We start from the raw sequence: 144,179 nt of genomic DNA, 5'->3' as shown, positions 1-144,179 counted from the left end.
TTCTTGGGTATGATGCTACAAGCTTGGCACACCTGTATTTGGGGAGTTTCTCCCATTCTTCTCTGCATATTCTCTCAAGCTCTATCAGCTTGGATGGGGAGCATCGCTACACAGCTATTTTCAGGTCTCTCCAGAGATGTTAGATCGGGTTCAAGTCCGGGCTCTGGCTGCGCCACTCAAGGACATTCAGAGACTTGTCCCGAAGCCTCTTCTGCATTGTCTTTGCTGTGTACTTACGGTCATTGTCCTGTTGGAAGGTGAACCTTCGGCCCCAGTCTGAGGCCCTGGCGCTCCGGAGTAGGTTTTCATCAAGGATCTCGCTGTATTTTGCTCCGTTCATCTTTCCCTAGATCCTGACTAGTCTCCCAGTCCCTGTCACTGAAAAACATCTCCACAGCATGATGCTGCCACCACCACGCTTCACCGCAGGGATGGTGCCAGGTGTCCTCCAGAGCATGCTTGGCATTCAGTCCAAAAAATTCAATCTTGGTTTCATCAGACCAGAAAATCTGGTTTCTCATGGTCTGAGAGTCCTTTAGGTGCCTTTTGGCTAACTCCAAGCAGGCTGTCATGGGCCTTTTACTGAGGAGTGGCTTCTGTCTGGCCACTCCACCATAAAGGCAATCCTGTCTCGTAGCTCTTCGACCTCATGGCTTGCTTTTTGCTCTGACATGCACTGTCAACTATGGGACCTGATATAGACAGGTGTGTGCCTTTCCAAATCATGTCCAATCAATTGAATTTACAACAGGTGGACTACAATCAAGTTGTCGAACCATCTCAAGGATGATCAATGGAAACAGGATGCACCTGAGCTCAATTTCAAGTCTCATAGCAAACGATCTGAATACTTACGCAAATAAGGTATTTGCGTTTTTTTATTTTGAATAAATTTGCAAACATTTCTAAAAACCTGTTTTCATTATGGGGTGTGTAGATTGATGTGGAAAAACAATAACTGTATCAATTTTAGAATAAGGCTGTAATATAACAAAATGTGGGAAAAGGGAAGAGGTCTGAATACTTTCTGAATGCAGTGTATTATGTTGTAAAGTCCCCATTCAACAGCCAGCACAAGTTCAAAGTTTGAGTAGGTCTATATCATGTACACAAAGCTGTGATTAAGGTTAAGCCATTTCACCCCCACATGTCAGCTGTGACATACTGTACCTTTTGGGGGCATAAGGGAATTGGGGGCCACCAGTTTGGCTTGTGGTCAGACACAATTGAGCTTATGTGTCTTCTGTTCACTCTGAGACACATCTGTATAATGAAGGAATGCGAGCCTTTGCGTAAAGTCAAGCTTAATATCAATAACCTACTGAACAGATTGGATATTTTTACACTAATACAAATCAAGGATCAATAAGCCAACCATGTAGGCATACTTATGTATTTGCAAAAAGAAGATCCAAACATATAGCATTAGAGGCGAATAAAACAGTGAGGTGACTGTTCAAGTTTTCCAAACGGAACTGTAGGTTACAAAAAAGAGCTCAGGAAAAAAAGCGAGCCTCCGTGTGCGCCATCAATTTGGGGGCATTGTTGGATTTTGACAGTTTAGCTCCCGCAGCCCTCCAACTGAAAGACTCCCAGTGAGAAAGTATTTACAATGTTATGGATGACGGGGTCGTGTTCACCCTTCTCCTCCACTCATTATTTTGGGCTTTTACGGAAAGCAACTCAGATCAATTCAGACCTGTCATTGAACAAAGACATTCCTCATGGCTGCATCAAACAGCCGACACGACGAATGGGTCACAATGATCGTTATTGTTGTGGTCGTACTGCGGGTACTGTAGCTTCGATAACTGGACTCCTCGTCTTCTTGAACATGTCGGTTGCTCAGGTAAAAAACTGATGTATGAGGTATCCTACAGTCTTTTGAGCTGATACATTGGAAGTGAGTGAAGAACAGTTTATTAGTCAACTGATTTATCAATGACATATTATCCAATAATTAACCATATTTGAACTACAGTGCCTTAAGGAAGTATTCACACCCCTTGACCCTTTACACATTTTGTTGTGTTACAGCCTGAATTTAAAATGAATTCAATTCCGATTTTGTGTCACTGTCACGCCCTGACCTTAGAGAGCCCTTTTATTCTCTATTTTGGTTAGGTCAGGGTGTGACTAGGGTGGGCAATCTATGTTTTCTATTTCTTTGTTGGCCGGGTATGGTTCCCAATCAGAGGCAGCTGTCTATCGTTGTATCTGATTGGGGATCATACTTAGGCCGCTTTTCCCACCTGTAGTTGGTGGGATCTTGTTTGTGTGTAGTTGCTTTCTGCACTGTATGTAGATTTACATTCATTTTTATATTTTGTTGTTTTTTCGGTGTCATTTTAATAAAAGTAAAATGTACGCCTACCACGCTGCACCTTGGTCCAATCCATCTTTCAACGAACATAACAAAAGATCCCACCACAAACAGACCAAGCAGCGTTAGCCAGGAGGAGCAGACATCCTGGACATGGGAGGACATCTTGGACGGTAAGGGATCCTGGACGTGGGAGGAGATCCTGGCCGGAAAGGATCGCCTTCCATGGGAGCAGACATAGGCAGCAAGGGAGGAACAACGACGATACCGGGGTTCGCGACCACGACGGAAGCCCGAGAGGCAGCCCCAAAACATTTTTTAGGAGGGCACACGGGGTGGTTGGCGGAGTCAGGGTTTGAACCAGAGCCAACTCCCCGTACTCACCGTGGGGAGCATGTGACCAGGCAGGCACCATGTTTTGCGGTGATACGCACGGTGTCTCCAGTGCGCATCCACAGCCCGGTGCGTGCTGTGCCAGCTCCCCGCACTTGCCATGCGAAAGTGGGCATCTGTCCAGGACGGTAGTGACGGCGCAGCGCGCCTGGTCCCCAGTGCGCCTCCTCGGTCCAGGATATCCTGCGCCGGTCTACGCGCTGTATCTCCGGTGCACATTCACAGCCCAGTGCGTCCTGTGCCAGCTCCCCGCACTTGCCGTGCGAAGGTGGTCATTTGTCCAGGACGCGTTGTGCCAGCTCTACGCTCCAAACCTCCAGTGCACCTCCACAGTCCAGTATATCCAGTGATGATCCATGGCCTGGAGCCTCCAGTGATGATTCATGGCCCGAAGCCTCCAGTGATGATCCATGGCCCGAAGCCTCCAGTGATGATCCATGGCCTGGAGCCTCCAGTGATGATCCATGGCCTGGAGCCTCCAGTGATGATTCATGGCCCGGAGCCTCCAGTGATGATCCATGGCCCGTAGCCTCCAGTGATGATCCATGGCCCCTTAGCCTCCAGTGATGATCCATGGCCCCTTAGCCTCCAGTGATGATCCATGGCCGAAGACTCCAGCCTCCAGTGAGGATCCATGGCCCGGAGCCTCCAGTGACGATCCATGGCCCTGAGCCTCCAGTGATGATCCATGGCCCTGAGCCCAGTGCGTCCTGTGCCAGCTCCCCGCAATTGCCGTGCGAAGGTGGTCATTTGTCCAGGACGCGTTGTGCCAGCTCTACGCTCCAAACCTCCAGTGCACCTCCACAGTCCAGTATATCCAGTGATGATCCATGGCCTGGAGCCTCCAGTGATGATTCATGGCCCGGAGCCTCCAGTGATGATCCATGGCCCGTAGCCTCCAGTGATGATCCATGGCCCCTTAGCCTCCAGTGATGATCCATGGCCCCTTAGCCTCCAGTGATGATCCATGGCCGAAGACTCCAGCCTCCAGTGAGGATCCATGGCCCGGAGCCTCCAGTGATGATCCATGGCCCGGAGCCTCCAGTGACGATCCATGGCCCTGAGCCTCCAGTGATGATCCATGGCCCTGAGCCTCCAGTGATGATCCATGGCCCTGAGCCTCCAGTGATGATCCATGGCCCGGAACCTCCAGTGATGATCCATGGCCCGGAGCCTCCAGTGATGATCCATGGCCCGGGGCCACCAGTGATGATCCATGGCCCGGAGCCTCTAGAGAGGCTCTATTTTGGCTAGGTCAGGGTGTGACTAAGGTGGGCAATCTATGTTTTCTATGTCTTTGTTGGCCGGGTATGGTTCCCAATCAGAGGCAGCTGTCTATCATTGTCTCTGATTGGGGATCATACTAGGCAGCTTTTCCCACCTGTAGTTTGTGGGATCTTGTTTTGGTACTGTGCTGTTTAGCCCTACTTTTTTCGGTGTTCATTGAATAAAATAAGACGTACGCCTACCACGCTGCACCTTGGTCCGATCCTTCCATCAACGAGCGTAACAGTCACGCAAGACCCCATAATGTCAAAGTGGACTTGTGTTTTTAGAACTTTTCTGAAATTAATAAAAAAATGAAAAGCTGAAATGTCTTGAGTCAATAAGTATTCAACTACTTTGTTATGGCAAGACTAAATAAGTTCAGGAGTAAACATTTGTTGAACAAGTCACATGAGTTGCATGAACTCACTCTGTTTGCAATCATAGTGTTTAACATGATTTTTGAACAACTACCTCATCTCTGTACTCCACATAAAATTATCTATCTGTAAGTTCCCTTGGTCCAACAGTGAATTTCAAACACAGATTCAAACACAAAGACCAGGGAGGTTTTCCAATGCCTCACAATTAAGGGCACCTATTGCTAATGGCAACAACAACAACAACTTTTTTTTTTCAATTAAAATTAAAAGCAGATATGGAATATCGGTGCAAAAAAATGAAATGTCTGTCCTGAATACAAAGTCTTACATTATTCTTCACCTCTTAATCAGAAATATCATTTGCAGCATACTTCTCCAATTTACTTAACCATTTAGATTTTACCTGCTGATTAAACGTGAATTATGTCTGCATAAAGTATCAGCATACACTGAAGACTATGTTACTGCATGGAGATGAATGACTGTGATAATCAAAGTAGACTAAGGCTGTCAGGTTTGATCAGTGTCATTGGTCAGATTCTTTTCTCTCTGTAGTCTGGCATGGGATCCCATGGTTTGGCTCCAGTCCCGGGTTTGTTACAATGACTACAAAGCCTGTTAGCAAAGACCCTGTGAGTTACAAATACGACCATACGGTCGAAGAAACTAACCACATCCCTGAGAAATACATTCTATTACGTTGATATTGATTACTGAACTGTTAGGTCTTGCACGAAAGGCATTTCACTGTACTTGTGCACGTGACATTAAAACTTGAAACTTGAAGTAAACCACAGACATTGGTCATGACAATGAAACTGGTAATGGGTAGCAATGATTGAGTCTTTTATTTATTCTATGAATCACCACTCACCAGGCAAATACTAGTTGAGATGGAAAGTTGGATTTGTAGTCCACTGCAACTCAAGACTAAGTAAAACTAGGCCTGTCTAACAATTGTACAAAGTTATGAAAGCTGACAAGCTTAGAGTCAGCAAGGTTATGTGAGGAGGTGACGGCAAGGGGGCAGGGAATGGTGTGTTGTTGTTTCGATTGCACCCATGGAGAACGGCCTAATCATTTACACAACTGAGCTTGTACTTCACTACTAATCTGTCACGACTTCCGCCGAAGTCGGTCCTTCTCCTTGTTCGGGCGATGTTCGGCGGTCGACGTCACCGGTCTTCTAGCTATCGCCGCTCCACCTTTCATTTTCCATTTGTTTTGTCTTGGTTTTCCGCACACCTGGTTCACATTCCCTCATCTGACTAAACGTATTTTACTCTCTGTTCCCCCATGTCTGTGTGTGGAATTGTTTGTTTGTTACGTGTGGTTCGCATCAGGCTGGTTGGCGCCGGGTATGTGTTTGACCCGTGTGTTTTGTTTATTGTACTGTTTGTGTACTTTGGGCGCCTTCATGGACTGCGTCGTCCAAACAATGGCCCGCTGGGAGAGACAGGGAGTCCCTCCAGCGCCCTCCCCAGGGGTCTCCACTACTCGCCTCTCCTGTACCCGGTCCCCGTGGGATTCGTCTCACCCTTCCTGGGGAGTTTGATGGGACGGCGACACGCTGCCAGGGGTTCCTGCTGCAGCTGGAACTGTATCTGACGACCGTCTACCCGGCTCCTACAAGACGTGAGAGGGTGTCCGCCCTCGTCTCGTGCCTCTCGGGGAAAGCCCTGGAGTGGGCCAACGCTGTGTGGGTAGAAGGAGATGCGGCGCTGGACCACTTTGAGGAGTTCATCTGCCGCTTCCGGGCAGTCTTCGACCACCCGCCCGAGGGTAGAGCGGCGGGTGAACGTCTTTTCCACCTGAGGTAGGGGATGAGGAGCGCCCAGGACTTCGCCTTGGACTTTCGGACCCTGGCCGCAGGAGCAGGATGGAACGACAGGGCCCTGATTGACCACTATCACTGCAGCCTGCGTGAGGATGTCCATCGGGAGTTGGCCTGCAGGGGCACCATCCTCGTGTTTGATCAGCTGGTGGACCTGTCCATCCGGCTGGACAACCTGCTTGCCACCCGCTGACCTTTTAGACGTAGCTCTGTCGGTTCCATCTCCTAGCACCGCCGCTCCGGTGCCTATGGAGCTGGGAGGTACTGCGCTCAGGGAGGCTGGAAGAGGGTCCTTCACGTGCATCATCTGTGGCCGCAGAGGGCACACTGCCGGTCAGTGTCGGATTGGTTCCTCTGGGGTAGAGGCAGCAGGCAGGGCACTCTGGCGTCACCCCAGGTGAGCCTGCACCATTCTCATCAAGGGCCCTCTGTTGCCCACCTGTTTTTGCAAGTTAACTTTCCGGAGTTTTCCCCGCATTCCCAGCACAAGGCGCTCATCAATTCAGGCACGGCTGGGAATTTCATAGACAGATCATTTGCCCATAGTTTAGGGATCCCCATTGTTCCAGTGGCTAAGCCCTTCTCAGTTCACGCCTTAGACAGTCGACTAATAGGGTCAGGGTTAGGGAGGCCACTGCTCTCCTGTGCATGGTGACGCAGGGGGGTCACAGGGAGAGAATCAGTATCTTCCTCATTGACTCTCCTGCGTTTCCCGTGGTGCTAGGCCTACCCTGGTTAGCCTGTCATGACCCCACTGTTTCGTGGCAACGAAGAGCTCTCACGGGGTGGTCATGAGAGTGCTAGGGGAGGTGTTTAGGGGTTTCCGTTAGTGCTACTATGGTGGAAAGTCTAGACCAGGTCTCCACCGTGCGTATTCCCGCCGAATATTCCGCATTGGCTCTCGCCTTCTCCAAGAAGAAGGCGATTCAATTACCACCCCATCGTCGGGGGGATTGTGCGATAAACCTCCAGGTAGACGCCACACTTCCCAGGAGTTACGTGTATCCCGTCACAGGCGGAGACGGCGGCTATGGAGACATATGTCTCCGAAATCTCTGCGTCAGGGGTACATTCGGTCCTCCACTTCACCTGCATCCTCGAGTTTATTTTTTGTGAAGAAGAAGGAGGGAGGTCTGCGACCGTGTATTGACTATCGAGCCCTTAACCAGATCACTGTGAAGTACAGTTACCCGCTACCTCACATAGCCACAGCGATTGAGTCAATGCACGGGACGCGCATCTTCACTAAACTAGATCTCAGGAGCGCTTACAACCTGGTGCGTATCCGGAAGGGAGACGATTGGAAGATAGCGTTCAGTACCACCTCAGGGCATTATGAGTACCTCGTCATGCCGTACGGGTTGATGAATGCTCTGTCAGTCTTCCAAGCCTTTGTGGACAAGATTTTCAGGGACCTGCATGGGCAGGGTGTAGTGGTGTATATCGATGACATTCTGATACACTGCACATACACTGATACACTGCACGCGCCGAGTATGTGTCCTTGGTGCACAAGGTGCTTGGTCGACTGTTGGAGCATGACCTGTATGTCAAGCCTGAGAAATGCCTGTTCTTCCAGCAGTCCAACTCTTTCTTAGGATACCGCATTTCCACCTCAGGGGTGGAGATGGAGAGTGACCGCATTTCAGCCGTGCGTAATTGGCCGACTCCCACCACGGTAAAGGAGGTGCAGCATTCTTTAGGGTTTGCCAATTACTACCGGAGGTTTATCTGGGGTTTTGGTCGAGTAGCAACTCCCATTACCTCACTGCTGAAAGGGGCCCCAGTGCGTTTGCAGTGGTCGGCTGAGGCGATCAGAGCTTTTGGTCACCAACGGGCTCTGTTTACCTCGGCTCCCATGCTGGCGCACCCGGATCCTTCTTTGGCGTTCATGGTAGAGGTGGACGCGTCCGAGGCTGGGATAGGAGCCGTGCTCTCTCAGCGCTCGGGAGCGCCACCAAATCTCCGCTCCTGTGCCTTCTTCTCAAAGAAGCTCAGCCCGGCGGAACGAAACCATGATGTGAGGGACCGGGAGCTGTTGGCTGTGGCCAAGACGTTGAAGGCATGGAGACATTGGCCTGAGGGGGCTCAACACCCTTTTCTCATCTGGACTGACCACCGCAACCTGGAGTACATCCGGGCAGCGAGGAAACTGAATCTTCGTCAGGCAAGGTGGGCCATGTTTTTTACCCGTTTTGTTTTCACCCATTCTTTCAGACCAGGTTCCCAGAATGTTAAGGCAGACGCAGTGTCCTGGCTGTATGACACAGAGGAGTTGATCCTACCCCCATACTCCCGGCCTCCTGCCTGGTGGCACTGGTAGTATTCAAGCTGGACGTGGAAATTGAGCGGGTGTTACGTGCAAAGCCCACTCCCCTCCAGTGTCCCGCTGGGCATCTGTACGTTCCGTCTGCTGTCCGTGACCGGATGATCTATTGGGCCACACCCTCCTCTGGTCATCCAGGCATCGGTTGGACGGTGCGCTGTCTGAGTGGGAAGTACTCGTGGCCCACCTTGGCTAAGGACGGGAGGGTTTATGTTTCCTCCTGCTCGGTGTGCGCCCAGTGTAAAGCTCCTAGGCACCTGCCCAGAGGTAAGCTACACCCCTTACCCATTCCACAATGGCCTTGGTTGCACCTGTCGGTCGATTTCCTCACCGATCTTCCTCCCTCACAGGGTAACACCACAATCCTGGTCGTTGTGGACCGTTTTTCCAAGTCCTGACGTCTCCTTCCTCTGCCCGGTCTCGCCACGGCCCTACAGACTGCGGAGGCCTTGTTTACACACGTCTTCTGGCACTACGGGTGCCTGAGGATATAGTGTCTGATCGGGGTCCCTAGTTCACTTCGAGGGTCTGGCGTTCATGAAACGTCTTGGGGTCTCGATCAGCCTTACCTCGGGTTTTACCCCGATATAAGTAGGTTTCTGCGGTTTTATTGCCAGGACTGGCCGGGGGAGTGGGCGGCGTTCGAGAAGGACTTTCCTGCACCTGACTTACCTTCAACCAGTTGCGCACATCGTGACATAATCAAAGCAAAAACATGTTTCTGGGAATATTTGCAATTTTTCCGCTTATCATGTTGGAAAAAGTGCAACTCCAGCAGTGTGACTGACAGAAGACATGTCCATACTAACAAAGGAACAAAGAAGGACTAACAGTGCAGATTAGCAGCCAAAAAACTGTACCATAGAGGCTCAGAATAAGTTAGAGGAAAAACAAAAATAAATGGAGGAACTTATTCAACAAAGATCAAGTGTAATATATTATAATAATAAAGCAAACTGGATGGAATATGGGTAAAAATGCTCCAAATGATTTATTAATCTCCAACGTAAAAATACTACCAAAAATAATTTACTGAAAAAAATTACAAACGACGGAGTCAGCAATGATTCACCAAATTATATTTTGAAAGAGGAAGCAAAGTACTTTAAGCATATGTTTTTGTTTCAGTCTGTTTCAATCTCCTCTAACCGAGTCAAATTGTATGGATTTTTTTTCTAATAATAATATAAAATTAACAGCCATACAGAAAGACTCATTGTGAAGGTGAAATTACGAGGAGGAACTTCTTGGTGCAATTAAAGCCTTTAAGTCTGGGAAAATTCCAGGGCTGGATGGCATACCAGTGGAAGTATTCCAATCCTTTTATGATATACTCAGAGGATCGTTATTAACGTGTTTTAACCACTCCTATGTAAACGGTAGATTATCAGACACTCAACAAGAAGGTCTGATTTCATTATTACTGAAATATGATACAAGTGGGAAATGTAAAGATCCAGTCCATTATAAAAATTGGAGGCCCCTCACACTTCAGTATTGTGATGCAAACATGCTGGCAAAATGTATAGTGCATAGAATTAAAAAGTTATTGTCAGACATTATTCATTCTTATAAGACATTTTTTTTTACATGGACAATTCATTGGAGATAATATAAGGCAAGTACTGTAAACAATATGTCACGACTTCCACCGAAGTCGGCCCCTCTCCTTGTTCGGGCGGCGTTCGGCAGTCGACATCACCGGTCTTCAAGCCATCGCCACTCCACCTTTCATTTTCCATTTGTTTTGTCTTGTTTCCCTGCACACCTGGTTTACGTCTCCTCATAATTACTATGTGTATTTAGCCCTCTGTTCCCTCCATGTCTGTGTGGGCTATTGTTTATTTGTCGAGCTTGGCACGCTTCTGGCTGGTTTTATGTATTACCTGTGTTTTGTGGCAGTCTGTCCTTTGTACTTTGTTTGTGGTATAATAATAACTTTGTGCTGCCTTACTTGTTTTGGGCATTTGGTTTTGGTGATGCTGTTGCATTCTGGTCTTACTATTTGCCCCAGTAAAGTGCTTCATGTTCACTCAACTCTGCTCTCCTGCGCCTGGCTTCCATCCACCAGCTACACCCACCGTTGACACAATACAACACTATGAAAATCGGGGAAACTTGCCCTGCTGTTCATAGCAGACTGAAAAGGCTTTTGATAAAGTTCAACTGGAGTTTATATATAAATGCCTGGAAGATTTCAATTTTGGAGAATCTCTTATAAAATGGGTTAAAACCATGTATAGTAACCCTAGGTGTAAAATAATAAATAATGGCTACTTCTCAGAAAGTTTTAAACTGTCAAGAGGAGTAAAACAAGGTTGTCCACTATTGACATATCTATTTATTAGGGATATTGAAATGTTAGCTATTAAAATCAGATGCAACAATAATAGCAAGGGATTAGAAATACAGGGCTTAAAAACAAAGGTGTCATTGTAAACATGATTCATGTTTTCTTTTGAATCCACGACTTGGATCCCTCCACATTCTCATTTTATCAGGTAACGACCTGGGGAACAGTTACAGGGGAGAGGAATGAGCCAATTGTAAGCTGGGGATGATTAGGTGACCATGATAGTATGAGTTCCAGATTGGGAATTTAGACAGGACACCAGGGTTAACAACCCTACTCTTACAATAAGTGCCGTGGGATCTTTAGTGACCACAGAACACCTGTTTAATGTCCCATCCGAAGACGGCTGTAATGAACACGAGGGGAGACAGAGAGCTGGTTTCACAGCAGGTGTCTATTGCAAAGGACCACAGGAGGAGGCAGGTAGCTGGGTCCAGGGGCAGGCAGAAGGTCATACACAGGGGGTCCAAAAGGCAACAGTACAGGCAGGGAAAGGGCTAGTGACATCGTCCGGGTGATCAGGCAATAGGTAGATAACAGGAAATCCAATAGGCTAATGTACAGGCAGGGAATAGGCAAAAGGCACCGTTAGTGAGGCAGGCAATACACAGGAGGAGTAAATAATGTGACAAACAGAGCTCTGAAAGACGTGTGTCACAAAACAAACAATACCTCACAGTGATGGGTTGCAAAGAACTGAACTAAATAGTGTGTGATAATGACATACAGTTGTCTGAACAGGTGATTATAATTCAGTTGATTGGGATCTAGAAAGTGAGCTGCGTTCAGGGGTTCTCGGTGTTTGAGAGTGTGAGCTGGAAGCAGACGTTACAAAGGCACCCTACACAGGGCAATGACCCCAATCACTGCCCTGGGGCATTAGGATATTTTTTAGACCAGAGGACAGAGTGCCTCCCTTTGGACCTCCAAAACCACTTCCAGCAGCATCTGGTCTCCCATATTATATTACGTATTGGATCACTAAAATATACTACTTTTACTTAACCATGTAGTTTACCAATAAAATGGTGTGATGGTGATGTGGATATACTCGGTATACATATCCCGAAATAAAAACATTTTCAAAAAAGAAAATGTAACCAGGAAGGCTCATTGAGATTTGCAATCTCTTTTTGTCATGCCCTGATCTGTTTCACCTGTCCTTGTGATTGTCTCCACCCCCTCCAGGTGTCGCTTATTTTCCCCAGTGTTTTCATCCCTGTGTTTCCTGTCTCTGTGCCAGTTCGTCTTGTATGTTTCCAAGTCAACCAGCGGTTTTCCAGTTCTCCTGCTTTTTGCATTCTCCTTTTTCTAGTCCTCCTGGTTTTGACCCGTGCCTGTTTCTGGACTTTGTTCCTTCCTGCCTGACCATTCGGCTGCCTTATCCACGAGCCTGTCTGCCAATCTGTACCTCCTGGACTTTTTGCCTGTCCACGACCATTCTCTTGCCTACTCCTTTTTGGATTAAGAAACATTGTAAGACTCCAACCATCTGCCTCCTGTGTCTGCATTTCGGTCTCGCCTTGTGCCTTGATACTTTTTCAAGAGCATCCTGGCCAAGATAGACAGCACCTAGTCATTACACAATTAGACAGACAACATGAAAAACTTCTAAATTATCTCACTTCAAAACATTTTTATAGAAAGTTAGCAAAAATAGATAAGACCTTGCTACCATGGAAAGGTAAATACCTTTATATTTGTGGAAAAATCACCCTGATTAACTCTTTAGTCATATCCCAGTTTACCTATTTGCTTATGGTCTTGCTTACACCTAGTGAACAATTTTTTTTATTATATGAGAAAAAAATATGACATTTTATTTGGAACGGCAAGCCAGACAAAATTAAACAGGCCTATTTATATAATGAATGAATTCGGAGGGCAGAAATTATTAAATATTAAAGCATTAGACCTCTCACAAAAGGCATCAGTCAGTCATACTTAAACCTGAACTTGTTCTCTAGCAAATTTGTAAGAATATCTCACCTTATGTTCAAGAAAATCCTTTTCCCCTTTATTCAGATTACAGGCAGACTCATTTGATCATTTGTTTTGGTACTGTCCATATGTAGCTTGTTTTTGGTCACAGGTCGAGAAATGGCTGAAGAATTGCAATATTTACCTGGAGCTAACTTAGCAGATAACACTACTAGGTGATTTGAAAAGTCATAGTCAATCGATAAATAACAGAATAATGCTTTTAGGAAAAAAAAGTACTTTCAAATTACAATCTGTAGAAACAATGAGAAAAGAAAGGTTCAGAACTTATGTGAAACATCACAGCACAGTTGAAAAATATATCAAATATAAATCCAATATGGATGGTGTTAAGAGGCATTAGAAGAAGACAAAAATGTATGTTACCAGTTGAACGACATCCATTGCAGGATAAATCAATGTGAAAGTTTACATAGCTGGCCATAATGGATGTTCAATTTTACTTTGTGGCTTGGTTATGTAGGCTTCGTCTAACCAATCGCTTTCTAATACATATAATAAGTGTCATGCCCTGACCATGGAGAGCCCTCGGGGTTCTCTATGGTGCAATAGGTCAGAGCGTGACTAGGGGGTGTTCTAATCTTTCATTTCTATGTTGGTGTGAGTATGGTTCCCAATTGGAGGCAGCTGATGATCGTTGCCTCCAATTGGGGATCATACTTAGTGTGGTCCTTTTCCCACCTGCGTTTGTGGGATATTGTTTTGTTTTGGTTTAGTGCTATGTGTGCTACGGACTTCACGTTCGTTTATTCTTTGTTGTTTTTTGAAGGTTCACTTTATTAAATATGTGGAACTCTACACACGCTGCGCCTCTGTCCGCTCATTATGTATACGACGAACGTGACACAATATCCCAACACTACAGGACCAAGCAGCGTACCATGGAGGTAAAGGAGAGCTGGACATGGAAGGATATAATGGGGGGATGCGAGACCCTTCCTTGGTGGGAGTCGCCAAGGAGTATAGGAGGACAGCGACGACACCAGGGTCCGCGGCCACAGAAACCCCAAGATTTTTGGGGGGAGGTGGGAACAAGGGGCTTTCGGTCGAGCCGAGGAGAGAACCAGAGACTGTCGGGGAGTCGATGGAGTTGTTGGAGGACGGAGATTTTAGAGAGATGATGGTTAGGTGTATTCTGCAGCGCATTTGCCCTGAAGAGTGCCTTCCCAGCCCGGTACGTCATGTGCCAGTTCCTTGCACTTGCCCTGAAGAGTGTGTCATCAGTCCGGTGAAACCTGTGCCGGCTCCACACACCAGGCCTCCAGTGTGCATCCCCAGTCCGGTACATCCTGTGCCCGTTCCTCGTACTAGCCCTGAAGAGTGTGTCATCAGTCCAGTGCCACATGTGCTGGCTCCCCGCACTCGCCCTGAAGAGCGTGTCATCAGTCCGGTGTCACCTGTGCCGGCTCCACGCACCAGGCCTCCAGTGCGCCTCCCCAGCTCGGTACGTCATGTGCCGGCTCCCCGCACTCGTCCACCAGTGCATGTGTACAGTCCGGAGCCTCCAGCGATGGTCTACAGCCTGGAACCTCCAGCGACGGTTCAGTCCGTAGCTTCCAGCGACGGTCCACAGTCCGGAGCTTCCAGCGATGGTCCATGGTCCGGAGCTTCCTGCGCTGGTGCCATGGCCGGAGCCTTCCTCTATGCCGGTGCCCAGTCCAGGCACGGCGTCCAGTCCCGCTCCATGGCCGGAGCCTTCCTCTGCGCCGGTTTCCAGTCCTAACCCTCCCCATCTAGTTTCAGGTTTTGCGGTCGGAGTCCGCACCTTTGGAGGGGTACTGTCACGCCCTGACCATGGAGAGCCCTCTGGGTTCTCTATGGTGCAATAGGTCAGAGCGTGACTAGGGTGTGTTCTAGTCTTTAATTTCTATGTTGGTGTGAGTATGGTTCCCAATTGGAGGCAGCTGATGATCGTTGCCTCCAATTGGGGATCATACTTAGTGTGGTCCTTTTCCCACCTGCGTTTGTGGGATATTGTTTCGTTTTGGTTTAGTGCTATGTGCGCTACGGACTTCACGTTCGTTTATTCTTTGTTGTTTTTTGAAGGTTCACATTAATAAATATGTGGAACTCAACTCAACTTGTTCCGCTCATTATGTATACGACCAACGTGACAATAATACGATGAAATTATATCTTTACTTTAAAAACAATATCAGAATTCCAGTCAATCCAATAAATGTTATACCCCTTGATCTTCAAGAATAGAATTTGGAGATATGGAAGTATAGATTAGCCAAATTGTTTTACCTGAGCATAAACCCCAAACTAAGGACTTATTAGCCAGCCCTTGTTCAGGATTTTGTTGGGACTGGGACTGATTGCGCTCATTGATTTGAGTTGAGAAATAAATGCTGCTCTCATGAAATGGCATGCTTTGAGCACTACTGAAAGTGCTATTTACATGTGAAAAATTAATGCCATGAGCTGCAATTGCTTGAGGCCTATTATATACCTTTTTGTTGGGGACACTTTGATATCTTGATAATATGCAGCTGTTTAAAGGGCAAAACAGTTGAAACAACACAAAACGGCTGCACCGCCTCTGTTTTGGTCAAAAGCTGAGGGATGGGCCTGGAGAAATGTAACCACTCTCAGATTAACAGACAGATCTATGGATGCAAGGACTGACCATTCTAGATATCAAATGTATTGTTTTAACCATGTTATGAGGCTATATAGTGTTTGTTTACATTAACAATGTAAACATTCCAGAAAAACAAGCTTATATTTTGGGTTCTCATGGAGTGTGACAGTTGAACTAAGCTCATGAGGCATTTATAAGCTATATTCTTCAAGAATCAATGGATAAATATACAGTTGAAGTCGGAAGTTTACATACACTTAAGTTGGAGTCATTAAAACTCGTTTTTCAACCACTCAACAAATTTCTTGTTAACAAACTATAGTTTTGGCAAGTCGGTAAGGACATCTACTTTGTGCATGACAAGTAATTTCTCCAAAAATTGTTTACAGACAGATTATTTCACTTATATATCACTGTATCACAATTCCAGTGGGTCAGAAGTTTGCATACACTAAGTTGGCTGTGCCTTTAAACAGCTTGGAATATTCCCGAAAATGATGTCATGGCTTTAGAAGCTTCTGGTAGGCTAATTGACATCATTTGAGTCAATTGGAGGTGTACCTGTGGATGTATTTCAAGGCCTACCTTCAAACTTAGTGCCTCTTTGTTTGACATCATGAGAAAATCAAAAGAAATCAGCCAAGACCTCAGAAAAATAATTGTAGACCTCCACAAGTCTGGTTCATCTTTGGGAACAATTTCCAAACGCCTGAAGGTACCACGTTCATCTGTACAAACAATAGTACGCAAGTATAAACACCATGGGATCACGCAGCCGTCATATCGCTCAGGAAGGAGACGCGTTCTGTCTCCTAGAGATTAATGTACTTTGGTGTGAAAAGTGCAAATCAATCCCAGAACAACAGCAAAGGACCATGTGAAAATGCTGGAGGAAACAGGTACAAAAGTATCTATATTCACTATAAAACGAGTCCTATATTGACATAACCGGAAAGGCCGCTCAGCAAGGAAGAAGCCACTGCTCCAAAACCGCCATAAAAAAGCCAGACTACGATTTGCAACTGCACATGGGGACAAAGATCGTACTTTTTGGAGAAATGTCCTTTGGTCTGATGAAACAAAAATAGAACTGTTTGGCCATCATGACCATCGTTATGTTTGGAGGAAAAAGGGGGAGGCTTGCAAGCCGAAGAATACCATCCCAACCGTGAAGCACGGGGGTGGCAGCATCATGTTGTTGGAGTGCTTTGCTGCAGGAGTGGTGCACTTCACAAAATAGGGCCATCACAAAGCCCTGACCTCAATCCTATAGAAAATGTGTGGGCAGAACTGAAAAAGCGTGTGCGAGCAAGGAGGAATGGGCCAAAATTCACCCAACTTATTGTGGGAAGCTTGTAGAAGGCTAACCGAAACGTTTGACCCAAGTTAAACAATTAAAAGGCAATGCTACAAAATACTAATTGAGTGTATGTAAACCTCTGACCCACTGGGAATGTGATAAAAGAAATGAAAGCTGAAATAAATCATTCTCTCTACTATTTTTCTGAAATTTCACATTCTTGAAATAAAGTGGTGATCCTAACTGACCTAAGACAGGGAATTTTTACTAGGATTAAATGCCAGGAATTGTGAAAAACTGAGTTTTAATGTATGTGGCTAAGGTGTATGTAAACTTCCCGAATTCATCTGTATATAATTTACAAGTTCAAAAATTGAAGTCGGTCAAAAGTGTGCGAGTTTGTGTCCATTAGGCCTATAGAATTTTTTTATCAGCCTAAATTAGATTGAGCAATAAAAGCCCCACTTTTATTCCATAGGCTGGGATCTGCACTGTGCAGCTGTTGCAAGAGCCCATTTTTCACTGGCTGTTGACTGGTTTCAAAAACAATGATTGATAGGCAGCTTAAACTTCTTGAATTCAAACGTTTATTGGGTTCAAATACACATTTAGATTTGTGAACAGCCATCCACATCAACCACAATCCGTAAGGCGCAAAAAGCTAAATGAGAGAGCAGCAGTGTGATTCACATCAATGCGATACGTAGATATCAATAAATGAGTGACATCCGTATCGTCGTAGACTACACCACTGCTGTCATCCTTACCTCCAAGCGTTTATTCAAGTTGGATCATCTTTGGAGGCCGATAGCAGTCGCACCATTGGAAGACATACCTTGGACAGTTGCCTACAAAAGACAGTTTCTGCTATTTTCCCACGATCCATCAAACACATTTGGTGTGTCATCATAGTGGTCTCTGATTTATGGTCAGACTCGCTCACGTTGGACAAATTTAAATTTGCGGCGTTTTCAATGCTGATTTGAATGTCATTGAGAAAACAGCGAAGTGTCAAAGATTGTTTTTTGCAAACATCCTTTCTGAATTTAAAAGTAATCTTCGAAGTAATCATCTAGTTCTTCAAAAGTATCTGTAATCTGATTACAATATTTTTTGCTGGTAATGTAACGGATTACAGTTGCAGTTTTTTTTGTAATCCCTTACATGTGACGGATTACATGTAACCCGTTACTCCTCAAACCCTGACTATATCAAGCATCTACAAAGACCATCTGTGCAAATAAAGGTGTGGCATCGCTCATCTATCTCCATATCCAATTCTCTCAAACTGCGGCATGATCTCCCATAAACCTCAGACCTCAAAGACAAGAGGCGCCATTTTCATATATCACCACCTGCGATCTGTCTGATCATACAGCCAAGAACGCACTGATATCCTTGTGAATGAATACGTCAGAACAGCTGACACTGATTTGCTTCTTTCCTGAAAGTTTTGCTTGCCTCTTTCTCCCATCCAATCCTCCTTACTGCTCTTTCCCTGCTGCACTCATTTTTTGCCAAAGTTAAATAAACTATTGTTAAAGGAATCTAACCATACTGTATGTAGCAGTGGCTAGTAAAAGTCTCCACACCCCTTGCACAGTCTTCACATTTTGCTGCCTTAAAATTAAATTCAAAAAATGTATTGAATTTTTTATTTCACACTGATGTACACAATTATCTCCACATTTCCAAAGTGAAAGAAAAGTGATACAAAAAAATCCAAATGAATAAAAAACGTAATACGCAGATGTCTTGATTGCATATGTCGTTACAGCCCAGAGTAAATATTTAGTGGAAGCACATTGGGCAGCCATTACAGCTGTGAAACATTATGAATAAGATTCTACCAACTTTGAACAACTCTTAGGGCAACATCCACTACATGACCAAAAGTATGTGGACGCCTGCTCGTCGAACATCTCATTCCACAGTCATGGGCATTAAATGGAGTTGGTCCCCCCTTCACTACTATAACAGCTTCCCCTCTTCTGGGAAGGCTTCCCACTAGATTATGCAACATTGCTGTGAGGATTTGCTTCCATTCAGCCACAAGAGCGTGAGTGAGGTTGTGCACTGATGTTGGGTGATTAGTCCTGGCTCGCACTCGGCGTCCCAATTCATGCCCAAGGTGTTCGATTGGGTTGAGGTCAGGGCTCTGTGCAGTCCCGTGAAGTTCTTCCACACCAATCTCGACAAACCGAGGACAGACGATTTTTACGTGCTATGCGCTTCAGAACTCAGCGGTCCCATTCTGTGACCTTGTGTGGTCTACCACTTCGCGGATGAGCTGTTGTTGCCCCACAATGTTTCCACTTCACAATAACAGCACTTACAGTTGACCGGGGCTGCTCTAGCAGGGCATGAATTTGACAAGCTGACTTGTTGGAAAGATGGCATGCTATGACGGTGCCACGTTGAAAGTCACTGAGCTCTTCAGTAAGGCCATTCTACTGCCAATGTACAGTGCATTCGGAAAGTACTCAGACCCCTTGAATATTTTTCACATTTTGTTACATTACACCCTTATTCTAAATTGGATTGAAATTCATTTTCATCAACCTACACACCACACCCCATATGACAAAGCGAAAACAGTTTTTTAGACATTTTTGCAAATGTATTAAATATCAAAAACATAAATACCTTATTTACATAAGTATTCAGACCCTTCGCTATGAGACTCGAAATTGAGCTCAGGTGCATCCTGTTTCCATTGATCATCCTTGAGATGTTTCTACAACTTGGAGTCCACCTGTGGTAAATTCAATTGATTGGACATGATTTGGAGAGGCACATACCTGTCTATATAAGGTCCCACAGTTGAAAGTGCATGTCAGAGCAAAAAGCAAGCCAGGAGGTCGAAGGAATTGTCCATAGACCTCCGAGACAGGATTGTGTCGAGGCACAGATCTGGGGAAGGGTACCAAAAGAAGAAGGTCCCCAAGAACACAGTGGGCACCATCATTCTTAAATGGAAGAAGTTTGGAACCACCGAGACTCTTCCTGGAGATGGACGCCCAGCTAGACTGAGCAATCAGGGGACAAGGGCCTTGGTCAGTGACCAACAACCCAATGGTCACTCTGACAGAGCTCCAGAATTCCTCTGTGGAGATGGGAGAACCTTCCAGAAGGACAACCATCTCTGCAGCCCTCCACCAATCAGACCTTTACGGTAGAGTGGTCAGACGGAAGCCACTCCTCAGTAAAAGGCACATGACAGCCCACTTGGAGTTTGCCAAATGGCACCTAAAGGACTCAGACCATGAGAAAACAAGATCCTCTGGTCTGATGAAACAAGATTGAACTCTTTGGCCTGAATTCCAAGTGTCACGTATGGAGGAAACCTGGCACCATCCCTACAGTGAAGCATGGTGGTGGCAGCATCATGCCGTAGGGATGTTTTTCAGAGGCAGGGACTGGGAGACTGGTCAGGATCAAGGGAAAGATGAATGGAGGAAAATATGGAGAGATCATTGATGAAAACCTTCTCCAGAGTGCTCAGGACCTCTGACAGGGGTGAAGGTTCACCTCCCAACAGGACAGCGACCCTACAGTAAGCACACAGCCAACACAATGCAGGATTGGCTTTGGGGACAAGTCTCTGAATGTCCTTAAGTGGCTCAGCTAGAGCCCGGACTTGAACCCGATCAAACATCTCTGGAGAGACCTCCAAATACAGGTGTGCCAAGCTTGTAGCGTCATACCCAAGAAGACTCGAGGCTGTATTCGCTGCCAAAGGTGCTTCAACAAAGTACTGAGTAAAGGGTCTGAATACTTATGTAAATGTGATATTTCAGTTTTTTATATTTTGTAAATTTGGAAACATTTCTAAAAAATTGTTTTTGCTGTGTCATTATGGGGTATTGTGTGTAGATTGATTGATTTTTATTTTTTATCAATTATCAATTTTAGAATAAGGCTGTAATGTAACAAAATGTGGAAAAAGTAAAACGGTCTGAATACTTTCCGAATGCATTGTATGTCTATGGAAACTGCATGACTATGTGCTAGATTTGATACACCTGTCAGAAATGGGTGTCGCTGAAATAGCTGAATCCACTAATTTGAAGGGGTGTCCACATACTTTTGTATATAAACTCAGCAAAAAAAGAAACATCCTCTCACAGTCAACTGTGTTTATTTTCATCAAACTTAACATGTGTAAGTATTTGTATGAGCATAACAAGATTCAACAACTGAGACATAAAATCATAAACTGAAAATGTTTCACAAACATGTGACTAACAGAAATTTAATAATGTGTCCCTGAACAAAGGGGAGGGGGGGGGGGGGGGGTCAAAATCAAAAGTAACAGTAAATAGCTGGTGTGGCCACCAGCTGCATTAAGTACTGCAGTGCATCTCCTCCTCGTGGACAGCCCCAGATTTGCCAGTTCTTGCTGTGAGATATTACAACCACTCTTCCACAAAGGCACCTGGAAGTTCCCGGACATTTCTGGGGGGAATGGCCCTAGCCCTCACCCTCCGATCCAACAGGTCCCAGACGTGCTCAATGGGATTGAGATCCGGGCTCTTCGCTGGCCATGGCAGAACACTGACATTACTGTCTTGCAGGAAATCACTCACAGAACGAGCAGTATGGCTGGTGGCATTGTCATGCTGGAGGGTCATGTCAGGATGAGCCTGCAGGAAGGGTACCACATGAAGGAGGAGGATGTCGTCCCTGTAATGCACAGCGTTGAGATTGCCTGCAATGACAACAAGCTCAGTCCGATGATGCTTTGACACACCGCCCCAGACCACGAATGACACTCCACCTCCAAATCGATCCCTCTCCAGAGTACAAGACTCGGTGTAAAGCTCCTTCCTTCGACGATAAACGTGAATCTGACCATCACCCCTGGTGAGTTAAAACCACGACTCGTTAGTGAAGAGCACTTTTTACCAGTCATGTCTGGTCCAACAACGGTGGTTTTGTGCCCATAGGTGATGTTGTTGCCGGTGATGTCTGGTAAGGACCTGCCTCTCTCAGCCTATTGCGGACAGTCTGAGCACTGATGGAGGGATTGTGCGTTCCTGGTGTAACTCGGGTAGTTGTTGTTGTCATCCTGTACTTGTCCCGCAGGTGTGCTGTTCAGATGTCCCAATCCTGTGCAGGTGTTGTTACACGTGGTCTGCCACTGCGAGGACGATCAGCTGTCCGTCCTGTCTCCCTGTAGCACTGTCTTAGGCATCTCACAGTACGGACATTGCAATTTATTGCCCTGGCCACATCTGCAGTCCTCATGCCTCCTTGCAGCATGCCTAAGGCACGTTCACACAGATGAGCAGGGACCCTGGGCATCTTTCTTTTGGTGTTTTTCAGAGTCAGTAGAAAGGCCTCTTTAGTGTCCTAAGTTGTCAAACTGTGACCTTAATTGCCTACCACCTGTAAGCTGTTAGTGTCTTAACAACCATTCCACAGGTGCATGTTCATTAATTGTTTATGGTTCATTGAACAAGCATGGGCAACTGTGTTTAAATACTTTACAATGAAGATCTGTGAAGTTATTTGGATTTTTACAAATTAACTTTGAAAGACAGGGTCCTGAAAATGGGGTGTTTCTTTTTTTGCTGAGTTTATATTGTACATTCATAGTTTTTGTCAAAATTGCTCAAGCTCAGTCAATTTGGTTGGGAGTCATTGGTGGACAAGCAGATTTAAGTCAGGAATGAGACTGGAGTATTCAGGAACACTCAACAGCTATTGCAAAGCCATTCTGGTGTGTATTTGGCATTAAAATGTCCCACTGAAAAACAAAACTCTATCCCAGGGTTTGGTATTCAGAAGACTGAGGCAGGGTTCCCTCTAACATTTTACCTGGGCTTTGCTCCTTTCCTATTTCTATTTATCCTGGCACTCCAATCCCTGCCGGTTGCAAGCATACCCATAACATGACAATACTTGAAAATACAGAGGATCGACAACATTGCTTTCACTCTACAGTACAGGCCTGTATGACCAAGTAAAAAGAATGAAGCCTGTGTTTTTGAAAAATCTGCTCCAAATCCTCCATTCTGTTTGCAATAAGGCTGTTAAGCAATACTGCAAAACAACAAGGGCAAATGAATGAACTTTTTGGCCTAAATAAAAAACTACAGGCTGGGGTCACATCCAATACAACACAACATCATGTTGTGGGTATGCTTCTCACCGGCAGGGACTGAGGAGTAAATATAAATATTGAAGGAGCAAACCCCAGATAAAAAGTTAGAGGAAAACCTGCTTCCGCCCGGTCCGGTCCTGGGGAAACCAGAGCTTCCGCACCCATCTCTACAACATGAACCTGTCTCACAGACGCCTCCGTATCCCCCAGTCTGGACGCTATTACTTGTATGCCCAGGTTTACTTCCGCTACCCCTCCCTCACCCACGAGGGGGGTGACCCCCATGGGGGCACCTCCAGCTACCAGCTGGTCCAGTGTGTTTACAAGAAGACATCATACGCCAGGCCCATTCAGCTTCTGAAGGGGGTGGGCACCAAGTGCTGGGCGCCTGACACTGAGTATGCCCTCCACTCTGTCTACCAGGGAGGCCTGTTTTGAGCTGCACCCCAGAGATGAGATCTTTGTATCTGTGTTGTCACCTACAGCTGTGCACACAGAGGACTAATCCAGCTATTTTGGGGCGTTCCGGTTTGACCAATGAGCATGGAGGTTAAGGATGGGGAAAAAGTTATATCACACAAGAGAACACTAAGCATGGACATAGACTGAACAAAAATATAAAGGCAACATGTAAAGCGTTGGTTTCATGAGCTGAAATAAAACATCATAGAACTGTTCCAAATGCACTCTCAGGTTTCTCGCAAAAACTTGTTTACAACCCTGTTATTGAGCACTTCTCCTTTGCCAAGATAATAAATCCACCTGACAGGTGTGGCATATCAAGAAGCTGATTCAACAGCATGATCATTACACAGGTGCACCTTGTGCTGGGGATAATAAAACTGATCTAAATGCAACACAATGCCACAGATGTCTCGAGTTTTGAGGGAGCGTGCAAATGGCATGCTTACTGCAGGAATGTCCATTAAAGCTGTTGCTAGAGAATTGAATGTTAATTTCTCTATCATAAGCCTCCTCCAACATTGTTTTAGAGAATTTGGCAGTACGTCCAACCAGCCTCACAACCGCAGAACATGTGGGCGAGCGGTTTGCTGATGTCAACGTTGTGAACTGAGTGCCCCATGGCTGCGGTGGGGTTATGGTATGGGCAGGCAAGCCAAGGACAATGAACACAATTGCATTTTATTGATGGCAATTTGAATGCACAGAGATAACGTGATGAGATCCTGAGGCCCATTATCGTGCCATTCATCCCCCGCCATCACCTCATGTTTCAGCATGATAATGCACGGCCATGTCGCAAGGATCTGTACACAATTCCTGGAAGCTGAACATGTCCCAGTTCTTCCATGGCCTGCATACTCACCAGACATGTCACCCATTGAACATGTTTGGGATGCTCTGGGTCGTCGTATACGACAGCGTGTTCCAGTTCCCGCCAATATCCAGCAACTTCACACAACCATTGAAGAGGAGTGGGACTATATTCAACAGGTCACGATCAACAGCCTGATCAACTCCATGCGAAGGAGATGTGTTGCACTGCATGAAGCAAATGGTGGTCACACCAGATACTGACTGGTTTTCCGATTCACGCCCCTACCTTTTTTGGAAGGTATCTGTGACCAACACATGTATGGCACCTGTATTCCTAGTCATGTGAAATCTATAGATTAGGGCCTAATGAATTTATTTCAGTTGACTGATTTCCCTATATGAGCTGTAACTCAGTGAAATCTTTGAAATTGTTGCATGTTACATTTATATTTTTGTTCAGTATAGATTACACATTTTCCGACAAGTCTGTGGACAGACTTCAAATCATCCATGGTTATGAAATAGCCAGCCACAGACTTGTGCACAGGCCATTTATACAACTGGCTCACAGGTGGCTTGGCATCAACAACTCTACATTAGAATGGAGGGGTGTGGGCTAATTGGCATTACACTTAGGTACGGAAGCACAATCACTAATAAGTATCACCAGCACTGAGGGAAGAGGCCATTAGAAAGACAAAGGATGTGTGAATTATCCCCAAACACTGTAATGTAGAGGTATACAGCACTACCAGAGGCAACTAAAGCCCTGGTGTCCATAAGGAACCACTCTTCTTTTCTGATAAACAAGAACTCATTCAGCACGAGGGTTCTTTTAGTGTTGAATGTACCTATTGACAATATCATTACAAGCTTTTGTGGTGGATGTGGTTTCATAACTCTAGTTAATTATGGATAAGAAACAAACAATGGGCTCTTGAGGGGTAAAAACAAGGAACAATTAAGTTCTCGTTGATCCTGCCATTATCTTCCAATTTGTACAAAACCTTTAAGGGGTGTCAGTAAGGCTACAAGGGATTTTGATAATGGCCCTCTTGGGAGACCTTCATTATACTGAGAATTCTGCTATTTCTTCTGCTTAGAAATTAACTGCAGTAATTACTGAGGGGGGGGGGGGGGGGGGTTCAGTAACAACTTTTGTGTTGTTCTTCACTATTCTTTAGTCATACAAAGAATCCCAAGCTGGAGAGTAGATCACTAATAAGTGTAGTCTGAGCCAAGTTTGAACTTCCTGTTAAGCACTACGTAGACTCATATCCTAAAATGTGTTATTGACGGCAATGTAAAAAAAAAGTGACTTTTCTTTGACTATGTATCTGACTATTGCTTGAAACAATAAACAGGATTTACTGTCAAGACATCTTCACTTTCTCATGATGGGCATGGAAGGCCACCCAGGCCGTTCACCGACAGCACTGTCATACTCTGGTTAGACCCTCAGGGACAGACTTAACGGGTTCATGATGTTGGGAGTGAGAATGACTCCAAACTCGTGTACTGTACTTGTTGGTGAGTAACTGGGCACAAAGAGCACATATCTATTCATGTGAAAGTTAACATGGTTTTAATTCATAGCAAAGCTGAAATGACAGGGGGAATAAATTATTCATCTTTCACATTTTTGAATCTCAGGTGCACCTTTACATGAGATGGTAGTGATACAAAACCATTGCAGATGGTAGTGATACAAAACCATTGCAGAGAGGATAAATACTAATACAAACAGACACACAGTTTAATAATGTAACTCTAGCTACACCCCCCCCCCCCAACAACAAAAAACCTGATAAGTACTTTATTTGTAAATAAAGTGCATTCAAAATGAAATATGAGACCCTACAGTTAAAATTAACTACAGTATACAAGTAATACAACAATGGAGACACACTTATGGATAAAACAGGGTGTCAACGAATCCATAAACATAGCTTAAGAATGGCCACCATCAACCTGCTCAAGGTAAAAGTGAGATTTGAGCATTCCTCGCAGGGCAGGTTCCTCAGCTCGGTTCGCGTTTAAGAGCGTACGCTACACTTCAGTCGCTCATTCTTAGTGTGGACTTTGACGTCTTACGACACGAGGGTCTCGTGAGACAGTAAGAGGATGAGTTAAGAGGGAGAAAGAGATCCAGAGTTCTTCACTAGTGTTGACAGGCCAGTCCTCTCTCTAGATCCGCCAGCCCTTGCCTGGGGCTTTAGCAAGAAGACAAGGAAGTGAGCGCAACAAGAACACTGGACACGTGTGCCCCTCTATATGTATGTCAGACGAGGAGATAACAGGAAGACGATATGAGATGTGACATACTGGAGACCTCTTCCTCCTCTCGATCACTCCATAATATACCAACACTGATCTTGTCCATGACCTCAGACTGCCTGTTAAGACTGATCATCACTGACTTGATGATTGTGTAGTGTGCTGGATAAAGTGATCGGTGTACTTGTGATGCAAGTATATGGGTGCAATAAATACTAGTCACTGAAAAGGTCATGAAGCTCAGAAATATAGGGGTGCGTCTTCAAAATGAGTAATGCATATTTTCACGGTTGCACTTTTGAGTGTTACTGATCAGTTGATAAAGTTTAGTAATCAGTCCCTCCTGGATTGCACCGGGCTTTTTGGTGATATTTGCAGGACAAAAACCTTGCCTTCGCTGCGGCAATTCTGACATTTTGCATGTGCTGATGAGGGAAGCATTTTGTTGACGAGTGGCTTGATTGAACCACATTACGCTGTAAATGTGCAGTGATTGGCTGAGATTCACCGTTTGCCCTGCGGTGATGGGTCAGTTTAACGCAATAATTAGACTGTTTCACGTGGAAATTGTTGTGGTGATTGGTCAAATTTGCAAGCCATCGCATAATATGCCAAATTGACAAAAAAAGAAGAATCGATAGCAGAATTCTGGAGAGACTAAACCGGTTAGTGCTGGTTAGCGCACAGTAGTGCCTCCCTGTGGTCAAAGAGGATAACCACAGCACGCATGTTTCCGAGGAAGGTTATTTTAGTCTGTAATAGTGTGTCTGTCATCTCCTGGTCTGTGTCAAAACCACCACCCATTACATGACAACAACAAAAAAGACAATGCCAAAGAAACATACATTTCTTTGGAGCTAAAGTGTTTAGCTATTACACCCGGGAAAAAGACTTGAACACCGACATAAATATGTCAGGCAGACAGTAACTTCACACTTTCAACTGTGATTGATAGGTTGAAGCTGATTATTTCCACTCCTAGCTTAGTGATTGTATGGGGGTTAAGTTTTCAAATGGCAGTGGTTTGGCTTGTCCCTCAGGATTCCAGACTTGGTCTCAGCTCCTTTAGGATCCTTGGTAGCTCTAGGAGACACATGCTATACTTGAACAGCTGACGAGGAAGACCACTCCTGCCTTCACGGCCAAGGGGGAAAAATTTTCTCCCCGTTACCGACGGTCATTTAATTAAGCCATAGACTTTCTCCTAAATCCAGTTCATCGTTTGGGTCAATCCTGGAAAGCCAGCTTGCTGTTGAAGTGCAATGAATTCTCTGCCTCTATAGTTCTAATGAAGCGGTCAGTTGTCACTGCAATGCTTTCATAAGTGGGAGGAAATCCACTAGTTAGACATGAACATAGTGCAATGGAGTTGGCCTGGAGACCGGCCTGGGTAAAAGCTGTGGTTCCACAGTGGTGTCTGGCCAAAGGTTCTGCAGCTGGTACTGAAGCATCAGTTGAAGAGGATCGAGTCTGGGTCCCGGTTGGCTATCTGGGCCACGTGCTTCAGAATGTCCTTCTTTGTGATAATCCCCAGCAACCGACTGCAAGATAGACAGGGACAACATGTCAGAGGTCTGGACTTCTTACCATATAGAAACTCTTTTACATAAGTAAGTTCTGTCACTTTTTTGGTCTGTCTTGGGGTTTCTGTTCAGTTCTACTCATGAATGTACACTACCATTCAAAAGTCTGGGGTCACTTAGAAATGTCCTTGTTTTTTGAAGAAAAGCACAAAAAAAAATTGTACCATTAAAATAACATCAAATTGATCAGAAAAACAGTGTAGACATTGTTAAAGTTGTAAATGACTATTGTAGTTGGAAACGGCTGATTTTTAATGGAATATCTACATAGGCGTACAGAGGCCCATTATCAGCATAATGGGTAATGAGTAGTACATAGCGTTTTACGAGATATTCAGTTTTTTTGTAATTTCTCGCATGCAATAGCCTTAATTTCTCAGAACAAGAATAGACTGAAGAGTTTCAGAAGAAAGTTATTTGTTTCTGGCCATTTTGAGCCTGTAATCAAACCCACAAATGCTGATGCTCCAGATACTCAACTAGTCTAAAGAAGTCCAGTTTTATTGCTTCTTTAAATCAGGACAACAGTTTTCAGCTGTGCTAACATAATTGCAAAAGGGTTTTATAATGATCAATTAGTCTTTTAAAATGATAAACTTGGATTATCTAACACAATGTGACATTGGAACAAAGAACAAAGGTTGCTGATAATGGGCCTCAGTACGCCTATAGATTTTCCATTAAAAATCAGACGTTTCCAGCTACAACAGTCATTTACAACATTAACAATGTCTCCACTGTATTTCTGATCAATTTGATGTTATTTTAAAAATGGACAAAAAATGTGCTTTTCTTTCAAAAACAAGGACGTTTCTAAGTGACCCCAAACTTTAGAACGGCAGTGTATAGAACTAGTGGTTCCTAGCTACATAGCTAGTTCTCAGTAGCAGGAGCTTTACCCATTGTGTGTGATGAGGCATTGGCGCAGGCCCAGCTTCCTGAAGATGTCCACCACAATGTCCATGGCGGTGTGGTCTGTGACAGTGAAGGGACTAAGGTCCATGATGCCCCGAAGCTTCAGAGGAGGGGGGCTGCTGGGGGGCTGAGGGGGCGTGTACTCCGTGAAGAAGATCCTCGAGGTGCTCACTATCCCATCCTGACGCTGTCTGGCATTATCTGAGAGGGGAGAGAGGGTTTTTACAGAGGAGTGGCAGAGACAAATAAAAAGGTGTTAAATACACTGCTAATGACATTGAGAACGTTTACATAATAATTAGTCATAATTAGATATTCAACTGATTACGGCAGAAGGCAGATTACATTAGTCACGCTAACACCTTACTCCGCTTATCTTAAAATTAAAACACCCGTTTTTTTTATTTTTTGAAATCTTTTGAAATATTAGGACATGTTAAACACCTTAATCAGCGTTCCAGCGGCATATTTGATCTACGGATGTGCTAGCAACAGCTGAGCGAGCCTCCCTCTCTAGTGCGAGTGAAGTTGAGCTCAGAACAACAATGTACGCATCTTAGAAATAGTTTGAACATACAAAGTTTGTATGCCCCGACTCAAATATGCGTTCCAAAAAAAACAAGCCCGCTGTGGAAACAAAAGTTTATTTTGATTTGGTGATTTTCGGCATTGATCAGAGTGCCACCAGGTAGCCTGATTTCAGAATGTGTCCGTGTAAACAAGACAATGCTTCTTGCAAAGCATGTAAACGTTTTAATCAAACCATCATATTCACCTGACTATCCACGATAATTGCCTTATTGTGTCCATGTAACCACACTCAGTTATGATGACATTGAACATGTTGGTCAAAAGCCAGCACCTAGCACGACACAAGACGATGACCCATCATCCATACCTATGGAGATGGTGAGGTCCCTGCGCAGCACGAAGCCCACCAGGCGCTGGGACTCATGGGAGACCACCACGGGGAAACCGCTGTAGGTGGTCTCTGTGATCATGGTCTCCACGTCCTCTACCGTCATGCCGTCCTGGGTCAGTACGGAGAGCGGCGGGTCACTGCGACGCGGCCGCATCACGTCCATGGCCAGGGTCTTATGGCTAAACTCCTCCTTGGCCTCCAGGAAGGGGTAACCGTTGAGGCGGATGTGCGCCTCGTAGATGCCCTCGCGCCGATGGCGTCTGCCACCCACTTGCTGGTCATGGCCGCGGCCATCAGGGGCACGATGTACTCCAGCCCTCCGGTCAGCTCGAACATGATGACCACCAGGGATACGGTCATGCGGGTCACCCCACCTGTGGGCACAGAGAGAGGGCTGGAGGCAGAAGTCTCGAGGCTATGCCTAATGTCGATATTTAACCAGGAACAAAGGAGTTCAGAGTAAAGACAAAACCAAGTGAAGAAAACACTCGTAGACATGCAAGATGCCAACATACAGCACTCTTGCAGCCCTTGCCTAAGCAATCAGCAGGCCTTGCCTAAGCAATCAGCAGGCCTTGCCTAAGCAATCATCAGGCCTTGCCTAAGCAATCAGCAGGCCTTGCCTAAGCAATCAGCAGGCCTTGCCTAAGCAATCAGCAGGCCTTACCTAAGCAATCAGCAGGCCTTGCCTAAGCAATCAGCAGGCCTTACCTAAGCAATCAGCAGGCCTTACCTAAGCAAGCAGCAGCCCCCACCATGGCGTAGAGGCCTGGGGTGATACAGTCAGCACCAGGAGAACACCAGCCCCTGAAGATCGCCCAGTCATGGTGGTAGTAGGCCAGCTGCTCCATGCCTATACCCAGCAGCCTGCCTGCAATCGCCCCCACCGCCATACTAGGAATGAACAGCCCGGAAGGAACCTGGAGGAACGGAAAGACATGATTTATAGAAAAGACTCAAATCCCATGGAAGAGCTCGCATTGAAATCATACAAGTAAGCGGTGACATCTCTGGACAGATGTGCCATACAGACAGGCGACGGTAGAAGGAACGTGGTCCTCTCGTACCTTCATGCCGAAGGTAACCACGGTGATGAGCATCTTAAAGACAAGGGCCAGGGACAGCTGCCACATGGCCGTGTAGACGTCATCTCCAGCAGGACGGTCTGGCAGCTCGTTGCTGCTCTTGGTGACGTTGGCGTTGTCATAGTTACACAGCTTGGAGGAGTCCAGCAGGCCACAGTCATTGAAGAGCTCAGAGATGAGCTCGCTGGTGCTGGTGCGGGTGTAGCTGTTAGGGAAAGCCACCACCGCCGTGATCGCGGTGACAACCAGCACCTCCAGGACCGGGTAGTGGCCCAGCCACGTGGTCTTACGCCGCCGGCACCACGCGATGTTAGCTCGGATGAAGAAGGCACCCCAGATGCCGCCGAAGATGCCAAGGAGGACGAAGGGTACGAGCTCCAGGAGGTGCCAGGGGGTGTGGAACTCCACGTAGAACAGCACCAGGCGGCTGTTGCCAAACGGGTTGATGGAGCGCAGGGTGAAGGCTGCCACCAGGGCCGCGAAGAACGACCGCCACAGGGTCTTCAGAGGGAAGTAGTAGCTCACCTGGCAGGATCATGAGGAGCAGGACAGTTATCATAGACAAATGTCAACATTTGAATTCAATGTTCAATTTAACTTGAAGAGTAGTTCAACTTGAATCAGAAAGCACATAGATTTGCATAAGAAGAAGAAGCCAAGGCGCTTCTCACCTCTTCCAGACTGAAGAGCACTCCTCCTATGGGGGCACCGAAAGCCACAGACACACCAACGGCAGCAGCAGCAGACAGAACCTGACACAAACAACCAAGGAGAAGGTGGAGATCAGTGTGTCCTTCCACTAAGCCTTTATAACACAGCACGACAACAAAGCTGAATAACAGCTCATATAATGCAGTGAATCAACGGCAAATATCTCAGGCGCAGTGCTAACAGAATTGAGAACGATAATTGCTGGCACTGCACTTCCATTCATACTAGCTCGCTGTGGCAGGGGAGAACAAGCATCACCTTGGGGTATATGTTTATTGAAATCGTAAACCCACAAGACCATCTACAGGCTATTTATAATTTCATGGGGGTTTCCCACGCCGAGTCTGACTTGAGGCTCTCTCAAATTCTTTTGACACGGTGTCAATGCAAAACAACATCAGTGTTCCTAGTTTTTGGAATTTGTGTCAGCTCCATGAAAAAGACTGTCAAAGGTTAACCTGTCCATCCATATAAAATGTGCAAATGTTTGTGAATAGCCCACTGCTATTGTTCCTCACCTCTCTGCGCTTGGCCTCGTTCTTACGGTACTTGGTGAACAGGTGGCATAGGATGTTGCCACAGCAGCAGGCCACGTGGACCAGGGGCCCCTCCTTCCCCAGGCTGAGCCCCGACGACACAGCCAGGACCAGGGTGATGGTCTTGATGATCAGGGTCCACTTCCCCAGGTACCCTCGGATGATGAACCCACTCAATATGGTTTTGATCTGGGAGAGAAAAGAAATATCACGGGTAAATGAACCACATCATTTGTCCTCTTTCAAAAGACATATCAAACAAGGCAAGAGGCATAAAGTAGTCGTACCTCTGGGATTCCAGAGCCACAGGCATAGGGGGCGAAGGCCCTGACCAGTGTCACAGCCAGGAAGGCGAATAGTAGAGCCCAGCACACGTACATTAGGTAGTTCGTAATGTACGCAAAGGGACCCTGCAGAGAGAAATGTCACAATAAGACTGACCAAAATAAATCACGTAAAACAAAAACAATGGCTCGAGTAGTACAATTTTAACCCACCTCTGTCGTGCCAATGATGAGCTCGGCCCAGCTTTTCCACTGGGGACACTTGTCCCTCTCCTGGAACGTGGTCTCGTTGGAGGTCCAACAGCAGTGCTCATGGTTGAACCAGAACCCGTTCAGACAAACCCCTTCCTTGAGGTCTGTCATCCAGTGGGCTGATATGTCGATCCCACCTGCCAAAGCACCTGGTATAGACCACAAGGTAAAATTACCAACACTACCAATGGTTTCCAGGGTGTTGCTGTGAGGGGTTTAGTAGAAGGGATCAAATGAAAAAGTCTAATGATAAACATCTGTATCCGTTTAGACTGACCTGACATGAGTCCGATCAGCAGCATGAGCAGCCATCCAGAGAAGGCATCACTGACACTCTTCACCAGCGCCCATGTGGACTCTTTGCTTTTACTGGTAATCTACAGAGAAAGACGTAAATATTCAGCTGGGCTGAAGTGCGATTCGGTATACCCTTTTTCCATTGATCACATTCACTCTTCCAAGATCTCGTCGAGCCAATCGAACCCAATACTGACATTGACAAATTAAACAGAGAATTGGAAGAATAAAGAAAGAGACTGGACAATTATGGCATTCTATTGGAGTATCTCTCAGGGGCCTAGAATTAACAATTCTCCCTGCTTTTGTCTTAGAAGACAGTCATTTAATGCAGAGACAGGACAATATTTTGAACAAATGCTCTCTAGATTCTCATGTTGCTTGTCATTGCAAAGACTAATGCAGAGATAGAGATAATGTGACAGAGTGCTACTACAGAGTGATTTTTTTTAACCCTTTTTGCTCCCCAATTTCGTGGTATCCAATTGGTAGTTACAGTCTTGTCTCATCGCGGCCTCGGGAGAGGCGAAGGTCGAGAGCCGTGCGTCCTACGAAACACAACCCAACCAAGCCGCACCGCTTCTTGACACAATGCCCACTTAACCCGGAAGCCAGCTGCACCAATGTGTCGGAGGAAACGCTGGTGACCATGTCAGCGTGCACCTGGCGACCGTGTCAGCGTGCACTGCGCCCTGCCCACCACAGGAACCGCTAGTGTGTGATAGGACAAGGACATTCCTGCCGGCCAAACCCTGCCCAAACCTGGACAACGCTGGGCCAATTGTGTGCCGCCCCATGGGTCTCCAGGTCGCGACACAGCCTGGACTCGAACCCAGAATCTCTAGTGGCAAAGCTAGCACTGTGATGCAGTGCCTTAGACGACTGCGCCACTCGGGAGCCCTACTACAGAGTGCTCACGTCACTTCCTGTTGAACGCAGAACGAGGGAGAGCTCTATTTGATGTTTTGGAAAGTTTTGAAAATCTATTGAAAAAGTTTGGTTAATAGCTAGCTACCTTTTGAGTTTGGATCCCGTGACACGGTTGGCATCAGTTGCTGAAACCACTACTATCTGTCCTGTGATCCTGCCGACCAAGGCCGGGTCTGAGGAGCTGCTTGGCGTAGAAAGTAGCCCAGTTGCTAGCTAGCTAGCTGCCTATCAAGCTAGCAGGGTTTTATTGAGGGCTTGAACGCAGCCTGTAACGCGGTTAGCCATTGTGGCTGGGGCTGTGGACTTTCCTGGGCTTGTGACTGGCTAGATCCCTGCTGTTTGTTGTTGTGTTCAATCTACCCTGTGACCTGCCCTGTCTGGAACTGCGATGAGTGACAGCTTAACCTACGTTGCTACCATGACAAAGACCAAAGCCAGCAGGAGTACCACTGAGGATAGTGATGTCTATCACAGGTGAAGGATATTTAAAATGAACAGAAAGGAGTTCTACCAACAAAATTGCTTCAGGTTTTTGGCCAAATACTGATGGAGTCAACTAATAAAAGAATAGACCAGAGAGGTTCAGGACCTGAAGAACAATTTTCAGGGTCTCCCAGGGTCAGCTCGATGAGTTTAAACATGAGAACGGGAAGATGACAGCAATCTGTAAGCCATTGCGAGAGAACATCAGTTCTGTATGTGAATCCATGATGACATTGACAGAGAAATCAGACTCTCGAGGGAAATCAAGGTAGAACAACATGCTCTCTGGTCTATAGCTAGCTACATGTTGAAATGGTTGGCAATTTAAATGGCTACCACTCTATAGACCAGTTACGAGCAGCGCCAGCTGAATACGTTACAAATTAGGGATGCATGACATAAAATCGGTGAACATATCTGAATCGGCCGATATTAGCTAAAAATGCCAACATCGGCATCGGCCCGATGTCTAGTTTAACCGCGATGTGCATACCTATATAATCCAGCCACCTATATAGCCATGTCAAATGCTGCGCTTCACGTGCAGCACAGCATTCCTAATATAGCCCACAATGTCTGCTGTGTGGACTGAGCAGTTGAAAGAGTAAGAACATTTCAGCGAGACAACTCAAAGGTGAAGGCCATTAACGCCAAGATAATGGAATTAATTGCCCTTAACAATCGACCGTTCTCTGTCGTGGGTGAACTAATTTATTTTTATTTTACCTTTATTTAACTAGGCAAGTCAGTTATGAACAAATTCTTATTAACAATGACAGCCAAACCCGGACGACGCTAGGCCAATTGTGCGCCACCTTATGGGACTCCCAATCACGACCAGATGTGATACAGCCTGGATTCGAACCAGGGACTGTAGTGATGCCTCTTGCACTAAGATGCAGTGCCTTAGACCACTGTGTCCATGTGTGTGTTAACTATTAAACTGTACTAGAATGCTTAAAAGGCCGCTAAAATCAGTGCATCACTATTACAAATGGTTAAGAAATCTACAAAACGAAAGACAACACATTCACAGTCTGCAGCTGAGCGCCACTACCCAACACACATGCCAAAAGACAAAAGGAAGAACCGCAAGCATCGCACAAAACACAGGAGGGGGGGTGAAATGCCAGACGGGGGGGGAAGGGTGAAATGCCAGATTTTCTGTCTGAAATGCCAGTTCCCTTTGCGTTTCCTGGCAGTGAGGGACTGCTTCAAAGACTATCACAACATGCAAAAGCTACGGTGAAAGTGAAACCTAATCTTTACCTGGGATGTAAAACGAACAAGAATGCCATTTTAAATAGATCAGCTCATTTCTATTTTTGCACCTTTTTTTTGTGAAGGACACATGTCTAACCAAGTTTGAGTTTGATAAGACTTTTTATGTATATCTGTTGCTTTTGTATTGTTTTTGTAAACAGTTCATTTGTATGTGGGACCAATACATTGGATATGCCTAGGCTAACTTTCTAGAGGTTGAAAAAAACACTTGGATATCCCCTGTATGTCCCCCGACACCCACACAATGTTTGAGAGAGGTTGGTGTTGTAGAAATTGAGTTTTTATAGTGAACAATAACTTTTAGGCACGTCCAGTGTACAAAAACAGTGCAATTACCACATTCAAAATCTTTGGACAGGTTGAAAGGACACTTGAACGTACCCTGGATACCCCATCAAATCAAATCAAATCAATCAAATCATATTGACACCAGCACAATGTTTGAGTGAGGTTGATATGGTAGAAATTGTGTTTTTATACTGAACAAATAGAATTTAGGGATTGCAAATATGTAATAGCACTTGAATTATCTAATTTAGAGACATATGCCACTTGAAAAACGGACACTTGAAAAACGTCCTGTGACCACACCTGACACCACTAACTAAAACATCTGCCCATTTGTAGTTGTTACAGTTGAAGTGGGAAGTTTACTTGCCAGACTTGTGGAGGTCAACTATTTTTTTTCTGAGGTCTTGGCTGATTTCTTTTGATTTTCCCATGATGTCAAGCAAAGAAGCAGTGAGTTTGAAGGTAGGCCTTGAAATACACCCACAGGTACACCTCCAATTGACTATTGTCAACCTCCAATTGACTATGTCAATTAGCCTATCAGAAGCTTAAAAAGCCATGACATCATTTTCTGGAATTTTCCAAGCTGTTTAAAGGCACAGTCAACTTAGTGCATGTAAACTTCTGACCAACTGGAAATGTGATCCAGTGAATTATAAGTGAAATAATCTGTCTGTCAACTATTGTTGGAAAAATGACTTGTATCATGCACAAAGTAGATGTCCTAACCGACTTGCCAAAACTATAGTTTGTTAACAAGAAATGTGTGGAGTGGTTGAAAAACACATTTTAATGACTCCAACCTAAGTGTATGTAAACTTCCGACTTCAACTGTATGTCTATCAATACCATTTTTTCCCTGATGTTGTTCACATGTTGTGGAAGCCATCTGATGCGTTTCCAGCTGTGGGAATCAATAATTCACTTATAGCTTGTCAATGAAAGATTACTTTCAATATATATATATATATATATATATATTTAAATGGTTATTTTGTGTGTGCTTGATCTTGTGTATTCTGAACTATGTAACTCCTATCTTCTGATTGTTTCCTCATAATCACCCAGATGTTTTCTTTCCAAATATACCAAGTTTTGACATGTCAGAATCATGTAATTACACATGAATGGCAGTTACTCGTCTATTTTGGCAGAAATCTACATTTTTACGTTACATTTAAGAGGTTAAGGACCAAACAATTTACTGGTCGCAAAATAGTTGGTAGATATTTGATGTACCGATTCCATGGCACGTTTTGTGTATCAGTTCATAAACCAACGCTGGATTCAAAACTTATTTTCCATTTTAAATTATTATACAAAATTCTTGCAACCAATAGAATGTTATATAAATGGGGGATACAACCATCCCAGCTCTGCAGATTTTGCTGCGAAGAGACAATCATTAGATTACTTGTTTTGGTACTCCCCATAATGTAGCTTGATTTTGGTCACAGGTTCAGGAAGGGCTGAAAAATTGCATTTACTTGGAGCTAACTCTTAAAATAGCACTGCTGGGTGATTTGGGAAGTCATAGTCAATTGATAAGTTGGTAAAATGTATATAGTATGCATGAGCTGGAATTAAAAGTGTTGTTGTCCATTAGTTTACTCCAATTAGGGGAGGGGTGCTAGGGTTAGGGGAAAATAATAAGGAAAATATATTTTTTTTTAAATGTTAATATTATATATATATATATATATATATATATATATATATATATATATATATATATATATATATATATATATATATATATATATAGATATATAGACAAAAATATATAAATGGGTGATAAGAAATTATGCAGACAATTACATTGTTAGAAGCCACAATATAACTGCACTATTAAAGCTGATGAACCTATTTTTTTAAAGAGTGAAATTGATGCATACATTAATAACAGTGCTTTAGACCAAGGTTGGATTACTGAAAAGGAGAGGGATTTCCTCATCACCCCTCACCCAGTATGTTCAGCTTACTATGGTCTACCTAAGATTCACAAGAAACTACCAGATCCTCCTCTGAGGCCTAAAGTCTCTGGTAACGATCGTCTCACAGAACCCCTATCCCAATTTGTCCATTTTTTTTTCATTTAAAAGTTGGTTCCTTCCCTCCCAGCATTCAATATCGACACCACTGATGTGCTAAAGACCCTTGAAAATGTCCAAGTTGAATGTAATGATATACTTATAACTATGGATGTTCAAAGTCTTTATACAAACATCCCCCATGCAGAAGCCCTCTCCCACTAGCTATAGCAGATACACACCCTGAAGGTCTGCTGCCCCCTTCTGGTTTTATTTGGAAATTAACAAAAATGGCGTTAGCTATTAACTTTGCTCATTATGCTGGCTCTTTTTACCTAGAGTATGAAGAATACAATTGAACAAAGCTGAATAAAATGGAAAGAATATTTTCTCCAAACGATTTGAGGGAGTATGCACATGCAGCTAGTCTGTGCTGAGCGTTAAGAAATAAGTATTCCTATATGCTTAATTTAGAGTTATTAATGTAACTTTGGTTGTTCTACAAACGTTGGGATATGTTTGGATTTTGAATACATTGTACGACATAATGTGACTAATGATGATTTGAAAAAAGGTTGCTTGAAAGGCATGAGCTCTGCTTTGTTTTTTTTTGCGCAGGCTGCACACTACATCAGTCACAATTTGACAAGCACTTGATAATGCCTAGAATTTCACAGCAGCATCCCCTTTGTGTGTCCTTAATTCACCCTAAAAGAATCCATGCCATTCGCAGCCTGTGGCCGTAGTGCCCTTCTTCCTGAGTGCTGCGAGCTCTATCACATGATCAGGTCTTTCTCACAGGCTACAAGTGAAGACAGACACATCGGGGATGCAACTGCACGCGTCCTTATCCAATTCCAAGTGGCATATTGAAGATATTGGAAGAACTGTCCACATTTACTTTTCATCAGCCAACAAGATGAGGAAGCCCAACGAACAGCAAAAGCACTATCCCCAATAGTGCAAAGGTTGACCTATTCTATTCTGTTCTAGAAATAAATATTCCAAACATAGAATATTAGATAGATCCCAAATTAAACAGATCAGAACGTTTATCTTAAAATGTTGATAAACTATTAGGCTATTTCTTCACACTATAAGCGCAGCAATGCGCACATGGCTATAAGTGCGAACGTTCCATTAGCGGAAAACACCATTATCAAAAGTGACCGCAAATGCAATTATGCATGTAATGCTTTTATTATAAAGGTGCATTTTTATGGTGAAAATTATCTTCCCCAAACTTGAAACTCACGCTGCTTATATATGTTGATTATCAATGTTACCAATGTTGATCCAAGCAGTCGGATGTGTGTTTTTGTCTTGTACCCTCCTGTCCCGTGTAAACATCGTTTTTCCCTGTATGTTTTTTTATTTTATTTTTTATTCCATGTGTAACTCTGTGTTGTTGTGTGTCGAACTGCTGTGCTTTTATCTTGGCCAGGTCGCAGTTGTAAAGGAGAACTTGTTTTCAACTAGCCTACCCGGTTAAATAAAAAAATATGCTAGTTAGGCTCTACACCCCTTGTAAAGTGGATTAATGTGCTTAATTTTAAGAAGTTATTTGGCCACTTTAGTTGTGATACAAACCTTATTAAAACATATAGGCCTACGGGCTAGGCTACATGAGATTTGCACCTATGTTTCGAAAAAGTCACACAAAAAAGGCATTGTTTCTTATGCTGGGCATCATTCACAAGTGATAGGCTAATATTATCACCCATTAGACTAGTCTTGATTTAACATTATTTACATATAATAAAGAATATATTTGTGAAATTTGTTTCCGATTTAGAATGGAACATGATTTAGAATGCACCTGCTTCGAAACAGGGGCAGCGTGAAAAAATGTAATCTATGCACTTAAATAGCGAATGGAGGACGCTTTTCCCTGTGGTTTGTTTTCATGTCAGCCAGGTAAGCTATACCCCTGTAGTAAATATAAGCAAAGTTCTTAATATTAGGAAAGTTGAGAAATAAATATAGTAGGCCTAGTCTATAGAAAGCTGATCCTCCTCTTTTTAGTAGAGGCCATCACTTTCTCTTTTCTCACGCAATTGCATAGTCTATTGAAATGTTGCGCAACATGAGCTCATGGACTCTCATGGAGTGTTTTATTAGATTTTCAAATACATTTGCATTCATGTCAGTGTGATTAGAGGGACAATAGAGTGCTGAGTACCAGGTAGTTAGGCTACGAATTACCAAGTTTGGTAGGCTATGAATGACCATGAGCAGCATCAGAGCATGAAGAAGTCTAATTACCATGACCGTGGAATTTGACTGCCTTCATGACCGCCGGTGTGGCTGTAATACGGTCACTGCAACAACCCTAGTTACAGTGCCTTGCGAAAGTATTCGGCCCCCTTGAACTTTGCGACCTTTTGCCACATTTCAGGCTTCAAACATAAAGATATAAAACTGTATTTTTTTGTGAAGAATCAACAACAAGTGGGACACAATCATGAAGTGGAACGACATTTATTGGATATTTCACACTTTTTTAACAAATCAAAAACTGAAAAATTGGGCGTGCAAAATTATTCAGCCCCTTTACTTTCAATGCAGCAAACTCTCTCCAGAAGTTCAGTGAGGATCTCTGAATGATCCAATGTTGACCTAAATGACTAATGATGATAAATACAATCCACCTGTGTGTAATCAAGTCTCCGTATAAATGCACCTGCACTGTGATAGTCTCAGAGGTCCGTCAAAAGCGCAGAGAGCATCATGAAGAACAAGGAACACACCAGGCAGGTCCGAGATACTGTTGTGAAGAAGTTTAAAGCCGGATTTGGATACAAAAAGATTTCCCAAGCTTTAAGCATCCCAAGGAGCACTGTGCAAGCGATAATATTGAAATGGAAGGAGTATCAGACCACTGCAAATCTACCAAGACTTGGCCGTCCCTCTAAACTTTCAGCTCATACAAGGAGAAGACTGATCAGAGATGCAGCCAAGAGGCCCATGATCACTCTGGTTGAACTGCAGAGATCTACAGCTGAGGTGGGAGACTCTGTCCATAGGACAACAATCAGTCGTATATTGCACAAATCTGGCCTTTATGGAAGAGTGGCAAGAAGAAAGCCATTTCTTAAAGATATCCATAAAAAGTGTCGTTTAAACTTTGCCACAAGCCACCTGGGAGACACACCAAACATGTGGAAGAAGGTGCTCTGGTCAGATGAAACCAAAATTGAACTTTTTGGCAACAATGCAAAACGTTATGTTTGGCGTAAAAGCAACACAGCTCATCACACTGAACACACCATCCCCACTGTCAAACATGGTGGTGGCAGCATCATGGTTTGGGCCTGCTTTTCTTCAGCAGGGACAGGGAAGATGGTTAAAATTGATGGGAAGATGGATGGAGCCAAATACAGGACCATTCTGGAAGAAAACCTGATGGAGTCTGCAAAAGACCTGAGACTGGGACGGAGATTTGTCTTCCAACAAGACAATGATCCAAAACATAAAGCAAAATCTACAATGGAATGGTTCAAAAATAAACATATCCAGGTGTTAGAATGGCCAAGTCAAAGTCCAGACCTGAATCCAATCGAGAATCTGTGGAAAGAACTGAAAACTGCTGTTCACAAATGCTCTCCATCCAACCTCACTGAGCTCGAGCTGTTTTGCAAGGAGGAATGGGAAAAAATGTCAGTCTCTCGATGTGCAAAACTGATAGAGACATACCCCAAGCGACTTACAGCTGTAATCGCAGCAAAATGTGGTGCTACAAAGTATTAACTTAAGGGGGCTGAATAATTTTGCACGCCCAATTTTTCAGTTTTTGATTTGTTAAAAAAGTTTGAAATATCCAATAAATGTCGTTCCACTTCATGATTGTGTCCCACTTGTTGTTGATTCTTCACAAAAAAATTCAGTTTTATATATTTATGTTTGAAGCCTGAAATGTGGCAAAAGGACGCAAAGTTCAAGGGGGCCGAATACTTTCGCAAGGCACTGTAAGAGTTAAAAGAACAAGGAAGTAAATAGTTGTAGATCACCTCTCTGTGGCGGTCGCGGTCTTTGGACTTCTCCCGCACCCAGTCTATGGTGTTAAAGTCCTCATAGGTGCCCACCCCTGGCACCGGATCATCCAGCAAGTCCATCAGTTTAGGCACCCCGTTCACCTCCTCCATACCTGGGTTATCCCCTGGACGAGAAGGGAGAGACGTGAGGATTTAAAAGTGTCACACATTCTGGTGTGAAATAATACAAATAAAATAACACATTTGCAATACCCATGACTTGTTTTGGCACAAAAGATGTGTGTGTAAAATCAATACAACACAGACAGGTCTTACCACAACATTTGTCTCGGTCCAAGGGTGGTACATCCTCTGTATTAGAGAAGTCTAACGTCGCCCCTGCTATCTCCACCATGTCCTCGTCACTTGTGCTGCTCTCGTTGCAATATCCGGTGTTATCCATCGAGAATCCTAGCAGAATACACACAGCATAAGGTCAGGGTCCAAAATCAGAGAGTTCAAAGGAATCCTCCACCTAACTACATTCGCTAAACTAGCTACATCTGGGGGTGAGACGTGAGCTAGCTAACGTTGGCTAGTTAGCTCCGTCTGTTTTAATGTATTGTGTTCGACTGGCTGTTGTGGTTAGCTTCTAGCTAAATACTGACTGACATCAACCGGCATGGAACCTAGCTAGCTATTTATCGAACGTCGTTAGCTAACTAACGTTAGATAGGTGGCTGGACAGCTAACTAAAGCTAAGTTAACGCGGTAGCATCAGCCACACTCTCATAAACCTTGAAAGCAATAGTAAGCACAGAGCTTCCTGTGCAAGCACATACTGTTGACATCATATTAATAAAATAAAACAAGTCGTTATTACTTCGTTTGATGGATTTCGACAGATAACTCCGCTGTTGTTATCCTATCGGATTTTAACCGAATTCCAACAACTTCCTGCCACAACAGACATTGAGAGCGGATCCCAGATGCTAATACTGATCAGTTTATCGTTGATGGATTATTCCTTTATTTCCCTAAGGATTCTGGCTAGAAACCCGTCACAATGGAAATAGAGTAGATTTTATTTGACTATTGAACCCACCAGTACAGCAAACAAGGATCACATTATGCCTCGTCTAGTCCCCAAACTCATTGCCAATGATGATTCCCTGGGCGTCACACACAGACCTGTATATTTGCATGTATGCAGATGACAAAGTTAACAGCATTAAGTATTTTGGTTGTATGTTCATTATTGAAATCAAGCACTATTTCTTCAAGCATGCATTGTAGAAGGTTCAATGACTCCTCAAAACTGTCAACCTCATTGTTTTCTAGAAAATAAACACAGCACAGACAATGGTGAGAGTTAATATCCTAGTGTACCCTCAGTTGAATAAATCAGACTTTGTCCACAGTGCATATGTAGCCTAGTGACCTTTCCTTGGCATCTCTGCTTCATCTGCACCAATATTTGGACATAGGATTAAGTGAAAACAATACGATAAATAAATCACCTCCACCAGTTCAGTACTTTCACGACAATCAATGACTGGAATGCAAGATGATAGATAGCCAATTCAAATGAAATGTTATTAGTCACATACACATGGTTAGCAGATGTTAATGCGAGTGTAGCGAAATTTTGTCAATTGACATGTAGGCTGGTCTACAGAATTAGTCTGGGGTATGAGTCAGTACAGGTCCATCAAAGCTGGGACAAAGAGACTGAAAAACAGCTTCTGTCACCAGGCCATCAGACTGTTACAAATTGAGTCACCACCAGCCGACCCCCTGTATGTGCTTCTGTTCCAGACTCTGACATGCTTGTTATAATATTTATTGATTTACATTTTTAGGATTTGTGTGTATTGTATTGTTAGATATTACTACACTGTTGGAGCTAGAAACATAAGCATTTCGCTGCACCTGCATTAATATCTGCAATAGCATCTGCAAAATATGTAGGAGACCCACAAAATTCGATTAGATTTTTTAAATAATCAAACCTGGTATAAAAGTCTGTGCATGGAGACCTAAAAACTTCCCAAAATGATTGTGTTATTTATTAGTATGACAAAACATCCAAACATGTCACAACACGGGTCATGAATTACATCCTCTAAGTCACCGTGTGGATATTTTTATTCCCTATGGCTACATTGTTTCTGGTCCTGGGGCTATTATGAATATTTATGACTAATTCTGAATAATGAGTGGAAGCTGCATGCCACAACTCATAATCCCAGTTCTTAACACGTAAATCTCTCTTTCCCCTGCCACTGCTCCACCAAAGATTAAGCTATGTGAAGTCCCACTGGGCACACACTGGTTGAATCAACGTTGTTTCCATGTCATTTCAATGAAATGACGTTGAACCAATGTGGAATAGAAGGCGTCTGTGCCCAGTGGGGATTTACAGCTACATTTAGGAACACAATATGTGGTAGCTGTTTATATTTTTGCTTTTTTGTGTTAAATGCATGATTCTGCTGACGCAAGATCTACTTTGATTGAACTTTTCATATTAGGGGCCAAAAGAAAAAGAAACACTCAAGTGATTTGGACTCATGGGTTATTCCGAGCCAGGATGGCCCAAAGATATGTATGATGTTTTGGATCTTCCTGAAATAAAATACATAGAAAGGTCCTTTAAATAAATGGATAAATAATTAATTAAATTTGGAAAATGTGTGACATTTTGGCTTTACCCGGACCTTCTTTAAGACACTACAATGATGAGTCTGTAGATGAAGCCAGTCTTGGTGACATTTGAAACCTTACCGTGTGCTCTGAAATATGAGAAGTGTTTATATTAATAATACAATTTATTTTTTACATACATTTAGGGATAATTAACCATATCAATGTAAATATCTCAAAAGTAAAATTGTTGATGTTGTTCATTTTTAGACATGTGTTTAACAATATACTCTATTAGTCCATACAATTTCCAGAGTGGGCTCTCTGGTACATTTGAAGATATGACCCATGTTATACATATCATTTGGCATTATAGGTAATTAATCAACCACCAGCAGAGGAAGTTCCCTTTGAATCCATTTTCTGATTCACTCTGTTGGTGGTGCTCATAAAATGAAAAATAACTTCAAAAGTAGCAGAGAGCCCACTCTGGAAATGTGATGTACTTGTAGAGTATATTGTTTAAAACAATGTTTAAAAATTAGCAAAACCAAAAAGGGTACTTTTGAGATATTTACTTGATATGTTTTATTATCTATAAATTAATGTAAAGAAATTGTATTCTTAACACTACTCATATTTCAAAGCAGACGGTAAGGTTTCAAATAACACCAAGACTGACTTTGTAGCATCTACAGACTCATTGTCAGCATGACGGTTCAACCTTAAACACACTACTGTAGTAGCTACTGCTACTTCTTTAGCACCAGATAGGTCTCTGCTTTGCTATCCACAAGAAGCTGAAAGGATACAAAAGATTGTTGCTCTGACTTGCATCGTCTGAAAATGTATAGATTAACAGTGAAAACGAAGACATTGACAGTGAATCCACATCAACATCATCCTCACCAACTTGAAACATCTGCTATCTGAGCAGCAAAACCGATCGCTGCAGCTGTACATAGTCCATCGGTAAATAGCCCATCCAATTTACCTACCTCATCCCCATACTGTTTTTATTTATTTACTTTTCTGCTCTTTTGCACACCAGTATCTCTACCTGCACATGACCATCTGATCATTTATCACTCCAGTGTTAATCTGCTAAATTGTAATTATTCGCCTACCTCCTCATGCCTTTTGCACACAATGTATATAGACTCTTTTTTTTATTTTTTCTATTTTTTTTTCTACTGTGTTATTGACTTGTTTATTGTTTACTCCATGTGTAACTCTGTGTTGTTGTCTGTTCACACTGCTATGCTTTATCTTGGCCAGGTCGCAGTTGTAAATAAGAACTTGTTCTCAACTAGCCTAACTGGTTAAATAAAGGTGAAATAAAAAATTATAACAAATATTGGAATAGAGAGAGCAAAATCTCCAGGTTTGTTAGATAATAGTTGGAGAGAGAACCATGTCAAAGTACTGACCGTGGGATGTGCTAAGTTCGCATACAGAACAACGAACTGACCAAAGACCAAGGGCAGACATCAATCTCCGTTTTATGTGTAATACACACCTAATGTTGTATCTTGCATGCCGTCATATCTTGGACATGTGCCAGTTTTAAGTGATCTCCAATTATCTACTTGAAAGTAATAGGAAGAATGCTGTGCATGTAAATCGTAACCTACCAATGGAAATCAAAGACTGGATAAGAAAGTCAACACATAGATGAAAATACATCTGTAGTATTAACTGCAGTGTTTTTGTGGACATTACTGTAGTACTTACTATAGTGTTTTTGTTTTATTATCTTTGACATAGAAGTCAAGGCTTTCTCTTTGCAGAATCCTACTGGAGAAATACTAAAATACAACATTTTCCATAACCTGTAGGTAGGTAGGACTGAGGTCTAAACGGATAGCTTAGAGATTCTGTTCCTTCTATAACCTGAAGGGAACACAATATATGGTGGACTGGGAGGGGTATGGCCCAGAAGAGCTATATACTTGAGGTTTATCACTCATGGGTGGCACAAATTGGGATACAGGGGAGGAGAATGGGCAAGGCACATGCACATTTTAATACTGTAGTAATTATATTTGTTTAAAGTTGTGTTTTTGCAGACATTACTGGACTCCTGAGTGGCGCAGCAGTCTAAGGCACTGCATCTCAGTGCTAGAGGCTTCACTACAGACCCTGGTTCGATTCCAGGCTGTATCACAACTAGCCGTGATTGGGAGTCCCATAGGGTGGTGCACAATTGGCCCAGTGTTAGGGCTTGGCTGGGGTAGGCCGTCATTGTAAAATAGAATTAGGCCAGGGATTTAAACAAATTCAATGGAGTGGTTCTCTTTTTAAGGTATAGTAAACTCACATGTACATTAAAAGCACGTTAACTTACATTTGTATGTGTTGTATAATACATCAAGAGTCTGAAACAATGATCACCAGTCAACATTGCATAAATGTCCATGTACAGTATAACATCCTATCGTGTTTACTTGTAATATGTAGTATGCAATGTTAACTGAAAAGGGTGTAAGCAAGAAATGCTATTATCAAGAGGCAAGAGACTTTATTTTTTAAAATAGCACACCAAAGATTTGCTCACAAATTAAAGCAATGGTGAAATATTTTCATAAGAGGAGAGTGTAAAGAAGTCAATGTACTCTGCCTGCCCACCTTGATAAACAAGAGAAGACAAACTAAAAGCTCCAAAAATAAAAAGCTTCTTTTGACTGGGTAATTGTAACCTGTATGTCACCTCATTGACCCTCTGGAGAACCTTGAATGGACCCACACACCGGGGGCTCAGTTTCTTGCAGGGCAGACTGAGTGGGAGGTTCCTGGTAGAGAGCCAGACGCAATCCCCAGGATGGAACACAGGGGTCTCACTGCGGTGACGATCTGCCTGCTCCTGACGATTGACAGCGCGCTGGAATCTCACATGCGCATTGTTCCACATCTCCTCTGGGCGTCGGAACCACTCATCTACCGCAGGAGCCGTGGTCTGGCCCGGGGTCCACGGGGCCAGGTCCGGCTGGAAACCCAACACACTTGAAGGGGGTCAACCAAGTGGAGTGACGTAGAGAGTTCTATGCGTACTATGCCCAAGGAAGGAAACGTGCCCACTCACCCTGCCAGTCCTGACAGTGACTCCTCATGAACCTCCCCAGCTCCTGAGTCATCCTCTCCACCTGCCTGTTAGACTGAGGCCGATACCCAGATGTGAGGCTAACCTTGACCCCGAGCTTCTCCAAGAAGGTCCACCATACTCGAGGTGTGAATTGGGGGCCACGGTCTGAGACGATGTCCTCTAGAAGGCCATAATGCAGTAAGACCTGCTAGAAGAGTGCCTCAGTGACCTGGAGAGCAGTGGGAAGACCAGGAAGAGGGATTAAACTACATGACTTGGAGAATCACTCCACCACCAGAATGGTGGTGAAACCATCAGAAGGGGGAAGATCAGTAACAAAGTCAATGACAGATGGGACCAAGGTCGCTGAGGCACGGGAAGCGGCAGGAGATTCCAGGGGGACTTGGTTTGAGCACACACGGAACAGGAGTTGACATACTGCATAACATCTTGCACCAAGGTGGGCCACAAGTATTTCTCAGTGATGGAATGGATGGTGCAAGAAATACCTGGATGTCCATTGACGACAGCTGTGTGTGCCCAGGTCAGCAACCGATCCCTTATCCCTGTGGGAACGTAGATGTGTACGGAAGGACAATTCCGGGGTGCAGGCTCCCACTAGAGCCTGGCGGATGTCCACATCTACGTCCCAAACCACTGGACTCACGACTCGGGAGGATGAGATTATGGGTGCCCTCTGGACAGGAGCCTCTCCTGAATCGTAGATACGGGACAGGGCATCAGCCTTGATGTTCTTAGACCCTGGGCGATAGGTCAGCGGGAAGTCGAACCTGGTGAAGAGGGCCCACCTGGCTTGGCGCATATTCGGTCTCCTCCCTGTCCGTATGTACTCAAAGTTCCAATGGTCGTGAGGATGACAAATGGTTCCTTGGTACCCTCCAGCCAGTGTCACCACTCCTGATGCCAACTTCACCACCAAGAGCTCACGATGGCCAATGTACTTCCTCTCTGCGGGGGACAGTTTCTTGGATACAAATTTGAATGTGTCCCCCTGTCTTTGACAAAACTGCCTCCACACCCACCTCCGATGAGTCTACCTCAACCACAAAAGGTAGTGTTGGATCTGGGTGTTTTAGTAAGGGGGCGGAGGTGAAACGCCCCTTGAGACGAAAGGCCTTGTCGGCTGCTGGAGACCAAAGCAACCTAGGTGAGAGGGGCAGCGACGGTACTGAAATTCCTGATGAAGCGGCAGTAAAAGTTGGCAAACCCCAGAAACCGTGGAACCCCTTGGTGGTTGGGCCTGGAAACTACCGTATCTACCTTGTCCTCCATCCTCACTCCCTGCGGGCTGATTTGGTAGCCCAAGGAGACAGCCCTCTGATGTAATTGGCACTTCTCCGCCTTGACGAACAGGTGATTAGACAAGAGGCGTTTCAGGACTGCTCAAACGTGAGTGATGTGATCCTCCAGGTTGGTGGAGAAGATCAGGATGTCGTCGATGTACAGTCACCTGACGTCAGAGCCTGTCCCTGAACACCTCGTTGACGAATGCCTGGAACACTGACGTATCATTGGCTAAGCCAAAGGGCATAACCAAGTACTCATAGTGACCAGACATCGTGCCGAACCCCATCTTTTACTCATCCCCCTCCTGGATGCGAATGAGATTGTAGGCACGCCGCAGGTCCAGTTTGGTGAAGAACTGGGCCCCGCAGAGCTGCTTGAGGGCACCAGCGGGAGAGGGTACCGATACTTCGTGGGGATGTCAATGAGTCCACGGCAATCAATACAAGGGCGTAATCCTCCCTCCTTGGCAATGAATAAGAAGCCAGCCGGCGCAGGGGATGTGGACCTGCAGATGAAACCCTGTTGGAGCGCCTCTTGAATGTAGTCCTCCATGGCCTGGGTCTCAGCCACTGACAGAGGGTAGATGTGTTTGCGCGGCGGTGTAGCACCGGAAAACAGGTCAATGGCACAGTCCCAGGGGCGATGAGGAGGAAGACAGGTAGCGCAGGTCTTGGAGAATGCCTGCCTTATCCCGTAGGAGTATCAGGATCTGTTGGGCTGGAGGGCAACCATAGGACTCTAAACCAACGTGGAACCACAAGGGACAGGAAAGCAGGTCTACTGACATTCAGGTGACCAGTCTGTGATTCTCATCCTCAACCATGAGATCGTAGGGTTATGGCGTTGAAGCCAAGGTAGGCCGAGGATGATCTTGTAAACTGGTGATGAAGGGGATGTTTTCCTGATGATTGGACTTCACAGTGAGGGTGAGTGGTGGGAGATGTGTGTGATGGTTCCGAATCCTAGAGGCCAACAGTCTAGACCTTGAACCTAGGTTCTGGACTTTCTAGGGAGTTTCTCCTAGCCACCGTGCTTTTACATCTGCATTGCTTGCCGTTTGGGGTTTAGGCTGGGTTTCTGTTCAGCACTTTGACATCAGCTGATGTAAGAAGGGCTTTATAAATACATTTGATTGAGAGGAGAGCAGGTAATATTGAGGAGGGATGGGTCTGATCCATAAAGTTCTGTGGCGCCGGACTCCACTAAAGCTGTAGACACAGGGCATGAGGGACAGTCAGCCAGAGTGATGGGAACCTAAAAGAGTCTAACAGGAAGAGCAGTAGATGGAATACTCACTTCTGGTTCAGGTGATGTAACATCACATGACCATCCCTCCCTCTGCTCTAGAGTATCCCGGATTCTGAAGTAACGGACACCGCTGGCGCTTGTGCCCTCCCTGGCCACAGTACAGACAGAGCCCCAGCTGCCTCAGTCTGCGGCGTTCCGCGGTGGGAAGACGTGTGACCCCTACAGCCATGGGTTCAGGCTCTGAGCCCAAACACTCGCCAGTGGGAGAGAAGCGATGTAGATGCCAACGCTCCCGGAAGAGGTTAACCAGACGGCCATCGCAATGAGCGTGTCCAGAGTGAGGTTGTCATCTCGGCAGGCCAGTTCCGTCTGGACCTCCTCTCGCAGACCTCTTCTAAATAAAGTGCTGAGCGCCGACTCATTCCATCCACCGGAAGATGCTACTGTCCAGAAGGTAAGCGCATACTCAGCAGCCGTCTGATTCCCCTGCTGGAGCAGACGCTCACCTCCCTCTCCGCGGGATGATCGAAAATACAATTAAAACAGAGCCATGAAACCCTCATAAGACTCAAGCTCCCCCCGCCCCCTAGACGGCCGTAGGCCATTCCAATGCCCGCCCAGTCAGCAAAGAAATAACTGTGGCAACCGTAGATGTCTCGGTGGTGGGAGCTCCCATCTGATGTGCGAAATAGAAGGAGCACTGAAGGAAGAAGCCACGGCATTTGGATGGCATCTCTGACCTGAGCGGGGTTGCTGAATGCCCTGACTTGTTGGGTAGACTGGCTCTAGAATATCCTCCACTGTTGAGACGTTGTAGACTGCGGAGAATATTTTCCATGGCCATCCCCAGTTGACAAAGAAGGTCGTCTTGTTCATTGATCATCTGGGAGATGTCCGGTTACCCTGCTGCTACCATATTTTTAGTTGGTATTCTGTAATGATGTGGCAGTGAAGTCAGAAGCAGGTGAAACGTTTTAATAAAACAACAAAACCAAGAACACACCACTAACATAAGGCAGACCACCGATACACAAGAACAATACCATCTGGTAAGTGAACCTGGGAGAGTGACATATAAAGGGGAGGAAAAGATGAAGGTAATGAAGTCCAGGTGTGAATCATAATGATTCACAGGTGCGCGTAATGATGAGTTCCAGGTGTGCGTAATGATGAATCCAGGACCGGTGGTTAGTACTCTGGCGATGTTGTCTGCCGGAGGGGAGGAGCAGACGTGACACATTGACTGCTCATATTGATGGTATATATATATTTCCACATTTTGTAGACTTTTTGGTTATAGCTTTATTTGTATGAAATATATAATATATATATATATATATATATATACACACTTTCAAAACTTTATAACTTAGCATTAATAACTTTATATTTAACTTGATGTTATAGTTTATGACAACTCCATCTAATGACATTGTTACGTTGTTCTTTAGAAGATGCTAGTCAACTGTACACTGGGTATAGGCCTACTGCACACAGAAAATACAAACCAACTGGTCTGTGAGCAGCCATGGGCAGTGTAACAGATACTGTGAGCAGAACGCACCCGCCTAGACTTTGACATTTGCTTCCCTCTCATGTTCTCATTCGATGGTGCAACTACATAACAAGCTGTATTAGAGAGAATGTCAGCGAGGTTTGAGGGCTGAAATTCAAGCAAAACATCAAGCAACATCATGAGGAGCCGTAGTAACTCTGGGGTGAAACTCGACAATTATGCACGGATGGTTACGAAAACAATACTACGTCACCAGGTGAGTGCAGTGTGGGCCTATTTATGACAATAGGTTACCCTTGACATGCTGTATGTGTAGTAGCCTACTTATTTACCCATGTTCAGCTCATGTAAAGCAACAAATAATAATCCCATGACTGACACTTAAAGGAAAACTCCTCTAAAAAACTATATTTTGGTCTTGTTTTTCATTAGTCAACTGTTGATACAGTCCCAAAATGTGTTTGCATGACAGCAGTCAAGTTTTCAAGATATTGGCCTCATGAGGATGTGATCGATGACACTTTGCTTCTAGAAAGTCCAATATCTTGAAAACTTGACTGCTGACATGCAAAACATTTTGGGACTGTATCAACAATGGACTAATGAAAAAAAAAAATACCAAAAGATAGTATTTGAGTAGAGCTGTCTTTAAGTCAATCTCAGATCGATTGTCTGGGGCCAAGTTAACCTCCTCTTTCATATAAAAAAGTAATGACCATCATGCTTTTAGGGAAAGAAGATTTTATAAGTATATTAAACTGCGAGTTTCACCAATTCCAGTCCCCTTGCTTAGTGGGTCTGGGGTATTCCCTGGGATCATTTCTATGTAGACGGAATGAGAGGCTCAGTTCTAGGCTTTTTAAAAGGACTCCAACTCCAAAATGAATTTTTATTGAGGTTCTATACTGATCTAAAAAACGCCCTCTCCAGAATCGATATGACGGAAATCTGAGGCCCCGCTAGGCCTAATTACTAACTACCAAACAGAAACTGAAATAACAATTTACAAATATAATTTGTATTTTAAACTGCACTGCTTGCCTATTGGAACAATTCATAATTTGTCACATCAGTCAACATAAACGGCGGTTAGAATTCATTCACTATGACTGGCTGATTGTGTGTAAATGATAGTGGATTTTGATTTACAATCAATTGAAATCATAGGAAGAAATAAAATCTCAATGATTACTATTAGTTTGATTATTATTATGATTATAATTGCATGTGAATGCTTACACATGGGTGATATTGTGTGTAAACATTCATGTTAAGTATGTATGTATGTATGTATGTATGTATGCATGTAATCACCATGTATCTGTGTATGTCCAGTGTTACTGAATGTGATGCTGTGTTCCTCTTATGACCAGGATCCGGTGACGGGGCTTCTCCCAGGGGACCCGGAGAACCACCATGCCTGGGTCCGGGACAATGTTTACGGCATCCTGTCTGTGTGGGCCCTCAGCCTGGCCTACCGCAAGAATGCTGACCGAGATGAGGACAAGGCGAAGGCCTACGAGCTGGAACAGGTGGGAGGGCCCTTCCAGTTACCTGTCTGTCTCAAACCAGTATTGTTTTTAAAAAGTTTGAATGGGAGTAACGCAAGTATATCTTTTCTAATACTTGGCTGACAGTAACCCCTATAATTATCTTCACGTCTGTCCTTGGCATAGGGATTTAGCAGCTGTAAATAGACCTAAATTGGTACGGCCCATGATAGGTCAGTGTGTGTGTCTGTTCCCACATGGAAATGCCAGGGGGCAGGCCATTGCGCTGGGGACGGGTTTCAGGTTACTCTGATTCTGCTGGCTGATGGGGGAGGTTGAAGGTCATAGTTGAGACTGGGTGCTGACTATCTCTCCCTCTATCTCTCCACAGAATGTCGTTAAACTCATGAGGAGCCTGCTGCAGTGTATGATGAGGCAGGTATGCAGGCAAGGATTGTGCCATTCACAGTTGTGAATGTGGGCCATGGAAAGAGTTTAATCACACTTCAGCTTGCATGCTGTGGTGGTTCATTTCTAATCGAGCAAAGGAGATCAAAGGAAAGGTCACTGTTTGAAATAAACATGTCGATAGATCAACATACTGTACACAGATGACAGAATATGACCTGTGGCTTCTCTTTTAGGATTAGCCTACAAACTGCATTTTTTTTTTTCTATTGACCTCAAATGAACTGGTCTTAAGTCCTGGTGTTTGTGGTTGTTCCATTTTTCTCAGATTGACAAAGTGGAGAAGTTTAAATACAGCAAGAACAAATCTGACTGCCTGCACGCCAAGTATGATTCCCAGACAACTGCCACGGTGGTGGGAGACAATGAGTGGGGTCACCTGCAGGTGGATGCCACCTCCATATTCCTGCTCTTCCTGGCCCAGATGACTGCATCAGGTAAACTCATACTCCACTGTGTGCCCCAGTGGCATCGGCATGATTTTAGCAATGGCGTGGACGCATTTCAGCACAGGGTCTGGAGGTCTTCCCCCCTCCAGCATTTTCTGCATTTAAAGGCCCAGTGCAGCAACAAACAAAAAAATATAAATATCAAATTGTTTCTGGGTAACGATTAAGTACCTTGCTGTCATAGTTTCGCATTAAAATTGTCAAAAAGCTCCAAAAACAGATTTTAGCCCCAAAAACGAATTCAAGCAGTAATTTTGCAAGACTGTCTGGGACTGATCTGAGTGGGGAGGGGTAGGGCGCCAAAGCAGTGCATTAACCACAATGTGGATCAATCCACCAACATAGAGGGGCCTAATGGGAGGGATATGTAACCTGGAAATGAGCTGTTATTGGCAGAGAGGTTTCGAACTCTCTTTGTTATTGGTGTATTAACTTATACCACCTGGTGATGTCACCTGGCAAGCCAAAATTTCACTCATGGAAAACCTGTTGATGCGAAAGTCCTGTGAAGATTGAATTTTCAACCAGCAACCATTACATATCACATAACATTTTCACACTTTTAAAGTGTTAGTTTCTTCAGCTGTTGTATAAATATGATACTGTAAATATGAAAAACAGAATTGACTGTACAAAGATTGCCATTTTTCCATTCCTATAATTGTGTATCCTGTTTTCGGCTAACAATGCCTGCAGTACCGCGGTCGGCCTGGGAACTTCTGTGGTTTCAATACAGGGGGCAGTCATTCTCCCCTGATTTGCACCCAAAGATATTGAAAATGTGTCAGGTTCCTGTCATGCCAAATAGTGTAAGCTGGCAAATAGTGTTCACCCCCTGCGTCACAATGGGCTAAAACAGGGTCACACAGGGTGTTTTTTGGTAGTCTTACAAATCTTCATGGTATCAAAAGTATACACCACACACACACATGGTTTTGGTTCAAATTGAAGAAGGCACCTGTCCCATGTCAGATATTGAGTTAAATGTGTTTAAGTTTGGGTTTACATCCCAATATTACACTTTATATACAGAAGATTAAAACATTTTTAAAAAATACTTGTTTGTTGTAATTAGGTGTACACGAAGAGGGCTATTCAAAGATGTTCCAGTGTTCATTTTGTAGATTTAGTTTAGTCTTAGTCACATTTTTTGTCAGTTGAATAATGATTTAGTGTAGTTATTGTCAACATTTCGAAAACAGTGGGCCATTTTAGTCAATGAAATGCCCTTTCGTTTTAGTCACGTTACATTTGTATTGCCTCATTAACCTATAGTAAGCATACATCACTGACTTTCATGTGCACAAACATACATAGCCTTGTCCTACCAGCATATTTTTCTGCATAACATATCGCATAAAGAAAGGGGGAGTGAGTGAGTGAGAGAGAGAGAGAGGGGGGGGGGGGGGGGGGGTAACTCAAAACACATTAGCTAGATCTCTAACACTAAATATATTACCCACTGCTAGTAGTCATGTATTAATCTAACAGTAAATGCAATGTCCTAAAAACAAACGATGCAGTTGTAGCCTGCAACTCTATATGCGCTTGCAATGGATGATGCGCAATTGCGCATGTCCTGTCTAAAAGCCATATAACAAATCCCAGTTGTAAAATAGTTGCCATTAAGCTCAATATTAAATCAAACATGTTCCTTTCCTCTCAACAACTAATTAGCTCACATTTGTTTCTCTTTAAATAAATATGAGCTTGCGCCCGTTGTAGTCTTCTCTCCTCGAGCTGTCGTATGCTGTGGAGCTTTTGTAAGGACTGTAAAGCCACTGTCAATTATCATTACAAATGATTCAAGTAGTTTCTTCAAAAGCTATGGATTTCTCCCAATTGCTTTTGAAATGTTCGAGAATCAGAAGCCTTTTTTCTCTCCCGGAGCGCACATCATAAGCCCGCTCATCACAGCAGCAGCGAAACATGCCCAGGGCCAGGGCAGACACGTTCATTACAGGACTCATGATGATAATGTAGTTTACTGTTTGACCAAATGATGGTTTTTAGCAGGCCCCCAAAAAATAGGACGTTTTGAGCGAGGTCACCATGTAATGAATGTTCAGCTCGCACTAATGCGGCCAATGGGAAATTTGACTCACAGCCAAGTCAAAAGCTAGCAAAATGGGAGTAAATGATCGCAGACTGGAGCCCTGCCCTTGACATACTATAGCTATTGAAATCAAAGTTCTGTCGTAAGTAGTGGTCTGATAGGTTGCAGCAAGCTAACTAAGTAGTCTTATCAATCTGTTATTACCTGAGCGTATTTGTTGGAATGATGCGCTTTCAGATGTCTCTTGAGGTTGATGGTATTTTTTTCCCTGTCAACGTTTCTCCCGTAGAAACGTGGCATTTGGTCTTGTTTGAATCAACACAATAAGCAAAGTGGCTCCAAACGTAGCCCCTTTTTCCACTGGGAGTTTGTGCCACCAGGTTGCTGCCAGATTGGAAAACAATTGGAGGACAGAGAGGTGACTGGTGAATGATCTGTGCTGGGTTTCTCAAAAGCGTTATGAGCACTATGATCATCTTAATTCCATTGAAACTAAATGGACGAAAGATGATTTTAGTGCTCCTGCTCTGAGACCAGGTTGCAATGCTACAATGGTTTTGGGAAACCTAGCCCTGGGCATGGTATTGATTTTCTACCCCATTGCAACATTGCAATGAGAAAGCCTTTACAACTCTGTTAAGTCAAGCATGCTTTGGGTTGGACCCAACAAATAACACTGAAAAGCTCTCAATCTCCAAAAACTATTGTTAGCAGATACGCTAGTTAGCATTAGCTTGCGAAACTACCTCTTAGCTTCCTTCATACTGGACACATAGACATAAAAGAAGGAAGTCTGTATAGAATACAAATATTCCAAAACTTGCATCCTGTCTGCAACAAGGCACTTAAGTAACGCTGCACAAACTTTGGCAAAGCGATTCACTTTTTGTCCTGAATACAAAGCATTCTGTTCCAACACAAGATATCACTGAGTAACATTGACAGGGCTTAAATAATTTTCAAAAGAATAATGGACAAATATTGTACCATCCAGGTGTGCAAAGCTCTTAGACTTACCCCCAAAACACTCACAGCTTTAAGGTGTTTCTAACATGTAGGGGAGTATAAGGGGGTGATGTCACGTCCTGACCTTAGTTACTTTTTTATGTCTCTGTTTTAGTTTGGTCAGGGCGTAAGTTGGGGTGGGCATTCTATGTTGTGTATTCTAGGTTTTGTATTTCTGTGTTTGGCCTGGTATGGTTCCCAATCAGAGGCAGCTGTCGCTCATAGTCTCTGATTGAGAACCATACTTAGGCAGCCTGTTTTCCCACTATGGGTTGTGGGTAGGTACAGTGCCTTGCGAAAGTATTTGGCCCCCTTGAACTTTGCGACCTTTTGCCACATTTCAGGCTTCAAACATAAAGATATAAAACTATATTTTTTGTGAAGAATCAACAACAAGTGGGACACAATCATGAAGTGGAATGACATTTATTGGATATTTCAAACTTTTTTAACAAATCAAAAACTGAAAAATTGGGCGTGCAAAATTATTCAGCCCCTTTACTTTCAGTGCAGCAAACTCTCTCCAGAAGTTCAGTGAGGATCTCTGAATGATCCAATGTTGACCTAAATGACTAATGATGATAAATACAATCCACCTGTGTGTAATCAAGTCTCCGTATAAATGCACCTGCACCGTGATAGTCTCAGAGGTCCGTTAAAAGCGCAGAGAGCATCATGAAGAACAAGGAACACACCAGGCAGGTCCGAGATACTGTTGTGAAGAAGTTTAAAGCCGGATTTGGATACAAAAAGATTTCCCAAGCTTTAAACATCCCAAGGAGCACTGTGCAAGCGATAATATTGAAATGGAAGGAGTATCAGACCACTGCAAATCTACCAAGACCTGGCCGTCCCTCTAAACTTTCAGCTCATACAAGGAGAAGACTGATCAGAGATGCAGCCAAGAGGCCCATGATCACTCTGGATGAACTGCAGAGATCTACAGCTGAGGTGGGAGACTCTGTCCATAGGACAACAATCAGTCGTATATTGCACAAATCTGGCCTTTATGGAAGAGTGGCAAGAAGAAAGCCATTTCTTAAAGATATCCATAAAAAGTGTTGTTTAAACTTTGCCACAAGCCACCTGGGAGACACACCAAACATGTGGAAGAAGGTGCTCTGGTCAGATGGAACCAAAATTGAACTTTTTGGCAACAATGCAAAACGTTATGTTTGGCGTAAAAGCAACACAGCTGAACACACCATCCCCACTGTCAAACATGGTGGTGGCAGCATCATGGTTTGGGCCTGCTTTTCTTCAGTAGGGACAGGGAAGATGGTTAAAATTGATGGGAAGATGGATGGAGCCAAATACAGGACCATTCTGGAAGAAAACCTGATGGAGTCTGCAAAATCAAATCAAAATCAAATCAAATGTATTTATATAGCCCTTCGTACATCAGCTGATATCTCAAAGTGCTGTACAGAAACCCAGCCTAAAACCCCAAACAGCAAGCAATGCAGGTGTAGAAGCACGGTGGCTAGGAAAAACTCCCTAGAAAGGCCAAAACCTAGGAAGAAACCTAGAGAGGAACCAGGCTATGTGGGGTGGCCAGTCCTCTTCTGGCTGTGCCGGGTGGAGATTATAACAAAACATGGTCAAGATGTTCAAATGTTCATAAATGACCAGCATGGTCGAATAATAATAAGGCAGAATAGTTGAAACTGGAGCAGCAGCACAGTCAGGTGGACTGGGGACAGCAAGGAGTCATCATGTCAGGTATTCCTGGGGCATGGTCCTAGGGCTCAGGTCCTCCGAGAGAGAGAAAGAAAGAGAGAATTAGAGAGAGCATATGTGGGATGGCCAGTTCTATTCTGGCTGTGCCGGGTGGAGATTATAACAGAACATGGCCAAGATGTTCAAATGTTCATAAATGACCAGCATGGTCGAATAATAATAAGGCAGAACAGTTGAAACTGGAGCAGCAGCACAGCCAGGTGGACTGGGGACAGCAAGGAGTCATCATGTCAGGTAGTCCTGGGGCATGGTCCTAGGGCTCAGGTCCTCCGAGAGAGAGAAAGAGAGAAGGAGAGAATTAGAGAACGCACACTTAGATTCACACAGGACACCGAATAGGACAGGAGAAGTACTCCAGATATAACAAACTGACCCTAGCCCCCCGACACATAAACTACTGCAGCATAAATACTGGAGGCTGAGACAGGACCTGAAAAAAAGACCTGAGACTGGGACGGAGATTTGTCTTCCAACAAGACAATGATCCAAAACATAAAGCAAAATCTACAATGGAATGGTTCAAAAATAAACATATCCAGGTGTTAGAATGGCCAAGTCAAAGTCCAGACCTGAATCCAATCGAGAATCTGTGGAAAGAACTGAAAACTGCTGTTCACAAATGCTCTCCATCCAACCTCACTGAGCTCGAGCTGTTTTGCAAGGAGGAATGGGAAAAAATGTCAGTCTCTCGATGTGCAAAACTGATAGAGACATACCCCAAGCGACTTACAGCTGTAATCGCAGCAAAAGGTGGCGCTACAAAGTATTAACTTAAGGGGGCTGAATAATTTTGCACGCCCAATTTTTCAGTTTTTGATTTGTTAAAAACTTTGAAATATCCAATAAATGTCGTTCCACTTCATGATTGTGTCCCACTTGTTGTTGATTCTTCACAAAAAAATTCAGTTTTATATATTTATGTTTGAAGCCTGAAATGTGGCAAAAGGTCGCAAAGTTCAAGGGGGCCGAATACTTTCGCAAGGCACTGTATTTTCTGTTTAGTGTTTTTGTTGCACCTTGCAGAACTGTTAGTTTGTCGGTTTGTTGTTTTTGTTCGAGTATTCATCTTTATTAAAAGTATTATGAATACGTACCACGCTGCACTTTGGTCCTCTTCTCCTTCTCCCAACGACAATCGTTACAAAACTACGCACCACAACCGGACCAAGCAGTGTGGTAACCAGGAGCAGAGGGTTCTGGACTCCTGGACTTATATTAGGAGATATTGGACGGCAAGGGACCCTGGGCACAGACTGGGGAATATCGCCGCCCCAAGGAAGAATTGGAGGCAGCGAAAGCTGAGCGGCGGCAATATGAGGTAAGGCAGCGCAACAGGCACGAGAGGCAGCCCCCAAATTTTTTGGGGGGTGGCACACGGGGAGATTGGAGGAGTCAGACGATAGACCTGAGCCAACTCCCCGTGCTTACCGGAAGAAGCGCAGTACTGGTCAGGCACCGTGTTATGCAGTCAAGTGCACGGTGTTGCCAGTACGTGCTCATAGCCCGGTGCGCTATAGGCCAGCCACCCGCAAGTGCCATGCGAGAGTGGGCATCCAGCCAGGGCGTATTGTGCCGGCCCAGCGTGTTTGGTCTCCGGTACGCCTTTTCAGCCCAGGGTATCCTGTGCCGGCTCTGTGTACTGTGTCTCCGGGGCGCTGGGAGGGTGCAGTGCGTCCTATGCCTACGCTCCGCCCGTGCCGGTCGAATGTGGGTATTGAGCCTAAGGGAGAGGTGCGAGTGGTATGAACCAGATCTCCAGTGCTCACCCACAGCCCGGTTCAACCTGTGCCTGCACTCTGGAGGGTCTGGGCTAAAGTAGTCATCCAGCCTGGAGGAGTGGTGCCAAGGCTGCGCACCAGAGCTCCAGTGATCCCCCCACAGCCCGGTCCATCCGGTGCCTCCTCCACGCACCAGGCCTCCTGTAGGTCTCCCCAGCCTGGTGGGTCCTGTGGCAGCCCCACGCACCAGGCTGTCTCTCCGTCTCCTCCCTCCAGGTTCCCCCGTCTGTCAGGAGCTGCAGGAGCCGCCCATTTGTCAGGATCTGCCGGAGCCGCCCGTCTGTCAGTTGCTGCCGGAGCCGCCCGTCAGTCGGGAGCTGCCGGAGCCGCCCGTCAGTCGGGAGCTGCCGGAGCCGCCCGTCAGTCGGGAGCTGCCGGAGCCGCCCGTCTGTCAGGAGCTGCCGGAGCCACACCAGGCTGTCTCTCCATCTCCTCCCTCCAGGTTCCCCCATCTCTCAGGAGCTGCAGGAGGCCACCCATTTGTCAGGATCTGCCGGAGCCGCCCGTCAATCAGGAGCTGCCAGAGCCGCCCGTCAGTAGGGAGCTGCCGGAGCCGCCCGTCAGTCAGTTGCTGCCGGAGCCGCCCGTCAGTCGGGATTGGAGGAGTCAGACGATAGACCTGAGCCAACTCCCCGTGCTTACCGGAAGAAGCGCAGTACTGGTCAGGCACCGTGTTATGCAGTCAAGTGCACGGTGTTGCCAGTACGTGCTCATAGCCCGGTGCGCTATAGGCCAGCCACCCGCAAGTGCCATGCGAGAGTGGGCATCCAGCCAGGGCGTATTGTGCCGGCCCAGCGTGTTTGGTCTCCGGTACGCCTTTTCAGCCCAGGGTATCCTGTGCCGGCTCTGTGTACTGTGTCTCCGGGGCGCTGGGAGGGTGCAGTGCGTCCTATGCCTACGCTCCGCCCGTGCCGGTCGAATGTGGGTATTGAGCCTAAGGGAGAGGTGCGAGTGGTATGAACCAGATCTCCAGTGCTCACCCACAGCCCGGTTCAACCTGTGCCTGCACTCTGGAGGGTCTGGGCTAAAGTAGTCATCCAGCCTGGAGGAGTGGTGCCAAGGCTGCGCACCAGAGCTCCAGTGATCCCCCCACAGCCCGGTCCATCCGGTGCCTCCTCCACGCACCAGGCCTCCTGTAGGTCTCCCCAGCCTGGTGGGTCCTGTGGCAGCCCCACGCACCAGGCTGTCTCTCCGTATCCTCCCTCCAGGTTCCCCCGTCTGTCAGGAGCTGCAGGAGCCGCCCATTTGTCAGGATCTGCCGGAGCCGCCCGTCTGTCAGTTGCTGCCGGAGCCGCCCGTCAGTCGGGAGCTGCCGGAGCCGCCCGTCAGTCGGGAGCTGCCGGAGCCGCCCGTCAGTCGGGAGCTGCCGGAGCCGCCCGTCTGTCAGGAGCTGCCGGAGCCACACCAGGCTGTCTCTCCATCTCCTCCCTCCAGGTTCCCCCATCTCTCAGGAGCTGAGGGGGCCACCCATTTGTCAGGATCTGCCGGAGCCGCCCGTCAGTCAGGAGCTGCCAGAGCCGCCCGTCAGTAGGGAGCTGCCGGAGCCGCCCGTCAGTCAGTTGCTGCCGGAGCCGCCCGTCAGTCGGGAGCTGCCGGAGCCGCCCGTCAGTCGGAGCTGCCGGAGCCGCCCGTCAGTCGGAGCTGCCGGAGCCGCCCGTCAGTCGGGAGCTGCTCCAAAGGCGCCACTTAAGTGGTCCGAGACTATGGGTATGGTCATGTCCTGACCTTAGTTCCTTTTTTATGTCTCTGTTTTAGTTTGGTCAAGGCGTGAGTTGGTTGGGGTGGGCATTCTATGTTGTGTATTCTAGGTTTTGTATTTCTTTGTTTGGCCTGGTATGGTTCCCAATCAAAGGCAGTTGTCGCTCGTTGTCTCTGATTGAGAACCATACTTAGGCAGCCTGTTTTCCCACCATGGGTTGTGGGTAGGTATTTTCTGTTTAGTGTTTTTGTTGCACCTTGCAGAACTGTTCGTTTGTCGTTTTTGTTCGAGTATTCATCTTTATTAAAAGTATTATGAATACGTACCACGCTGCACTTTGGTCCTCTTCTCCTTCTCCCAACGACAATCGTTACAGGTGAATACTTATCTAATCAAGATATATAGATGTTTTATTTATTTATAAATGTTATAGTTTTTCTCCCACTTTGACATTACAGAGGATTTTGTGTAGATGGTTGACCAAAAATGACAATTAAATAAATTTGAATCCCACTTTGTAACACAACAAAATGTGGGAAAGGGGTTGTGAAAACTTTCGGAAGGCACTGTAAGTTCAGCAGGAACCTGGAATACAATATACAGTACATAAACAGTGTCACACCCTGACCATAGAGAGCCCTCAGGGTTCTCTATGGTGTTTTAGGTCAGGGTGTGACTAGGGGGGGGTGTGTATATGGTTCCCAAATGGAGGCAGCTGATGATCGTTACCTCTAATTGGGGATCATACTTAACGTGTCCTTTTTCCCACCTGCGATGTGAGATATTGTTTTGTTTAAGTGCCTATGTGTGCGACGTATTTCACGATCGTTATTGCGTTGTTGTTTTTGGAAGTTCCACTATCATTAAAATGTGGAACTCTTCTCACGCTGCGCCTTGGTCCAATTATTCATATGACGGTTGTGACAAACAGTCACGAATACAATTTAAATAATGGGCAACCCTTGACGTTTTCCACATTTTGTTGTGTTTTAATTGTAATTGTTGGTTAATGATCTACCCAAAATACTCTCATGTCAAAGTGGAAGAAAAATTCTAACATTTATCCACCTGGATTAATTGGATAGAAAATTATTGGAGGGGGGTTCAAAAAGCCCTCTTGAATATTGAGGGGGGATGTGTCACCCCCCCTCTTATATGTCAACTTCTCCTATGGTGTGCCCTCTCCTCTCCTCCAGCATTGCTGCAACCTTAATAGATGCAGTCCGGGATAAGCACACAACATATGGACGTAACCTATGAAATTATTTTGGAATCTATAGAAATGCATTTATCAATCTCTACATTTTGTTTTTGACAAGTATATTACATTACAAAGACCTGAATGCATATTTTGAAATTATATTAATGTGAACTGAAGATAAACATTCCAAAGTTGTTTTTCAACCCTGTCTGCTGTCATTGGCAGGCCTTCACATCGTCTACACTCGGGATGAGGTGGACATCATCCAGAATCTGATGTTCTACATCGAGGCTGCGTATAAAGTGGCAGTATGTAAAAATAAAAACAATTTGGACATGATGTTGACGTTCAGTGTATTTGCTGAGTGCTACGGTAGCCCCGTGTCTTTGATCTAGAAGTATGAACCAGTTGTTAATCAGTTTGATTTGTGTTGATTTTCCCAGGATTTTGGCATGTGGGAACGTGGGGACAAGACAAACCAGGGGATTCCGGAGATCAACGTCAGCTCAATCGGCATGGCGAAAGTAAGTTGTCTTTTACGCAACATGTGCTGTATATCAATGTCTGTTGACATCTTGGAATTATACTTATGGAACGCGGTTGATAGCACAAATCACGGACGCCAATAACACTCAGCCAATTATGTTTGACCTTCCGTCTTTTCATCAACTAGCAACTTATAATAAATGCGACCTTTTACTGTGGGTGATACCAATGGGTATTATTTCAGTGTCATAGTAATGTGTGCACACTGACAAAGGGATTGACATATTGACAACAGCCATCTATTTTCCAATGTGTGTCTGTAGGCTGCACTTGAGGCCCTGGATGGCCTCAATCTGTTTGGCGCCAAGGGGGGTCATGAATCGGTAGTCCATGCGTTAGCTGACGATATTCAGCGCTGCACGGTAAGCCTTAGGATGGCCATAGAGAGAGGACAGGAGCCCAAGCTCCCAGCGACACGTTCATACTCACTTTCTCAAGTCTTTGAAGAAGACATTACTCTATCCCTCCCCCCCTTTCTCTCTCCCTTTTTTACATGGTCAGTCTATCCTTAGTTCCATGTTGCCAAGAGCTTCCACATCCAAAGAGGTGGATGCTGGGGTTCTGTCCATTATCTCGTACCCAGCGTTTGCTGTGGAAGACATTGACATCGTTAATATGACCAAGGAGGAAATCATTTCCAAGTTGCAGGTGAGGTTGTCCTCTACCGTTACATTCAGTGCTGTCCTTGTTTGGAGTTTATCTATTAAACATTTTGTGTTATATATTAGTCTTTTAATAGTCTGGTATTAACTGCCGAGGAGAGTGTGGTGAAACGTGTGGTGTATTGGAATAGGAAGGTGATGACAGGGCCGGTCAGTGCGGTGTGCCGACATTTTCTGTCTGTTAGAGCAGAACACTGTAATGACGACTGTAGCATGAGAGCACAGCCCATATGGTCGATGTGTCACTAGCTGTCTCTCTATCTTTCCTCTTAGGGGAGATATGGATGCTGCAGGTTCCTCAGAGATGGACACAAAACCCCCAAAGAGGTGAAAATGATGTTTCATATTTATGTTTGCCTCATTTTTGACTGGCCAAGATATCTACCCCCGCAGCCTTCTTCCACCGTCAACTGATGAACGGATTCCTTTGTGTAATTTTGATATATTCTGTACATGTTCATGTATCCTCCAGGACCCCAGTCGCATATATTATGAGTCATCTGAGCTGAAGCTCTTTGAGAATATTGAATGTGAGTGGCCACTTTTCTGGACTTACCTCATTCTGGATGGGATCTTCATCAACAGCCCTGAGCAGGTCAGTCAGGGGGGATGCGGACATACAATGGCCAGCGGGTAATGGCTCCATTCGGAGACCGCGTCCATTCGGTCTCGTGTGTGGGTTCTATTGTGATCAAGAGTTTGCCCTGTGTCATCAGGTGCAAGAATACAGAGATGCCCTGGAGGCTATTATGATCAAACAGAAGGATGGCCTTAGCCTGGTGCCTGAGCTCTATAGTGTCCCTGCAGACAAGGTGAGGGCCACCCTCATCTACATTCATTATCATAATAACGAGTCCACTTAGAATATACAGCAGGTAAAATTAGTACTGTGTGTGTTTTATACAGGTAGACGAGGAGTATGAGAATCCCCATTCTGTAGAGAGAGTTCCCATGGGCAAGTTGCCTCTGATGTGGGGACAGTCTCTGTACATACTGGGAAACCTGATGGCTGATGTAAGTTAATCTATTCACATCTACTAACCCTAGCTCTAGCTCTAACCCTAACCATAACCTTAACCCTTATTCTAAGCTTAAACTTAACCCTCACCCAAACCCTAGTCCGAACCTTAACCCTTATTCTAAGCCCAACCCTAACTGTAACCTCAGCAAGCAATTGCTGATCAAGTTGGTTGGCAGTATGTCCATCTGTAGAGCATCTATAGACTAGACTATACTAGACTAGACTATCCAAATAGTGTGACCCGGCTTTCCTTTTAATTACACTACACAGGGTTAGTCAAGAACGTTCATTATTGTTGAAAATGTATCATTATTTCTCCTTGAATGGATGAGGTGTTTACAAGTACCCAAACAAAATGTAGAGTGCATTGAAATCTTAATGCAATGAACTACTATGATCAACATTATTATTGTTGCGTTATATTGTACGAAATGCCCTTGTGACTCTCAGCGGTTATTTCCAACCCCCACCTCCCACTCCCGGAAACCATGTTTCGCACCCTTTCCCACCTCCCTAGGGTTGCTTGTCAGTCAGATGGTGAATGGTACACATTCTCAATTGTCTCAAGGCTTAAAAATCTTTCTTTAACCCGTCTCCTCCCTTTCATCTACACTGATTTGAAGTAGATTTAACAAGTGACATCAATAAGGGGTCACAGCTTTCACCTGGATTCACCTGGTCAGTCTATGTGATGGAAAGAGCAGGTATTTTTAATGTTTTGTACACTCAGTGTACAGTATGTATGTACAGTATGTACAGTATGTTGTTTGTACGTATGTGTTGGCCTTTGTGGATTGTTTCTTTGTATGGGTTGGGATTTAGCTGAGATGATTATTTACAGAGTCAAGTATATTTGTCCAGGCCTCAGTTGTTGATGTGCACCATTCATTCGCTCTGTTGATAATTCTGATGTTAGAGCTTCTAATAGTAACTGTATCCACTGGTGACTTGGGAGAGAGTGAGGTGATTACCATCTAAGTGCCAACGTTTTTCACAGCTGTGCTGCCTACCAGCAGTAATCGTCTCTGATTGACTGAGAGATTCAAGAAGCTATCATCGTTAAGTAACATAATAGATGCAAAGCATTGAATATTTATATTCATGCACTTCAAAATTAATTTAGTAACTTTGCCCCAGAAGCATTCAACTGCAGGTCACTCACACGTCATATGGAGGAATGTGCCTACCTTATTTAAGGGACAAAGTGAACAGTTGGGGCCAATCTCATCGTAAAATGTTTCCTTGCTGTTGAATACAGTCTGTGAATAAATGTTAATGTATTTTTTGATAATTTATTTATAAAGCCTATTCGGTAGTTGGGTTTCCCAAGGGACTCCATAGCCCAGCATAGCTGATCTAAGTTGTAAATAAAGGAAAAAGAAGTTGCCTGGTAATGTGTATGTGTCTTTCAAATCTTGGAATTTTCTCAAGCCATTACATGATATTGGCAAGGGTACATATTCCACATTTGGACCACTAGGGGGGGGAGCAAATCAAACAATCAAATGTATTTATAAAGCCCTTCTTACATCAGCTGATGTCACAAAGTGCTATACAGAAACCCAACCTAAAATCTCAAACAGCGAGCAATGCAGATGTAGAAGCACGGTGGCTAGGAAAAACTCCCTAGAAAGGCAGGAACCTAGGAAGAAACCTAGAGAGGAACCAGGCTCTGAGGATTGACCAGTTATCTTCTGGCTGTGACGGGTGGAGATTACAACAGTACGTGGCCAAGATGTTCTAACCTTCATAGATGACCAGCATGGTCAAATAAAAGTAATCGCAGTGGTTGTAGATGGTGCAACAGGTCAGCACCTCAGCAGTAAATGTCAGTTGGCTTTTTATAGCCGATCATTCAGAGTTAGAGACAGCAGGTGCGGTAGAGAGAGAGAGAGTCGAAAACAGCAAGTCTGGGACAAGGCAGCACGTCCAGTGAACAGGTCAGGGCTCCATAGCCGCAGGCAGAACAGTTGTAACTGGAGCAGCAGCACGACCAGGTGGACTGGGGACCTCAAGGAGTCATCAGGCCAGGTAGTCCCGAGGCATGGTCCAAGGGCTCAGGTCCTCCGAGAGAAAGAGAGAGAATTAGAGGGAGCCTACTTAAATTCACACAGGACACCGGATAAGACAGGAGAAATACTCCAGATATAACAGACTGACCCTAGCCCCCAGACACAAACTATTGCAGCATAATTATTGGCGTCTGAGACATGAGGGGTCGGGAGACACTGTGACGCCGTCCGACTATACCCAGACAGGGCCAACCAGGCAGGATATAAGCCCACCCACTTTGCCAAAGCACAGCTCCCACACCACTAGAGAGATATCTTCAACCACCAACTTACCATCCTGAGACAAGGCCGAGTATAGCCCACGAAGATCTTCCCCACGGCACGAACCCAAGGTGGGCGCCAACCAGGTCTTATTGTAAAATATTGGAGTATGAGCATGCCATTTTGATTGGGGTGAAATGCTAGTGCCTGGAAATACACGTTCAAGTTTGTTACGGATAGTCCAATGTCTTTCCTTGTTTGTTAATTTTATTCAGGCTCGCTTACCTTGCTACAAATATTTTGAAATAGCACTATGGATTTTTCCCCAATAGCCAGAAGGGAGAGTATTTGGTTATTTCGGATAAATGTATACAACGGAAACTGACAAATTCTCAATTGATTTCCATGTCCTTTTTTTTTAGGGTTTTTTAGCCCCAGGAGAGATTGATCCTCTGAACAGACGGTTTTCCACTGTATCCAAACCTGATGTTGTGGTTCAAGGTAAGATGATTACATCAGGCAGTCTGGAAGAAGAGAAGATATTGACCTCAGCAGGAGAATACACATATTTGTATTCATGTGTACAGTAGGTGACTGTGATAAATTGCAGTACAAAAGATGCCATTTGGAAGAGATGTGCCTAACTGAGTCTCATAAATCTGCTACAGTGATTGAAATAATACATTCTCTTGGTGTTAATTGTTTTAAATGACTTATCATACACAAGAGACTCCTTTAGCTCTCGAGGTTCCTACAAACTAGACAAAATTGAAGTGTTCTTGTCTGATTTGCTTTCAGTGTCCATCTTAGCTGAGACGGACCACATCAAACATCTGTTGATGAAACAAGGGATAGATGCTGATACCTTGGAGGACATCCATCCTATCAGAGTCCAACCCTCCAGGGTGTTGAGCCACATCTATGCAAGGCTAGGTGAACTGAACACTACACCTAGAGATTAATTCAAAGGATAAAGATATAGCCTAATGCTTGTGCTAAAAGCTTTTGTTGTTTATGATGTTAATTTGACTCCTTGGCTTTAAGAGCCCATTTATGTGATGTGTAAGCCAGGTTTAGAAATATAATGTATGCCATGATTGTCCCAAAAACTATTCATCGTGTTGGCCATGCAGGTCGCAACCAGAGACTAGGCCTCACTGGGAGACCGTACAGACGCATTGGCACTCTGGGGACATCAAAATTCTACATCATCCGTGACACTGTCTTCTCCTTCACCCCTCAGGTGAGATGAAGCCCTGTCAGGACATGTTGTGTGTTAGCTACCAGCTGTTGATTACACTCAACACGGACATCTCCCTGTCTCTCTTGTTATGTCCAGTTCATTGATCATCAGGAATTCTACTTGGCGTTGGACAACCACATGATATTGGAGATGCTGCGCAATGACCTTTCCTACCTGGCTTCCCGCTGGAGAATTACCGGCTGTCCCACGGTCTCCTTCCCCATCTCATCCAATATGCTCAGTAAGTCACTTGACCGGACCACCGCCCCATCATGACGCTGCAGCCTAATCAAATAGTATACCGTACGTAACGTCCTCCTGACAATCCACTCTCTGGAACTCTATTTCAGCTGATGACCACAAAGCGCTGGACCCTGCAGTACTAGCCGTTCTGAGAAAACTGCAGGATGGTTACTACGGCGGAGCAAGGTGAGGTGTTCCTGATAGAAGAATGGCTAATTAGATCGTGGGATTGAGTTCCACCGACTGGCCTATTAGAATGATCAACGTCAGTGTCAAAAGCAGAAAAGGACATTTCCTAAAGGGAAATGTGTGTCTGTGTGGTCTGGCGGTATTTAATGGTTGTGAAACAGTGTTAGTGACGGCAGAAAGTAGTGGTGTAGGGATTAGTAGTAATAGGGCTTTCATAGGCTATGTGTATGTTATAGTGAGTTATTTTAGGGTGGTTGGTAAGTGCAGAGTTATTATAGTGAGCTAGTATAGTCGGCTAGAGTGAGTACTTAAGCTCTGAACAATGTTTTAGTTTGAACGTTCTGATAGTTCTGTGGACATGATTTCAGTTCAGAATGTTGAAGCCGTTATTCCGCCATTGAAATAAATGGCGACGCAACAAGCTTTATAGGTTATGAAGTGTGAGTTGAAGCAAAAAAGCTGTAGTGGAGCAATCTAAGTTGAGTCGGTCTGCACATTTCAACGTTGGGTTGGTGTTTGTCGTTGAAACGGATCAAGAGCAGTGGCGAATCTAACGTTTACCTTTGAAGTCTACGGAGCTTTTACGCAAGTGTCGAATGGATATAGTTTAAAAAGCACAAATAATATCAACAATGCTTTGATAAGCAATATAAATTGGGTCAATATGTTGGTTTGGAGTATGCAGCATAAATGGTTCAAGAGCAGGGGCAAATCCATCCTATTGTAGCCAATGGAGAGTTTATACTAATATAAAATGGTTGTAGTTGAAAAAGTATAATCAGTATAAAAATTATTTTGGCAAGCAATCAATTGTGATTAATTCAGCACATTTTAACATTGTTCTTGAACTGTTTATGGTTAAAAACACTAAACCAATTGTAAAATGTGCAGACTTACACAACTTACATTGCTTGTCAAAAGTGTGTTGATACTACTGAATGTATACTTTTTGAACTATAACCATTTCACATTTGCATAAAAGCTCCATAGACTTCAATGGTAAATGTGGACACGACGCCGGCAAATCAACATATTTTCCATTGAAGCCTATGGAGCTTTTATGCTAATTTAAAATGGTTATAGTTCAAGAAGTATACATACAAAGCTGAATACAAGCACCCTATTCCAGTTTTCAAGTTTGAATGGCGTTTGTAGCTTAAACGGTTAAAGACCAGTTACGACCGGAATTTTGACGATTCGAACCAATGAACATTGAAATCCATTGGGAGTTATGCAAATATGGTTGTTGTGTGAAAACTGTAAGTAGCATCAAAAAGTTGTTTTCAAGCACACTGAAGACAGTCAGCCTGCACACTTTAATGTTGTTTTGGTGTTGGTAGCTTTTACAGTTTTGGCACTACAGGTGACAGCGGAAAGCAAATAATAATACGAGTAATTGTCGGATTTTCAAAGTCGTTCTTGCTTTCAGCACGCACACCTAATGACGTTGGTTGCTCTTCCCCTCCTCATGCAGGGTTCAGACAGGGAAACTGTCCAAGTTCATGAATACTTCCTGTTGCTCTCAACTGTCCTTCATGGACGATGGTGAGCAGGGTGGTGACTACAGTGGTCACCATGACAACAGTGTCTGTGTGGTTACAATGCTGTTGAAGCTGTGCATGGCCTGATAGTGTAATGATGTTAGGGAGATGGGCTATAGTGGGTAAAGCCTAGGAAAATGACTTTTGTCTCAGGCAAAACATCGCAAGATCCTAAAGTTCATCTCTAGCAAAAAAAATGTCAGAAAAAAATAGGTTTACCTATTTTCACATTGCCGTAAACCCTTGTCAATACAACAACAATGCCTGTTTTGATTGGGTTACTTCCTTACCCTGTTGTCAATTCCCACACAACTAACCATCTTAAAATCTCCCTACCATCTCGTAAAGGAAACTGAATTCCTGGTTGTCTGTGACCTTTTTTTTCTTACATTTGACATTTCTTCTGTATATTACTGGAGTCTTCGTAGCTGACTGATAACAAGTCAGCTAACTGACAGTGTACTGGCTGGCTGCACGTGTTGCTCATTTTGTAAGCATGCTTATAGATTCCTTGAAAGATCATTTACCTGTGCGTGTGTCCCACTCTTTTCAGAGGTGGATGACCTGGCTCAGTATCTGGACCAGTTACTGTCCATACCGAAACACAGCGAAAAGATCAGCTCCCATAAAGGCGGTCTGAACCGCTTCCGGGCGTTGGCCAGAAAGACCTGTGAGATGGTCTCACTGGTGCACAAAGCACGGGAGCTCGACATCCACAGTGAGCCGCGTGCCTTCTACTCTATACTATCTGTCGTTTTGTGGAGGACTTTTTTGTTCTTTTCTTGAAATGTATTTCAGATAAACCTCACACACACGGTCACCATCTGGGTATCATTACAATGTTCCTCTGACCTCTCCCTCCACAGATGTGCACATGTACCTCCCAACCAAACTGTTTCGCTCCCGTCAGCCAAGCCTTCACCTGGTGGATGTAGATGGCAGGGTATGGCATTGTATCTTGTGAATGTCATGTCTGCGGATTGTTAACCAGTATGATGCTGTATCCACACAACACTGAGTTGTGCACCGTGTCTCTGTCTCCCAGGGCTCCAATGCCACACCTCCAGCCCAGATGAATTTGCCCAGGGACACGACTGGAGCTATAGACTACCAGGCCCTGGTGCAGGTGCTGAAGCAGACCCAGAACCTTCAGGATCAGGCCGACATCCTCTACATTTTCTTCAAAGACAAGTAAGGACCCATTCTAAACCACAAATTTCCTATACCCAATGAGTGGTTGGTTTTGGTTTTGCTGGTTCATACTAGCTAGGTAAATGTTGTAGAGATGGGCTGATTTGTGTTTGTCTGTGTGTGCGTGTGTGTGTCAGGGGTATGGACTGGGACACTAAGCTGCACGGTAAAGGCTCCACTGTTAGACGACTGCTGAGCAGTCTGTACGACAAGGCTGGGAACCTGAAACACTGGGGCCTCGTCCGCATGATCTCTGGCATGCTCCGGAAGAAAGTGGAGGAGCTGGATGAGGTATCTATCCACTCACTGCCACACCACACCATTGATAGGACTGGTTACACTTGAACTTGGTGTCGGAAATTAGCCGCAGAACCACAGACACATTTCAAATCCATTCATAACGGTTTATCCTCCTCCTTGTTGATTCATGCACTGTTATTTAATTTAATCCAAAGTTCTTTTTAAAAAAAAAAAATGTTTACCCCTTTTTCTCCCCAATTTCATGGTATCCAATTGTTGTAGTAGCTACTATCTTGTCTCATCACTACAACTCCCGTACGGGCTCGGGAGAGACGAAGGTTGAATGTCATGCGTCCTCCGATACACAACCCAACCAGCCGCACTGCTTCTTAACACAGCGCGCATCCAACCCGGAAGCCAGCCGCACCAATGTGTCGGAGGCTACACCGTGCACCCGGCAACCTTGTTTAGCGCGCACTGCGCCCGGCCCGCCACAGGAGTTGCTGGTGCGCGATGAGACAAGGACATCCCTACCGACCAAGCCCTCCCTAACCCGGACGACGCTAGGCCAATTGTGCGTCGCCCCACGGACCTCCCGGTCGCGGCCGGTTACGACAGAGCCTGGGCGCGAACCCAGGGACTCTGATGGCACAGCTGGCGCTGCAGTACAGCACCCTTAACCACTGCGCCACCCGGGAGGCCCCCAAATCCAAAGTTCTTAAATGACAGGAAGGTAGTGCCACGTCTCAGGTGATCAGATATACCATTCCAATGTTTTTTTGACCTCTGAACTTTAGGTGTTTTTTTTTTTGCTTTGTTGACAGGCCTGTTCAGATCTGCTGGCCCACCAGAAGCACCTGACAGTGGGTCTCCCCCCTGAGCCAAGGGAGAAGACCATTTCAGCGTGAGCTCACCGTCCTCAATCCTTCACACACCTGGCACCCTCATGACAGTATTCAGCATATATTTTTTAGAAAGAGACCAAATGGAGACAAGACAGAAACGAGCTCTGCTTTGTGAGTGATGTTGTCATTGTATCCACATAGCCCCATGCCCCCTGACAAGCTGGCAAAGCTAATTGATGTGGCCAGTGAAAATAATCTAACCATTGCCATTCTCACTCAGGTAAGGATGATATGAACGCCCGTGGCTCAGATATTCAAATTATAATTCTCAATGTAATGGTTACTACTAGTCCCAGCGGTATGTTAAATATTGATTTGTGCCTCAGCGTGCTGTACACTGGTGTTTGTGTTCCCCCTGCAGGAGATTATGGTGTTCCTGGCAATGTGTATCCGCACCCAGCCAAAACTCTTCAGTGAGATGTTCCGTCTCAGGATCGGACTGATCATCCAGGTCATGGCTACTGAGCTGGCCCAGTCCCTCAACTGCTCTGGTGCGCTGACATAGCACTAATGCTAGGGTCAGATGTTACAACCTTCAGATTGATCTTAGTGATGGTTCCTTCCATTAAGCTATACAGTATACGATGGCATCACTACATTAGACGTTTGCCGACAGTCGGGCACATTTTTAAAGCAACCATTTCTATCATTTATATGTGATTTGTCTCTTTGAGGTCAGAGGAGAGAACATGTAGAAATAAGTGTGTATTCTCTGTGCGTGTTCCAGGCGAGGAGGCCACGGAGTGCCTGATGAACATGAGCCCTTCAGAGCTAAAGAACCTCCTGCACCACATTCTCAGTGGGAAAGAGTTTGGGCTGATGAAGAGTGGTGAGTGACAATGGCTTCGATCATCGTTGATATTAGTAGCTTACTGGAGAGCTGCTCAAAAACCAGCACGTACGTTTTCTCCGTTTCAACTTACTTGTATTTTGTCAAGAAGCCATTTTGTCTGTGGTGTTCTTTATTTTAAGTGGATAATTGTTCCCACTGTATATTTGCAGTGCGTTCGGGTGCAACAGGTACAGACTCCATTGCCATCCAGGATATTTCGCCTAACTCTAAGAGTGTGGGCGGGAGCAAACATCAGAGTAAAGTGAGGAAGCTGGTGAGGACACTATACTGTGTTATGTATGACTGCATACAGAAACAGTAAACATGACAGAGATCCAACAGCCTCCAACTGCATGGTGATCTACCAATGTGCCCGCTGATCGATTTGCCTTTTTACCTTGTGTTTTGCAGTCCTTATCCGTGCATTCCCTTGACATCGAGAACATTGAATCAGGGGTGAGTGGCTTGGGTCAGTGAGTACAGAAAGTAGAGATTGAGCATGTACACGTATGCATATACACGGAGTGCACAAAACATTAGGAACACCTGCTCTTTCCGTGACAGACTGACCAGGTGAATCCAGGTGAAAGCTGTCATCCCTTACTGATGTCACCTGTTCAATCCACTTCAAATCATTGTAGATGCCGTGAGACCATTGAGACATGAATTGTGCACGTGTGCCATTCAGAGGGTGAATGGGCAAGACAAAATATTTAAGTGCCTTTGAACGGGGTATGGCAGTAGATACCAGGTCCAAAATGATTGCCACCCTTTAGAAAGATGCGCAAAAAAGACTGTAAATTATACAATACAAATACTGAGCTATATTGTATGTAAAAAATAATATATATTATTTTATACTAATACAATTCCTCAGGGAAAGAGATTTTGTTTTCAATACTCCAGCACCCTCCCCTTGCGAGGATGATGGAACTGAGCCTTTTTCTAAAATGTTTTATGAGATTATAGAACACGTTGGGAGGGATCTTGGATTATTCCTCCATACAGAATCTTTTCATATCCTAGATATCCTTCGCCTGCACTTATGGACTGCCCTCTTCCAGTCAAATCACAGGATTGAATGTTTTACATAAGCAAAAACAAAAGACAACTTAACATTTACATACAGTGCCTTGCAAAAGTATTCGGCCCCCTTGAACTTTGCGACCTTTTGCCACATTTCAGGCTTCAAACATAGAGATACAAAACTGTATTTTTTTGTGAAGAATCAACAACAAGTGGGACACAATCATGAAGTGGAACGACATTTATTGGATATTTCAAACTTTTTTAACAAATCAAAAACTGAAAAATTGGGCGTGCAAAATTATTCAGCCCCTTTACTTTCAGTGCAGCAAACTCTCTCCAGAAGTTCAGTGAGGATCTCTGAATGATCCAATGTTGACCTAAATGACTAATGATGATAAATACAATCCACCTGTGTGTAATCAAGTCTCCGTATAAATGCACCTGCACTGTGATAGTCTCAGAGGTCCGTCAAAAGCGCAGAGAGCATCATGAAGAACAAGGAACACACCAGGCAGGTCCGAGATACTGTTGTGAAGAAGTTTAAAGCCGGATTTGGATACAAAAAGATTTCCCAAGCTTTAAACATCCCAAGGAGCACTGTGCAAGCGATAATATTGAAATGGAAGGAGTATCAGACCACTGCAAATCTACCAAGACCTGGCCGTCCCTCTAAACTTTCAGCTCATACAAGGAGAAGACTGATCAGAGATGCAGCCAAGAGGCCCATGATCACTCTGGATGAACTGCAGAGATCTACAGCTGAGGTGGGAGACTCTGTCCATAGGACAACAATCAGTCGTATATTGCACAAATCTGGCCTTTATGGAAGAGTGGCAAGAAGAAAGCCATTTCTTAAAGATATCCATAAAAAGTGTCGTTTAAAGTTTGCCACAAGCCACCTGGGAGACACACCAAACATGTGGAAGAAGGTGCTCTGGTCAGATGAAACCAAAATTGAACTTTTTGGCAACAATGCAAAACGTTATGTTTGGCGTAAAAGCAACACAGCTGAACACACCATCCCCACTGTCAAACATGGTGGTGGCAGCATCATGGTTTGGGCCTGCTTTTCTTCAGCAGGGACAGGGAAGATGGTTAAAATTGATGGGAAGATGGATGGAGCCAAATACAGGACCATTCTGGAAGAAAACCTGATGGAGTCTGCAAAAGACCTGAGACTGGGACGGAGATTTGTCTTCCAACAAGACAACGATCCAAAACATAAAGCAAAATCTACAATGGAATGGTTCAAAAATAAACATATCCAGGTGTTAGAATGGCCAAGTCAAAGTCCAGACCTGAATCCAATCGAGAATCTGTGGAAAGAACTGAAAACTGCTGTTCACAAATGCTCTCCATCCAACCTCACTGAGCTCGAGCTGTTTTGCAAGGAGGAATGGGAAAAAATTTCAGTCTCTCGATGTGCAAAACTGATAGAGACATACCCCAAGCGACTTACAGCTGTAATCGCAGCAAAAGGTGGCGCTACAAAGTATTAACTTAAGGGGGCTGAATAATTTTGCACGCCCAATTTTTCAGTTTTTGATTTGTTAAAAAAGTTTGAAATATCCAATAAATGTCGTTCCACTTCATGATTGTATCCCACTTGTTGTTGATTCTTCACAAAAAAATACAGTTTTATATCTTTATGTTTGAAGCCTGAAATGTGGCAAAAGGTCGCAAAGTACAAGGGGGCCGAATACTTTCGCAAGGCACTGTACATTGATGACATCACACTTGCTCAGACCCACATCTTCCGACAGTATCCACACCCAATGATCATCGAATCAAATGTATTTATCTAGCCCTTATTACATCAGCTGATATCTCAAAGTGCTGTATAGAAACCCAGCCTAAAACTCCAAACAGCAAGCAATGCAGGTGTAGAAACACGGTGGCTAGGAAAAATTCCCTAGAAAGGTCAAAATCTAGAGAGGAACCAGGCTATGAGGGGTGGCCAGTCCTCTTCTGGCTGTGCCGGGTGGAGATTATAACAGAACATGGCCAAGATGTTCAAATGTTCATAAATGACCAGCATGGTCAAATAATAATAATCACAGTAGTTGTCGAGGGTGCAGCAAGTCAGCACCTCAGGAGTAAATGTCAGTTGGCTTTTCATAGCCGATCATTAAGAGTATCTCTACCGCTCCTGCTGTCTCTAGAGAGTTGAAACAGCAGGTCTGGGACAAGTAGCACGTCCGGTGAACAGGTCAGGGTTCCATAGCCGCAGGCAGAACAGTTGAAACTGGAGCAGCAGCATGGCCAGGTGGACTGGGGACAGCAAGGAGTCATCATGCCAGGTAGTCCTGAGGCATGGTCCTAGGGCTCAGGTCCTCCGAGAGAAAGAGAGAATTAGAGTGAGCATACTTAAATTCACACAGGACACCGGATAAGACAGGAGAAGTACTCCAGATATAACAAACTGACCATAGCCTCCCGACACATCAACTACTGCAGCATAAATACTGGAGGCTGAGACAGAAGGGGTCAGGAGATACTGTGGCCCCATCCGATGATACCCCCGAACAGGGCCAAACAGGAAGGATATAACCCCACACACTTTGCCAAAGCACAGCCCCGACACCACTAGAGGGATATCTTCAACCACCAACTTACCATCCTGAGACAAGGCCGAGTATAGCCCATAAAGATCTCCGCCACGGCACAACCCAAGGGGGGGCACCAACCCAGACAGGAAGATCACGTCAGTGACTCAACCCACTTAAGTGACGCACCCCTCCTAAAGACGGCATGAAAGAGCACCAGTAAGCCAGTGACTCAGCCCCTGTAATAGGGTTAGAGACAGAGAATCCCAGTGGAGAGGGGGGAACCGGCCAGGCAGAGATAGCAAGGGGCGGCTCGTTGCTCCAGAGCCTTTCCGTTCACCTTCACACTCCTGGGCCAGACTACACTCAATCATATGACCCACTGAAGAGATGAGTCTTCAGTAAAGATTTAAAGGTTGAGACCGAGACTGCGTCTCTCACATGGGTAGGCAGACCATTCCATAGAAATTGAGCTCTATAGGAGAAAGCCCTGCCTCCAGCTGTTTTCTTAGAAATTCTAGGGACAATTAGGAGGCCTGCGTCTTGTGACCGTAGCGTACGTGTAGGTATGTAAGGACCAAATCAGAAAGATAGGTAGGAGCAAGCCCATGTAATGCTTTGTAGGTTAGCAGTAAAACCTTGAAATCAGCCCTTGCCTTAACAGGAAGCTTGATGTTTCTAATGTTTGTAAGACTCTGCCCCATCTAACTTCAGATCATGTTGTTTGTCTTTTTCTGTCTGAATTTTTTTCTATATTTTAATAATAAAGCATCTGACCCTTCCATTCTCTTAACGTAAACTAGAGGTTTTCAATGGGCTTCAAGTCTGGAGACAGATGGCAATTGCAAAATGTTGATTTTTGTGGTCGAAGGATGTCAAGGATCTGGAAAGATTCTAAATGGAGGAACGGTCTGAGATCCCTCCCAATGTGTTCTCCAATCTCATAAACATTTTAGAAAAATACTTTGTGTCTTTATCCTCACGAAGCGGGTTCATTCTATAATACTCAAAACAGGGGTGCCAATAATTTGGACCCATTTTTTTATTACCTGTTGAACAGAATCTCTTTCTCTGAGCAATTATGTTAGTATAAAATAATATAATTTCCCTTTTTTTAACAAGCATTATAGCTCAGTATTTGTATTATTTATTGTATACAGTGTTTTTTGCTCATCTTTATCAAGGGTGCCAATATTTTGTACCTTACTGTATATATGAATATGTACAGTACTTCAAATCATGCTGTTTGTCTTTTTCTGTCTGTATTTCTTTCAATATTTCAATATTAAAGCATTTGATCCTTCCATTCTCAGTCCAAGGTTTGGACACACCTTCTCATTCATGTCAATGGCGTGCGTACTGGGAGCGGAGTCAGGTGCAGGAGAGCAGAGAGTTGTGAACAGGCGCACACTTTATTGAGGCAGGAGAAACCAACAGACGGACGTCACTGCGTCAACCTCCAGCCAATGCAAAAGTGAAAACGCGCAAACAGTCACAGTAATACTGTATAAACACAATGACATACCTCGTGAAATAGAACACGGAATAAACGCATACCAGTAAAGCGCGTCAACATAGACACGTAACACAAAACAATCGTGCACAAAGACATGAGGGGGAACAGAGGAATAAATACATGTAGTGTGATTGGGGAATGAAAACCAGGTGTGCAGGGAACAAGACAAAACAAATGGATAAATTAAAAATGGAGTGACGATGGCTAGAAAGCCGGTGACGTCGAGCGCCCGTACAAGGAGAGGGGCCGACTTCGGCGGGAGTTGTGACAATTCAAGGGTTTTTCTTTATTTTTACTATTTTTACATTGCAGAATAATAGGGAGGACATCAAAACTATGAAATAACACATATGGAATCATGTAATAACCAGTGTTAAACAAATCAAAATATATTTGAGATTCTTCAAAGTAGCCACCCTTTGCCTTGACAGCTTTGCACACTCTTGGCATTCTCTCAACCAGCTACATGAGGTAGTCACCTGGAATGCATTTCAATTAACAGGTGTGCCTTGTTCAAAGTTAATTTGTGGAATTTATTTCCTTCTTAATGTGTTTGAGACAATCAGATGTGTTGTGACATGGTAGGGGTGGCAAAAACAGCTCAAATAAGCAAAGAGTAATGACAGTCCATCATTACCTTAAGACATGAAGTTCAGTCAATCAGGAACATTTCAAGAACTTTGAAAGTTTCTTCAACTGCAGTCGCAAAAACCGTCAAGCGCTTTGATGAAACTGGCTCTAATGAGGACCGCCACAGGAAAGGAAGACCCAGACTTACCTCTGCTGCAGAGGATAAGTTCATTAGTTAAAAGCCTCAGCATTTGCAGCCCCAAAAAATGCTTCACAGACTTCAAGTAACAGACACATCTCAACATCAACTGTTCAGAGGAGACTGCGTGAATCAGGCCTTCATGGTTGCTTGCCTTGCTGAAAAGAAACCACTACTAAAGGACACCAATATTAATAAGAGACTTGATTTGGCCAAGAAACACGCACAATGGACATTAGACCAGTGGAAATCTGTCCTTTGGTCTGACGAGTCCAAATTTGCGATTTTTGGTTCCAACCGCCGTGAGACACAGAGTAGATGAATGGATGATCTCCGCATGTGTGGTTCCCACTGTGAAGCATGGAGGAGGAGGTGTGGGGGTGCTTTGCTGGCGACACTCTCTGTGATTAATTTAGAATTCAAGGCACACTTAACCAGCATGGCTACCACAGCATTCTGCAGCGATACACCATCCCATCTGGTTTGCACTTTGTGGGACTATCATTTATTTTTCAACAGATCAATGACCCACAACACACCTCCAGGCTGTGAAAGGGCTATTTGACCAAGAAGGAGAGTGATGGAGTGCTGCATCAGATGACCTGGCCTCCACAATCACCCGACATCAACCCAATTGAGATGGTTTGGAATGAGTTGGACCGCAGAGTGAAGGGAAAGCAGCCAACAAGTGCTCAGCACATGTGGGAACTCCTTCAAAACTGTTGGAAAAGCATTCCTCATGGAGCTGCTTGAGAGAATGCAAAGCTGTCATCAAAGCAAAGTGTGGTTACTTTGAAAAATATAAACTATATTTTGATTTAACACTTTTTTGGTTACTACATGATTCCATATGTGTTATTTCATAGCTTTGATGTCTTCACTATTATTCTACAATGTAGAAAATAGTTTTAAAAAAAAAATATATATATATATATATATATATATATATATATATATATATATATATAAAATTAACAACTTGATTAGGTAGGTGTGTCCAAACTTTTGACTGGTACTGTACATAACTTCTGGGAATACAATACCACAAATGTGTATTATGTGATAAACTCAAGTGGTTTTATACGATCTAACAATGAAGAGAGAGCTTAACTATAAGTGTTTGTTTTCCCCTGGTGTGCTCCAGCGGTACAGACTCCCATCCATCGAGTCGTTGCAGAGCGCTACAGAAAAGTTGGCGGTGAGAGACAGCCGCCATGGCCAGTGGTTACGTAGGAGACGTCTAGACGGAGCCCTCAACAGAGTCCCTGTTGGCTTCTACCAGAAGGTCTGGTCCATCCTCCAGAAGGTGAGATGCTGTGGGCGACGGGTGCTGGTACTCTTTGCACAGTATTCCAAACACTTTGTTCTAGCTGGTACATGTATAATTAGCATCCGTGAAACTTGTTTCTACCTGGTTCATAGATGTAATTGCCCTACTTTATTTTTCAGTGTGACGGTCTATCTATTGTGGGGTGCATTCTCCCAGCGTCAACCACAAGAGAGGTACGCCCTAAAAGATCTCCAGGCTGAGCCACATCAACTTCACGTTACTCCTTCATCTAAATGATTTCAAATCAAAATCAAATCAAATTTATTTATATAGCCCTTCGTACATCAGCTGATATCTCAAAGTGCTGTACAGAAACCCAGCCTAAAACCCCAAACAGCAAGTAATGCAGGTGTAGAAGCACGGTGGCTAGGAAAAACTCCCTAGAAAGGCCAAAACCTAGGAAGAAACCTAGAGAGGAACCAGGCTATGAGGGGTGGCCAGTCCTCTTCTGGCTGTGCCGGGTGGAGATTATAACAGGACATGGCCAAGATGTTCAAATGTTCATAAATGACCAGCATGGTCCAATAATAATAAGGCAGAACAGTTGAAACTGGAGCAGCAGCACAGCCAGGTGGACTGGGGACAGCAAGGAGTCATCATGTCAGGTAGTCCTGAGGCATGGTCCTAGGGCTCAGGTCCTCCGAGAGAGAGAAAGAAAGAGAGAATTAGAGAGCACACTTAAGTTCACACAGGACGCCAAATAGGACAGGAGAAGTACTCCAGATATAACAAACTGACCCCTAGCCCCCCGACACAAACTACTACTACATAAATACTGGAGGCTGAGACAGAAGGGGTCAGGAGACACTGTGGCCCCATCCGATGATACCCCCGAACAGGGCCAAACAGGAAGGATTATAACCCCACCCACTTTGCCAAAGCACAGCCCCCACACCACTAGAGGGATATCTTCAACCACCAACTTACCATCCTAAGACAAGGCTGAGTATAGCCCACAAAGATCTCCGCCACGGCACAACCCAGGGGGGGGGGCGCCAACCCAGATTTGCTTACCTCTGAACCAGATTTTTTCAATATCACACTACATGATGCACTATCTATTTCCTATCCACCTCCCCTGGGGGGGTTGTTGATCACAGATGACCCCCGGTGAGATCAAGTTTGCAGTGCACGTGGAGACGGTGCTGAATCGCGTGCCCCAGCCAGAGTACCGCCAGCTGCTGGTGGAGGCCATACTGGTGCTCACCCTGTTGGCCGAGGTGGAGCTGGAGAGCATCGGCAGTGTCGTCCATGTAGATAAGATAGTCCACATGGCCAGTGAAATGTTCTACCACGACCAGGTCAGTCAGTGGCCATACGGTAGTCTCACCTCTGTTCTTTCAGCATTGATTTTCACAGTGGAACATGTTTATTTTACATTGTTTATTGTGCTTGTTATTCAGTTATTTACTATTCGGTTACATTTCCTGTAAACCCCCACATGTTAAAAGGACATTAAATAGCACAACGGGCCGTCTTTGCAATGTCATCCTTACATTGTGTCCATATTCCCCTCTTCTGCAGAAAGTGCTGGGGGCTGACGACACCCTTCTGGAGAAAGATCACTCCAATGGGATCTGCAGGCTGCTGTATGACAGCGCCCCTAGTGGCCGCTACGGCACTATGACCTACCTCTGCAAAGCTGTGTGCACCTACGCCCAGGACTTCTTGCCAAGCGGTGCATGTGCCATCCAATGAGCTTCTATTAGTCTGTGCCCTCCAATTAGCTAACAGCAACACATACTGTAGTAGGGCTCAGAACCTGATTTTTATCTAGTCACCCAACCTTTATCATGGAGTTTAATTTGTTTTGATATATCCCAGCAAGCCTGTGCCTGACATGAACAATCACTGTGAGGGGTCCCAGTATTTTAAATACGAACTTCCTCTGATATGGCAGATTCTCAGAAAAATGAATGAAGCTAGGTTTCCAGACTTGTTATTCACAGCAGGTAGATATTTCTTACCATAAAGATGGTGCACTGTGATTCTATGTCAGAGTGAGCGGTTGTCACAACACTAGTGGTAGTGCTGCTTTTGAAAATGATAATTTTCCTATTGTGATGTGACAGGTGTACTGTATGGATCTTTGATTAATACAGTATAGTGGCAATCTTCATCTTGTACACTTTGTGAGTGACAGTGCTTCAAGGCCCTCTCATAGCCAACTCGTATGATGCAATCTGTCAATTATTCACGAGTATGAATGATGCTTTAACCTGACGATATTCGCTGTCAAGGTGATTACCTGTATATCCAATAGAAACATGCATTGCACATCGACCAACAAGTGGTCACTGATGAAAGGCACAATGAGCAGGAAGATGAGGACCGCTGAAAAAATAACGACATAACCTGAGCAACATATGACATTTTATTCAATTGTCTTCCAAAAAACAACAACCTCTGCATTTAAAAGAAAAAACAATTGTTTATAACAATGTAATTTAGCATTGACAATACAGTGTATTGTGTTATCAATCCATTTGATGTACTCAACAACAACAAAAAAGGTATGGAGCCTCACTTCCAAAAACAGGACATCCTGGACAATGCTTCGTTTCATCACAGGGGAGAAAGAAAAAAAAATGTTTTCAGATGGGCAATATGGAGTCGAACACAGGTATACTGTGCTCATATTGTTAAATATGCATAAATGTACATTATACATCGCCAGAGTACATCGGGCAAAGTGACAATGCACGTTGACATCTTTCAGTGGCTAAAAGATCAGGGAGCGAGATTTTCCACTGCAAGCGCAAAGGAAGATGACCAATATTGGCAGAGAATGACGTGATCCAATGGAAGAGGGACAAGACTGAACATACTAGGAGAAACCCAAAAACTCGGAAGAAAAAAAGAGCAAGCGCTCAACAAATGTATTGAAAATAGCAACGTTTTAACAAGGAGGGGTTTACAGGACTTGAATGTCTAGCTAGCTAGGTGATGCATAGCATTTATATTCATGTTTCACAAAATGTGTGGTCTCGTAACTGAATAGGTATTTGATAGGAGCTTTGAATTGCATTTCAAATGCAAAAAAAAAAAAAAAAAGACAGTTATATCTGGTAGGACACACACATTTATGAACGCTAATGTAAAAGAGGCAAGTCAAGAGAAATTCCTAAACATTTGCAAACACACCGGTAAGTGAAATTTCACATATGATCATGCTCTTTACCGGGCACACAAGTCAATAGAAAAAGACAACACTAATCATGCAAGAAGAGACTTGTCGCTGAAATCAAATTCCTCCAAAATTGGATATCAGCAATGTGACCGCGGAGAAAAAGCTGCGCTTGATGACTTTGGTGCAAAATGTTCCTGTTACGGAGAGGACAGTGTCCACTGCCACAATGAAGACACTCTTGGTAGACCAGTTGTGATACTGTTGAACCTAACACCCCCCACCCATCAAGATATACACAAAACATCACAGACGTACACCCCATGACCACCGCCAAGCACAATGACCCGCACCACAGACACGGCAATAAAACAACCCCCGTCTCCCAATGGGGCCATCACTTACAGAGCGAGCACATGTCTAAAAACATACAAGGTTACATACAGAGGACAGCGTAACAGTCAGAATTGGTCTATGGGACTGCGTGAACTTGCATAAAAGCATTCAATTGACACAGGTGACATTGAGACAGAATTACGTTTCAAAGAACATCTACAAAATGTAAGCCGGTCACAGGGCGTCGGAATGCGGTAGTCTTGACAGAGCCCATGATTAGCAGAATGAGAGGCTCTACAGCAAATCTAACAGACGACCGACTTGTATTGAGACACGTTACGACACTCGACTACTCATGGCTAAATAGACACTACCAGATGGCCTGGATGGCTTCAGTGACCCCCACTGTCCTCGGAGGACCAGAAGCTGGGAGGCCTCGTTGAGGAACACTACCCTGTTTATCTCACCGGGAAGGGCATGGACATATAGAAACACAATAAATAGAAAAACAAGTATTTCCCCCAGCCCCTTTGACTGTACATCCCAGCAATGGTTTTAGTTTTGTGCAGTAAAACGCTCGCCCCCCTCCAGGGTTTGTGCTATATATGTTGTCTGTCTGTCACCGTTACGCACACCGGGGAGTTTCTGGACAGACATGACCCTCGATCACATTTACAGATCTCTCTACTTTCCTCCTCACTTGTCCTCTGCCCTCCGGCAAACAAAAAAAAATGTCCAGGACAGCAAGCTAGGGCTATCTCTGGGGCTGGAGTTGGAGCGTGGCAGATAGTTGCTGACTTACTGGAGCGATTGTCAGTTTCACTGTCTCGCGAAGCAGTCTCTCAGAAACGAGCTCCTCAACAACATTCTCCAGGGGTTGGTGGGGAGCTACACCGCAAACACACTGCCACTCAGAAACACAACAATGACACATGCGACAACTCATTGGGCATCGACCTGGAGCGATACGAGAAGAAAACACAAAGAACACTCTCCCAACGTTTACTCACTGACATGGGGGGGGGGGGGGGGGGGGGGGGGGCAGGTCCGTTATCGGTTTCAAAGAGCAGAAGCTAAATCCGATGGCGGGAAGTTCCATGCTCCGTTGTGGTAGCTAAAGGAACATGGATCACGTATTTAAAAAAAAAACAACCTCAAATAGCACCGAGCAGAGCGAACAACGGGTGGCACGGCAGAGGCAGAACGTGTCATGACCTACGACGGTTCCGTATGAAATGAGTGGGCCGCCTTCACTTCTTTCATAGGAGTACACCGTAGGTCTATGTTGGCATGGAGCACACCGTTTAAAAACAAGAGTACAGTGGGCAGCCCTCGCCACGCAGATCATGGCTTTCACAGGAACCGAAGAAAACATGACACAATAGCGGTTGTACATTTAGATCAGAGTGCACCGCAAATGAACACAGACAGATATACTGTACATGCACACGCGTACACAAACCATGTGTCTCCAAGCCATTTATCCAATACTATAACTGGTTGTGAAACAACAACAAAAAATGGAATGAATACGGAGTCGACTCCAAAATGTTTGGTGAACATCGATTGAAACGCATGAAAACGGTAGCTACCGCAACTCTGACATGAACATTGGGGAGAAAAGACGTAGGAGTGTTGTAGTGGTTTGTATGAGACCCTAATTGGACAATGCGTATGTACACCCGTGGCAAAGTTCACATTTGATTAAAGTGCGTGCAAACTATCAGAGAAAGAGATGTCCATTGACACTGACGGATGAGGGGGGTGATGGCAGTTGTCTAGAATTCACTGCAAAGGGGCCAAGCTCCAAACTGGAATGCAGCTGTCGCCATAGCATGGGTTCAAACAGGTCGGAACGATACCCATTCAAATGAGCAAATCAAATACAGAATGAATGTGAGCTGTGACTTGTCAAAGGACTTGGATGGGACTCTTATATCAGCCATGATGCAGAATGTAACAGAGGTTCCATCCCACAGGGAGGCCACTGAAAGAGCACCGACACCAACACATCACCGGTCTGTCTCCACCACCACGTCACCGGTCTGTCTCCACCACCGTCTTCCGCTCCTTTCTCTCTTCCACCTCGCGTTGCATTTGGTTCTGGATTGGTTCGTCTCTCTGCTTTTACTGTCATGGTAAGATGCTCCCAGTCCTACATGAAGTGCATCTGCATAGGAAAATAAGCCTGTTACGGTTTAATAATTTCCGTCTGGTTTTAAAAAGGCTCGAGACTGTGGATTATAAATATCTCAGTCAAATAAAAAATAAAAAAATTGGGTACTGTAATACCAAAGGTTTCATAGTAACAAGATCTTAAATAATTCCAGAACCTAGTGGTAAACAGTAGTTAACATTGACAAATTAAGTATTAAACAGTGACATTATAAAGCAGCAAAGACAGCATTACAATTATGATTAACATACTTTAGGAACTGATGCCTTGAATCATGATTCACATGCCAGAAGTGGTTGGGGAGTGGACAGTGGGATTACCTGGGCTCCTGGCATGGGAGCGAATGGGTTGGTATGCCGAAGGACAGGTTGGTTGTACATCATATGCTGTGGTGCCATCATAGGGACTCCACCCATCTGCCCCATCTGATGAGGAGGCATCTCCAACAGGGAGAGAGAGAGATGAAATGTAAACTGGGTATCAATGGTCTTGGTGTGCAGAACCCCCCTCCCCTTAGACCCAACCTTATATTGGAATTGTTATTTTATATTGTGTGACGTTTTATTCGATTTCTTCCTTGAGTTTATTCAGTAAATGTTTTCTTAACTCTATTTCTTGGTTAAGGGCTTCAGGGCATGTAAGTAAGCATTTCAGGGTAAGGTCTACTACGCCTGTTGTATTTGACGCGTGACAATTACAATTTGATTTGACTGTTAGACCTGGGTACTGTACCACGGGTGCAGATCATTCCTTACCATTCCATAAACAGGCACTTGAGGTGTCGTCATAGGAAAAGCCACTGGAGCCGGAGCCTTACGGAGAGAAAGGGCGGAACGGAAAAATGAAAGCCCAGTAGAGCACACTGAGAAATGGACTTGTGGAAGAATGCAGCGACTCCCTCTACAGAGAGTCACATACTTACATAGCCAGTATAGATCATTCCATTCTGCAGCAGGGTTGAGGAAACGAGGAGGGAACGAGGAAAATGGAGATAGGAATGGATGGTGGATAATTCAGTGGGAATTTTTCGAGAGAAGACAGATGAAACGCGAAATGAGAAGAGGAGAGACAAATAATTAGAGTGCAAACGAATTCAAATAGACAAGAGGGCAAATGAGAATCGGCAGCGCCTGTGGAAAAGCCGCAATAACCCCTTCCATTTTTCGAAGATGTGATTTTCAGACAATCATAGAGTTTTCTAATGTGGTCTACTAGATTTCATAAGGAAAAAAGTACACTACCTTCTGCATTGCTGGCTTGTTCTCTGTATTATATTTGGTGAGCGTGACCAGGCGTGTATGTCTCACCATTTGTGGTATGGGTATAGGTTGAGGAGCCATGGGGGTATGATGGTTCCAGTTGGGGCTGGTGCACATGGTTTTGGACTGCCAGTGAGTCCCTCCTGTGGGCTTCTTCTCTACCAGCTGGGCCCACTGGGGCTCTGGCCTGATGGACAAACACAGGGTTCAAATACACCCACAGCATTAGAGCAAGAGAGATTAGATCAGGATTCATAAATGCTTGGATGAATAGCTACATCCAAATATATTACTGTAGGTGCTCTCAGCTCCTTTTAAAATATCATATACTCACTTTTTGGCTGGTGTTCCTCCGAACTGCAAGTCTGGAAAATGAGTGATTAAGATATGTTACATGTTCAGATGCGGTTACAGAGCATTACTGTGTATGACCATTTTATGACTACTGAAAAATGTTATAATATGCAAAGATACATGTAAAATAGGGGGGGGGGGGGGGGGGGGGGGGAGAGAAACTCACTGCCAACAAGGTTGGCTAAGGAGGAGTCCAGGTCAGTGGGCATCATCTTCCCCCCAGATTGCAGTGGTATCCCAGGGCTGTGGATGTGTGTGGGCTGAGCTGGCTTCAACAGGTCCCCTGGGAGCCCCAAACCTGAGGACAGAGACATACAGGGAGCAAGAGTCAGGCTCCGGGTCTCACAGGGAGAGAGAGTCAGGCTCCGGGTCTCACAGGGAGAGAGAGTCAGGCTCCGGGTCTCACAGGGAGAGAGAGTCAGGCTCCGGGTCTCACAGGGAGAGAGAGTCAGGCTCCGGGTCTCACAGGGAGAGAGAGTCAGGCTCCGGGTCTCACAGGGAGAGAGAGTCAGGCTCCGGGTCTCACAGGGAGAGAGAGTCAGGCTCCGGGTCTCACAGGGAGAGAGTCAGGTCTGGCTAATGCGAAGTGATTAGTGCTTTTTGAGGTCGGTTCGGTTTCGGTTTGATTATTTAAAAAAGGAATCAAGGAAATGAAATAATGACACATTTTAGAGCTTTTTACTTGTGGAAATTCCAAACCCCAAAATAGTGAACATTCAATTGCCAAAACAGTGAAAATATTCCATAGTCTCTGGCATGTCCACATTGGGTAGGCATCATTAGAAAAATTGCTATGAAATAATACAATATTTCCGTTCTGTATATTACTTCATTTTCATGACTAATATTTTTTATTCAGAACATCATCTCGGCTTAGGAAGTAGCAGCCAGCCAGCCCATCTAACACAGTGGTATTCAAAGTAGGGGTCACGACCCCAACTGCAGTGGGGTAGCCAAAATTAGGAACAAAAAATTAAGAGTACAGACTATTGTATGGGACGATATACAAATGTTTGAGGAAGATCATTTGAAATATATAATTGTATTGAGTAAATGTCTTGATTGGTTTTATTTTCTTTTGACGAGAAAATTAAATTGATTGAAGGTCATTTGTTGATTTCAAAATCTAAATGTATCGATTTTAAGGTTGCATCATCGGATGTGGGGTGACTTCGAGTTGCAAGAAATTATTGGGGGGGGGGGGGGGAGGAAATAGGATCTCCGCTGAAAAGGCTTGAATACCACTGATCTAACGCCATCTCTGTGCTCCCCATACTGTACTGTCTTTAGTCATCCTATTTAGCTAGGCTAGCCTGCCTAAGTATGCTGCAGAGCTGTCTGACGAAATCATTTGACTAGTTATTCAAGGTAGATAACGCATACTTTCACGAACTGTCTCTATTCCTCTCTGTCGTTGTGTTGTGTACGTTCCTCTCATGCGGTCTGTGTGAATCCTAATTTACCAGGCGGAAAAGTGTATCAGTCTCTGTCTGAGCCGGAAACGACAGGCGCAATGGATTATGGCAATTGTCGTTAATTACCACACTTTGGCGCTGAAATAAGTTTAATATTTGCTTCGTGAAAACTACAACTCCCTTCATCCCAGCGTCGCACGTAGTTCTTGACATTATTTCTCTCGGGAATGATTTGATTTATCCCTAGAGAAACCGCGCACTGGGTTCACAAATAAAACACAACTCAATAGAATTCAAGTAATAGTACTGACATCGGTCAATTAGTTGTTTAACAGACCTGCCAACCCTGTCCAACTTTTTAGAGTACCAGACGCGTGCGGCAAATTGGAGATTCAACTTGTAATTCTAGTGCAAGTGCATTTTTAAAAGCATTGCCTCTATAGCTAATACCGCACACTCATTGGGTAGGCATCATCTCGCAGTCTTCTAAACTGCCGACTCCATTTAATGTATTTTGATTATACTTTTATAATGCATTTTGTGACGTGGATCATAATTACAGTCTATCCGATTGCGTGATCCTCGTAATGTTGTGGAAAATACAACTAACGGGACGCAGAATTAAAATGTATATCACACTCGCACAAATGCGACCAGGTATTTTGTCGTATTTGTATTGATTTTCTTTCACTAGCAAATGCGAGTGAACTGCTGGCACTTTAGAGCCCACTGAATGTCCATCTTATGTTCGCTAACTTTGGCTTGAGACAATTAGTGTTTACCTTTCCACAACACACGGAATCGAAAAGGGATTTGGCCATGTGTTTACCTACAGCTGACAGTCAGCAAACTCAGCATCACAACAAACAGGAGAGGCAGACACGGGGTAGCTATGTCGAATAAGGCTGTATTAATCTCCATGTCCGTTGACACAAACTCTGTACATGTATGTGTGTTGCAGCTCGAGAATCGGGATGTTCGATTTACTCAGTGGATTTATGTTTTTATTAAAATATATATTTTTAAATCAGACCCTATTCATTTCTGCATACTTTTCACTTGGATCTCATGGGCAGAGAATTGCTTAGTTGGTACGCTAAATGCTTGCATGTTGGCAGGTCTGGTTAATAACCCCAACTAACAAACAAAAATGGTTAATCGCTCAGCACTCCCTGGGTCACACAGGGAGAGAGTCAAAGTCAGTGTCAGGTCACAGAGAGACAGGCTGCAGGTCACACAGGGAGAGAGTCAAAGTCAGTCTCAGGTCACAGAGAGACAGGCTGCAGGTTACACAGGGAGAGAGTCAAAGTCAGTGTCAGGTCACAGAGAGACAGAGAGACAGGCTGCAGGTCACACAGGGAGAGAGTCAAAGTCAGTGTCAGGTCACAGAGAGACAGGCTGCAGGTTACACAGGGAGAGAGTCAAAGTCAGTGTCAGGTCACAGAGAGACAGGCTGCAGGTCACACAGGGAGAGAATCAAAGTCAGTGTCAGGTCACAGAGAGACAGAGAGACAGGCTGCAGGTTACACAGGGAGAGAATCAAAGTCAGTGTCAGGTCACAGAGAGACAGAGAGACAGGCTGCAGGTCACACAGGGAGAGAGTCAAAGTCAGTGTCAGGTCACAGAGAGACAGAGAGACATGCTGCAGGTTACACAGGGAGAGAGTCAAAGTCAGTGTCAGGTCACAGAGAGACAGGCTGCAGGTCACACAGGGAGAGAGTCAAAGTCAGTGTCAGGTCACAGAGAGACAGGCTGCAGGTTACACAGGGAGAGAGTCAAAGTCAGTGTCAGGTCACAGAGAGACAGGCTGCAGGTTACACAGGGAGAGAGTCAAAGTCAGTGTCAGGTCACAGAGAGACAGAGAGACAGGCTGCAGGTTACACAGGGAGAGAGCGAATCAGGCTACAGGCAATAACCCTAGCCCCAGGCATATTGTAATGCTATTTCAGTCCTGTCAGCTGTCCAGTAGAGTGATTACAAGCCATATTGACTCACCAATCAGAGAGAGAGAGAGAGAGAGGGCATCCAGCAGGGATAGGTATCGTAGCAGGGAAGAGGAGAGGAAAAAAATTGCATTGGGGACACAACTGGACATTTCATTTCTTCTAATAAAGGTTGGGGTTGACATCAATTAATATCTTATTTATGTCCTGCAGTGACTGATTTCTGTCCATCACAATATGCTCAATGTATCTGCCTTCATTTTAAATACAATACTAGTCTTCAAGAGTATACAGTGTGTGTGTGTGTGTGCGCGCATGTGTCAGTATGTGTTTTTGTGTCCATCACCTCCCCAGGCGTTGTTGTTAGACGGCACAGTGTGTGTGGTCTGGATATTCGGGTTGAAGGTGGGCTGGAGGTTGAACAAGTCACTGGTGAGATTTGGCACGCTGGGGAAACAAGAGCAGAGAGAGACAGAGATAAAAATCATAGCAGAGCAGACCCCTTCAGGCCACAGGGCAGAGAGGAAGAGTTACAGCGGCCAGGACCAACCACTTGGAACACTGCCATTCAGCCATCCATTTTAACGTGGCTCACAGATCCTTCCCACTAATAACCCAACTAATATACTGTGAAGTGATTTAACCACCTGCCATTTTAAAATAAGATACATACAGGTTATATTATACAAACTGAACAACCTGTGTGAAATATACCCATAGGTATTAACTCAAGCACAAGGATTGTCAGACCGTAGGGTCTGCCTTACTTATTTGTAACAGATACAACAGATGAGTTGGAGAAGAGGTCTGTGACCCCACTGCTGCCGTTGGCACTGCCCACTGACTGGGAGCTGGGAGAGACGGTCGGCGTCTGCACGTCAATCACCTTGGCTCCCTCGTCCTGCCCGGGAAAAACACATCAAGTCAAGCCGCAAAAAAGTGACAGTACAACAGGGTTGAGAAAATAATATATATTCAGACTCATTCATACAGTAGCACATCGACATTGTAATGAGAAGTTGCTGTACAGTGACCCTGTCTGACCTTGAGCCTGTTCTCGTCCTCCTTCTCGTCCATGCGGCTGAGGGAGATTCCAGTGCTGGACAGTGACGACACAGCACTGGACAAGGTGTTAGCTCTGGAGAGACCACACAGCGCTTATCAGTGACCACCACATACACTTCACTGTCACACAAGGCCATTCTGGGACGGACCACTGAAGAATATATATTTATTTTTTTGCCGAACGTTTCTGACTCTTGCGTGCCGTAATTGTCATATAGTAGACAGGTCTGACACACAAACACATTAAAACACTCCCAAATCCAGGATAAATGAGGCCGCATTGCCGTTGTAGTCCAGATGACATAGTAGCTAAGGGTGGAACACTGGCACAGCATCATTTGCACATTCGTCCTCATACCTATCAAAGCTTTAGTGAGTGACAAATGTTCTGAAATGCCTGCTTCAGTCTAAATGCCTTTTTCAGACACAAAGCCTGAAACATTAGCATCTGTGTGTGCGCATGTGTCTGTTGGTTACCTGGTGGCTGTGGAGAGCTCCTTGATTTTCCTCCCCTCCAGAGAGGCCAAATGCTGCTCCAAAGCTTCCAGGAGGCTGCTAGGGGCCTGGGGGGGGGGGGGGGGGGGGGGGGGGGTATGGGGAAACATTAATGCACCAAGTGAGGATAGCACTGTGTAGAACAATTGGGAAAACAATCACGCGTGCGCACACACACACACACACTGCATTTGCATACACTCGCGTACAGGCACACAGACATTTGGCACCGGCGCAAGCGCAGACACAAGCCCGCGCAGACACACGTGCCCGCACACACACACACCACACCACACACAGCGGCCAAGTGGCACATTGTCCTAAGCTTTATTCATGTTCAGTCTAGTCTCCATATTTGCAGGTATTTTACGTAAGACAATACATCTGGTATAATTAGGTTTGGCTCCAAGCCAGACATGCACAGATCAGTCCTTTCTCATGCAAGCAAGTACACAGGCCTGGGAGGTCATTTGTACAGTGTGTCAGCTCCTGTGGGGTTCAGAACACATCACATCGTCTGTTGGCATATGGAAAGGAGCTTAGAAGCCCATTCACAGGTGTGTATAAATGCTCTCACACACACATCCCAGTGCATAAATTGTGAGTTAACCAATGGATTCCGTTTCCTATAATCATTTGGGTAACTATTCATTCATGAATATCAAATTTCATAAATGTATTTTACAGGTTAGAGTAGAAATTCTACTAGCAGACGGTCAAATTTGGTCATTAGCTTTAGTGTCTAGTTCAAAAAGGTTTGGAAGCCGAACGAGTTGACTCACAGAAAGGCAAAACGTCTGATGAAAATGAGGTACACGCACTTGGGAAATGAACTTTGTATTTTATAAAGACATAACAAAATGATGGTTAAATAAACCAAGGATCAGTGAATTCAATTCCCCACACGTGATACCCAGGTTTCAACCCAACATTTGCGTTTCATTACAGAATGCAATCTTAACACGTGCAGTAACTTGCAAAAATAAGAATTTCCATATACTTATTTTGGGGGAATAAGAGAGAATAATGAGAATTCTGGATATCCTTCTTCTGAGAAATCTAGAATATACTAAAAGTTTCAAATAAGCAGAAAGAAAAAAAAAATCTACAGCTCAGTAAAGACATGGGTTACTATTTAGTTGAACAGGGATACAGAAGATCTTCATAAGCACTGCAAACATGACATAAATTGACAGAAACATTTGTTCATGTTTATTGTGGAGGGAAACACCATTAGTGTCATTGAAGAAAGCTTCAACCAGTGTTTGTAGCATCACGTCAGATGTTACGCAAGTGCTTAGGATTGCATTATGTATACCATTCAAGTAATATTTGCAGAAACCTATTTGGTAGAAACCATTCACTGCTCTCCCCACAGCTATTTTGAAGGGACATCTTTTCCGGGAAAAAAAGATATACAAATAGTGTTCATTTTGAAGCAACGCAAAGTTAAACTGCAAGAGAAATCAAGAGCTTGAACTCTATCAAGAGATGTCATCCCTTAACGTACAAAAGGCTTATATGGGCCTGACACAAGCACCATACGCCCATATTCGTTAGGACAGAGGCTGAAGAGGTGCCTGACTTTTCAGCACCATTTCAAAATCAAACAAAAAAAAATATGTTTTTTTGTGGGTTAACTTTCGAAAACTGCGACTCAACTACACAAGCGACTCAACTATACAAAAGACTCAAGTCTAAGTAAAGACATAAAGGATCGGTCTACCTAAAAATCTGCCGAAAGACATAAGACGGTGTTTTGCCTCCAAAATGAGGAAACTAAATATGGGGCAGCAGAATCCAAGGTTCACATATTAGGAAGCCATTTTTTGGAAATAGGCCCTCTCTACCCTAGAGCTCAGAGAGAGGGAGGTAAAATCAGGGAGAAAAGGAGGGAGCGGTTGGAAGCCTGTAGGGTGAGTAGGGAATGGGAGCGTTCAGAATGGAGCTACATGGGAGATATTGAGATGAAATGCACCACTGACCTGTGTGAGATCGGGGATGTCACCCTGATCAATTCCAACTTGCTGTGTCACAAAAAAAAAGGGGGGGGGGGGGGGGCAAACAAAAACCAAACATAATAAACAAACGAACACAACCACAGAATAAAAAAAGGGGGAGGGGTAGGTGTGTGGAGGAGGGAGAAAGAAGAATCAAACCAAAGAATCCATTACTCCATGCAGTGACTAGAAACAAAACAACAAAAAGACAACAGGCAGGGGAATTGGCATGCCCACACACGTACTCACACACATACGTACTCACGCACAGGATCTGAAGACTTGGGTTTGAAATGAATGTTTACACACTGAAATGCCACTGACAGGTGTGCCGGGTACATTGGGCTGTAATAGTCATGTGACTGCAAGGTGAGAAACATCCAAAACAACAGCAACACACAACTAATGTTGACTTTGAACAACAAACAACAAAAAAAAAGGCTGGGGAACAAATGACAAACACATTGTTAGACGAGTAAATGAAATGGGCCCTTAAAGTCAACGTTAGTCCGTTTTTGGATAGAAACACACCCCCATCACCCCAAACCTTCCTCCAAATAGTTACCAAATCAGTAAAGACAGCAAGAACGCCTTTCAATAAAAGAATGCACGAGAAATGAGAAAACTACAGAGAGATACGGATTATCTTTGCAATAGGGCCTTGTGAATTGCGAGTAGTACTTTACGTGGATAACAGCAGACATTCATCATTGAAAAAGAGAGAAAGGGAAGGAAAGAGTAAGGGGGGAAAAAAACAAACTCTTGCTAAGACATGCAACGCAGGCATCAGAACAGGCAGCACATGGAGGGGCCTTCACCTTGAGCTTTTCAGGCTCACTAATAGGCTAACCTCTGCATTCATGACCAGCATTAGCCTCCACCACACGGCAACAGAGAGAGCGAGAGAGAGAGAAAGGGGGAGAGGAGCAGAGGTCCGGGAGAAGAGCCCCACCTTCTTGCTGGATCTATCTGACACCTTCCTTTCCTCAAAACAAGTGGAAAAGGGAAAACATTACCTCTGCAACTTTGAGAAACTCTGACAGCTTGGTCATTCTGTTCAGAAACGTCTTATAAATCTCCAGGGCGTCTTTGCATTGGTTCTTCTTCATATCAAAATATTTCTCTTTAGGGTACAAAAAAAAGAAGATAGGTTAACTGAAAAAAAGAAAAAAAAGGACTTGGGCTATTTCTTTTATATGGCGTACACTTACAAACAGCATAGTGGCACCATAGTTATCTAACAGATATAGAGTGTACTTACCCAGCATGTTGATGACTCCTTCATTGTACGCGGCAAAGAGGCGGATGGAGTCTTTGAAGAGCAGCATGAAGGCGCTGTTGATGACGCCATTGGTCAGTTCGTTAGAGTTAGCCTGGGAAAACAACCGATCGAGAGACCACACATTGAGAGTTCATGCAGACAGCTCACGGTCATCACGTTGCCCGTGTTCATTTAAGGACCACCAACGCCAAGACCATGGACCCCTGCAGCCTACCTGAAAGTCCAGCAGTGCATCCAGCTGATTCTGAATGATCGGTAGAGTCTTGATCAGCTTCTCAACCGTCATGGTGCGCATCACACCGTCGACCCTGTCGACAAGAGGCACGGAGGACCGTTTTAACGGGGCAAGCGACGGACAAAACACAAACAGATAAAGCATCTCCGTGTCAATCATGCTGAAACTCAATAGAAGGCACACCATTTCCAAAGTGTCTGCCGAAATGAGTTGGCCAGTTGAGCGGAGTTACCGTGACTCCATTTAAGACCCGCCTCCACTGATGTAGCTTACTGATGCATCTTAGTGTGACACAGGGGAGGTGTTCCACGCTAGCCACAAACAGGACATCTTACCCTCTCTTCATCTTGGTGAAGTCCACAGCCACCAGTCTGTAGGACATGGCCTTCTCATTCAGATACCTGCTGTAGCGTCTGATGAACGTTGACATGGCATAACCTGGCAGAGAGGGAGCACTTGTATTACTATGTGTGTAAGTGCTAGCTGGTGGCTTACAGAGCCAAACCTCTGCAACGCGTTCAGAACGACAGTTTGAACTTTTGAACTGGGGCATTTTTTTGTTCATGCATTGCACGTTTCTATGTTGTTTTGTACCTGTGACTTATGTACAGTGTGGCATGGAATTGCTTCCACGGACAAATTCCCAACAGTACCTTGTAATGCTCCCTTATCCAAGAAGTTGTTCAGGTTAAAAAGTGTGTTTCTGGACGCCAGATACTGGATTAATCGCTGGTGAAACAAAGAGAGAGAGAGAGAGAGAGCAGCAGCGTGGTCATAAACAGTAAGAAGAAAGATTAAATCAGTGAATAACATCTAATAATACACTGTAACCCATTTAACAGATAATTTTATCCAAAGTGATTTACAGTCGTGCGTGCATACATTTTCTTTGTGCGGGTGGTCCCATGAATTGAACCCACTGTTCTGGCGCTACGAGCGCCATGCTCTGCCAGCTGAGCGACAAGAGGACCACTTTTAACAGTGAAGCCAGTCTGTCAGCGGGTGACTCACCTCGTTGCCATACATCATGAGGTGGTGCGTGGTGACGAGGGCCTTGAACACCACCACCCAGCTGTTGTTGGCCGTCCTCTCAAACAACGTGTCAGCCAGGTGGGGGACACTCACGTTCAGCTCGTTGGTGCAGTGGATCAGGTCTGCCGACGACACAGAATGGTGACATTAGAAAAATGTGATAGTGCTTAAGAAGTGCTGTACTGTACTCTACTCTACACTGACCAACTCAGTTCCCTCTTTACTGAAGACGACGTGGGCGATGAAACTACGGGAAACCATTCAGTCCCAATGGAAGCGAAGTGGGCGGAGGCCCATTTTGACGACGCGAGCCTGGGCGACAGACGTGAACAGGGTGGGACCAGAGTCGGGGAAGCTGAACTTCATGCAAACACTCTGCGACGTCGATGAGCTAGACCAATCGAGGCTCACTATGGCTTGCCCCCCCCCCCCCTCCCTGCTGGATAGGCTGCTGATACCTAGCACTACCCAGCTTTCTTGCACCCACACAAGGGCAAAGCTGGTGTGGCGAGGCTGAACACAAGTGTTAGTGAAAACATATTGTCATGCTGAAAATTCCTAGCAGCAGTTGGAATCTCTGCTCGGCCCCCTCACACCCTTCAAAAAGAGACATTCTTTTACTAGTGAATTAACTCTCATTTATTATGCCTTAAATTACAGCGACTAAGCCTGCAATTAACATTTCAAATTGGAAATCTGATTGTAAAACAGACAGTCATAAACAAAATAAACCTCATACGATTGTGTCGTCAGTCCTTCAAGACATTTTCACTGTAAGAGGAGTCTAAAGCTTATGCTAAACCTTAAAAGGGAACATAAAGGAAACATAAACGGAATATCAAGGCGTCCGGGATAATCCAGAGGAATTACACTCTTTAACTAAATTGCAGTCGGGTACCACATTTTTAAATCACATTTGAAAGTCTTCCCAAATGCCACTCAGAGAAATGGCAGTTTTATATGACTACAAGATTTTAGCTTATGTAATTCCACTCTGCGTGACTCTAAGGTGACTAAAATGTTCACAATTGGATTACTTTGGATAGAGGTTGGGCAAAGAATTGTACAATTAAAACATTCCTTCCCCAGAAAATAATCAAACTGGCAGCCCATGATGAGACCTGGAACCCAACGAGCCTACCTTGTTTCACTGAACCAATAACCCTCTGGGTCTATGGCATTTGTTGCAGCCCAGAACCGGACTGATTGATCTTAATTGATTGACTGGACACAATGTTGACTGTGTCATATCATCATTTGGGTATAAAGCCACCTAACCATCAATAGTTCAACGTGGAGAAAACACTTTCGACCCAATAATTGCTCCAGTTCCACACAGATCAACACACACGTTGAGCTCAAGATGGTCTATGACGCTGCTGCCACTGAATAAATATGAATGACCCATGGACACCAGCTCATCACAAACTGAAGTAGCTGAGAAAACGCAAAGGCTACATACACCACAATATACTAAGGTATTAATCCTAAATTAGACACATTTTCATCTAGAACTCAGTAGGAAATTAAGAAATGGTTTGCAATAGGTAGACTGACTCCAATTGTGCTTCTGTAAACATACGCTGCCATGAACATTTTCATAGCCTATAAAAAAAGGGACATTTACAAAATTATTACTGCATACAATGCTGAACAAAGTGTAGTAGGCTATGTGGGCATTTGCATCTGATTTGCTTGCTGTTTGGGGTTTTAGGATGGGTCTCTCTCTGTACAGCACTTTCTGACATCTGCTGATGTAAAAAAGGGCTTAATAAATACATTTGATTGATTGATTTTCTTGTATGACACTCAGTAATAATAATATTTGTCTCATCGTGTTCAGACTACAACACGAAAGACTACCGTAGGATAATGACACTGTATGATAATGATTGACTACTGAGCTGTTGAAGCCTATGATGCGCAATTATTCATTGCCCAATAGAATCATTTCGATAAACCCTTGGCCATACCAAACATGATGTACATAACGACAAATAAAGGTCGTCTTGAATATTCAATGTAACCAATGCTTTTGTCGCTAATATGTAGCAACGGCGGTGCACTGGTGGTGTACTTAACCTACAGTCAAGGTGTTTCTTCTTGGGTCCGCTGACTTCATGCGTCGTGGCCTTGCAGACGGCTTTGCTTATAGCGGATCCGGTCATGCTGTGCTGAGCCGCAGCGATCCGATCCGTGATAGACTGTCCTGACATATTCCAGAAGCAGTGATTGGGGAATCAGAAATCAAATTGTCTTCAGCTGTGATAGAGAGGGTGCCCTCTAAACAAACTGCCCGTCTGAAAACAAAAACGTACACTGACGCGAATCCGATGGGAGAATTCATACGGCGGCCAAATAAAATTGACGGCTACATTCAGTCAACGAAATGGCAATCCAATTGTCCTCACAAATACAAAAACCTAAACCAAACGACCCACACCAATATCAGCTCAGAATGATTCGTTCGGAGGTCGCGATGCTACAATGTATCCGCGTAATAGCTTTCCAATGGTGATTCCGGTTAGAGTGTACAGCCGCAACAGTAGCCTGCATGAATACAATTGAGCATCAGGAGAGAGACAATCATTGATTAGTTAGCCTACCAATCCTCGGTCGGTGATCACGCGACGTTCTCTCTGGTTATGATTGGGGCTAGACTAATTTTGAAGACGTTACAAAATAGCATATGAATGTATTTTCTCTCAAGCTCCCCTCTGTTCGTGTCGAGGTCTTGTAGCAGTGACTCCTCCTCGTTTTTCCATGTCCTTTAATTGACGTGCTCCATATGGTTTATTCTGAATGCATTTAATCTTTTTACAAATGTTTTTTTTTTTGTTAGGTAGTCGATTATTCATTTTTTTTCTCACTTAAACTTCATGTGTAAAATGGCAGTGTAGCCTATGAATCAGGTGACTTAGAAAGGGGTTGATTGGGCAACACAGAAAGGGTCCGGGGAGGGCATCTTAAAGCGGAACACCGCAACTGAATATTAGGCAGCTGCTTCTTGATTTGAAGTGGATGGAATCTGTCCGACTCTGCAGTACTGTCCAATCAGATCCAGACACATCTGAAGACAACCCCCTGGGTTAGTATGCTATTGATGTTAATACCATTGTCATTGGACTATAACAACAACCTTTCACAAAGCACCAGCTTCTCAGTTTCCTGCAGCTCTCTATAGGAATGTAGGACATACAGTACATCTAATGTCTAGGCATATTGTCCCAAATGTGACTCTACTCGGCCTGCAAGTGAGATAAAATCCTTAATATGAGTCGGATTTGGCATTGAGATGTCTTCCTCTATTTTACAAATGCTGTACAGGATGTATATGCCTTTTTATAGGCTACCAACTGTATGAAAAGGTTTGAAATTCACTGGTTCTCCTCCCTTTCTGGTCCAGCCTCGTCCTGGGATCAACTCATGGTGGAGGATGCAGATTAGGATGAGAGGAGAACTGACATCAATGCTATCCTTTCATACCTGTGTAGGAATAATAGAATGACATAGTAACAATGTTGCACTAACATGCTATGTTGGACAACTGACATGGTCAAAATAGGCTACAAAAATGGACAAGACAACTCTGCAGAACCCCACATCAAAGCCATTTTAATGAAGTTAAAGATATAAGCCTACACTGCATGTACATTATAGGTACAACAAGGCACTGTGGCAGTGTTGTCCCTATCCTATAAACAGAAACACCGCTTTTGTATCAGTCTGATGTCAATCAAACAACATCTTTATATCACACGGTCATATATCCTTGGTTATACAACTGTAGACGTCACAATGTGTGTCATCTCGTTGCTGATATTCTCTGCTTTGTCATTTAGTTGTCTGAGGGACTGAAATGAGGGGGAGCCCTGCTTTCACAAGGTAGAGAGGTGGTTCACACCAAGAAGTTACAATAATGTATTTATTGTGAAAAGAAAAATGTTCCACTCATTATATTACTATTTTACAATTTCTCACACAAACATGATCATGAATCCACATAGAGAAATACACCACATCTCTCTCATAACATATTTTTTCCCATGGCCCCTCTCAGCTTCTCTTGAAGATGTTCTTTAATTGGACCGGTCCGACAGACTACAGAGAGACACGTACAGACCCTTGAAGATCTTCCTCTTTCTCCATTCTCTTTGATGGGTCAGAATTTGTTACATGATCCACAGCGAACTCTTTCTTTAACACTGCTGTTGAACCCAGGCAGAACCTGCACATCTGGGTCTGAATCCAAGACTGTACTCTCTTCATTGGCCAGGATATGTTCAACCAGACATCTCGCTGCCGCTTCAATGTTAGTGTTCTCCTACAAGATGAAACAGAAGACACAATCATGTACAGCTAAATGACAAATAGACCTTAGAATGATCTCAGATGGGAAGTATTCCCTGGCCAGATCTGCTCAGGATTCAAAATCCTCTTACCTCAGGCAGAAGGATGTTGCTAATATTCCATCATTATTATGGGGCGGTAGGGTAGCCTAGTGGTCTAGTGGCCTAGAGCGTTGGAATAGTAACCGGAAGGTTGCAAGTACAAACCCCCGAGCTGACAAGGTACAAATCTGTCGTTCTGCCCCTGAACAGGCAGTTAACCCACTGTTCCTAGGCCGTCATTGAAAATAAGAATTTGTTCTTCACTGACTTGCCTAAATAAATAAAATAAAAATAAATTAATGTAAGCTACCAGTTGGGTAGGCCCCAGTGACATATTCACCCAATCAGCCTTCACACCCAACTGAGTAACTCATTAGAGAGTGGCTGTGAGTGTCCCCTTCCTCTCAGGTTCAGTCTGTGAGAAGGGAACACACCTTTCACAGCCTTCTGGACCATTTCACACGTTCCTGTTCACATTCCCCATGGCTAATTAGCCTGTAGTCCTTATACCCCAGGGTATGCTAACATTTCATTCCAACTGATCTCATGTATTTATCAGCCGAGTGTGATTGCATTTCATTGAACACATTCAAGTAACCCAAGCTGACAATCAAAGGCTGTTGTCAAGCTCTTTATATGCTCTTTATAATTTCATTTGTTTTTTAAAATTATTTAACCTTTATTTAACTAGGCAAGTCAGTTAGGAACAAATTCTTATTTACAATGATGGCCAAACCCGGACGACGCTGGGCCAATTGTGGACCGCCCAGTCACGGCCGGATATGATGCAACCTGGATTCAAACCAGGGACTGTAGTGACGCCTCTTGCACTGAGATGCAGTGCCCTAGACTGCTGCGCCACTCGGGAGCCCCAAAAATGAGAGATACCATACTACATAGTGATCTTCCATAGGGGCAAGACTGTCAAATTTTAGCAGCCAAAAGATTACCCAGCAGGAGTCGGTGGAATGTATTTAGAATCATTGAGATTGTGAGGCTTGTCTGTCACATGCACACACACACTCCAAGTGATCAGACATGATGTCTTTTAGGGCAACCCTAGACTTTCTAGCCAGCCATGAAGCAGCCCACATGCGTCAGTTGGGAGAAGCTATGACTACAGTACACAAGCTTCAGTATCTTTCTTCCTCACCTTGGCTGAGGTCTCAAACCATCCCACAAATCCATTTTCCCGGCAGAATGTGTCCAGTCTGGGCTGCTGGGAGCAGACTTGATCGGACTTGTTGGCCAGCAGCACAGCTGGGACAGGTTTGCCATGACTCAGGGTGACCTTAGAGTCCAGATCGTCCTTCCACTTGAGCACGGCATCAAATGTGGAGGCGCGGGTCACGTCGAACACCACCAGAGCTCCCACGGCCTCCCGATAATACACACGAGTCATATTTCCATAGCGTTCTTGTCCTTGGACAAACAAATACAAGAACAGCACACATCAGAGTCAGAGGCACACAGCACTGGTCTATCTATACTTGAATTATATGTATTTAACTATCTAATTATATTGCATTATGACTTGGCACGATCCAAAAACTGGTCAGGTTTTTCATATTACAGAGAGAGATAGAGACTCCTGGCAATAACTGCAGTGCTCATGTGACTCTCTAATATGAGCATGACACCAGCTGAGCCCAACACAAGACAACATTCCTCCACAGTGCACATTAAATACCATAGGGAGAAATACTTTACACTATTCATTAGGATGATTAATGTAACATTGGCTATCTATGGATAAAACCAAATATAAGTCTCATAAAAGTGTGTTAATTCATTGATAAGCCTGTTGAGTTGTTGAAAACATCAATGTGATTTTTCGCAAAATGCTAAACATGAATAAAGTCTGACGAATCGTCCAAACCACTGGTATTACAATGAATGGATATATAAAGTCAAATATCAAAGTCAAATGGACTGGTTAAGACATACCGGCAATATCCCAAAGCTGTAGTCGTATAACGGTGTCACTGTCCCAGTGCAGAACTTTGAGCGCAAAATCGACACCAATAGTTGCGCGATAATGTTGAGAAAAGATCTGATGGACATAACGCTTGATGATTGACGTTTTCCCGACCCCAAGGTCGCCTATAACGAGAACTTTGAACAAATGCTCCTGCGGCATGGTCTGACTTTGTACAACAGCCCATTCAAAACGCACCACCACAGGATTCACTATTTGCCAGTGATGATGGCTTTCTAAAAGACAGATTATGATTTAATACTAATTCCGTTCCAACTACAGCCTACATTCTTTCAAGTGTTTCCATTTAGAACATTGAATGTTGACTGTAGGCTTATGTCACCGTGCACCCATACGAAATTATGCCTTCATATCCAAAGGATGAAGTCGAGCAAATTATGTAATCCAATTTGATTCCATCCACCGTAGCCAACACGAAATGTTAACTTTTAATCTTATAATATTTTCAGCATAGGCCAACTTTCTCCTCAAAAGAAAGTCTACTCCATAGCTCTAACACCCCCGCAATGAGTTTCCCTCCCTCCAGTCGCTTCGAGACCAGTTTGCTACACGATGTCATGATACCAAAACATTTGAAAGCTGCCAAGACTCAGCCACACCCATTATCTTCTACCCTTCAATAGCCTACTGTAGGTCTATTTCAGAGCAGGATTCGCGCACAAGCTATTTAATCATTCGGGGACATTAGGCTACACAGTAGTCCACAAAGATAACCCGAATCTAATCTACGAGAAAAAAAACCTACATTTAAATGTCCCTTTATAGCACCCGGTGTAGCACCCTCTATGGAGAGCAGCGCGTAATTTCGGAGACATTTTTGCTGCGTTGCTGTCTGGGTTCTTACGGTAATGGTGCTGATGAGGGATGAGTCGCGCTATGTGATGCTGTTGTTACTGCCATTTCATCAGCGGATTTTCAAAAAATATCTCTCCATCTTTAAACATGGAATTACCATAAAATGAAACCATCGACAAGTTTTAAGGACGGCCATTAGCCTATTTCACATGAAACTCGCCAGTATAGTAACAAATCTCAGTGTAGAATTAAATAAAATGATAGCCTAGGACAAGGCCTATTTGCTGATTACTCCTTGGTGTAAAACACGGTGTTTGACTAGGCCTCCTGGGATCACTGTTTCAGAGAGCATCTTCGAGAGAAAATATTTCTCAAGATCATGGGGTTTGCTATTGCCAGGCGTTGATCGCCCATCCAACAAGGTAATTTAACATAAGGTTGTAGACCTACATGCCGATGTTGTGTTTATTATGGATTAATATAGCATTGCCATAGAGAAGACCGTTGTAACTCGATCTATGAAGGGCGGAAAGAAGATAAATTGAATGTGTTTTAAATTAAGATGGCTTATTGTAAAATGTCAGACTTATGTAGCCCAGACCTAACACGTTTCCAAATTTTGACATGGGTGAAATGAGTATTCAATATGTAGCCTGTTGTTTGTATATAAAATGTCCATAACTGCCCTTTTAATTTACTTTGTAATTAAAAAATCTATGTTATTGCACTTGATTGGCTTTACACCAACGGTGTTTCTATGAGAGCTAAATATACGAGTTAAGAACCAACGGTGTTTCTATGGGAGCAGAATACACAAGTGTTATTTTGCTAGAGCTGTCTGTGCATTTACACTGGAAAGAGGAGCGGCCTTTCCCTCATTGTAATGTAGGCTAGGGCAGGCAGACTACTGTTTTTCAAGAATACGCAATTAGTCCGGCCGCAGTAGGCTATTGAAATTCCACATTTAATAGTTCTTAGCACCACTCATGTCGATGTTGGATGTTGCGCACACATCATTACGAATAGGCCTCGAAAAAATTGTCAGGCCCATCAAAGAACTACATTAAAAAAAAATAGGCCGATAAGGATAACACTTTGTAAACAATGTTTACAAAACTTGGAGTCAAACAAAACATTGGAGTAAAACAACCCACTGGACACACACTGGTGAATCAACGTTGTTTCCACGTCATTTCAACGAATATACGTTCAATTGACGTCTGTGCCCAGTGGAAGCTTACACCAGTTCAACTAAGCTCATGAGAAATATACTGTTTAAGTGATATTCTTCAAGAATCAGTGGATATATAGGCGATCATTAATGAATGTACTGTAGATACGAAGGAGTCTAGATTTAAGCTAGTCTACTTAGGTTGATTATAGGCCATTTACTATTCGTTTTTTTTTGTGCCATAGATTCTGTGAGATATGGAAGCGATATGGCTGTACCAGTTTCGACTCATCGTCATTGGGGACTCGACAGTAGGAAAGTCGTGCCTGATCCGGCGATTCACCGAGGGACGCTTTGCGCAGGTGTCCGACCCCACAGTCGGTGTAGACTTCTTCTCAAGGCTAGTGGAGATAGAGCCAGGGAAACGCATTAAACTTCAAATCTGGGACACTGCTGGACAAGAGCGATTCAGGTTACGTTTTTAGATTGTATTTTCCTTTTTTAAATCTTCCATTGCAAAGACGAAATCATTTGTCTTTCAATAAATCACGTTTTTTTGTTGTTGATAGTCATCTGTCAATATTATTGTTATAACAATATAGTATTTAGATCTCTGTATTATTCATCTCGGAGCCTTTCGTTGTCTTGATGTTTGAACCTCACCACTTCCCTGTCACATCCTTTGTTTTTCCATTTCCCCACTTCTCAATAAGTATATTTACAATTTCTTTCAATTCTCTCTCTCTTCTTTGCTTAACCCCCTCAACCCTCTCTAGGTCTATTACCAGGGCGTACTACCGCAACTCTGTTGGTGGGCTACTGCTGTTTGACATCACCAACCGTCGCTCCTTCCAGAATGTGCATGAGTGGCTGGAGGAGGCCCGCAGTCATGTCCAACCTCACAGTATCGTCTTCCTGTTGGTGGGTCACAAGTGTGACCTGGAGTCCCAGAGGCAGGTGAGCCAGCAGGAGGCTGAGAAGCTGGCAGGTGCCTATGGCATGCGCTATGTGGAGACATCGGCTCGCGACGCCATCAACGTGGAAAAGGCCTTCACTGAGCTAACGCAGGACATCTTTGAGCTTGTGAAGAGCGGTGACATCAACATCCAGGAGGGTTGGGAGGGGGTGAAGAGTGGCTTTGTGCCCAATGTGGTGCACTCCTCAGAAGAGGTCACCAAGAGTGACCGCCGGTGCCTCTGCTGAATGTCCTGTCTGTCTAGTTGGCTTTACCCCCCCCCCCCCCTCGCTCAGCCCATGTATTCCTGTAACATTATGACCCATTAGCTCCCTATCTTATCACCTGGCATTTATTTGGCTCTCTCACTCCTATCCTGAATACTGGAAGGCCATATCAGCTCTAGTCTACCACTGGAGCAAAAATGGACAAAGCGATTTGGGTCGTTCCATGAAAAGAGTGCCTTTTGTGTCCCTTGGATATTTTAAGTAGAAATTGTGCACCAATATTGAATTTGAATAGCTTGTTGCATTTTGACATGTCCTTCTCCCAACATTTCTCAAAGTAACATTTTTTTGTTGCTTTGCCAAAGTTATTTCTGAAGATTATTATTCATTTCATGTGATTAGTGTTTATGTCCGTCCCTCATTTTAAGGTCAACTGAACTCCCGTTTTAATATGGTGAAGCTATTCCTTTTAAAATATATATATATTTCCTTTAAAGAAACATTGAACATCCTAATAGCGAAATCATAGAGTAAAAGCAGGTGAGCTGGTTCTACAATTTGGGGCCATTTTCTGGTGTTTTGTGGTGGAAAACTGAGCGGGTCGAGCACAACACATCAACCCTGTCACCCATAGATAGACAGGCTAGAAATATTATAATTTTTTTGGGGGGGGGGGGTGAAGCTCGCATTCAATTGCCAATCCCTGTGCACACAACAAGCTTCCATTGCCCCTTCACAAGGGGATTGATGGCTGATTTCAGATGAAATCGTCAACCCTGTTATGGTCAACCCTGTTATGGTCAACCCTGTTATGGTCAACCCTATTTGGCACTTAATAGGCCATTGCTATAGGAATGGGAAAACTCGTTTTTTTTATGAAGTTGAACGTGTGCTGTCACGTTATGACAGAATGTTAAAATTAGGTGAACCCCCCCCCCCCCCTCCCCCAAAAATGTACCAAGTTACACTTCTCAAAAGGCACCGAATTGGTGGAACGACCCAATTGCCAAAGTAACCTTCCTCGCCTCTGTCTTACCTGTTAGATGCACTTGAAAGAAAAGAAATGCCCTGCTTTATGGTGAGATTTTCCTCTCTGTAGTTATGCCTCATCTTGTGCCCTTACGGAAGGAACACACCTCAAACTTTACAAGTCTGTCCTGTAGTCTGGAGCACTCACACAACTTTCGGGAGGACACCTAACCTCCCTAGTCTGTTGCTGGCTGGTGAGTGCAATACAAGGGGACACCAAATCTAGCTCTGCTCTTTAAACCCTCTCTATGGAAAGATCCAATTCACAGAGGGAAGCATGTGTTGTATTAGCACTGCGTGAGCATGCGGGGAATGGCACACTGCTGTGTTCAATGCCTCCTCTGCTTTAGTTTGTGAGACTGATGGCACTACCAGACAAATGAACAACCTGAGAACACATCATTGCCATCATCCCTTTGATCATAGATAAGATGGAACCAAAGTTTGTGTGTACCGATTCAGTTGCCAACTGTGTTTCTATATGAGTATTCACAGGGAATTTGTACCGTTGAGTGTGGGTATGCACTGTGAAATGCCTAACATCAATGTTTTTATTGCGGTTTGCGTCCTCGTTGCTCATATTAAATGCACAGTTGGTGACAGAAGGTACAACATATCACCCCTTATAGCTTCCCTGTCCATCGATCATAATCATTACAGAGAATGTGTCTCATGAGAAAGCCGTTTTATGTACTCCGTTGGCTTAAACTGTACGCCCACCCCTTAAACATTGACATCTACCCATATGCCTCCTGATGAACACTGAAGCTTTAAATGGGGTCGGCTGCACTAGGGTTGTTTGCCTTTAGTGTCTTAAGACCTCCACACTGTATGGTCGTATGCTTGTAGTTTTAACACGATTATAAGCAACATTCTGCATAACGCAACATGTCCGATATTTCTTCCCGCCCTACACTGTAAAAAAAAAAAAAAGATTACTCCAACTGGTTACAAGTAACTAAGTTAGGGTTTCTCAATTGAAAAACAACACATTTGTGGAAACCAAATACAGTCAAATGAAAAAGTGTGGGCACCCCTGACAATTTCCATTTATAAATAATTGGGTGTTTGGATCAGCAATTTCATTTTGATCCATCAAATAACTGATGGACACAGTAATATTTCAGTAGTGAAATTAGGTTTATTGGATTGACAGAAAATGTGCAATATGCATCAAAACAAAATTAGACAGGTGCATAAATTTGGGTACCCCAATAGAAAAATCACATTCATATTTAGTAGAGCCTCCTTTTGCTAAAATAACAGCCTCTAGACACTTTCCATAGCCTCTAATGAGTATCTGGATTCTGGATGAAGGTATTTTGGACCATTCCTCCTTACAAAACATCTCCAGTTCAGTTAGGTTTGATGGTTGCCGAGCATGGACAGCCCGCTTCAAATCATCCCACAGATTCTCAATGATATTCAGGTCTGGGGACTGGGATGGCCATTCCAGAACATTGTACTTGTTCCTCTGCATAAATGCCCTGGTAGATTTTGAGCAGTGTTTTGGGTCGTTGTCTTGTTGAAATATCCAGTCCCGGCGTAACTTCAACTTTGTGACTGATTCTTCAATATTATTCCCAAGAATCTGCTGATATTGAGTGGAATCCATGCGACCCTCAACTTTAACAAGATTCCCAGTACCGGCACTGGCCACAGCCCCACAGCATGATGGAACCACCACCAAATTTTTACTGTGGGTAGCAAGTGTTTTTCTTGGAACGCTGTGTTCTTTTGCCGCCATGCATAACGTCCCTTGTTATGACCAAATAAATCAATCTTTGTTTCATCAGTCCACAGCACCTTATTCCAAAATGAAGCTGGCTTGTCCAAATGTGCGTTTGCATACCTCAAGAGACTCTGTTTGTGGCGTGTGTGCAGAAAAGGCTTCTTCCGCATCACTCTCCCATACAGCTTCTCCTTGTGCAAAGTGCGCTGAATTGTTGAACGATGCACAGTGACACCATTTGCAGCAAGATGATGTTGTAGGTCTTTGGAGGTGGTCTGTGGGCTGTTTTTGACCGTTCTCACCATCCTTTGCCTTTGCCGATATTTTACTTGGCCTGCCACTTCTGGCCTTAACAAGAACTGTGCCTGTGGTCTTCCATTTCCTCACTATGTTCCTCACAGTGGACACCGACAGGTTAAATCTCTGCGATAGCTTTTTTTTAGCCTTCCTCTAAACCATAATGTTGAACAATCTTTGTTTTCAGGTCATTTGAGTGTTGTTTTGAGGCCCCATGTTGCCACTCTTCAGAGGAGAGTCAAAGAGAACAACAACTTGCAATTGGCTACCTTAAATACCTTTTCTCATGATTGGATGCACTTGTCTAGGAAATTCAAGGCTTACTGAGCTCACCAAACCAATTGTGTGTTCCAATTAATCAGTGCTAAGTAGTTACAAGTATTCAAATCAACAGAATGACAAGGGTGCCCACATTTTTGCATAGCCTATTTTTCACATCTGATTTAATTTCATACAACTTAATATTGCTACACTAAAAATATTTGTCTGGACAATACCCCAGTACTCAGCTTTTATTAGAAAATGAATGGCATGCCACTGTGATCATTTTCTGTGATGACAGAGTAAATTATTATGCAGCCTCAGAGGGGTGCCCAAACTTTTTCATACGACTGTATATGATTCAATGACGACAGTTTTATTTCATTATTACCAAACCTATATTTGAAGTTGCAATGTATTTCTTTTAAAACTCAACTTACTTTCCCCCTTTCGGTTAAACCTAATAAATAACAAATACAAACTCATATTTCATGTAAATGTAACCAATTTTTTTCATATTTTTTTCATATAAGTTCACTTTTTAATTTGGAATTACCTATCCAAATCCAATTAAATCAATTCCCTGTAAATCAAGAAATTAAGTTGGTTCGATAACTTGAAATAATGTTTCCAAACATATTCTTTATACATTTAGTAGCCACAATATCATGACCAAGAATTAGCTACCTTAACATAGAAACCTTAACAGGCTCTTTAGTACCATATGCACTCATGCAAGTACCATTACAGATGCTGTCAGTGTACGAGTTTGAGTTTGAATAACAGATACAATAGACCACATTAACAGGAACGACATTTACTCTCACAGGTGGGCAAAAATAACTAACTGAAAGCCACGCCCCCCAATAAGCTATACCTCCAGCGCTTTTGATAGGCTGCCGCCGCTACATTGCCCCACCGCTATTCAATGCACATGCGCTCGCTCATGAGGTGTTGAAAGCAATTTAGAACTTTCATTCAATCATTTTTTTGATTGTCAAATTTGTTATTTGATTTCAGGGAAATTTTATAGAATAGGTTGAATGAACCAAAGTGTAATTTGTTATCATTCCAATCAGTAAATGCACTGCAGAACAACAGCATCTTCCCACCTTTTTTTTTACAGTGTATTAGACTCAGCCATGTGCTTTATCTAACCATTAAGACTTCCAACCTCAACCCTTAGTTCCTCCTAAGCAGTTTTCTTCCTCAATGCCAGTTTCCACCCACCTTATTAAAACTTTTCGGTAAGCTACAAACCCCTTTGCTTCAAGGGCCCCCATGTCCATATTTCTGCAAGCAGACCATGTCTGAGAGCAATAATCAGGAGCCTCCTGGGTTCAAAGTATCTATGCACCGAGAAACTAACCATTTGCTCTAAAGGAAAGCTACAACATGCATTCATTCCTTTTACTGTCCTCCAAACCCTCACAATGTGTTGAACAAGAGGGTTGTTCATTGCCGCACATGTATAGTTGCATTTCACCCATTTTACATTTGATTTTCCAAAGAATTACAAGTGTCTTAATGGATTTCTGATATAACATATTGTAAATAGCCAGGGTGTACTGGGTGTATTTATTTCTAGAACATGAAGGGTAATATTAGCGTGATAGAATTCCAGTTTTACTTTCTCACGATATGGGGAGAAAATGCCATATGTTTCAATATTTGTAGGATGTATCATACAGTAACTGGAGTGGAAAGGGAGAAGGCTTTGAATGGGTGTTGCTCTGTTCAGGGTATTAAGAGAGTTTTGGTTTCCCCCACTTTCACTGAAGTCGTACCCATGTATCATATGAAAGGAGATATATGAGAAATGAACGTCCGCAACCTTCATATTGTCATCCGGAACCTAAATACCCTACATGCTTATTGAGCCTACATGTGCCAGACACATTGTAGTCTGTTGTTGAATGGACTCCTGTCTCCAATCTCTGCTTAAGCCAGGTACCATATCAGCTGCTCATTTTACAATCACAGCACTGGCGCCAAACAACCGTTGTCTTTCTTTCTAAACCACTGACTGACTGTAATAAAGGGTATGTCGAGAGAACATTCAGACAGACGGCTCTCCGTAGTTCATGATCTCTGCTAGACACCGGAGGCTCTGGATGACGCAGCTTACCTGCACAACGTCGCGTGGCCGTTTGAAATGGCGACATATATCTCTAGTCAAAGCAAAGATGGATTTCCAATTAATTTATGTGACTTGTAAATGTTATTTGAAACAAACATAAAGCCATGTTCCTTTAGCGTTGTATAGGTTTGGGGTGCATAGAAGGGGCAGGTTTGATGTCTCATGCTTGTAAGGAATAAACATTTCATCTCAGCAAAGGCACAGTCAATATTACCAATGCTCTATGATGACCATCCAAAATACATGTGTTCAGTGTTAGTTACCTCTGCATGCACACTTATAACCCCAATGACTTAGATATTCCCCCAGCCTGGAAATAACATACTGTTTATTCAACAAGCAGTTTAAAGAATTTGATATTCCGTAAGTGAAACTGGATATACAAGCAGGTCAAACACATGGAGACTAAATTAATGTAATGTCGGTGATGTATCTATTTGTACCACAAAGATACTATGAACTAACTCCCTATTAAATTGTGAACACTTGATACGAAAACATCCGTTTGTAGTCTCCATTAGTGTAATGCTGCAATGCCATGTACAAACACAAGAGGGCAGCACACACTAAAGAGTTGGCCTTGTAAATGGTTGGACGGTAACAATCACAAGGCGCAACATTAAAAGTTAAAGACACATATGGTTCAAATACAGGGTGACAAAAACATATGGGATTCTACCCTAGATCTAGAAAGAATTCCTATTGAATGTGTGTATATAATGTAATCTTAATCATCATCATCGCCCATGCACACAGCGAAGCAGCATGTCCAACTGCATCCAGCGGTGGAAAAAGTACCCAATTGTAAAATTAAAGATGGACAATGACTCAAGTAAAAGTGAGTCACCCAGTAAAATACTACTTGAGTAAAGGTCTAAAAGAAAAGTGGTTTTAGATATACTTAACTGTCAAAAGTATATGTAATTGCTAAAATATAATTAGGTATCAAAAGTACAGTGTGTTCGGGACAAGTATTCAGACCCCTTGACTTTTTCCATATTTTATCACAGCCTTATTCTGAAATTGATTTTAAAAATAATAATAGATCACTCTACACAATACCCCATAATGAAAAAGCAAAAACAGTTTTAATACATTTTTGCAAATGTATTAAGAATAAAAAACAGAAATATTAAATTTACACAAGTATTCAGACCCTTTACACAGCACTTTGTTGAAGCACCTTTGGCAGCGATTACAGCCTCGAGTCTTCTTGGGTATGACGCTACAAGCTTGGTACACCTATTTGGGGAGTTTCTCCAATTGTTCTCTGCAGATCCTCTCAAACTCTGTAAGGTTGGATGGGGAGCATCGCTCCAGGGATGTTAGATCGGGTTCAAGTCCGGGCTCTGGCTGGGCTACTCAAGGACATTCAGACTTTCCCGAAGCCACTGCTGCGTTGTCATGGCTGTGTGCTTAGGGTCATTGTCATGTTGGAAGGTAAAACCTTCGCCCCAGTCTGAGGTCCTCAGTGCTCTGGAGCAGGTTTTCATCAAGGATCTCTCGCATATTGATCTGTTCATCTTTCCCTCAATCCTGACTAGTCTCCCAGTCCCTGCCATTGAAAAACATCCCCACAGCATGATGCTACCACCACCATGCTTCACCGTAGGGATGGTGCCAGGTTTCCTCCAGACATGACACTTGGCATTAATGATAGAGTTCAATCTTGGTTTCATCAGACCAGAGAATCTTGTTTCTCATGGTCTGAGAGTCTAGGTTTCTTTTGGCAAACTCCAAGCAAGATGTCATTTGCCTTTTACTGAGGAGTGGCATCTGTCTGGCCACTCTACCATAAATGCCTGTTTGGTGCAGAGTGCTAAAGAGATGGTTTTCCTTCTGGTACCCTTCCCCATATCTGTGCTTTGACACAATCCTGTCTCGGAGCTCTACGGACAATTCCATCGACCTCATAGCTTGCTTTTTGCTCTGACAACTGTGGGACCTTAAATAGACAGGTGTGTGCCTTTCCAAATCATGTCCAATCATTTGAATTTACCACCAGTGGACTCCAATCAAGTTGTAGAAACAACTCAAGGATAATGGAAACAGGATGCACCCGAGCTCAATTTTGAGTCTCAAAGCAAAGGGTCTGAATACTTAAATAAGGTTTCTGTTTTTTTAAGTTGAATAAATTTGCAAAAATGTATAAAACCCTTTTTTTCTCACTTTGTCATTATGGGGTAGTGTGTGTAGATTTCTGAGGAAAAAATATTGAATACATTTTAGAATACGGCTATAACATATCAAAATGTGGGGGGAAAAAATCAAGAGGTCTGAATACTTTCCAAAGGTACTGTAAAAGTATAAGTAATTAGAAATTATTTATATTTTTACAGTACCTTTGGAAAGTATTCAGACCTCTTGATTTAAGCAAACCAGACCGCACCATTTTCTAGTTATTACATTTACGGATAGCCAGGGGCACGCTCCAACACTCAGACATTTACAAATGAAGAATGTGTTTGGTGTGTCCGCCAGATCAGAGGCAGTTGGGATGACCAGGGATGTTTTTCTGTCCAGCTAAGCATTCAGAATATAACAAGTACTTTTGGGTGTCAGGGAAACTGTATGGAGTAAAAAGTACATTATTAGCAGAGAGAACAGTCTAGGATTAGGGTGGCTGGAGTCTGACAATTTGTAGGGCCTTCCTCTGACACCGCCTAGTTCTGGATGGCAGGAAGCTTGGCCCCAGTGATGCACTGGGCTGTACACACTACCCTCTGTAGTGCCTTGTGGTCGGAGGCCGAGTAGCTGCTGTTTTCACTTTAAAGTATTTTTTACTTAAGTACTTTACACCACTGGCTGCGTCATAAGGTAGATTTTGACAAAGATACTAAACAGAGGAAGCCAAGGCAGCAGGGGCACCTAGAAAGGGGAGAGAAAACTGTCATCATTTTACTGCATATCTAGCTGTATTATAAAAAACTGTGACGACAAGGTTGAAAACCAATGAATAAACACTGCACCTGTTGTTTACACCTTCAATAAGTATTCAGAAACTAACCCTGAAGGTGAGGGCTTCCTTGCTCTCAGGTTGCCTCCAGATGACACAAAAGGGCACAGACCAAGGCCAGGAGAATCTGAACACATATTCATCACATGAACCAAATTAAGAGCGACTGAACAAAAAAAAGTTTGAAAATGGCCTGTGGCATCTATAGGAGTTTATTCTGGTTATTCTAGTGTCAAAATTGACTACGAAGTGTAAATAGGATAACTTGAGTCAAAGTCAGTCTCTTTCAAAAAGTAATTTGCAAGATTATTACGAAATAAGGGTATGTAACAGAAGGAAGGGTACGTACATTTTCCTTGGGTTATTTCAATCCTGCCCACATCTGGCAGCACCCAAGTAATCATTCATTTGAAGCACTGACCATGGTACATTTGGTTTCACTTTTGATCTCAATGGGGCTATTTAGGGACCATCAATAAATGTACATGTACATGGTTTCCCATCCCTTCAAGGCACATTAAAACTATTTTGGCAGTACATGCAACATTCAAAAGTTGTGGATCTGTAGATGAGGGCAATTTGTTTTATGAATGTATTCCCTCCCCCGCTTGATAGGATTATGAATTTTCTAAAACAATTCCATTTATTCTTGAGACTCAAAAAGGCCTAGAATTGATAATTAACCATTTTATTTAGAAAAGAACAATGAAAATACAGCTCATTTATACAGGCAATTACACAAAAGTATGTGGACACCCCTTCAAAAATAGTGGCTTTGTCTATTATAGCCACTCCCGTTGCTGACAGGCATATAACATCAAGCACACAGCCATGCAATCTCTACAGACAAAAGATTGGCAGTAGAATGGCCTTACTGAAGAGCTCAGTGACTTTCAACGTGGCACCTTCATAGGATGCCACCTGTCCAACAAGTCAGTTCGTCAAATTTCTGCCATTAGAGCTGCCCGGGTCAACTGTAAGTGTTGTTATTGTGAAGTGGAAACATCTACAGGAACGCCTCAGCCGTGAAGTGGTAGGCAACAAAAGCTTACAGAACGGGACCGGTGAGTGCTGAAGCCCGTAAAAATAGTCTGCTCTCGATTGCACTCACTACAGGGTTACAAACTGCCTCTGAAAGCAACGTCAGCACAATAAGGCTACCTGAATGCATAGAGCCAACTGTAAAGTTTGGTGGAGGAGGAATAATGGTCGGGGGCATTTTTTCTGGTTTGGGCTAGGCCCCTTAGTTCCAGTGAAGGGAAACCTTAATGCTACAGAATACAATGACATTCTAGACGGTTCTGTGCTTCCAACTGTGGCAACAGTCTGGGGAAGGCCCTTTCCTGTTTCAGCATGACAATGCACCCGTGCACAAAGCGAGTTCCATACAGAAATGGTTTGTCGAGATCGGTGTGGAAGAACTTGACTGGCCTGCAAAGAGACCTGCCCTAAACTCCATCGAACACCTTTGGGATGAATTGGAACGCCAACTGCGAGCAAGGCCTAATTGCCAAACGTCAGTGCCTGATCTCACTAATGCTCATGGCTGAATAGAAGCAAATCCCCACAGCTATGTTCTAACATCTGGTGGAAACCCTTCCCAGAAGAGTAGAGGCTGTTATGTCAGCAGGGGGGGGGGGGGGGAGACCAACTCCATATTAATGCCCATGATTTTGGACTGAGATGATTGACGAGCAGGTGTCCACATACTTTTGGTCATGCAGTGTATTTACAGTATATAAAACCGAAGATAAAACCTGTGTCTTGGTTTACCAGCCAGTGGGATCTTTGAGGTGGTAGGCATTTTTAGGAAACGGTTTCTTTTGGAGATGTCTAACAAACCCTCAAGAAACGATGTTAAAAGTAATGCCAAGAAGCACAACTATAAAACATATCCATTTGTATAATATACAGCATTCTACTAATAAAAATACAGCTATACACACTGTACATCTACAGTTATTATCTACAGTTATTACTGTACTACAATACCATATCTATCAATTATCCTCGCCATCTCCAGGGTCTTTGGAGATGAGCAAATAAAGTTCAAATTTAGAGACCAGTTTTTGCTGGTCATACTCATGTTCTTGAACCAGTGTCTCCAAAGCAAAATGTAATTTGGTCAAGCAGCACCACAACTAGTGACTATTAACAAATAGATTCACGAGTAGACCTGTCAATTATTTGGTGAAGCAAGTTTTGCTATATACAGTAACACATTAAAAGCAAGGGGGTAATCAAGAGTACATGTAAAGAACACAAAACATCTATAAAAAGCACATTACTCGATTAAAGTCAGTTGAAGGGCAGAGCAGGAAAATAGATGACTAAAATGATGCAAACTCGACAGCCAAGCTGCCAAGAACAAGTTTCAATGGAAACTAAAAATGTTTGTGAAAATAGGTTCACAAGAAGCTACAACTAAAGTAATATTAGTGGTAATAGCTGACCAGGACTAAAATCACTGCCTTTAAAAAAAAGACTCAATACAGCGCATCGTCTAGATCACGCGGGTCATTTCTTTGTTTGACAGTTAAATCTACGTCTGTAGACAGCTCAAGCAATCGAGGCAGAGATCTCAAACTCAAGTATTTACATATAAAAAGGGTAGCTCGAATTTGTAAATCAAAACGCCAGAGATAAATAGAAATGCATATAAAAGGGGTTTTACAAGAGTACAGAACAGCCCCAATGATGATACCGAAATGAAAGATTATTCAGCAGACAGTGCAGAGGTGCTGGGATGCGTTATCACCCTCCAAAAGGTTGATTTTACCTCAGTCAATTCTTTGGATGGACCTCAGAGGCAAGTAACACAGGGACTTCCATCACCATGAAAATGATAACATACATCATTACTTTGACTATTTTTACCATACGTTCGAAGACAAAATGTACGACAGAAAGAATCACCGGCAACAGATTGTTCATAAACGCCTTTAACATTATAGGATATGTAGTTTGAGGTCTCCGTGGTGATATTTCCATCTCATGCAGCTTACTGAAGAAGCTGACACCACCAACAAAAATTCTCATTTCTGCAACTAGGTGCACAAGGTACTACTGTTAAATCGGTTGCTCTTTGGCAGGTGGAGGACAGCTCGTCTACGACAGTCATCCCAAAAACAAAACGCCCACATCGGGCCTCGGCACGGTTAACAAGTCTACGGAGGCCCTGACCAAGACTGTAAACCCCACAGACGCACTGGTACCCAGTAATACATATGGCCCTAACCAACAGATCCTGTACAGCATATTGCTGCTGGAGGCCCCGGGGGGGCTAACGATTGGAGGCACGGCCACCAACTAGCAAGAGACTAACGGTTAATAAATAAATAAAAAAATCACTAGTAATGTTAATAGCAACTTTAAGTGTTGAAAGTATTACTCATCAACTGTCCAATAAAGTGTAAGACAGATCTCCCAAAAATGAAAGGTAACCAATCTAGAGACACACATTGCAGTGTCAGTTGAATTGTCTGCCTTCCTTTCAGTGGTATAACGTGTGGGGTTTCCTCCAGCCCCTAGCCGTTCAGGTGCTCAACCCCTCCGCCTCACTCTCGTCTCTCCCCAGGTAGATGGGCTTCTTCTTGGTCTGGAGGGCAGGCTCGTATTTCCGGGGGGTGCTGTTGACTGCCTCGCTGCTGTGCCAGATCCCGTAGCAGAAGTAGATTGCAAATCCTGAGGGAAGGAGAAAGAGAGAGGAATTAAGTTGACTGAATTAAAGAAGGAATGTTTAAAATGGTGAATCTGCCACGTCGGTTTGCGATATTACAAAGTTACTGCAAACAAACAGTCCCCCCCCCCCGGCATCATTGCACATGCGATAGAACAGCAGAATATGTACTGCAATTACATTGACCATGGGGCAGACGGTTTCCACTACAGCGGATTCTGTGATTAACATGTGATTCGATTGTGAATTTAGAAACATTTCCTACTCTGTATAAATGTAATCTAACTTACCAATGCCCATCCAAACAGCAAAGCGGCACCACGTAGCCAGGTCCAGCTGCATCATGAGGTAGATGTTGACAAAGACACTGAACAGAGGCAGCCAAGGCAACAAGGGCACCTGGGGGGGGGGGGGGGGGGGTGAAACAAGTGAGTCGTTTTACTGCATACAAGTTGTATTATGAATTGGTTATAAGCCGTGAACAAACACTGAAGTATCCAGAAACTAACCTTGAAGGTGAGAGCCTCCTTGCTCTCGGGCTGCCTCCAGATGATGACGACACAAAGGGCACAGAGCAAGGCCAGTACTACACACACCGTGACCCACACAGGCTGAACCTCGATCAACTCATCCAGCTTCCCCGCCAACACCACACACAGCACAGTGATGAGCACCGCTAGAGAGGACGAAGAGAGAATCAAAATGTGCTTTCTCTAAAAAGAGCCGCTTTGAAAACAACCCGTGGTCAACTGCATTACAACGTCATAAGTGAGAGAGAAAGAGAAGAGGCGGCACTCACAGATAACGGCCGTGGTGGCATAGACGATGTTCCCAGAGATCTTAGTGGGTAGATTCCCGCTGGGGAAGAGGAGGCGGCGGGGGGTGAACTTCTCCCGGAGGGGTCGGTCCTCCAGATCCAGGCCGTCCTCGTCACCGCTGTCTCGCCCGGACACGGCCACCTTCTCCCCTCCCACCAGCTCCACCAGCTTCTCACTCTGACTGGACGAGCTCAGGGTGCCCGGCTGGTACCTGGACACACACGGACAGGAGGGAAGAGCAGGTCAGTTTCCTGGACCATGAGAGGTAATCGCACTGAGAATGTCAAACACCATTAGCAAATCACATAATTGGAGACAAATCATAATTTCAATACCACAAAAAAGCGGTGTTAGGCATTATAGTATATTTAAAAGAAAAAGCGGCACAAGTCGTCACCCACCTGAGGATGAGCACACAGATGGCCACTAGTGAGTAGGCCAGCAGTGTTCCTATGGACATGAGGTCAACCAGGGCAGCCAGGTCAAAGAGGAAGGCCATCAGAGCTACAGGGAGAGGGGACAATGAGCATTACCATCATACATACTATAGAAAACACAAACCACATCCCCTCAGTTGGTTATTTACTCTAGTTATTCCGGCATTCAAAAACAATGAAGAAAAAAAGAGAGAAAAAAAAAACACTTAAAAAGCATTCCACTGATCAAAGGGTCTATTTCCACAGGCTTCCCTCCTGCTGCACATTCATAGTTTCATACATAAACAAAAACATAACCACAGGAGTTGACTACAGTGGAACCCAGAGGTAGTAGAGCAGAACCAGATGAATGAACAGAGAGGGTGGAGGGCTGAACTCACATGCCACACAGCCAGAGACGATGGTGGCCATCAGGGGCGTCTTGGTACGCGTGTTCATGCGGGACAGGCCCCGGAACAGGAGCCCATCCTCTGCCATGGCGTAGATAACCCTCGGCATGGGGAACATGGACCCAAGCAGGCTATGAGGACAACAAAACCAACATTATATACACACACGTAACAAAGGGAGTGCATTTGATAGCTTGAAGGGAAAACCAAGTACTGAGGAGTGTAGAAGACAAGGGAGCTACAGAACAGTAGCCATAGTGCAGTCTATCGGCCTAACTGACCTGGTGGAGAGAGCACAGAGGGAGCCCACAGCCACGATGTAGTGAGCAGCAGGCCAGCCTACGTGGATGAAGGCCTTTGGCAGAGGGCTCTTGGTGTCCAGCAGGTAGTAGGGCATCATGAGTGTGAGGGCCGCAGACACCCCGAAGTAGGCGAAGAAACAGATGAGCAGAGAGGCCACGATGCCCACAGGGATGGAGCGAGTTGGGTTCTTAGCCTCTTCGCCTGGGGGGGGGGGGGGGCAAGGCACAACATTTATTTGTCTGGAACTATGCGAGTGTAACAACCAAGTAGAACTATACATTCCAACTATTTAGCGAAAATTGGCCACCATATTAAAAAAAAGCTACATTTTGATTAAGTGGCATGTCAGTGAGCGCTCAATCTACTGAGAACAAACGACGTGGTCCTATCTAATGTTTAGCTTTGGAGTACAGTAAATAACTCACTTGTAGTGGCGATGCAGTCAAACCCCACAAAGGCATAGAAACACGTGGCAGCACCAGACAGAATGCCACGGAGGCCAAAAGGAGCAAAACCACCAGTGCCAAACGTCTTATCCACAACCCTGAGGGACATAGAGGCGGCAGGGAGACGCGTCAACTATACGGTTTTATTTCTGAAGCCAAATGCAGAGATTAAAACACATCTAGACACATGAAAGCATGATTTAGTCAATGCCAGTGCCCTATAATGGAATCTCTGGCTAAATCTCAGCCGGTATTAATCTGTATTGGAGGACTCACTCTTTGGATAAGCTGGACACGTTGGTGTTACTGGCGTTGTTAAAGTCCTCCAAAGTAAGGTTCCAGTTAACTGTGTCTCCCTTCACAAAGCCTGAGATGATGACGAAGCCCAGCACCACCAGGTTGACCCCTGTGAAGATCTTATTCACCAGAGCCGACTCACTCACGCCAAACGCCAGCAGCCCTGGAAGAAGCAACAGTACGGCATTAGGAGACACAAATCAAGTTGCATTAGGTACATGTATGTTACAATACATGCAAGCTTTTACAATGAGGCTATAACTTATGTGTTGCCTCCCCCAACACTATACATTTTAGTTGACTGAAGTCCTCACCGGTTAATAAGAGCACGAGGATGAGCGCAAACAGGTCCGGGTATTCAGCCAACACCCCACCCGGGGCGCTCATGGCCATGGATGACCTGAAGAAGTCTGATATCCTTTGCTCCACCAGGCTATCAAAATTAGAGCTCCAGGCTCGGGCCACACTGGCTGTACCTAAAAAGGACCATGGAGAAGAAGTTAACGTCATGGAAACCATCGACCAAACTCAAGAGGATAAGGCAGACTAGAGACTAACCACAGTGAACATTGTGGCTCAACGCAAAAGCATTTGAAAACGGAAGCAATATCCAATCTACAAACTCACCGAGGACATAGGAGAGGATGAGGTTCCACCCCGTGATAAAAGCCCAGATCTCGCCAACCGTCACGTAGCTGTACAGGTACGCCGAACCAGTCTTGGGTACGCGGGCGCCAAACTCAGCGTAACAGAGTCCGGCCAGCATGGAGGAGAGCGCAGCGATGAGGAAGCAGAGCACGATGGCAGGACCAGCCTTCTCCCTGGCTACCTCACCAGCTAGGACGTACACCCCTGCCCCTAGCGTAGAGCCCACCCCCAGGGCCACCAGGTCCAGTGTGGAGAGGCAGCGGGCGAATCGGCTTCCCTCATCGGAACAGTCCAGTACCCTGCGTCGCAACAAGATCCGCCCAAAGGAGGCCATCTGGTCTACCATGGTCGCGTCTGCGGAGGGAGCTGCGAAGCTGAAGGGGTTGACTGAGCAGAGCGGCGAAGAGTTGAGACGGAGCGGGAGAGATCCTATGATCAAACAGAAGGGAAGCAGATTAGGCTACAGTTTAAGCTAGCTGTTGTTGCTTTACTTTGTTTCGTGCGGATCCCTTGTTTGCAAACCAACCAACCGTCTCTGGGATACCGAACTGACTGATTAGCTCTCATGTGCGTATTTAGTCAAGTTGATACGTTACATTTCTGTATGGTGCCACACTCGTATTGGTTCCTCCTACTCGGGTAATTCCAGTAATGTTTTAATTCCCCTCCTGCAGGTTTCCAGACAAGCAAACCACATTCTTCTAAGGAACAGCATGCTGCTATTATGAGTCTTCCCAGAATTACATTTCTCCACCTTCAATAGTGCTTTGTAAAAAATGTTTCTAAACATGACCTGACCGGTAGAGAGCTTCGATAAGCAGACACGATAGTGAACACCAATCTCTGTGCCTCGCTATTCACTAATAACCTTACTGGAAGACTACAATTTTAAAAGACATGGGCAATTCCCAATGACTCAGATTCTTCACTTTAAAAATGTATGCCAAACCAAAAGTTTAACAACTTTTGCAAACTTTGGTAACAGAATTACAGTAAAATCTCCCTCGGTTGTATTCTGCTAGCAAATTTTATACCTGCCGTTCTTGTTATAAAATGTGCTTGTGTAAAATGCGTGTACATTTATAGAAAATAAAATAATAATAATAATAATAAAAAAAGTAGTCCTTGTCCATAGAGCGCAATGATTTGTTCAACTTTGAAATCAAAATGGTGGTGGTTTGGCATACGTTTCAAAGTGAACAATCCGAGTCTCGGCGAAATTCCATTACCACCTTTGCCGACCACCTTTAGTCATCAGAAACAATCGTTGTGTAGTCTATTACGTGGTAGTACGCAATAGACTATCTTGAATAGAGGCCCATGTCATGTCAAAATACAGAGTTACAATTCAAAACCAAATGAAGTGATACAACCACTTGGCATTTAGCCTAGATAGATAGATAGATAATTTGAAAAATCTGGTTTAAGTTAAGGTTCATTTGCCTTCCTCCAAGAGCTAGGCAGTAGATTGGCCCTACACTAGCAGAAACACGCCACAACTCAAGTGTTATAACAAGTCTTCAAATTGGTATCCCACATTCTATTACATCTAGCATGTCCCACAAAAAAAGAAAAGTGACAACAGCGCAACATTTCAAGCAAAACTTTTGCTCAGCAATCTCGTGTTAACGACAACAAAATCATAGCATTCACGTCAGCGACGTAGCTTTTTGGCATCACTAGGGGCATCGCTGACTAATACTGATAGCACCAGTTACAACAAACCCCGGCCCCCTTCAGCTCAAGGACAGACAGCATCGCTATCTGTGCAGGTGCCAGACTGCAGGGACACTCACACACAACCACCTCATAAGCATTGGAGGCTCTGGTCACATGACCTTGTCTAACTGGCGGCAGCTGTCCACACAGCTCCATGTTGACATTAAGCACGTTGCACAGAACGTCTGGTCCCTGTCCCGACCAACCGTAAGGTCATCATGGCTACTGCTTATTCGAGATATCTGAGACACTGCCTCTTCAGCAGCACACCAAACACTCCACAAAAGGTTGGTGACTTGGAGGTGTAGCTTAGCCTCTAACACCTATAATAATAAACGTTTTCGGCCCATTCTACGTTGTTATCCATAGGACACTGTGCACAATCACCGGAAGGTTATTGAGAAAACAATTTGCAAACACAGAACAAAAAAAGGAGGAATGTCAGTATAAAATAAACATATCCCCTGGTCTCTGAAGGTAACAGGAAATGAAAACTGTTCAAAAATAACTTTCATGTATCAGGCATTGTTGTCACTGTCACAAACTGTCTACAGGGAAAATAGTCAACGCTGGTTTGATCGGGCAGTCAGCCTAGGCTAGCGTCCGTGATTGGATCACAATGGTGCAACCAACTATATTCCATCCTGCACTTGGGACATGCACAATGGCTTCCTTACTGAAGTCTGCATGGGCTTGGCATATCCACCTTGTAACTTGAACCAGTGTTTAAAAAAATTAAATAAAAAAAAAACACCCTGGCTGTGCTCTCCAGGGATTATGATTGAACAACGGAATAGTTAGGCAAGACTGAAACCGCATACAGGGTCTGCTCTCCTGAAGAGTTGCATTAGCTGTTTTAGGAGGCCGGCGGGCAGGGCAGGCATCATCTCCGGCCCTGGGAAAGGTTCACTTCTGAGAGTCCCCCTGCCTGCGATTAATGTGCGGCGCCTGAGAGGTTTAGTCTGTTCTGCCCACACAGTAAGCTCTGGAGGTAGGCCACCCTGCGTCACCTAGACCAACTAGGCTAATCTTTTCCTTGTGGTCTTCACGAGGGGTGGCTGGCCTCTGTGAAACAGCGGCGGCTTCAGACCAGGTTGTGAAGACACCAACACGCAGCTCCTCTAATTTACCACCTGGATGCTCAAAATCAGGCATGCTCGTTGGAGCCTCCAGGCCAAAGGGTTTAGTGGGACTCTTTTCCTGTAATAGGTAGGCTATAGTATACAATGGGTAGGAGTACTTCAACCACTTAAAAAGCATTAAAAACTAGGCCTAGTCTAATTGCCTAATACTTGGGCTGGGAATTGCTAGGGACATCACAATACGATGTTATCAAAATATTTAGGTGCCGATACGAAATGTTTCGAGATTCGATACTGTAATTTGATTGCGATTCGATGTTCCAAATATTGCTCACCTCTGCCGCAGGGAGACAAGAGAGCCATGGTATTGCTACCTAATACCATAAAGATTAGATTTAGGTGTATGTTATAAGGCTTTTAACTAGGACTTCCAGCACACAAGTAACCACCCAGCGGAAGCTTCCGCAGATACTGTATATTATTTGCCTCACTGAGCTTTTCCAAAGCACATGCTGCAACAGACTAAGAGGATTATCTTAGCTCTGAATCTCATTACAGACCGTTGCTCACTCCACACAAAGCACTTCTTTTTTTTTGACTCACTGTCTAGCCTCAACTCTGCCATCACGATACAGTATTATGATTAGCCTAGTTTGTTATCAGGGTGTCCTAAGCTTCCTTGGCTTTATGATAGCATATGAAATAAACAAAAGTTAAGACCTAGGCCCTCATCGTTAGCTAACCTATGATACTCTATAAAGTGGAAAGAGTGGATTCCCTTATTGGTTAGTGTTCCTGCTCACTGGTAGGTAGGATCACGTTTATTTTTATTCCCTCGTGGCAGTTTCCATCCAGTTATGTCAAACCTTATAAAATAATAAATCACAACAGCTATGACTGAAATAGGATGTTGTTTTGGTACAATTTGTTCATTCGACATCGTGGGATCTTTGTCTGTACAATTAAATCATGAAAGAAATGGTCGTAGAGTCACGCAATGATATGGTGTGTGGTCCTCCCAGAGCGACTTAGAAAACCATGCAGTTTATTAGGCTAGAGATTAAATAACTTATGAGGAAGTTCACAGGGTAGTGAAAGTGCATGGTGATCTTGATGCTCCTTTCCAATAAATATTGAGGGTCTGAATCTGGCGACTTGACAATTGATGCTTGACAAATAAAAACATTCTCACTTATCCAAACTCATGATGTCATCATGTAGACTTGCCTACCCACAATGCAAGCTGGTGGCTAGAGCACATGTGTCAAGACCAGAGTAGGCACATTTGCTATTTGGCGCAACAGTTTTGTGACAAAACTATCGAGAGTTGAAAATGCGATGGAAACACATTGAACTTTAGATGTTTATTCGGTACATAAAAACTTAAGTGAAAAGGTACATTGTGTGCACTGTAATCACCCACTGCTTTGTATCTGCAATAAGTCCATTTGGTGGGAACACGGCACTTGTTTGAGACCATTTGAATGAAAATATGTTGCCAAATTGGATGGAAACCTAGCAATAGACACTGAAATACATGGATATGGACCAAATTTAGACAAATAATTACACACAATTAAGATAAGATTTATTAAAAGGCAGCTGACCTCAAAAACCTACTTCTCTGCTTCAAAACGACCGACGTTACATTGATAGTCAAAAACAGTGTAAAAATGTACTACAAAGTGTAAATAGCACAATTTGTCATAAAGTCAGTATCTTAAATTGAGATTTGAGCGATTTAGGTAGTACCTCCCCAAAATGTACCCTATGCTAAGCCCCATCCCATAATTTTGAGCAACCAACCACAGCGGTCAAATCTGATAGCAACTGTTGTCTAGTCCGACACCTCAGACAAGCGCATGTTTAAAGCCAGTCAGGGCTATGGCAAGAAAGTATTCTCCCCCCCAAGTTAAAAAAATATATATTTTAAACTCCATTCAAAAAATTAAGTAGCAGCCTGTTCGCTCTCTGCATATCCTTCTCCTTTAATTTTTCATTCCATCTTCCATTGATTAGATATCTCCTTACTTTGGCCACACATGGAGGCTCTATGACTGTAGACTATTGCCACTTTGATGACTTATGATTTCCAACAACAAACTACACGTTCCACACCCCACTCATGAAAAGCAAGAGCAGCAGCAAAAATTATCGTGTTCAGATCTGTACAGGCCCTTCCGGACAAGTCAGTTAAAGTAATGCATACCAGAGATAACAATCATTTCCAATCCGTCCCAAAGTATTTTAAAGATGCACTACGCCGAAATCACGCCACAATTTCCTGGTTCCTAAAAAGAGCGTTCTTGCACCTCTCAGTCCTGGAGTGTGGGACAGAGAACGTGAGTGATACGGGTGGTTCTGCCTGTCGCTTGTCCTCGACAGGCTTGCAAAACAGTTTGCTAAGTCCAGGCACCACTGCTATAATCTTCAAAAATGTTCACTGTAACAAGCATATCAATTAATGGGTGCACTGTATAACATAACCAGATTTGAAAATGCCTCAAAATGACAGCTTTACTCCAGCCCTGCATTTTATGTTCAACTAATGACTGCTGACTTCATGACCAGGGGGTACAATTACCATATATTAAACATTAAGCAGACAAGGAAATTATTTTAACACCTACACATGGTGTTTCTTGCCCCTTTTATATGCTTTTTCAGATGTTCATTGGGGGAGTGGATACTTTAATAGGCTGGTGCAGAGTGCCCTTTCAGCATTCTCATCTCAGTGGGCGAGGTCACCCTTGGAGTGATAGGCGGCACACTTCATGCATCACAGACAGTCAATGGTTGTCTAGCTGTTTGACGCTATGGTGCAATCCGTTTTCTAGTCAAAAAAGGACTACTGCTATGAGTGAACTTCAAGCCACTGGAACAGAGCCAACAGGATCCCTTCCTTCTTCCTCAATGTCCAATACCTCTGCCATGACCAGTCTACACAGAGCTTGGGGCAAATTTGCCCCTGAACATTTCAGAAAATGTCCCAGCAAATTTGTATTTCCATCCATCAGCTTAGAATACTAGGGTGACCAAATAAATGCCTTCAATCCCCCTTACAATAAAACAAAAATGTTCCTCTGCATGACGACCAACCTGCACATGAAACAATTACTAAGTAAGGCGGTAAAGTTTATGTTCCTTAAGAGTACATATTGGGCTGGCGATCCATGAACAACCGTCTGACATGAGACTGAGGGCGAACAACTTTCAACACACAGACCAGAAGTCCTGAGGGTGAATGTGACGTGTAACATGTTTGCTAGTTGTGGCTAGTTAACAGCAGCAACTATAAAATCCTGCTAGCTAGCGAACTCAAGATGATGCAATAGCTGATGCAACATGTTAAAAAAATAATGCGGTTAGCTGCAGTAGTCAAGCCAAGGACCCGTCTATTGTCTAGCTAGACTGGTATATTATGAAAGTTGTTTGTGATTAGTTAACAAACCAGTTGCATTCCCACCGTTAAGATAAAGTTTACAGGTTGCACACATGCATGCCTACAGTTCGCTGATGTGTACATTTCTACCTGACGATAGTTATAGCTAGATAATATTATCTAACTAACGTTAGCTAGCAAAGTAAATTTAACTAGTTGACCGAGGACTTTGTTTGATAGCTAGCAAGTAAAACAATGAATGATGGCACGCGGCAGTTTTTACACTCGACAAGATAAATCCACGTTACTGCAACGAACTAGTTTACACAGCACATATTTGATTATAACGTTACCTAGCTAGCTACCGTTAATAGCCAATATGCTAACTGGCTAAATTAACGTTCCCCGCTAAAAACAACCGCCTCGCGAGCAATGCTATTGGTAACTAACGTTTGTTGGAGAACGTTAGGTACCCATCTAACTATTTATTTCAAAATAAACAGCCTAATGACTATTCTAACCCCTAAAATACGTAAACAGTAATGTACGATTTTAAAAGGGAATATCGTTATAATAGTTGGCTAAAGTTAAGTGTTTCTGACAACACACGAGGGTATGATTGCGTCAGAATGAGCGCGAGTAAAAGACTACGGAGTCTCTACACATGGACCACCACATCGAAACGTAAGCACATACTTTTCAGTACAATTAAAAAAAATGTGTGGTGTTTGTTACTTTACCTTTGGGTTTACTTTGGAATGTTCGAAGGCTCGACAACACGACCAAAACAGTTGACTTCACGTTCGCTGATGAAACAACCCCGCGTTCCTTAGTTCTTGTGTGTCGGTTTTTTTGGTTAACAGGGCGGACACAGTGACGTGGATATTCGTAGTATAAACAACCCTCGCCTATGTCGGGTGGCGCAAACCATTCATGTATTCCAGGGTGCATCTCCAATGTACTACAGTGTCTTCCTCGATTCGCCTCCACTCTACCAATTGCACTGATCTTAAAACATACGAGGCGAAACGCAATTACGCTTTAATTTCTCGACTTCTTTCGCGTCGGTGCAAATGAAGGAAATGCAACAGGGAGAGGAAGCTTTTTTGAAAATGATTGAGATAGACCCACACTGATCTTTACATAGTTTTTTAAAAGCAAAATTCAGAGAAATTCTACTACAAATCCAGGAGAGGTGTGCAGTCATTATGCCCTTTCAAGCCCGTTGTGTTGTGCATGTCATTCCCCTTTCAAAATCTTTCACTCCAGCAACTGAGCTAGCTCCAAGGGCTTTTCACTATATCCGCTGTAGCTTTGTCAACCGGATTAATAGAAGGGGGGAATTGTTCTTCTTCATCTCTGCACTCAATGCCCTCGTCTGGAGTGTTAGAGGTGCAATGACCATGTTTAATGAGGCTATACTGATGGTATGACATATGCCCTTCCCAGTCCTGAAATCTCACTGGCATGCAAACTCCACAACAGGAGAGGTATATTACTCCCACCAATCAGACCATGATAGGAAAGAAGAAAACACAATTATTCTTTCTACTGTAATATTTTGAGTTGAAAGGGCAACTCTAATACTTTTCAAACTCATTTTCATTATCTCCCCATCATAATATCAGCGTCTACCAGTGGTGTAAAGTACCTTAGTAAAAATATTTGAAAGTACTACTTAAGTAGTTTTTTGGGGTATCTGTACTTTACTATTTCTATTTTTTACTATTTTTAATGAACTACATTCCTAAAGAAAATATTTGGTGCTGTTTCCACCAAACGGACTTCACTGCATTATGATGTAGTTCACACAAAATGTATTTTTTTGCTCATGTTCCAAATAATAATCTAAAGATCAATGTGTTTCAATCACATTTTTAACTCCACGGATAGTTTTGTCACGAAAACTGTTGAGTTAAATAGCAAACGTACCTACTATGGTCTTGGCATTTGCGCTCTAGCCAAACAGTGCAGGTAGACTAATCTACATGATGAGATTATTATGGGTAGCCTAAAAACCAGAATATTTTTATTTATCAAACGTCAGTCAAGCATCGATAGATATTTATTGGAAAGGAGCATCAAGATTAACGTGCACTTTCACCACCCTGTGAAGTTCAAGTTATTTTATCTGTAGCCTGATAAACTGCATCTTTTCCCCAGTCACGTGACTCCAAGTTTACTTCGATATGGTTATTAAAGAAATATTTGCACACAAAAGGTGCTTCCACTGCCATTTCTCGCATAATTAATTTTACCGACCCAAAAAGATCCCATCATGTCGAACTAACAAATTCTGTCTGCATTTTTTTTTAAATAACGAAACGTCCTGTTTCAATCACAGATATATTTTCAGTTTTCGCTATGACTTTACTGGCATAAAAACTGGATGGAAACGTGGTTACAGAGAAGCAGTAATTAGGACCTTCTGTCTTGCCTTTTTCATATTATGTAGACACGGGTATTATGCTTGAGATAATGAATATGAGGTTGAAAAGTGTCGGAATTGCCCTTTAACGTTGGGTAATACCCAACCTATTGTCCTTGCTCAGTGACATCTGCCTCCCTTCAGGCCAGCATGGAGTTGCTCTTTCAATTAACTTCCACTTTATCAAGCTAGCAAAACTGCATGTCTCCCTAAATAAAACAAGCGTCACCGCTGAAAACCAGGCTACAGCCTTACATTCTGGGATTGTATCTGCATCTGCGCCATTAACATAACACTGCTAATCTCACTGCTGTCCCATACAGCTCATCCATTCTGTCTGCTTTCATTGAACAGGACAAGGCCTGGAGATCAAAGACAGCCTTGTGGGTTTTTGCCTTCAGTAGATATTCTGAGTCAGTCTCGATTGGCATCAAATGTGCACTCTAGTTTTCGTCATGGGTTCTGCAAAAGCTAAACTTTACTTCACAACCAGATGACCACACATACATTATCATTTTTGTATAGCACTATAGTCCAAGACATTTGACATGGGGACATGAATGCATGTTCGAATGAAAAAGTGTGTTGTGTTTGTAACCCTAGCATTCCCAGGGCCAGGGCTTGACATTAAGGGTTGTACTATTGCCTGGGGCAAGTGAACTGAAGTCAAGCAAGTTGAACCTGCTCCGAGGTTTCCCCATTGGGCAGGTGATTTAAAAAGAATAATGGAAACAACCAAACTGCAAAGAATTCCAATAGCCTAAAAATGACAAGACACAATGGTTCTTACCCATTGTTTAAGTGAAAGACAGGCAAATTGAGCCTGAGATTATATATTTTCTTGACTGATAACTAAAATACAAAGAATTTCAGTACTAAACTTTTTGATTCCTCCCCTGTGTACGTGAAAGGCAAACAATATATGGTACTTCTGCATATTAGACAATTTACATTTTTGGGCCAGTGATCATAATCTTCAAGCAGCCCCTCCCCACCCACCAAAAATACTCTTGACTTGCTCGATGGGCAAGTGCATATCAGACTTTAATGTCAATCCCTGATTCCTATTAATAGTTGTTCATGAACAGCCCTTTGCAGATCATTTCCTCCACCCACATTTTATACCCTGCTAAAGTAACTGAGTGACCACTGCATATGCGGGTACAAAGGAGTGGAAAATCCTACTAGTCTTAATGACACTTTCAATTAAAACTTAACAGACGGTTATTTGGGAAAATTGTGTGTTCTTTTTGAACCATGCACTATACAGGTCAAGGCACACATCAAAAGCTATTTTTGGGGTACATTTAATCCACCTGACTACATTCCCCTCCTCCCTGTTAATCCTGTCGATTCCTGGAGTATGCTACTAAATTAAATTGAAGAGGTTCAACTTTAACAAAGTAACCCAATACATTCACACAAACTACAGCACTTTGGTTGTCCACGTAATGTAATCGTAAAAACATGCGGACCTATTAAATTGTTATTAAAAGATCTTATGTTTTTACAAGTACTGTGATTGCTGGAAAATACTAGGTTCATTAGAAAATATGGACTTTCTTTCGCCAAGAACTGTGTTTCCATAAGATAATCTCTTGGAACAGAGATGCCATTCTACTTCCATAATTAGCTGGCCACATAAGAACTGGCGACATAAGGAAATGCACTAGAAAAAAATAAAACATACAAGATGCAAATGAGAACCATATACCATCCCCTGAAATTCATTTGAAAAGACCGTTTTGGACATGGCACAGCAGGCAGAGATTTTATTGATAGTACAAACAAGGCAGTTTATATGAAAACTGAAAGCTGCATGATTAAATGTACAGAATGATGAAAAGGTAAAATACATGACAGAAAGCAATTGAAAGAATACTTTGGGTCAATAAACTTCATGCCGAAAGCTTTATCAATAAAAATGTGTGGATTATTGATCAGCCCCTTGTTTTCACAGTGGTTTGATTACCTGACAGTTACCTGACATTCCATAAGCAGACTGAAGACAACTTATGCAGAGCTCAAGGCAAAGTTACAGAAAGAAAAAAAATCATAATACAAAAATCACACTAAGAAGAGCATGTTGACGTGCAAAGAAACATGGAATGTCATGCTACAGGAAGTAAATCTCCCATTTAAAATAGTTGTTTTGATTAACTTTGGAAGGTATAATTTACTGACATCCATCAGAGATGGGAAACATACAATTGGAAGAACAATGTTGGTTACTGTGGGTATGAAGGGACAGAGACATTATGATTGAATACTTAGATGGGATAACACTATTTCTCATGTATTTTTATATATCTCCAACAATGCACCAACTTCCCTGTCACACCCCCCATTTAGTGTTCTTGGAGTAAACAGCCCCAATACAGTGCTGCAGAGGGTCATGCACCATTGTTGCTGGGGCAACTAGCAGAATATACTTTTTGTATACAGTACAAGGCATTAGAGAGTGACGCAGGCAGCTGTCAAAGGTGGTTGCGGCCACGACGGGGATAGGGTGCGGTAGGCTTAATCAGGCCGAGGTGATAAAACAGACGAGTCCTGGTCTGCGTTCGGCACGTCTTGCCTCTGGATTACTGGATCTGGAGTCCAAACAATTGCGTCACATGATCAGATGGTCTTTCCATTACTGAAAGAGATGTTGCAAAAATTGTGAAGTGCTTATCCTCAAAGTGTCAGGTCCAACTCGTTTTTTTTTTGTTTGTTGAGGGGGCCTGAGACTGCGGATTCGTAGGCAACTGTCCTGTTCTTCCCCCCTGAAAAGATCCATATCGTGTTCTGTGTTTCTTTACGAATATTTTTTTTTTGTGGTTTACCATCCCTTCACATTTCTCACTGTCAATCTTGAATTATAATTCTTAGAAAGTTTTGACTGGTGAAATGTCCATGCAGCATCTGCATGCCAACCATTGGATCTCAATCAGTTTCATGGGAATATGCATTATATCCATAATATAAGATCTTCTTGGTTATGTACAGTGTTGTTTCAATTACTGGTATGTGCGGTGAGCAAATTGAGGCGTTGACGTTAATAAACCGCAGTCTACATTTTGCCTAGTGGCGCGCACTGTTGAGCTGTGGCCACATAAAAAGACGGGGGAAAAAAAGTGACCATTCGCACAATCACCTTACAATCTCATAAGAAATGCAGTAATTTGTGTCTTACGGTAACATTAAACTATGCTATCATATTCGATTCTGTTATGTACAATACTATCATAATGTGATGTTGCAGATATTGATTCCGCTTTGATCTAACTTCATTGAACAAGCACCATTCGCAAGAGAAGCTTGTTCTCTACGAGTAGAGCAGAGAAGCTGTGTAAATAGAGAATCCCGCACATGCGCAGACGCTTCGGGACCTTTAGCCCCCCCGGGATAAGGGAGTCCACCTTTTTTTAAACTAATGATTGTGTCCATGCTATGATCTAAACCTTCTAAGATATTTTAGAGTGTAAAAAAAAGTCAAACTTACTTCATTCATACCTGCATAAGAGAGAGAGAATACATTTCAATCAGTAAACTCACTACATAACTTTAGCATACAGTGCCTTTAAGAAAGTATTCAGACCCCTTAACTTCCCCACATTTTGTTACGTTACAGCCTTATTCGAACGGATTAAATAAAAACTCCTCAGCAATCTACAGCACACACAATACCCCATAATGACAAAGCATAAACAGGTTTACATTTTTATTTACATAAGTATTCAAACCCTTTGCTATGAGACTTGAAAATGATCTCAGGTGCATCTGGTTTCCATCGATCATCCTTGAGATGTTTCTACAACTTGACTGGAGTCAACCTGTGGTAAATTCAATTGATTGAACATGATTTGGAAAGGCACACACCTGTCTACATAAGGTCCCACAGTTGACAGTACATGGTCAGAGCAAAAACGAAGCCGTGAGGTCGAAGGAATTGTCCCTAGAGCTCAGAGACAGGATTGTGTCGAGGCACAGATCTGGGGGAGGGTACCAAAACATTTCTGCAGCATTGAAGGCCCCCCAAGAACACAGTGGCCTCCCTCATTCTTAAATGGAAGAAGTTTGGAACCACCAAGTTTGGAACCACCAAGTTTGGAACCCCTAGAGCTGGCCACCCGGCCAAACTGAGCAATCAAGGGAAAATGGCTTTGGTCAGGGAGGTAACCAAGAACCCGATGGTCACGCAACAGAGCTCCTCTGTGGAGATGGGAGAAACTTCCAGAAGGACAACCATCTCTGCAGCACCCTGTACCAAACAGGCATTTATGGTAGAGTGGCCAGACAGATGCCACTCCTCAGTAAAAGGCAAATGACAGCTTGCTTGGAGTTTGCCAAAAGAAACCTAGACTCTCAGACCATGAGAAACAAGATTCTCTGGTCTGATGAAACCAAGATTGAACTCTGGCCTGAATGCCAAGCGTCACATCTGGAGGAAACCTGGCACAATCCCTATGATGAAGCATGGTTATGGTAGCATCATGCAGTGGAGATGTTTTTCAGCGGGAGGGACCGGGAGACTAATCAGGATCAAGGCAAAGAGGAATTTTAGAATAAGGCTGTAACAAAATGTGGAAAAAGTCAAGGTCTGAATACTTTCCAAAGGCACTGTATATATTCCTACACAATATTGTACAGTGGGGCAAAAAAGTATTTAGTCAGCCACCAATTGTGCAAGTTCTCCCACTTAAAAAGATGAGAGGCCTGTAATTTTCATCATAGGTACACTTCAACTATGACAGACAAAATTAGGAAGAAAAATCCAGAAAATCACATTGTAGGATTTTAAATGAATGTATTTGCAAATTATGGTGGAAAATACGTATTTGGTCAATAACAAAAGTTTCTCTCAATTCTTTGTTATATACAATGACAGAGGTCAAATGTTTTCTGTAAGTCTTCACAAGGTTCTCACACACTGTTGCTGGTATTTTGGCCCATTCCTCCATGCAGATCTCCTATAGAGCAGTGATGTTTTGGGGCTGTTGCTGGGCAACAGACTTTCAACTCCCTCCAAAGATTTTCTATGGGGTTGAGATCTGGAGACTGGCTAGGCCACTCCAGGACCTTGAAATGCTTCTTACGAAGCCACTCCTTCGTTGCCCGGGTGGTGTGTTTGGGATCATTGTCATGCTGAAAGACCCAGCCACGTTTCATCTTCAATGCCCTTGCTGATAGGTTTTCACTCAAAATCTCACAATACATGGCCCCATTCATTCTTTCCTTTACACGGATCAGTTGTCCTGCTCCCTTTGCAGAAAAACAGCCCCAAAGCGTGATGTTTCCACCCCCAAAGCGTGATGTTTCCACCCCCAAAGCGTGATGTTTCCACCCCCATGCTTCACAGTAGGTGTGGTGTTCTTTGGATGCAACTCAGCATTCTTTGTCCTCCAAACACGACGAGTTGAGTTTTTACCCAAAAGTGATATTTTGGTTTCATCTGACCATATGACATTCTCCCAATCTTCTTCTGGATCATCCAAATGCTCTCTAGCAAACTTCAGACGGGCCTGGACATGTACTGGCTTAAGCAGAGGGACACGTCTGGCACTGCAGGATTTGAGTCCCTGGTGGCGTAGTGTGTTACTGATGGTAGGCTTTGTTACTTTGGTCCCAGCTCTCTGCAGGTCATTCACTAGGTCCCCCCGTGTGGTTCTGGGATTTTTGCTCACGGTTCTTGTGATCATTTTGACCCCACGGGGTGAGATCTTGCGTGGAGCCCCAGATCGAGGGAGATTATCAGTGGTCTTGTATGTCTTCCATTTCCTAATAATTGCTCCCACAGTTGATTTCTTCAAACCAAGCTGCTTACCTATTGCAGATTCAGTCTTCCCAGCCTGGTGCAGGTCTAAAATGTTGTTTCTGGTGTCCTTTGACAGCTCTTTGGTCTTGGCCATAGTGGAGTTTGGAGTGTGACTGTTTGAGGTTGTGGACAGGTGTCTTTTATACTGATAACAAGTTCAAACAGGTGCCATTAATATAGGTAACGAGTGGAGGACAGAGGAGCCTCTTAAAGAAGAAGTTACAGGTCTGTGAGAGCCAGAAATTCTGCTTGTTTGTAGGTGACCAAATACTTATTTTCCACCATAATTTGCAAATAAATTCATTTTTTCTCTCATTTTGTCTGTCATAGTTGAAGTGTACCTAAGATGAAAATTACAGGCCTCTCTCATCTTTTTAAGTGGGAGAACATGCACAATTGGTGGCTGACTAAATACTTTTTTGCCCCACTGCATACAAAATATCAAATAAAAAGTACTGCACCACTTTGAATGGCAAAGAGCTCTATGTATAAACAACAATGAAAGAGCAGAGCAGAGGGACAAGAATAGAAAGCAGTCATTTCCACACCACATTGTCAACCCCAACTCCAAACCCTACAGACGTACCTTTCCGGGAACGTAGTTGCGGTCGATGCTCTCGTCCTGCAAAAACATGTGAAGACAGCGCTCGTTTTGGGCCAGAGGGTGACCTGCAATTCTAGAAAAAGAAAAAAATAATAATTTTTATGAATTCATGTCTTATATGTGCAGTTAAAAAAATGGTGTCTAGAAATTAATACATTTTAAATGACCCACACCAGCAGAAGCCAATTCCAAATCTGCCACACTAAAAAACTTCAAGTTTATGCAGGTTATTTCACATCATTACTTCTGTAATGTTTAATAAATTGGAGGGCCACCTGTTGATGAACTGCTCAAGACCCACACGCCGCTCTTCAATGAAAGCATCTTCAAAAATGCCTTCATCCCCACGGAAAGGTAGCTGTCTCTTCAGTGCCTTCCCAGGCAAGGGAGGCACTACAATCTGGGGGAAGAAAATCAATAGCAATGCATTTAGGACATAGCAGATCCACTTAATCATGATTCATTAATTATTGCTCTAGCTAAATGTATTTAGCCTAACTTATGGAGACATCACATTGGAGTAAAATCCTATTGTGTAGTGTAGATATAGTTGAAGCCAAATATATTGGCACCCTGGCACTTTTCTTAAATAGTTCCACCTTTTCTAAAATACGTTTTAAAAAATAAAATAAATAAATGGGTCACCACATCTTGTAATTGGATTTAACATTGCAGAATCATTTTATTTTTGTCAACTTAAGTTAAATTTGAATTTTTTTAATTAAACCAAAATGGCATGGACAAAATTATTGCCACCCTGGAGCTTTTACTTGGTTGCACAGCCTTTGTCCAAGATAACTCATTGTAGCCATCATTGAGTTTGCTGCACCTTTCTGCTGGCAGTTTGGCCCACTTTTAGCAGAAAACTGCTCTAATTCTTCAATGTTTTAGTGTCCTCCACCAACTGCTGCTTTCAGATCTCGCCATAGGTTTTAGATGTGATTCAGATCAGGGCCGATTTCCTAAAAGCATCTTATGGCTTAGGTCATAGTTAGAATGCTGAGTAGCTTCCCAAAACCTTCGTTACTAAAGTTTCACTAGAAAATCCTTGTTTTTTACCGACTGCCTCAGACCACTCGTAAAACAACCAAAAAAAGTGTTGTTATTCTGAACAAAAATAAACACAACATGTATAATGTTGGTCCCGTGTTTCACGAGCAGGAAAAAAAAAATCCCCGAAATGTTTACGTCCCTGTTAGTGACAATTTCTCCTTTGCCAAGATAATTCATCCACATGACAGATGTGGCATATCAAGAAGCGGATTAAACAGCATGATCATTACACAGGTGCACCTTGTGCTGGGGGACAAAACAAACAACTCTAAAATGTGCAGTTGTCACACAACACAATGCCACAGTTGTCTCAGGTTGAGGGACCATCCAATTGGCATGCTGACTGCAGGAATGTCCACTAGAGCTGTTGCCAGAGAATTGAATGTTAATTTCTCTACCATACGTTGTTTTCGAGAATTTGGCAGGAAGTCCAACCAACCTCACAACCTCGCCAGCCCAGGACCTCCACATCCGGTTTCTTCGCCTGTGGGATCGTCTGAGACCAGCCACCCGGACAGCTGATGAAACTGAGGAGGATGTCTGTCTGGGAAAAAATCCTTCCGATTGGCTTATGTCATCCCAGACCCACCCATGGCTGCGCCCCTGCCCAGTCATGTGAAATCCGTAGATTTGGGCCTAATAAATGTATTTCAATTGACTGATTTCCTTATATGAACTTTAACTCAGTTGAAATTGTTGCATTTATATATTTTTGGATACTTAAGTTAATACCTGCAGTCAACTTGTGCAATACCTTAGGAGTAAAGCAGATTGCATTCTTAAATTCTACCCAGCAAATTATTTTACATAATGAAGCTTACCGTACATACTTCTCAAGAACAGTTGAGCCAGTCACATTTGTAAATAGCACAATGGGAGAAAGTGGGAGCTGGTGAGTCCAAATAGTTATTTTTTTTTATTGGCGAGTCTGTTGAGAGGCACACGAGGTGATGAAGTTACACGTGTATGCAATTCACTACTAAATGTTAGCCATCAGATATCTTATAATGGATTTCTGCCAGAAGTCAAAGAGCTCTGGATAAGTTCAGTAATTGCCATTTTTCCTGTGTGCTTCCTACTAGCATTTTCTTCCTCCTCCGCTCTACTCAGTGTACACATGCTGCTCTTCCTTCAGAAAAGCATACATCACAACTCTGTTCATTTGCACAATTTCGCTCATAAACTGTCCACACTCACCAAGGTTGTTACAAGCCTAGCTTGTATACCTTTATGAGCTGGATTTGTTCATTTTTCGCATCTTAGCATTTTGCGATTTATGTGATTTCGCTATTAGTTTATGCCAATTTTGTTAAAATTCTGGTAATAGAGGCCCAATGGGCTTTTCTTGCATTTTTAGCACCCCCTTGTGTGCTCTGCCGGTAAATACTGTAAATCCCAGGATGAGCGAAGGACAGGATGAACATCTGGATACCGTCCAAGCCTAAATCGGTAGCCACCGTTCGTTATACCCAATGTCCCCTCAAAGCTGAGCATGTGAGCAGGCGCACACTTCCTCCGCTCAGAAGAAATGCCATGCCGCGCAGAGAAGCAAGAGATTGAAAGTCACTGCGTTTGCCCCATTTGTTTTCACAATATAGATCAATGTTTTTTCTGTGAACGACTCAACATTACAGCAGCCCCTTTTCAATGCATCAAACCAAACCCAACTTCGCAAGATTTAGTCTGATTTTCTTGTAGGCAGAGCACAACAGAGAATAATTCTATTGGTGGGGGTAACCCACGGACTGTCTTTCAATAACCCTCAAGTGAATGTGCTTTTCGGATCAGTTCAAGAGCGCAGAGCCGTGCATGTGCACATTTGTTTATATTCTTTGCTAGTTAGCGAGTTATTCGCCCAGTTATAGATAAGTATAGGTCAGCATTGGGAAGTTACTGCTTCCTAAAGGAACACAAAACGAGTAGGTCCCAATTCAAGCTGTCTTTGAAAAGTCAGGTAAAAAGCTTAGATCTTAATTAAAGGGGCAGTGTTGTATTTTCAGACAGGCTGGAATATGCAAATAAGCCAATAGGCAGAAGGGTAGTCGACATCGTCTAATTTTCTGAATAATAATATTAATAATTCATTTTATGAAGTGGTTTCTTGCATCATACAACACAATACAATTTACAGTCACCTATTTGGCCCATGGTGTTAAAGACCAAGTAAAAAAATAATTTAATTAATGTCAAACTACTGTTAGCTATATCATAGAAATCAAAAGCTATTTCCATGTGAAAGTGTTATGGGATTTGCTCCATTGGTTTTGTTTGTAGGCCTTCATTATGTTCAAATAGCTACAATAGTCTAATGCCTAAAACTGTAAGGGCCTGTGTTCACTGTAAACACACACTGGAAGTTGCAGAAAATTCTCAACATTCAAGTTTCCGCTCGCAAGACCTCAAATTTGCTCTGTGCCTCCAAGACAATGAGGGAAAATTAGTTACTTGCATACATTTCCTTACATTTTGCATCATTCCATTCCATTGTTAGTTAACCTTTCTTTCCTCCGTCACGTTTGTGTGGTTGTTCCTGAGGATCGATAGCAATAGTGGATCATATTAGGCTAACGTATTACAAAGTTGTGTACTTATTTGGGACATGTAGCCAATTTGAATCATTATGGAACGCACACCAAAGGTAACAGTTTAAACCTGGAGTCTGGCGCGCGGTTCACAACGACTGGACCGTTGTCAACAGTTCCATGACTAATGAAGATTATTAGGGTAGATGTATAAGACTACTGCTCAAGCCCTGTTGTACACTTTTCTCATCTCTCATTGCGCCATGATTGAAAAATGTAATACGGCAACTCTGGATGAATCAAACCACTATTTTTGATTCACCAATATATTTAGTCCGTAAAGGCTTTTCAAACCAGTTTTTTATTATTCATAAAAAATACTTCCTAACCCTAAATTAATAGATTTTTTATTTATTTTTTAACAACCAAATTGCTCCTGAAAAGTAGACAAATATATATATATTTTTTACCTTTATTTAACTAGGCAAGTCAGTTAAGAACAAATTCTTATTTTCAATGACGGCCTAGGAACAGTGGGTTAACTGCCTGTTCAGGGGCAGAACGACAGATTTGTACCTTGTCAGCTCTGGGGTTTGAACTTGCAACCTTCCGTCACTAGTCCAACGCTCTAACCACTAGGCTACCTGCCGCCCCAATATATGCACATTCTCTCCATATAGTAGTCAGTTTGTCGAGAAAATTCTAATTAAAGGATCACCAAATTGAAAGGGATGGCTTTAGATAAATGTACTGAAAACTCGAATGAACTCCATGAGAATCTGTTGGACAGCAAGTGGGAAGGTATTCAGCTGTTGATTTTATGTACTCAGTGCACGCAAGGCAACCACGCCTGCAAAGCCCATTACGCACCTGCGTAAGGTAAGTCTGAATACCAGCTACTGAGAAGTGCGTAGGAAAGTCTGAATCGGACTCCAGGAGCTGATCAATCACTATTGTGGAACAATTCTAATGCTAAGGTAAGATTTGAATGGAGAAAGTGGATTTGAGAGCAGAGCTGGCTTTCTTTCAATCCTATCAGTATCAAATGCCTCAACGTCACACTTAGTGAACGTTTTCTCTGCGTGACGTTTTGGGAAACGCATTGTTTCCCCGTTACATTGTTAAAACACTTGTAAGCCTAAATTTCAAAGCTGTTGTTGGACTATTCTGGAGTGGCCAACATCTCTTCTTGAACCATCCCTGGGGGTTTTTGGTGTGTGTTTTGGGGTCATTGTCCTGCTGGAAGACTCAAAACCTTCAATGGAGACCCAGTTTTTGGACACTGGGTTGAACATTGGACTTCAAAACATGATCATCTGCTGATTTCACACCCTTAAGGCCCCCAGTACCAGAGACAGCAAAACAACCCCAAAACAACCCCAAACAACCCCATAGCATTATCAAACCTCTCCCATGTTTGATTGTAGGGAGGGCGTTCTTTTCATGGAATGCTTCATTTGGTCGGCAGTTAACACAGCGCTGATCTGTATTGCCAAAGAGCTGTAATTTTGGTTCATATTTTTTCTTCAATCAGGCTTCCTTGGGTCTCCTTCAGCAGTGGGGTCTTCCTATGTTTACCAAAGACCAAATTAACCATTCAAAGAAAAGAACACAAACATGGGAGAAGTTTGCGAGGTTGCTTTGCTGTCTCTGGTACTGGGGAGGCATCATTAAATCATCAGATTATCAATGTGTTTAGGAGTGCTATGTCCAACCAAGTGTTGCTGTTGAAGGTTGTGGGTCTTCCATCAGGACAACAACCCAAAGACACATCAACAGAACCTTGGAAATATTCAGAAAGAAACGCTGGACTGTTCTGGAGTGGTCAGCGAAAAGTCCAGATCTGAATCACAACCTATGGCAAGAGCTAAAAACAGAAGTTGGTGGAGGCCACCCCTCAAATTAATTTGTGTATCACAGTCTGATTAATCAGGCAAGCCAGAGCTACTATCTTTCACTCACCTTACTGTCTCGCTCCAACTCATTCTTCAGCCACTCAAAGTCACTGTATCTTCTTCGCACAGTAGAATCCTTCAACTTAAAAATCGGCAGGTTTGTCTGCATTTATTGAAAACAAAAACAATACAATTATATATTCTCGTCAATAGACAGCCATCAAGTAAACGCTAGC

General features: G+C 43.8%; 7 protein-coding genes and 1 pseudogene across 23 annotated transcripts in view; 3 read left to right on the top strand and 5 right to left on the bottom strand.

Annotated features, from left to right (window-relative positions):
• The first annotated feature begins 6,188 nt into the window (after positions 1-6,188).
• Positions 6,189-23,416, top strand: LOC110533134 (annotated as a pseudogene).
• A 2,299-nt stretch (positions 23,417-25,715) lies between these two features.
• LOC110534157 (H(+)/Cl(-) exchange transporter 5) lies at positions 25,716-43,053 on the bottom strand. The gene is given in 14 exon segments (XM_021618863.2): positions 25,716-27,971; positions 28,913-29,129; positions 29,827-30,099; positions 30,102-30,224; positions 30,584-30,770; positions 30,918-31,460; positions 31,607-31,687; positions 32,165-32,371; positions 32,470-32,592; positions 32,680-32,867; positions 32,996-33,095; positions 42,044-42,192; positions 42,344-42,478; positions 42,891-43,053. Coding segments are annotated over 13 exon segments (2,409 nt in total). The 5' UTR covers positions 42,471-42,478; positions 42,891-43,053; the 3' UTR covers positions 25,716-27,880.
• Positions 43,054-51,872: 8,819 nt separating this feature from the next.
• On the top strand, positions 51,873-83,892 carry LOC110534153 (phosphorylase b kinase regulatory subunit alpha, skeletal muscle isoform). The gene is made up of 32 exons (XM_021618860.2): positions 51,873-52,063; positions 53,181-53,339; positions 53,689-53,736; positions 54,034-54,202; positions 63,919-64,001; positions 64,137-64,217; positions 64,503-64,601; positions 64,741-64,887; positions 65,175-65,228; positions 65,374-65,496; positions 65,618-65,713; positions 65,808-65,915; positions 68,618-68,696; positions 68,994-69,128; positions 69,329-69,438; positions 69,535-69,679; positions 69,789-69,867; positions 71,345-71,415; positions 71,965-72,129; positions 72,278-72,354; positions 72,457-72,602; positions 72,740-72,893; positions 73,667-73,746; positions 73,889-73,967; positions 74,109-74,238; positions 74,475-74,576; positions 74,750-74,853; positions 74,991-75,035; positions 81,584-81,745; positions 81,889-81,942; positions 82,870-83,070; positions 83,294-83,892. The coding sequence occupies exons 1-32, from the start codon at positions 51,986-51,988 to the stop codon at positions 83,465-83,467; spliced, it is 3,537 nt and encodes a 1,178-aa protein (XP_021474535.2). The 5' UTR covers positions 51,873-51,985; the 3' UTR covers positions 83,468-83,892.
• Positions 83,893-84,130: 238 nt separating this feature from the next.
• Positions 84,131-101,424, bottom strand: LOC110534154 (phosphatidylinositol-binding clathrin assembly protein). Of its 14 annotated transcripts, none has more exons than XM_036933269.1 (20): positions 101,095-101,422; positions 100,575-100,697; positions 98,468-98,610; positions 98,110-98,185; positions 97,792-97,894; positions 97,436-97,529; positions 97,201-97,312; positions 96,956-97,062; positions 95,925-95,966; positions 93,922-94,007; positions 93,424-93,517; positions 93,147-93,280; positions 92,726-92,826; positions 89,188-89,319; positions 89,002-89,032; positions 88,716-88,854; positions 88,331-88,354; positions 88,164-88,220; positions 87,729-87,851; positions 84,131-87,420 (listed from the first exon to the last, which is right to left on the bottom strand). In XM_036933269.1, exons 2-20 carry the CDS (start codon positions 100,654-100,656, stop codon positions 87,388-87,390), a joined length of 1,713 nt encoding a protein of 570 aa, XP_036789164.1. In that variant the 5' UTR covers positions 100,657-100,697; positions 101,095-101,422; the 3' UTR covers positions 84,131-87,387. The 14 variants fall into 14 exon arrangements, with proteins under 14 accessions (XP_036789164.1, XP_036789152.1, XP_036789154.1 ...); XM_036933257.1 differs by having other exon boundaries at positions 100,575-100,788; positions 101,095-101,421; XM_036933259.1 differs by having other exon boundaries at positions 89,188-89,304; positions 100,575-101,423.
• Positions 101,425-102,091: 667 nt separating this feature from the next.
• rab38c (RAB38c, member of RAS oncogene family) lies at positions 102,092-105,604 on the bottom strand. Its single transcript, XM_021618862.2, has 3 exons — positions 104,827-105,604; positions 104,033-104,301; positions 102,092-102,812 (listed from the first exon to the last, which is right to left on the bottom strand). The coding sequence occupies exons 1-3, from the start codon at positions 105,017-105,019 to the stop codon at positions 102,651-102,653; spliced, it is 624 nt and encodes a 207-aa protein (XP_021474537.1). The 5' UTR covers positions 105,020-105,604; the 3' UTR covers positions 102,092-102,650.
• A 151-nt stretch (positions 105,605-105,755) lies between these two features.
• LOC118936700 (ras-related protein Rab-39B) lies at positions 105,756-108,490 on the top strand. Its single transcript, XM_036933254.1, has 3 exons — positions 105,756-106,095; positions 107,090-107,316; positions 107,621-108,490. The coding sequence occupies exons 2-3, from the start codon at positions 107,102-107,104 to the stop codon at positions 108,045-108,047; spliced, it is 642 nt and encodes a 213-aa protein (XP_036789149.1). The 5' UTR covers positions 105,756-106,095; positions 107,090-107,101; the 3' UTR covers positions 108,048-108,490.
• Positions 108,491-117,113: 8,623 nt separating this feature from the next.
• LOC110534152 (cationic amino acid transporter 3) lies at positions 117,114-130,982 on the bottom strand. Its single transcript, XM_036933253.1, has 12 exons — positions 130,382-130,982; positions 123,438-123,887; positions 123,125-123,286; positions 122,790-122,973; positions 122,493-122,611; positions 122,046-122,268; positions 121,756-121,895; positions 121,340-121,442; positions 120,920-121,149; positions 120,630-120,796; positions 120,411-120,519; positions 117,114-120,125 (listed from the first exon to the last, which is right to left on the bottom strand). Exons 1-12 carry the CDS (start codon positions 130,590-130,592, stop codon positions 119,977-119,979), a joined length of 2,247 nt encoding a protein of 748 aa, XP_036789148.1. The 5' UTR covers positions 130,593-130,982; the 3' UTR covers positions 117,114-119,976.
• Positions 130,983-133,812: 2,830 nt separating this feature from the next.
• Positions 133,813-144,179, bottom strand: part of LOC110534150 (sorting nexin-12) — a 10,936-nt gene continuing 569 nt past the window's right edge. The window contains exons 2-6 of one of the 4 annotated variants that reach the window (XM_021618857.2): positions 144,011-144,106; positions 138,749-138,873; positions 138,456-138,546; positions 135,557-135,567; positions 133,813-134,663 (exon numbers count right to left, since the gene is read on the bottom strand). In XM_021618857.2, coding sequence (XP_021474532.1) covers positions 135,562-135,567; positions 138,456-138,546; positions 138,749-138,873; positions 144,011-144,106 — 318 coding nt within the window. In that variant the 3' untranslated portion in view covers positions 133,813-134,663; positions 135,557-135,561. Of the gene's footprint in view, positions 134,711-135,556; positions 135,568-138,455; positions 138,547-138,748; positions 138,874-144,010; positions 144,107-144,179 lie in introns of all 4 variants that reach the window. The other 3 variants (XM_021618855.2, XM_036933252.1, XM_021618858.2) reach the window with 3 other exon arrangements.

The sequence above is a fragment of the Oncorhynchus mykiss genome, chromosome 10 (genome assembly GCF_013265735.2).
Source record: "Oncorhynchus mykiss isolate Arlee chromosome 10, USDA_OmykA_1.1, whole genome shotgun sequence".
NCBI lineage: Eukaryota > Metazoa > Chordata > Actinopteri > Salmoniformes > Salmonidae > Oncorhynchus > Oncorhynchus mykiss.
Note: the sequence above shows the minus strand (reverse complement) of the source record. Positions and strands in the feature narration are given on the sequence as shown.

Coding starts and splice junctions, on each gene's coding strand:
- LOC110534153 (XM_021618860.2), top strand. CDS start 51,986: ATGAGGAGCCGTAGTAACTCTGGGGTGAAACTCGACAATTATGCACGG. Junction 54,203..63,918: donor GGCCCAGATGACTGCATCAG/GTAAACTCATAC, acceptor TGTCATTGGCAG/GCCTTCACATCGTCTACACT. Junction 68,697..68,993: donor ACCTGATGTTGTGGTTCAAG/GTAAGATGATTA, acceptor ATTTGCTTTCAG/TGTCCATCTTAGCTGAGACG.
- LOC110534154 (XM_036933256.1), bottom strand. CDS start 100,704: ATGTCAGGACAGTCTATCACGGATCGGATCGCTGCGGCTCAGCACAGC. Junction 97,530..97,791: donor TTCACCAAGATGAAGAGAGG/GTAAGATGTCCT, acceptor TCTTGTCGACAG/GGTCGACGGTGTGATGCGCA. Junction 88,355..88,715: donor CTATACCCATACCACAAATG/GTGAGACATACA, acceptor ACCCTGCTGCAG/AATGGAATGATCTATACTGG.
- rab38c (XM_021618862.2), bottom strand. CDS start 105,019: ATGCCGCAGGAGCATTTGTTCAAAGTTCTCGTTATAGGCGACCTTGGG. Junction 104,302..104,826: donor ACAGCTTTGGGATATTGCCG/GTATGTCTTAAC, acceptor TGTTTGTCCAAG/GACAAGAACGCTATGGAAAT. Junction 102,813..104,032: donor GGTTTGAGACCTCAGCCAAG/GTGAGGAAGAAA, acceptor TTCATCTTGTAG/GAGAACACTAACATTGAAGC.
- LOC118936700 (XM_036933254.1), top strand. CDS start 107,102: ATGGAAGCGATATGGCTGTACCAGTTTCGACTCATCGTCATTGGGGAC. Junction 107,317..107,620: donor GCTGGACAAGAGCGATTCAG/GTTACGTTTTTA, acceptor AACCCTCTCTAG/GTCTATTACCAGGGCGTACT.
- LOC110534152 (XM_036933253.1), bottom strand. CDS start 130,592: ATGCACCCTGGAATACATGAATGGTTTGCGCCACCCGACATAGGCGAG. Junction 123,888..130,381: donor ATTCCAAAGTAAACCCAAAG/GTAAAGTAACAA, acceptor GTTTGATCATAG/GATCTCTCCCGCTCCGTCTC. Junction 122,612..122,789: donor GTGTCCAGCTTATCCAAAGA/GTGAGTCCTCCA, acceptor TATGTCCCTCAG/GGTTGTGGATAAGACGTTTG.